Source organism: Podospora pseudoanserina, chromosome 6 (assembly GCF_035222485.1).
Source record: "Podospora pseudoanserina strain CBS 124.78 chromosome 6, whole genome shotgun sequence".
In the NCBI taxonomy this organism is placed as follows: domain Eukaryota; kingdom Fungi; phylum Ascomycota; class Sordariomycetes; order Sordariales; family Podosporaceae; genus Podospora; species Podospora pseudoanserina.
This window is the reverse complement of record NC_085925.1, coordinates 860,091-995,476: the sequence shown is the minus strand read 5'-3', so window position 1 is coordinate 995,476 and position 135,386 is coordinate 860,091. Positions and strand designations below refer to the sequence as shown.

Genomic DNA, 135,386 nt, shown 5'->3' with positions numbered 1-135,386 from the left:
ATCGACATCCCCGGCCCCTTATCATCCTTTCTGTTGCCCCGCAAAAGACCCCCCCAAACCGAAGAAGATCGAACACAACCACGCGGCAGCCACCATCACGACTGTCACCCTCACCACCACCATCATGCATCCCTCTCCCCTTTCCACCCCAAAACAGCCCCCCAAACGATGATCTCTCCCTGCCTTGTTGTCTCCCATTCATCCAACAAACTCCCCCCTCCCATCCGCACCTATCACCCACTGCACATCGCACGCCGTTCGCCCCCCGCCCCTAACCTCCTAACCAATAGCCATGTTTCCCAACATTCCTCCTATCAGTTCCCCCATACCCCCCTTCATCCAAAAAAGCACGTGTTCATCTACCGGTCCACACACGGCCAGACGGCCCTTAACCTCCTTCCCAACCTGGAAACACCCCTCCGCCGTGGCAGCAAGCAAGCAACCCCGGGTCCGGTCTCACGAAACCGAAAAAAAAGTGACAGAATCTGACTTTTACATATGGGGCAGCAAAAAGTTCATCTGCGCCCTTGTTGCTCGAGCGTTTCAATTGCCGAAACTTGTGAATCCCGTCTCCGATGTATCACCACCATGGGGCTAGCGAGATGTTGGTACGGGGAGAGGGAGAGAACAACAAAACCCGTACCCATATATACCCTCCTTTTGCGGCAGTCTACTAGTGTTGTAGGAATAGCTTGGCCTCATCATCGCTCTCTCTTCACAATGTAGTAATCCCACGTTCTCTGTCTCGTCTCCCATCACTGGATCGAGCATGGACCACATACCTACACGATAGGAGAGGTTCATCATCAAACATTGCCGAGTTGAAACATCTTGCTCACCTACGCTTGGGACCATGCCAACCACTACCACCGAAACATCGACATGCGAAAGGGGTTCAACCGTGGCGAGCAACGGGATGCTACTCGGCCATCCCCCTTCCTCTTCCAGCCCTCCATCGAAAGCGAACAATATCGCGGCAAGGAAAAATAAAATAAACGCATGATGATGCCATCTTGATCTGCTGTTGCCCCCCGCCCGCCCTGCCATCGGTGATCGGTGATTAGAGACGATGATGGCGAGCACGTGTCATCCTTTGACAATACGATGTGAATGATAGGCACTTGCATATATCAACAAACCGCAGATCAACCCGCCAAAAGGGCAGGTTCTCACACACTCACAACCGGCCGTCCATCTATTTTTCCCATTCTTCCAAGCCTCTTCTTCGCTCTCAACCATGGTTCGGCATCATCCAGAGCAACCGTTGAGAAAGATGCAACTTTGCAAATCACTGCCCCGTGTCACATCAGACAAGACAGCACGTGCAAAGTGATATCACCGCCATCGTCATCCTCAGCAGCACCCCAAACCCCCATTTCCCAAACTCCGAACCGGAGACGGTCAACCGAGAGAAGAAATCACCCCGCCTCGCTCGTAACTCCATTGCCCTCCGGATCACCTCCGGTTCGCCTGTTTTTCCTTCCCTTCTTTTCTTCTCTCTGGGAAACTCCGAAAGGGCGAATCGAACCCCCCGCGCAACCCCCTACCCCCCGGATCCCCCCTTCCTAATCAGGAAGCTGGTAAACTTTCTCGGCTCCTCAACCACCAGCACCACCCCTCGCGGGGTTTTGATACAACACGTAGATTGAAAACAAAGACAAACCAGCAGCGAGCGGCCCATAAAGTGGATAGCGCCAGTCATAATAGCCCAGCCCGCGGATGATGGCGGATGATGGCGGATGATGGCGGATGATACCCTTCCCCTTCCCCCCCTATACCTGGTGCGCATTATATAAGAGACCATTCTGGATCACATCCAAAGACAGAGCCAAAAAGCACGCAGATCGCTTGAGACACCTGATTTCCGGGCGAAGCATTGCAGCTCGACAAAAACTCCACCAGAATCTCTTTGCTTTCTGTTTTTCTATTTGTGTGTGCGAAAAGTCTCTGCTCCGAGACAGGAGTAATTTTTTGACTTGAATATGGTTCGAGACAGGCATTTGCAAACGGCCCTTTTCCCCTACTACCAAAGGACCATTGGGCAGAATTGCCGAGGACGGCGGTTCGCGGTCAAAGGTTCCGAGAAATTCAAAGTCTGTTGATGCTTGCTACATCCACTTGTCTCCAGGTAAACATAAAAAACATGTTCAAATTCGAATTCAAGAGAGGGGATGGTGATGGAGAACTGGCTCCCCCCCGCCCGGATGCCGAGCCTTCTAGGCCAACTGAAACCCACTGAAAACACTCGTCGACGGTGGGTTTCTGCTTCTCGTCGGTGTGGTCACTGATGATTGCCGAACATTTGCGCTGTGACCCCGCCATCCACAAGACAGACGTGGACGGAACTTTTGTGCAACAAGCTCCAGCGGCTCCAGCGATGGCTCCAGCAGCGACCCCCAGTGGTTCCAGTGATGCTCCAACTGTGCTCCAACAGCGGCCCCAACAACGGCTCCAAATAATCCACAGCCAGTCCCCACGTGCTGGAGAGCCTCACAAGGCTTGGCCCAGCTGAAAGGGAACATGTAACCGCCACCAGGCGCAAGGCAAAAAAGGGAAAAGGCCGTTTCCTTCTTCGACAGCTTCCAACGTCCCAAGCAATCGATAGCGCTTCGGCAGCCGGGTAAAAACCAAAAGGCTGGGGCTCATAGTGGATGCCTTAACGTGCTATCGAAAAACACATCATCCGTTTCTCAAAGAAGAAGACTTCCAAACAACTCGGCATGTAGGCACGTAGGTTAGAGTATTAGCGTGCCCAAAAAAAGAAGAGATCGAGAATTAGAAATCGGAAATAGAAAAAGTAGGTTACCACCGAAGCCAACAGGGGCCCAAAAAAAAACCCAACGCGGGATCGCCGCAAATCTCCTCGGCCTGTCCCGAGGCTCTTGGTATCGGTAACGTCAGCCAACGGCTCAGCACGACTTGCCTCGCCACCGTGGAAAAAAGAACAAATCCTCCGTCTCGCTGAAACCCCAGCAACTCCAGAAGAAGAAAATCCTTCCCACAAGCCACCAACAAGCTCGTGACCGTCGGATCTGACTGACACAACCAAAAAAAAAACGGCGAGAGAGCGAGAGTTTCTCCTTCTTCGCACTTGCTAAGAAGAGAAAAATACCACGTAGTAGTGAAAATCCCGTCGGCGAGCGCGCGAGGCAAGGCAAAGGTAGGTGAAGAAAAGGCGGCAATAGCGGCGGTGACCCCAGGCCAAGGGAAACACCCTTTCGGATCTTCAAGGCAATCATCGGCCTCGGAAGTGGAAGGGGACTCCTCTTGCTTTTCAGCTCCTCATTTCGTCAACGGAAACCTGACAGCCTCGTCGGTTGAGCCCCGGAGAACCCTGGCAAAAAGTGGATAGACTCTCCACCAAACCCCGGTCAGCTTTTTCCAGCAGCAGAAGGGGTAAAAAAGAAAAAGATGATAACGTAGCATTCCCATGCCTTGGAAATCAAGCATTCGAAATTCCATCTTTTGATCAAATTCATGCCACGTTCAGAGGGTGGTGGCTTGGATCGGAGAATATGGAAAGATGCAAGAAAGGTGAAAAGAGGGTGATGATCTTCCTTTCCCCAGCCGCAATCCCAACCCGAACTTTTGGAATGTCTTGGCATTGGTGGGGTATGAGGTTGGTGATGAATTTTCGTCCCGATTTTTCCAAGGTGAACCACGATATCGGACTCTCGCTCACCTGATGACTCTCTCACCGACGATGACCGGAGCGGATGAGCGGCGTCGGATGGTCAAAGGTATAGGACATCGGATAGCATCCTGGTAAGCTCGTCATTATGAAGAAGATTTGGGCGGTTGATTCGTCACCTTCCTTTCTTTGAGGGGCAAGAGACATCAGGTGCGGGCATAATAGGGAATAATACGTGTAAATAGTGATATGTATGAGCATGCGTAACGGGGCGAGAGCTGAAATAGAATGATTGCTCAGCTTTCTGGTGAAAGAGGAAGATGGAAAGTGCCCGGTCCCCCCAAACAAACCATACGTTTGGAAAAGCCCCCCCTCTTTTGATAGGATAGGCAGAAGTGGCAGGTGGGTGGGTTGGATTAAGGCAGGCACAACTCAACTTTGGTCGTGACTTCCCATCACGGCCTCGCCGTCACCACAACCCAATGACTGGCCAGCAACGGCCACACACACACATTCACCATCGAACAGAAAATGTGGCTTGCGGCACCTGCATGGCTCATGCATTTAGGTCCGTCTGCAGCTTCCCATCCACTGAAATTGATGAATAGGCACACACACACACACACACACACACATGCACGCACTGGCACACAAGCACAGACACACAGGCACCAAACAAACACAAATGAGGCCGACACCAAAAGGAGAAACCTTCTGGAATTAATCTAAACGGCCGGTCTTGTTCCACCCTTGCCTGATGCGGATGGTGGCATCTTGAAACATATTCAACCTGCATCGCGTTGCAAAGTGCGTAACGCATCGCAATCTAGGAAAAACCCAAAGTGTAATAAAGAAAAAGAAGAAAAGCTTCTTCTGAGGAAAAGTGAGCTGACAAACAACATGGCCCTGCCGCAAGCCCGCATTCGATGGTGTCCAATGTACAGCAAACACAAGACACTCACTCCAACCTTCCCGCCCTCAGCCAGCCAACCAAAGTCCTCCAAGATCCAAAAGAAAGGAATCTGTGGAAAGTTCGATGCAGATACCCCAATTGAACTCTCGATAGGGGATCTGCCCATCCATTGTTCGATGCCATCACAGCATCTATCCCTTCGAAAGCTGCTGGCTGCAAGCCTCTGATGATCGACACTGCACCATGCTTGGTTCGGAAAAGCAGACCGCTGCACAGCGTTGATTAGCTTCCTTCTAGAAGCCCTTCGCGCTCCTTGATTTGATCAAAAAAAAGAGGGGAAGTTCTAGACACAAACAGAAAAACGTACTGTACGTCCGGGAATTCGCCCCCCTCCCCACCAAGTGTAGCGTTTATGTACGCGTAATGGAAAAAAAAAAAACATGTCAACACGGATAGTACCGTGATATTGACGTCGTCAAACAACAACACACACACCGTACCCCGTGCGCTGATCATCCTCCCTTTTTGTCGATGGCATACACTAAGAAAACCCCAGACATCCAGCAAGATGTCACTGGTAATAATAAATGTGTCAAATGACGCAAAGATAAGAGATGGTCTCCACCTTTCGGGCCGGTGGGCTGATTTCAACCGACCCCAAAGATGGCGTCGTTTCTTCTGCTGCTCGAAGATCAAGATATGCGAAAACGGTTCGGAATTTTTAAAACACAAAAATGCAGTGCGCTTTCCTGACTTGGGATGACAACTACACCCATATCTCAGTATCTTTTTGCATCAAGAAGGAACATCCGGTCTGATCGCCCAGGCTGCGTGCTATAACCCGTGATGTGATGGCATTCACAACAGTTTCCGTAATACCTGCCCAGCCTCCGTATCGCAAACCCGTTTTGATTCAAGCGTCTTCTACCTATGTATGTTCATATGCAAGTTTGCGCTGTTCACCCCTCCCGTGGATAGGAAGTTGAGATGGCGGCGTATCGCATCACGTGAAGAAGCCATCCATGGAATTTCGAGAACTTTTGGTTCCTTGTTCCTTTCTTTTTTTGTCCTGGTTACCGAACTGCCTCATTGGCAATTCAAGACGAGGACGGGACGAGGCGAGAGGGAGAGGAACGAACAACTGGCCGCAAGGGTCCTGATGAATGAAGGTGGTGAATCTATAGTAATTCAGCCGCGTCCGCAAAGAATAGTCATCAATCAGCAATAGGCAAGGCAAGACAAGACACAACAAATCATTGAGGATTACCTGTTCTTTTATTATTGGGTGTGCTTGTCCGCTGTTTGACGGAAGGGGAAGGAGAATGGATTGCTATCGCCAAGCTCTCGGTCTTTGTATTGATCCTATTGGTTCATCCAGGTTCCTAGCCAACTGCCGAGTCAGGAATGGGCCCGGTGAACCAAGTGGCATGGGGGGTTCATCGTCTGTCGGGCGGCCCTTTTTGCATTGGTTTTGGGGAGATGAGGTTGTTTTTGGGGGATGGATGAGATGTTGGTTTCTTAGATATGCGTAGGACAAATCAGGCTGATGAGGAGCACCTGAGTTGGCAGTCTGGGGATTCTGTCAGCTGCACGACTCAGGCATCTTGGGTGCCGGTCTTGGGTGCTTGGCTGGTCTGCTTGGCCGGGGTTCCTGCCTGCCAAGGGGTCCAAGCGACAATCCAGTGGACCGCACAAATCCGTCACCCGAACCTGATAGCTTTTTCTTTTCTCTCTCTGCCCGTGATGTCGAGAGCCGCGATTTGCCTCCTTTGCGGCGCGAGGGGTGCCATGTTCAGACCTCTTGTGCGACTGGTCGCATTGCGGGAGAGAGATTGTGGTTGAGGAATCGGACGATCAGTTAGATGGCCAGACAGGAATGGATGCTTCTGTACCGTGGAGGGGAGGGAGAGGGCCACAAAGCCCGAAAAAGCGGTTGGTTTTGTCCCATGGCATGCCCACGGCCGATGCTGTGCCGCTTCATCACCAATGGATGGATGGATGGATGTATTCGAATGCAAGATTAGGTAACGTGGGTATTCAGTGGTATTCAGTCTATTAGATTCAAACTGAATGAGGTCGTCCACGGCATGACGAAGCCTGCAGGGTCGTTGTGTATGATTGGGCTGAGCATCGGGTACGGCGTGGTTATTCGCCCCTCGAACAGGTTGAAGAAGATGGGATCGAAGGCTTCTAGAAGCATTCGGCGGTGCACACCCACGACACCCCACCCCCAGCTAGCTGCATTCCTCGGCCGGGCTTGGGACGCTCTCCCGTTCGCTGTTCTCTTTCTCTTCTCTGTCTGCTCCGTTGTGTTTTTTGCTGCCGAGGGGAGCGAGGGAGGACGGGCAGGTTTGGAAACGGAAAACGGTCAATCACCAGTCTCAAGGGACTCCCCCGTTAGGCGGCGATGCCATCATCCCGAACTGGTGCCCGAGTGGCATGACTGCTTCTAGCTAGTCCTTTGGGACATGTCGATATGGAGAACTCGTCTCTACTCCGTACACTACGGATTATCCTCCACCCTGGACATGTGCTATTCTCACATCCATCGATGGATTGGGAATGGCGAGGCAATAGGCAGAACAGTTGGCGGATTTAGCGAGAGGAATGGGGGGAGGGGCCTGGGGGCAGTCTCTGTGTGATAGAGTTGCAACGATTACGGAGAGGTAGGGGGACCCCCCTGTCTTGCCTCCCCCCGGCGGCTCTCTTCCTTCCAGGATTCCTTTCATTCCACCCATTCCACCCATTCCACCCATTCCACCCATTCCACCCCATCCCTTCTTCAGTCGAACTACACTAGCAGGGAAGCGCAGTGACCCTCCTGTGACCCTCCCCCCTCACCCTCTCCGCGCTACCTTCTCATTAAAAGACTGGGCGGTCCAGTCGCCGTCCTTTATCGGGTTTCCCTTTCGGTTTGATCCCCATTCCCCCCCCAGGACCCTTTCCAACAAACAAAACCAACCGTGGGCCCCCGACGCCAACACCTGCCGTCTCCTCCCCATTACCAAAAAAACAACAACGACAACGACATCTTTGACCGAGTTGCACCGCCCGCTCAATCCACTCCACACACCCCACCCGACCCTTGACTTACACGTCAACACCCTTTGTGCGACAGAAGGACGTCAGGAAACCACAAGCGATAGCTAGACATACGCCCGCCCCCGCCCGCTCGCTCGCCCGATTATATCATCCATCCTTTCGATCGATTCTGTATACTCCAACTGCTCTGCCCTGCTGTGCTGCCGTGCGCTCTTTCTCACACACTCTCTCTCGTGTTATTGCTGAGTTGCGCATCTCGTTCGCGCCCTGCTCCGCTCCACGACCGGTTACCTGCATGCGTGCTAGGTGACGTCCACAGCCTGACACACGCAATCCCGACAGCGCGGCGACTGGACTCCTGGACGACCACAGCTTGAGCCCTCTCCTGCGCTCTCCCGTTCCTGTCCTGGGCGCATCTGGAGGTTATTGGTTGCATTGTGCGGGAATCGGGCGCCGACTCGCTCCAAAACAAGCCGTTCTGCGAGTCCCTGCAGCCCGGGCAAACGATCACTCATGGTGGCGCCCGCCCTTGTCTAGGACGCGAAGGGATGAAGAAGAAGAAGAAGAAGAAAAAGAAGAAGAAGAGAGCTGGAACATTTTCGACAACACAACCATAGGCCATTCGCGGGTAGCAATGACCCGCTCCCGGTTACGACCACATTCACCAACACTGCTTTCGCCAGTACATTCACCCAAGGAACTGACACCAAGACCGTCGGCCGTCTTCAGAGGCGGTGACGGAGACTCCATCATGTCAACCTCGCGACCCTCCAGCGTGGCTCTTATGCCACCATCAGCACCCACAAACCCGACCTCTCCACCATCGCTGAGAGACATCCTGACCGATACCGCTCTACCACCCTACACGCTTGGCGCCTTTACCGCTTTTCTGTCGCAGAACCACTGCCTCGAGACGCTCGAGTTCACACTGCAGGCCGAACGCTACAGGACGGCGTACGCTAACATTGTAGGGACCGGGGAAAGGCCGCCGAGCATCGGAGATGGCAGCGAGCACATTTGCCTGCTCTGGCAGAAGCTGATGCACACCTTCATCCAGCCTTGCGGAATCCGCGAAGTCAACCTTCCCGCCCGCGTACGCGATCGGTTGCTGTCACTTCCCTGTGTGCCCATCCCACCGAACCCATCCGAACTGGACGAGGCTGTCAAGATTGTGTACGAGCTCATGAACGACTCGGTGCTGGGCCCCTTCTTGGCGTCGGTGGCGCCGCATGAAGAGGAGCACCGCCATGAGCATGATCCCAGGCTGTTTCGGTCACGCCTGCGAATCCCAAGAGAGACGTCGTCCTCCAGCGAACACGACTCAATTCGGTCACCCAAGTCGGCTTTTCTGCCCATGCTCAACCTCGCCTGGTCTAGCGAGCCCAAAAGCTCCGCGTCGTCATCCAGCGACCCGATGGAGCAGGGTGGACTAAGCGATGACAGTGGAAACGTGCCCTCGCCGTCCGCGAACGAGCCGATGACACCACCCACCACACCGCCCACCTCAGACTGGGCCTTCGCCAACACGTCCCCCGGCAGCCTTCAGCGGGCCATTAGCGCACACAACAGCGGCTGGAAGAAGATGGGGGCGAAGCTTGGACTGAGCCGCAGAGGCCGCGCCAAGCGTGACCACCCAACCTCGGCCGGTGTCGACCTTGACCACCCGATGAGCGACGCGGCTCAGGGGAGCAACGGCCTCTTATAGGAAACAGAGGTCGTGTCGATCCCACAGGACCCCGCTACATCCTCCCACCAACATGCCCCAGCAGGCAAGACAATGACGGGTTTCGACGAAAAGGTTCACTCCATTTCATCGACCCTGCGCTCGTCGGTCGAGTGGGAGGAGCCGCACCCAGGGAAGCGCTTTCCGGTTCCCGCGACGGGGAACGTGAGCCAGGGTGTTGGTATTCCTCAGCAATGTAGCGGGCTTCACAAGAACGGCATGGCCGCAAAAGGTTTTGTCCCATATCCGACGCGCGGATGGAATATGGGCACCAAGAGGCGCTTCTTGCGCCCCCGAGTTCGGGTCAAGATCCCCGTGAACCCCCAAGACAGCTCGATCAAGAGCAACATGTGCTGCAGACCTCAGAGCACCACATCCGGCGCCGCACCCGTGATTACATCGGCTGCCTCTCCCCAAGTGCCATCAATGGACTGCGTTGCCACCAACAGCACGCGGACAGTGAGCCCCATGTACGGCTGTTGCGGCACGGATAGCAAGGATGCCATCAAGTTGAAGGACGAATCCATGGAAAGCACTCCCGATAGCACCTTGTCCTCAAAGCACTCGTCCATGCGACTCTCGATGACGGACTTTTCCCACTACCTGTCACCGGCAGGCCCCACTGATGAATCCGACCGCAGCTCCTGCCTGTCTTTTGATCCCGACCGCTCCCCCAGCCTCTCGCCTGATGAGGATCCTTATGGATGGGAAGCCGAGCTGAACAAGAAGACGGCGGCCCCCGGTGTCATGGCTTGCTGCTCTAACCTAGAGTTTCGCCGGGCGCAGGGTGGCAAGCGGAGTCTTTTGCAAAAGGTTCTCAGTCTGGGTCCTCGGGAACTTGCCCGTCCATCGATGCATTGAACGGCAAGACAGCTTTTTAGTCTCGTCACATTTTTTCTATTTTGCGCAAAACTTTTTCAACAAATACCCCGACGTTTTTTTTTTATGTCGACATTTTAGATTTTTTTTTGTTCCAGCGAGTCATGGCAGAGTGTGTGACTTTTGCTGGAATTTTGCTCACGCAAAACCAAAACCATCAACACTCAGTAAACAAACAAACGGATTTTGATGATTCACACGTGGTCACAGGCATGGTATGATATATGAACATGCATACATAAGGGTGGTTGGGGGGGGACGACAGGGGGGTTTTTATTTATTTATAATTTGTATTCTGGATTGGTTGGGTGCATGGGACAAAATAAAAGCAAGCAAGCAAGCGGGCGTTTTCCAAGGCATTTTCTATGGAAGGGGAGGGGTGGGGGGGTTAAGAGGGATGGGAAAAAGACTTGCATTATTCACACACACACCACACACATTGCGTAATGGGGAAGGGGTGGTTGTTGTTGTTGTATGAATTAGAGTTTTTTCTTTCTTTCTTGATGATACCTTTGTATGTATGAGATATGGGAAAAGGGGTTGTTTGGGGGAGGGAGGGGGGGGCGGCCTCTCGGGGGAGGGCAAAATGATAATAAGATTATCGATGTTGTTGAAGAAGATCAATGTTGGTTTCTGTGATTTGAGTGACATGCATCAAATTGGTGAAGAATGGTTGGAGCTGGCGATGTAACAAAGAGGTGAATAGACTTGATTGAGATTGTTGTTATTAAGGGGAACTGGGCGGTCTTTGTGTGGTGGATTTGGTTAGAGTTTCTTTGAGGGGGTTGTATTGTGTGATTTTGTTCGGTACTGGAATATCTCCCTACCTAGATTGAGCGTCTTTTAATAGGGACAGTGGTGAAGAGGATCATTTGTGATATGGCCTCTTCGCAGTTTAGATATGTCTAGAATAGAGCAAGTATTGAAATTGCTATTTACCTATCTACTGTTGAAGATATCCGACAAAACGTTCAAAGAGACCTGTCTTGTTCTGTTTTGGGTGATTAGTTACCAAAGAAAAATGTTTTACGATCCTGCTATATCGACTAGTTATTTACCTCCCATCTTAGTTTTACCAAGTGTGTTTGATATGATTAGATGAAGACAAAGACAACGCCCCTCTTGCCTCATCCATCTGCCCAGGCACCCTCTTCTAAATATCCACCACCACCTACCTACACAACATTCCCACTACTGCCTGCCTTTTATTACTATATATCCCACTCTACGAATAATATAAAGACGGAGTCATCAGTATGCCATGCTTACCGATATCTTCCCTTTTCACAATTCACCTCCAATCCAACGAAGCTTTATTGTCCCACATGATATCGAACTTAATGTTGCTCTGTCGATGCCCGATACCGCTCACTAATCAAGACTGGCCTCTCCTTTATTTCAATGTCGTTTACTTTAGTAGCTCATCCTGCCATCGTCATGTTTCCCGCCAGAAAGATCGCTCAGCCTCAAAAAGGGCAAACAAAAGAGCCATTCCAAGATCATCAAGATTATCCTCCTATTAACGGACATGTAGCCTTTTTACTCCGCTGTAACAAACGAGTTAAGTAGAAGGGTAAGAGAATTGCGTCGGACAGAACCAGTATATTATCCATAAGAATATTTGACCCTGGGGACTTATGCTTGCGTGATCCAAAACAAGGTTTGCTATAAGATGTTGCCTGAACTCCTCTTCGAAGCCGAAAAAGACTTCCCCAGATTGGGTATGTACAATATCATCACATTTGGGACATACCACTGGGTTTTGAAGAACGAGGCCGCCAGGAAAATACTACCGGATATCCTCTTCCATCCAGGCAACTTCCCCAAATATATCACTACATCAAAGATCCGAATCATGATCGTATACGAAATCATGACCAAGACATGGGGTTCTCTCTAACCATTCCATGCAGTTTAGTATATCCTCCCGCCTTTGCGGTGGACTATTAGGATCTAAGGCGGGAGGCTCCTCCCAGGACATAGCAAACAGCACCGCTGCTCCACCAAGTTCGTCGACGACCAGCAGCGTTTTCTCTCCAGACTATCTGCTGGGTACTGCAGGTCGCTTGCTTCGACGTGCTCACTTTTTACACTGCCACCGAATTCAAAGACTCGCAATACTATCCAGCATTTCAAAAACCTCTTGCCCACAATTAGAGTCCTCATTCTCAACGGTCAACGTCTTGGTGCTCAATCTCAGCACAAGCATGGCTGGCCTCACTCTCCATCCCAGCTACCTATAGATCGCCTATCTTCAGCACCGATATAACTTTTCAGTCACACAAACAAAGCCATAAGCCAAGCCAACCACATCACCCAGAAACACCATATCCTCAACAGCAACATCACCACCTTCAGCACTTACGCCTACAGCCTAGACTACAGATCATGCCGTATACTACTGCCAGAGATTACATTTCACCAGCTCACCACACCAAGCGTCTGTCTACACACCAATACACAAAGCATTCACTCAAGGATATTACACAAAAATCAGCGTTTCCTTGCGTTTAAGAATTTCATCTGCCCACCATGTTGGCTCAAGCTTGGACCAATTTGTAAGCGTTTACACACCAATCTCAAGCAGTCTCCAAACCAACCTTAAGCGTTCACAAACAAATCCCTGGACCGTCTCCTCACAACACTATCTCTCTCGGCAGCGTCCCTTACGATTCGCAATGTCAATGTTGGGATGAACTCTTCAAAAGCTGGGATGAACTCTTCAAAAGCTGGGATGAACATGTCTCAATACAACCCAACTCCAAATCGACTCCAACCCAACATCAAGACCTAGTTCTTACAGTCTTGGTGGGACTGGTATGTGCCTGGTTGGCAGGGGCGGGAGTGGAGATGTCGACGCTGCTGGCGTCATCTTAATTAGTTAGTAGAGACAGAGAGGCCTTCCGGACCAAACCACAACACTCTTCTCACTGATAAAAGTAGGGTTGATGTTACCACTAGCTTACTCGGCAGCCACGCCCTCCTGGTCCACAGAGACGGCGGTCGAAGCACCGTCAGCCTCCTCAGCAGGAGCACTGTCATCCTCCTCGGCGCAGCAGCAGCAAGCATTGCGGCAAGCTACCCTTTCTCGCACGGCGCTCACGATTAGCATTGCGAGAAGCCGGGCCGTCAGCGGGGCGTAGGCTGATGCGGATCAACAGAAGGAGCTTCGGACACATAAAATGCCCCTTAAACCCTCCAAAACTTTGCCCTCAAACCCTCCTTCTCACCAAGTCAAACACCTCTCAGGCCTTCAAGTTCAAAGTCCATTTAAACCCCTACAAAAATATCACAAACCCCATCCATCCTAACGTAAAAGCCATCTAAATCACCACCAAACCAACATCAAATTTCACGACTCGGCCGCAGTATTCTCGCATTATCTTGTCCATAATGCATTGTATTATTCCAACAAAATATCCCACAATGTAACAATATCCATCCCCCCCCCCCCTATTTCCCCTATTTCCCCAGCCAGAAAAACAACAACCAAAATCCTTAGAAGCGAGCCCCCCAACTCCCCCCCAGCATTCAGATCATCTTTCCTCCCAGGATTCACATGAAAACAAAACAAAAACAAAAACGCCAACCCCCCCTTATTCCCACTGAAACCACCCAGATCTTTAAATCCCTCTTTCCCAATCCCAGAACCAGACCCAGACCTTGAAACACCACAAAAATCATCACCAGATCCCATCCCCAGACTCCTTTTTCCTTGTGCTAAAACTCCCCATTTTATGTAAACTCCGCCCCAATCCCGCAAAACACCATGTGAAAAAAAAATGTAAAAAAACCATATAATACACCCCTTTTCCAACACCATGACCCAACAACCCCCTTTCAAATGGTATTGTCAACGCCATCTAATCCCACACATTGATTTCTTTATATTTTTTTTATTATTATTTTCCTTTTCTTCCACCCCCTCCCCCGCTAAATCCCCTCCAAACTAAACTCCCCCTCATACCCCCCATTCATCAACATGGCCGCAATCCACCTCCTCTTCAACTGCCCCATCTCCCTCGCCAACCACGCCTCCGCCGGCACGATCCCATTCAGCACACATTCCGCATTCGTAATCGTGCACACCCCGCAGTCATTCCCGTTCCTCTGCCTCGGGCTCCGAATAAACTCGCTCACATCCTCCCACTCGTCCCTCTTCCACTTCCCCCCCGAAATCAACGCCGCAATCCCCAGCAGCTTCTTCGCCTTCTCCCCGCCCCCCGGCCCCAGCGAGTCAAGGTGATACACCACCTTCAAATCCGGTCTAATCACCCCCAGCGTCCAGTGACTATTCTCGCAAATCGGCACCAGCACGAACGCGCACTCGTAAAAGTTCTCGGGCGTCAGCCCCGCCTGCCGCTTCGCCGCCCGCATCATGGGATCCACCCCCTTCTTGTCCACGACGAGCATCTTCCAAAAGTAACTGTCCAGGCACGCCACCCTGGGCCGCTCCTTGGTCCCGCCCATCTTCTTGTCCACCGTCAGCACCATGTGCCTCAGTGCCGCCATGATGACCTGGTCGTTGAGCCAGACGTCTTCCCCGTCGGGACCTTGCCGCGTGAGCCGCTCATAAAGATCGAACCTCGTCAGCTGTCCCTCTACCCGGCCGTTGGGAAACTTGGCCATCACCTGATCCGCCGGCTGGTTGCCGAGCTCGCTCACCGCCGCCTCCCACAGCTCCGACACCGGTCTGTGCAGAGGCCTGAGAGGAGCCCTCAGCCTCATCCCCTCCACCCTCTTGATCCTCTCGGCAACCTTTTGCGCCTCCTTTGCCTTCTTGTCCTTCTCCACCTCGGCAGCTTTCCTTTTCGCTTCCTCCTCCCTCGCCTTCCTCGCCGCGGCTTCCTTCTCTTGATTCAAATACCTCTGCCGAAGCTTCTCCTCCTCCTCCTTCTTTTTACGAGCAAGCTCGGCACGCTCTTCTTCCGCTCTTGACGCTATGAGGGCGGCATCCTCAGGATCCGAGTCAGGATCTGAGCCAAACAGGGTTTTTGTGGCTTCTCTCGAGCTGGTCCTGGTGACGCGCTCGGTGATAACCTGTACCTGAACGTTGGGGTTGACGACCCGCTGTGCACTGCCCGTTGGCGAACTCGTCAAGTCGACGACTAGCTTGCCATCCTGATGATTGAATCGCGGCTTCACCTTCACCTTGGTGGTAGTTGGCGAAGAAAGCAGGTCGAGGACATGCGCTGGAGTAGCCGGCTGCACCTTCTTCGGGCTAGACTCCGGCGTGACCACGTTGCCCTCGTCGTCCGATTCCACCCCCTGAAACCGCGAGGTCTGGGCAGGCTTGGTGCGGGCAGGCTTGGCCATAACATAACCCCCCTCATCATCATCTTCTATCGGCTCTTCACGATATCCCCTGCCGGTAAACCGCTTGTACCACGGGCTGAAAGAGATAGGGCTGTTCGGCTCGGGAGAGGGCATCGACGCCGCCGCCTCCGCCGCTCTGCGCCTCCTCTCGGCAGTCGTAAACTGCGGCGGCCGGGGGATGCGAATCTCTCGCTTCAGGGGAGTCATCCTGTAAATGGACCTCTCCTCCTGCTCCAGCTTCCTTTTCCTCCTCTCACTGCGTTGCTCGAGATCCTCCCTCGCATCGTCGAGGAACTTGCCATACTTTTGATAATAACGGGACAGACCCATCTCTTTGTCGTCCTTCTCCAGTTCAGGCCCGCGGGCGCTCCATCGGAACTGGTCTTGCGAGGCATTGTGCCTCGAATTTGTTGTCATGGTGGCCTCCAGCACCTTGAGGGAGTGCTCATCACCTAAAAGCTCTGCCTTGCGCTCAGCCTCTACTATCAGCTCGGCTTCTCTGGCAGTCATGACCCTGGAGGGGATATGTGAGGGCGCAATGAACCTCGAGATTGGGCTCTCAAACACCAGCCTGCGGCTCTTTTGTGGCGTGGGGACATACTTAGGCGTGGGAGGAACACTCCATGTCTTGGAAGCCTTCAAGATGCCCCTCGGTTTGGCAATCAGACGGTAGTCGCCCGGCTCGCCCGGTGTGCTGTCCGATTCGGAGGGGTCGGGTGACGGGTATCTGTACTCATACAGAGGCTGAATGTCCAACTCCTTGATGGGGACCTCCTCCATGACAGAAGGCTTCTCGTCTGGGAAAAGTCCAGGCATGGTCCCAACCGGGGCTGCGGCGACGGCAACCAAGCTCGGAACCAACTCCTTCTTGCCCACGGCATCGAAATCGACAATCACCTGCCCAACCGTCTTGACCATGTCCAGGTCCATGGGAATGAGGTCGACCAGAGACTGGAAGAACAGCAAAAACTCCCCGGCTTTTCTCGCCGCAAGCCTGAACTCGTTGTTGCCCAGTCCCAAACCAGACCTGGGCTTGGGGAACTCTTGCTTCAAAATCTCAAAGTTGTCCGGGCTGTAAATGTTTCTCATCATCTCGATGGTGCTCAGCAGGTTACGGATGTACCTCTTAACCGCCTCCGTAAACCTCTCGGCTCTCTCCACCTCGGTCCATTCGGCAGTCACAGGGCCGAAAAGCATCTCTTGGTACTTGAAGATCGCAACACTGATGCCGATGACGCCCTGGCCAGCAAGCTGCTCTTGCATGATGTCCTTGATCGTAAGACCGGTGACAATCTTGCCTTCCTGAACAAGTGTCGCTTGACCGACAAAATCGCCGGCAAGTCTTTCGAGTCTCTCAGCGCCGATGTACTCGGTGGGGTTCTTGACCCAATCCAGGCCGTCGACTTCATCCTCCTCAGCTCCGCCCAGCTGGCGCTTGAATCTCTTGACAACAATTGTGCCATCTTGCTCGTTGGTGCGGCGCACATCGACAGTCTCATAGTGGTTACCGCGCACGGCGCCGACAAGCTTGCCAATCAAGTTGGTAATCGGGTTGATCATGGTGGTTACCGAACCGAAAAGACCACGGGCTTGCGACCACATGGACCAACGACTCTCTTGCTCTGTCTTCTCCCCCTCTCCTGTGGGCTCGCTCGGTGTGCTGACAACCTTCTTAACGCTCTCGCTATTTTTGAGGCCCGAATTCTGCGCAATCAAGTCCAGCTCGGAACCTTGAGCCGGCCGCTTCCCGTTCTTGTTCAGGAGCTCGAAACACACGGGGTGGTACTCCTGGGCGCAGTGGCAGTGCCAGTTAAAGTCGTCCTTCTTCTGGAGGACACGCAGGGACTTGGTGCCGTTTGTGTCACTAATGTAAAATCGAAGGTGACCCGATCCCGCCTCGGCTTCTTCTTTCGAGTTGTAAATGTTGGGTATTGGACACCAGCACTCTCTCATGCGGTGATCGTTGCGGATGGCCAGATAGATGCCCTTGGCAAACTCGGTCTCATCGTCCTCTTGTTCTCGGCGCTCTGCAAACCGACGGGTTTCATGACCTTCACTCCGAGGGGTAGGAGGAGGTTTCGGGGCAGGTGTTCGGTCGACCAGTCTTGTGAGGAATCTCGTTGGACGGTAGATGGGTGTTACTGGGCCAGCCTTCTTGACAGGCTTGACGGGGGTTCCTTTTATCAAGGCAATACGCCGGTACTGGAGAGGCGAGACCTTCCGCTGGGCAGGCGGGGTATGAGTGCTGGGGCCTGTCGGTGTATATGACGAGACAGGTGTGGTAGACGCTTGCTCTGGGGCAGCGCTGATCGGAGAGGCAGCGGCTGGTGTCCTTGGCGGCTGCTCTTCTCGAATAGGCTCGAGGGCGACGGGTCCGAGAGAGGTAGTTGTTTGAGAGGTAGGGACCTGCTCAATAGGCTCGGTACGATTGGGGGATGCGGCGAGCCCAGGTCGAGGACAAGGGGTCTGGATATTCACAGATCGAGCGACCGGAGTCGGAGTCGCCGGCTCGGGGAGCTCGGTGAAACTGTCGACGGCTTTGGTGCTGGCAGGAGTGGTGCCTTTGGTGGAGCGTCTCGACGATCGTCTGACGACGGGAGTCCTCTCGACGAAGGGACTGTTTCGCAGGCCGCGACTATTGCGCGACGTCCGCGGGGTGGGAGCTTTGCTCGGTGGCATTTCTGTTAGTTGTGATTTCCAGCAGTCGTGGAAAAGAGAGTGAGAGTGTGAATGTAAGTTGGGGAAGGTGAAAGCCACAGCAGTGACAAGCGCAAACAGGAAAATAAACAGCAGGCAAAACTGTTTGTGCTGCGAAGTTAAAGTTGCAAAAGTCGAAGAAAAGGTAAACGTTCGGAGGGGCAGGAAGCGCAGCAAGTCAGAGAGGAAGTCGCCTGTGCAGTCGACTGCCTCGTGCAAGGTGTCGTGGATGGGCATTGAGTTGAGCGCAGAGCTCAGGTCTTTTTAGAAAGCTGGGACGAAGCAAGCAACACGCTCTTTGCTACCGTCCAACGTCTAGTCCCACTACCCACTGCCCAAGCTCAGACGTCTCTCAAGATATTATTATTCTTCATTCGGCATTCATTCGTCGTCGGTGGCTCTCCGTCCTCGTCCTCATCCTCGTCTTCGTCCTCGTCTTCCTCTTCGTCGTTGTCGTCGTTGCAGGTTCTAACAATCACAGCATGTCTCGATGGCTTTGCGGGGCATGTCACGACTTCGCGGTCTGGGTGTGTGTGTGTACAGTGCAGGGAAGAGGCATCGCATCGTGTCCGACTTTTTTGGACGACGCGCGGTGGAGACAAAATTTGGCACTTACCTTGCAAGGAGCTTGCTGGCCCACGCGCGCTATCGATGTCGCTTCAACAAATGACTCCGCTGTCAACTGGTCACTGGCTCTTGGCATCCGCGACGCTTCCACCGCCTCACACGGGCTATGTATGAGTGGTGCAAAGGGCGATGCGCTTCGATGGAGAGGTTCTTGCGGCAGCGTCCAGCAACGGCTATCGCAAAGATGCAGTGGTGTTGCGGCTCGGAAACTAGAGAGAGCTGTTGAAACAGGAACAGGGCCGCATGCCAAGCACCGTTCGCTAAGCTTAACAATTTATGCCAGCCCCCTGCCGAGCCAGCCTTATATAAGTCGTGTTAAGGAACCAGATCCGGGAAGATCTGGGATTGCACAGCAGCGGCGGCAGCAGAGGCCATCTTCAATTCCAGATATCATGTTATGTAGTTCCCTGTTCACACTGTTCTTTGTCTCGAATCCAAGTGCATCCATCCAGCTAGTCACTTCAAAGAGCACTCCTCAACCAATCAAATGAACAACGCGCTGTTGTCTACCTGTCTGTCTACCTTGACCAAGTATATCCGTCTCGCTCCTAAACGCCGTCGCTATCAAATACAGTACAAGTCCAAACAAAGTAAGGTCCAGACCCTCCATCTCATCCCAAACCACCAACCGCCACACCCCCAAACCGCCCCTTGACCTTCACAGCCCTCATCGCCGGCAGCGTGTTCTTCCTCCCCGGCCTCCTCCCCACCTCAATACACAAGAACCGAATCAAGTCCAGATTCGTCCAATAACTCGTATGAGCACTCAGCATGTTCAAATACTGAATCTCCAACGGCCCCCCTCCACTCCTCAAATAATAATCAATCTGCCCATTATCATTGAGCAGAAACGCCTTCTTCTCCGCCACGTCCTCCCTCGTAAAATCATGCACCTCCAGCTCCAACTGCGATGGCAACCTCATCATCATCGACGGCTTCTTCTGCTGCTCCGTCCCACCACCAGCACCACCAACCTCACTCTCCAACGATGACGAACCACCCACCCCAACAACCCCCCTGAACGCATCCCCCAGCCCCTTAAACCACCCCGTCTTCAAACTCGGCACGTACGCCGTCTTCAAACTCGCCGCATACACCGGGTCGACCGTCCCGTTCAGCAAATACGCAATCGGATCCTCCTTTGCCAAAATATTATAGATATTATCCACCGCAATGCACCCAAACATGCCCAACTCCCCTACCACATCCTTCGCAACCGTATCCGCCGCCTCGGCGCCTGGCTTCATCCTCCCCCGCCTCGGCACCAACCCCCCTCGTTCCAACAGCAAGAAGAACGCCGCCGGGCTCCCTAACAAGAACAAATTAACCGTATCAAACTCAAAGTGCTTTGTATCTGGCACCTGCCCAAGAGGCCTCGGCACCCTGGTAGGCTGTTTGCTCAACACCTCCACAGCCATCGCACTCCCCAGCGAATGCCCAATCAAATGCACCCTCCCCTTTTCCTCAAACCCCGGGTTATTCCCACACCAAAGCCTATAAACCCTGTTCGCCTCCCCCACCAGCGCCGCGATCATCTTTGGTTTATGATGCGACATGTAGAAAGGTATATCAAACATCACATCCGAAATCATGCTCCTCACGGCCGGTATCGTACCCGGTTCAATATCCTTGAGGCCAAACCCATCCGGAGCGTAAGCCGCTTTATCCTCCTCGTTCCCCGTCGTCGGCCCCCCGTCTTCAAAGCTGAGCAAATGTCTCCAGTTTACTGGCAAAACCATAATCCCGTTCTGTTCCGGCCGCAAGACCGACTTGACGGCGGGAGTCTCCAGCTCGACACTGACCATTCTTCGAAAGGCATTCACCGCGTGCGTGAAATGGAAGCTTTCCACCCTTTCCGCGAATTTTTGGCCGATTCCGTGGGCGATGAGGACAAGGTCGGTCACCTGGCCTTTTCGCAGCTCTTCTTGACAGCCTTGACACACATCCTCCTCGCTGTTGTTTCCCCTCTGCTCCTGTCTGACCGGCTGTGGCTTCACCTGCTGCTGCTTCTTAGGCTCATGAACCTTCTCCCACGCGGCCCTATCAAACCCTCTCACAACCGGCACCCCAACCGTGACCCCTTTCATAATCTTCTGTACCGGTCTCCGGGAGTAATATGCCGAGGGCTGCTGGCTCGGCTTGAGCAAAAACGCCTCCTTGGCATTCTTGTAAATAACGTGGTGATTTGAATACTGTCTCTGCTCTGGCGCCGGCATGGCAGTGTCAGCCTCCTCGCGAACAGGTTCCAACTTCCCCTCCGCAGCAGCCTCCCCACTAAAGCACCTCGCTGCACAGAACGGGTCACTTGACACAGGCGGTTCAGGCGGTAGATGTTGTCCACCTTTCGACTTGGCCGACCGTTGCTTCTCACTGTGGTGCTCAGGCCAGAGGCGATGAGTAACCTTTTCTTCGCCTACCGCCCCGACGTCGAGGGCAGAACGGAGCTCGTCAGACCAGGTCTCTGTCCAGGGTCGAAGTTCGCGGTAGCCGGCCTCGAGCTGGTTGGCGATCAGCGGAGGGAGGGGGATCATGGTGTCTCTGTTGACTGTCAGCTTTTTGTTAACTGTCCGTGGAAGGGGAGGTAAGGACCTGTAAAACCACGTCGCCCTCACCACCGCGGCAATATCATTCACCGGCGACCAGTAAATCGGCTTCATCTGCAACACCGGCAGCGAAACCACATGTAGTCTCTGAATCCCCACCAGCACCTCTGCCGTATCCTCCTCCGGCGGCGGCACAGCCCCCTTCCCAGCTATCCTCGTCCCAGCAGTACTCTCCCCCCCCCTCCTCCCTGTCCCCCTCTCCCTCTCCCTCTCCCTCTCATCAGGCGTAGCAACCCCACTCTCCCCCATCCCATCCACCAACCCCCGTCCCCGTAACAACTCCTCTCCAACCCCAATCCCCGACATTCCCGGCACCCTGGGTACACTCCCCACAACCATCTGCGGCACCGGCGTCCCAGGTCTACTACTCCCCCCTCCCCCCTTCTTGTTTTGTTCCTGCCCCTCCGCACCCCCGCCTTGCATCTTGCTTATCACCGCCATAACCCCCTCAGCAACCCTCTCCTGCCTCAACCAACCCACCTTCCGCCTAACCAACCCACAAAACTCCTTTCTCAGTTCCGCCGCGACATCAATCTCCAATTCCTGACAGCAAACCACCTTCTCCTCTCCCCCACCATCCTCAGTCAAAACAACCATGCTCGTCGGGCCGAGCAACCCATCATTTGCTGAAGCGACAGATTCCCGCTTGTGCTTGTCAATGTGGAGTTTGGCGAGGCGGTCGACGAGTGCTTCGAGACGTCTCCTCACCTCCCCCTCCTGATCAACCTTTCTCCCCAGCTTGCACCTCCTCACCAGCCTCTGATGCTCCTCTTTCGATTCTGCGTTCGCAAACCCCAACCAAGCCCGCTCAAGGGATAGGTTATCCCCCTCTGAAAAAGGGCGGAGGTTTTGAACCCCAGAGCTCGGATTCGAGGCGTCGGGGATGGTGCCAACGGCGGCGGATAAAGGGTCGTCGATGGGGATGGGGGAGGAGTAGAAGTACTGGGGGTTTGCCGCCGGGACTTGGTCATCTGGGGATGGGGATAAGGGGCGGAGGCGGCAGTGGGTGGTGTAGCTGTGTTTTGGTGGCATTGTTTCTGCTGGATATCGTAGCAGTTAGAAGAGCGGTGGAAAGAATGAAAAGGTTGTAGACGTTGCTGCCTTCTGGTGAGGTAGGGGTACACGGACGCACCTTTAGCTTCAGCCCTGCACCTCTCTAGCTTTCCTTTCTGGAAAGCCTTGCTCTTCTGCAATAGCAGCTCTCTCTCCTTTTTCCTTTAATAAAGAATACCGCAACATCTCACGCTCCCAACTCCGTAAAACCCGAGACAAAACTCTCCAGGCAGTAACCACCACACACACGGGCACAGCAGCGCGGGGCACAGCAGCGCGCGCATACCAAAACTGCACGAACACGCGCGCGGCGGCACGATGACGTGGTTCACCGTCCAGCGGGTCCCTACCTACGATTCCCGCCCTCCATTGGTCGCCCTGCCCTTGTAGTGCAGGGTTCAATGCCGGAACTTGGGGGACTTAGCAGACGGTGCTAAACCTTCTGTGGAACAGTGTAAGAGGTCAGGTGGGCAGCGGCGCTGGGGCATCGAGGTCAAAGAAGCCAGGCACAGCATCATATTTCAAGATAAAGGGGGTGGTTCTGTTGAGGTTGAGGATAATTAGTGACAAGATAGGTATGGAAATCGGATTGAGAGCTGTAAGGAGAGATTCTAGAAGCTGGAGATGTTTGTTGAGACCGAGACCCTAGCCCTCTACTACATATATCATATAATCGATAGAGCTCAAGATGACAAGACATAATATTTCGTCTCTCTTCACGCGAGTATCATTTCCCGAGAGCTACCTTGCCCTGCCAATGGACAACACGAGCATATACACAATACATCCTTTACACCATCCCATCCCCATAAAACCTTCCCACATCCATCCGAACCCCCCCCCCAGTCCAACACAGCAATAAAGCAAAGGGTATCCCTACTATCCATAACAATAACAAATCAAAACATGCCTTCCAATCCCACACTCCCTCAATTCTTTCTCAGCGACTTCAACAACGGCGCAATACGGCTCCTCTTGCTCAACCCAACCCTATACCCCGCCGGCTTGATCGGAGTCCCCCCAGCAACCACCTTTTCCTCCTTCACCTTCTTCACCTCCACCTTCGTCTCTTTGACCACCTTCTTCACCTCCACCTTCGTCTCCTTGACCACCTCCTCCACCACCTTCTTCTCCTTGGCCACCTCTTCTTGCTCCTCTACCAGTTTCTTCTCCCCCCACTCCCCATCATCACCCTCCCCATCCTCCTCAGAATCAACAACCACCTCCTTCTTCTTCCTACCCCCTTTCCCCTTCCTAGCAGGAGTCTTCTTCCCCTTTGTCTGAGTGTTCGCAGGCACCTCCGCCAACGGCTCCCTCATCTCCTCAACACCCTCCTCCTCCACCTCAATAACAACATGCTGTGTCCTGGCCACCGTACCCGCCTTCTTTGGCCGACCTCTCCGTTTCTTGACAGGCGCTTGCTCCTCCACCACGGGCTCAGGCTCGACAGCCTCAGGTGCAGCCTCACCCTCCATATCCGGCAATGGGGCCACCTGCCCCTTTGAAGCAGTAGCTTCCGCGTCAAGGTGGTAGAACTCACTAAGCTCTACATCCGGTGCTGCCTCCTCCGGCAGGGGTACAGGCTCCTTCTTTTTCCGGCCGCGTTTCTTCTTTGGTTGTGGTTCCGGTTCAGCTTGAGGGATGACTTCCGTCGAGATATCCTCAGAAACATGGCTCTGGTCGTTTTCAGCTCCAAAGTCACCATCCTCTTCGTCCTCAATGATGCGCCTCTTTTTGGTTTTGCGGCCCGAAGCAGTCGAGGTGGGAGGCTCCATGTCCGTTTTACCCCTGGCCTTTCTCTTGCTGCCGGTCGAAGGAGGCGCCATGTCGTTCAACACATCCGGTGATGACTGTCACACTAGTCAGCCCCCACATCTCAACACCAACCACCGTCCGCACACATACCTGATACCTTGCCGGCGTGTCAATCTCCCCACCACCACTACCAACACCACCACCAACAGACGAACCAACACCACCCATAGACGAGATGTCCCTCCTGTTCGAACTCCCAATCCTACTCGGCGTAGTATAAGCAATAGTACTCAACGTCCCCCCGCTCGAGCTCTGCCCCTCCCCGTGCGGCAGCGTCGGCAATGTCCCTCCCATCACCTCACTCGTAGACGAATTGGGCAACGACACGGCCACATGCTGCTCCTTCTGACTGGCCGTCATCTCACTCGTGGCGACATACATCCCCACCCCCCCCACAAGCGCAATAGGGCTGGCAGCCGCACCAAGACTACGTCTTGTCCTTTTCGCGGCCGGAGTCGACTCTGGAAAGGCATAAGGATCCTCCTCCTCTCCCCCAACCCCAACCCCAACCTGCGCGCGCTTCCTCGCCGACCGACGCGAACCCTGCTCAGCGGTTGGGGGGAGGGAACTCCCCGGAAGGTCCCACACGTCTGTTTTTCGCGGGGAGGTTAAATCGACAACCGCATCGTTAGTTTTGGCCTTTGCACGGCCGGTGGCTTTCCGCGTAGAAGGAGGCATTTCTGTTGCTGTTGCTGTTGTCGCAGCCACTGGTTGTTCCAGATCAAAAGCGATATACTGACCCTCATACACCCTCTCAAAAAAAGACGAATCGGTCGAGAGGGCGGTGGTGCCGATATTTGTGGCAGCAACGTTGTTTATGGCGGCGCTTGTTGCAGGTGGCGCTGCTGCCTGCTGTTCGACAGCTGCATCAGGAGGGACTAAGGTTTCGCCATATTCTTCTTGGTCGTCGTCAAAGCCATCGCCGTCGTCTTCCGAGTCAAGGATTTCTCGAGGGGCCATTTTTTTATTTATTTTTTGGTGTCGTTGTTTTGGGATGGTTGATTGAACGCGGTGCAGCTGGTTTAGATAGTGGCTTGCCTGCTGCTTGCTTGCTGCGGGGATGCAGAAAGGTGGGACGAAAACACGCCGGGATACACGCGCTGTCACGGGTTGCCAAGAAAGGTACGTACCTATTACACTTGCACAACACCAAGCCAAAAGATCACAAAAACAGAACGCAATGTTCAAAAGCAGTGATATAAAAGCCTAATCTCAAGCATAAAGCCTAATAATTCACTCAACCTCCTCAATCCTCACCCTCCCCACCTTCTCCTCGCCCACAGCCGGATTCACCCTCTCAATCGGATTCACCACCAACCCCCTCAGCATCCCCATCCCCTTATCCTCCTCCCCCTTCCCGACCAACCTCCTAACCCCCCAAGCCTCCAAACTTTCCACCACCTCTCCCGCCTGCCTCCTCACCAGCCCATCCCCATCCGTATCCCTAACCCACCCAAGCGTCCTCATCAAATCCTCCCTTGCCCTCTCCCCAAACCCAAACCCAAACCCAAACCCCTCCCCGACCCTATCCAACGCCCTCACAAACTCATTCACCATCATCACCGCCCCCCTCCTCAAAATCCCCCCCTCCACCCCCCTCTCCACCTGCAAAATACTAACCGCCAGCTCAACCGCCAAATTAACAACCCTAACCCCCATGCCCCTTACATTAACCTCCATCCCCATCCCCAAAACCCCCAAAGCCGAAGCCCTGACCCTGATATCCTCACTCCCCCTCTTCGACTCCCACCCCTCAACAATCCTTTCCAAAATCTCATTCCTCGCCTTCTCCTCCGGCGTCGTCGGGTCACTAAAGTCAGGCACCTCACCCCCCCAGGCATCAGCCGCTTCCTTATTTTTCCTCTCCTGCACCTTGGCCTCCCTCGCCTGCCTAGCTTCAGTTTTGGGCCTGTGAGCTCTCCGGCCGGCGACGGAGAGTAGACCATCGCCTACACGTTGCGCGAGATCACCGGTAAAAGTCTCCCCTAGACGTTCGATGATCTGTGACAACGCTTCAGCGAACCGCTGCCGGGCATCGACAGAGTAAGTCTCCTTAGCGTCAATGAACTGGTCAAGCAAATCGTTCGTCACAGCTCTGGGGTGGGAGCCTGCGAGGAGGGTGTAGAGTTTGATGATGCGGAGGTAGATGTACTCGTCGCTGTCCGAGATGAGGGATGACAGCAGGACTAGAATACCTGGAATGTCGAGGACAGGGGAGTGCGAGGTTATGAGGGTGCCGATTAGATGCAGGCCTTCAGACCTTACCGGGGGGGGGGAGTCAGAGGCGGTGATGTAGGAAATGGCGAGGCTGTACGTTTTGCGGTCTTCGATTTGGCGGTCTGCCGGGGCAGGTGGGAGGAGAGACTCGGATGGGTCGTCGATCTGGTCTCGGTAGAGGAGTAGGAGGCCGAGGTTGTTGGCTGTTTTCCCGAGGTCGGTGGGGGATTTGGAGAGCTTGTCGAGAGAGGTCTCGATGAGGGACAAAGTGTCAGGGTTGACCCGGGATTTTTGGAAGCCGGGGACTGTGACGATCATGTTGAGAAGGCTCAGGGCTACGCCTGTTACCTCATCATCATTGTGGTCCTCGTCGGATGCGGCGGCAGAGCTCGCCAATATCTCGCTGACCAGGTCGAGGATGGCCCGAGGTTGCGTGGCGAGCTTGTTTGGGACTTTCTCCATCATGGATTGGAGGGTCTTGATCTCAATGAGCTGCTCCAAGGGGTCTCGAGTTTCCTCAGACTCTTTCTTGATGAGAACACTTCCGCCTCTTGACTGCCGTGCTGCCTTGAACCATCGTTTCAGGAGCTCAAGGAAAGCGCCGATGATGTCGGCATCCGACATGGTCGTTGTGATTAAGTCAAGCAAGGTGGTGATCTTAGTCTCGATGTCCTCCATGGTGACTTGAGGGGCTGTTGGGGCGCCGCCAATGAAAAAAGCGCGAGGTTTTCTTTCCACGATGCCGATCTCATGCTTGCCTGTCTCTTTGTAGACCCATTCAGGACTCTGTCGGTTGTATCCTCCAACATACCCAAGATTTCTTATCAGGTAAAGCACGAGTTCTGGAGAGGGGGCAAGCTTCAGGTATATCTTGAGTAATTCTGAAGCCGGACCGCAGACCTGGTCCGAGAGCTCTGAGCTGGCTCTGTTCCATGTCGAGAGTGTCCACAAGGACGGCAGCAATGGCGACAGCAAGCGTTTGGCCAAGCCCTGGTTTGGGTGTGAAACAACTAACGACCTGAGCCGGCGCAGAGCAGTGACGAGATCCTGGTATTCCACAAGAATTCTCTCTTTGCTGAGGTCAACAATCTCGTCGTCATCCTCGGTACTTGGTGGTTGAGCATTCGGCGGAGGCTTGATGGCATAGAGCAAAGGCTCAGCGAGGCATTTCCAGCCTGCAGTTCCTGGAGCTCCAGACGCCTTGCGTCCCAGAATCCCAAAGCCAATGATGTAGGACGCCGTTCTCGTGAGTTCCGGGCCCTCGTCTCCATCGAGCAGTACCGAGAGCTGTGGCGCAATGCTTGAGTACCATATTTCGGGCGTGACCGAGGAAGAAGAAATCGAAAGCAGTTTACTGGCCATCTCTAGGGCCTCGTGGGTAATGTTCGCGCCTCTCTTCTGGGGAACAGCCGCCTCCGACACTCTTACCGTGCTGGAGGGGTGAACAGCAAAGACGAACTCCATGGTGGCCCTGACGCCGTCCGGACGGAGGGGGATCAGTGTCAAAGCTTCCATCAGCTTTGGGCGTAGCCATGCTGGTGCGTGACCGGGTCTCACCAGAATATTAAGGGCAGCTATGAGGTTGAAGGTCTTTATCCTGGGACAATTGTCAGATCAAGGCCTTGCTCAAGAGAATTCATTGGGCTATCCTTGCCTCTGAATCGCATCATCCCACTCCTTCCTTCCTTCCACACGGGATGATTCGGGGACGTCTGGGGAAAATGCCTTGGATCCAACGTCCAGAATAAACTGCATCAGCTTCTGGCGGGCATTGTTTCTCTTTTGCTCGGTAGCTGCTGGATCCATGGCGGGTCTTTTCGATGATGTCAGAGGCGATGTGATGGCAGAAATCTGATATCAGACCAAGCGTCGCTTCGAGGGAAACAAATGGAAGACTTCTACCAATTTATATCGAAATCGTCAAGCCTAGATGCTCGCCCCCTCAAGCAGTGAGTATTTCAGTGAGTGCCTTCCGGCCGGTGTGGTTGGTAGTGGTCTGCTTACTGGGCAAGAGCCCATGACGTCGCGAAGCTTCTGAGCTGTTTGCAGCCAAGGTGGGTCTGATGGTCTGTGCACTCGACGCGGTGTTTAGCATTTGAACGCGTCTTCTTCACTTGACTTGCACCCTTCCCCTCCAAACATCCAATACCAACATCACCGATTGCCTCACAATGTCCGAAAGGAACCGCCTTCGACCAAAGCATATCGATTCAATGGCCTCGTCAGAGACGCAGCATCTGACAATCCAACATCGAGATATACAGCCTCAACAAACAGCCCTGGCATCACTGCATTGGCTGGACCAAGCTCTTTCACCACTCTACACGCACGGCGCCTCCTCCACAGTTCTCCGACTCTGGTTTTCCGTAAGGAATGCTCCTCCGGGGCCACCTCACTGGGTTCTGGACTGTCGGCAGTACGTCGCAGCTTCGATCCTGCATCAGGAACCTCCAAGCCTGCCGCGCAGGGATTACTGCGGCCATCGCTTCGGCGTCAGTCCCGCGAGGTGAATCAGTTTCGGAACTTAACCCTAAGTTTTTAATTGGTCAACAAGTCTTGCGCTTCAACAGTCATTCAAACCGTCTTCTAAGCCTGCGCTCTCTGACGTGAAGTCGGTCGCTGAAAAGCGATGCGGATGCACCTGATGGGGGCAATGCGGGCCGACCGGCGGGGCGATCTTCCAGACACCTTTTGGTGGGCGACGTCAGTTCCTATGAGTCCACATGGTAAGGGCCTCGATATGAGGTCGCTCGTCAGGAACTTGGCTCTGGGGTATTTTGGCTCTGGTCACGATGGATGTTCTGGTTTGGTGTCCAGCTGCTTGGCGGGTGTGGGGACTGCCTTGTCGGCTTCGGCCAGCATGCTCTTTTGGTTGCTGTGCAGCTTCGAAGTGGGAGGGAGAGCGCAGTCTGGCTTCGTACGGTCATCTACATTGGGGTTTCACATCTTCTCGTCCGCAACTCACCTCGCCGGAATCATCGCAAGATGAGCGAGGGCTGTTGGACTACATACGGAGACCCCAATGATGACATTTTCCGCCAGACTATCACGCTCTCGGTACCCTCGATCTTCATCTTCTCTCTGCATGCGTACGAACCCACCCAAGACAGCCCGACCCCCAGGACCACGTTGTGGCAGATCTGCTAGGCGTGTCTGTGAACTTCATAGTATCCGACTAGGCGCATTAACTCGCCCTCGTACGGCTTTGTCCTACGTCCGGCGACGACGCCAAACAACCGTGTCTTTGACGCAACCTTCCTTCGGCTGTGTGTCCTGAAAAGGGCATATCGGTTGGAGACGACAGCGCGGTTTTTAAGGATGTCTTTTGTCCGCGCGTTAATGCCCTCCTTAGCCCGCCACTTATGGTACTGGATGGAGAGGAATCAAAAACTAGTCCCTGTTGGCAGTGCGATACACACGGAAAGAGCTTGTCCGGTTCGGTCTTTGGCATTAGGGTTCCTGCGAGTTTTGGCTGCCGATTTTGACATTTGCTACATCGATGACGACGAGGTTCGGCTGCTGGATTGATCTGCGGAGGTCTGGATACTCTTTTTGTGAGGGTGTGGTGTCTGGGAGGTGGCCGGTCAACTGGTTTGGACTGAATGCTTCGAACTTGGGAGTCTTGGTTGAAGGGTGGGTGGAGGGAGAGGGGATCAGTTGCCGGGACCCATCTAGAGTTGGAGTCAAAGTTTCGTACTTGTCTGGTCTCTGGTTTCTTCTTTCTTTGCTTGTCTGGTTCCTTGGTTTCGCGGGGAAGGGCTGCTGGTGTTCTTGGTTGGCTGGCAAGATGTGGCTTATCTTTGGAACAGGGACAACCTCGAAAGAGGTGGTCCTGGCCGTCCTCCCCGCTGAAAAGTTGGGAGGGCGGCCCCTCGGAGACGAGGATAAGTTTTTCTTCCATTTCACTGTCTGTATGTTGCTAACTTTCCGACAGGAAGCTCGGGTGGCTCTGCTCATGCTGATGAACAAACCACCAACACCGCATCTATGGAGATGTAAACACACAGGCTCCCACTCTTCCACAACAAGTCTACTAATGTAACAAACTTGCCGACACAGCTTTCCCTATCCTCCAACGACGATTATCATGAGGTCCCGATGATGATGATGATGATGATGATGATGATGATGATGATGATGATGATGATGATGATGATGGTGATAGATTACTGCACATGCACAGGGTTCTTCTCTTGCGACATGTCCGTCAACCACCAGCACACTTTCTGCCAAAATCTTCAACACACACTGTGTTCCCTGATATCAGACCTTGCTTCAGACCTTACCTACCAGGTATCAACTTAAACAATCAAGACTTTTTATTCATTACCAACCATTCCACTTTTGAATCCTAATGTCGCTTCATTGAAGCATAAACCACCCCTCAACCAACAACCTGCCTTTCATATGCCACCAACACTGATATGCATCTCAACCTTCCCAACTAGGACTCACCTTTCGAGCTGTAAAGTCCATGCACCGTTATCTCATCACAGCACTTCGTGCAGCAGGGAAAATAAGATGTGGCTGCCACGAGTTTACCACGAGTTGTATGCATGTTTGTGGTGGGGGACGCCATGTTCCTGCATGGTCCAATAACTTTCCAAGTTTTGCAAGCTGCGAGCCTTGTTAAGGAGAAATAATACGAGGATTGTGAGCATGACAAGCGTCACCGTTTCTCATGCTACCCCACGAGGTAGTGGTTGCGGTTAGGGGTGTGCCAAAGCAAGTGTAGATACCACTCATTGAAACGGTATTCAGAATCCGAGTGATCGGAGTTACCGAATGACTCGAACAAGGGAAATTTGCTCAAGCACCATTGGAGGGATGATGGACAGGTGTATCTCTAACGACCATCATCATCACGACATCATCTCCAACAAGCACAAGGAAGTCAGCCTTGCCGTCACCGTCACCATGCCCACCCGATCCATGCCCACCGATCCCCTTCCGCAAGCCACCATCTTCAAGATCACTCTAGGGTATCAAAGAAGGATTCTTGCGCGCGGGGGGAATGGTGCATCAAAGAGTTGGGGGTGTCATCACTAATGCACCGAAGCACGCTAGAACACACTCAATAAAACGTCGGGATATCTTCCTTTTTGGTTCCTCCACCCTTCCAGAAGGGTTGGCTTGCATCTCATCCTTCATTGGAGCTGTGATGGCCCATGAGGGTGGTATTGCATGCTGGTGACTTCTCACCCTCCGAGGCGAGAAAGCCTTGCGTACCTACCTACCTACCTTAAGGTACCCGTGCCGCAAACGGTTTTGCCTTGGACGCGACAGTTCGCAGTCAAGGGTGACCTTTCGATGAGAGAGAGCAAGAAAGAATGTGTGAGGTCTAAAAGGTGGGATTTACCCGGATACCACCCACCTCACCCACTCGAGCAAGCTCACGAGCCTACCACCGCACAACCTGCATATTCGGTGAGTTGAACGAGCGGGAAAAAACTGATGGCACACACCATCGGCAACCCCGAATCGTGGAACCCACAACCACATCATGGCCTGGAACTTTGGTCTTGGACTCAGAGTCTCTTGCCTGCTACCTAGGAGATAGACTGCTCATGCGGTAGACAAAATACCTAACAGAGACAGCAACGTGGAATCATGGCGTTCAAAGCCAGCCCCAAGGCCCCTCGACTATCGGTCAAGGGCTTCCAACCATCATTTAAGGCCTACTAACCATCGTTAATAGCCTCGGCCAACGTAGCAGTCTCTATTTTTCTCCCCACGACATATATCGATTGATGATACTATGTGTTACAAATGACTACCGATTATCTAACAACCCAAGCGCGTGTGAAGTCAGCGACTACGGATCCAACGCCATCAACTCAGCCTCATCATCCTCATCCATCTCGTAATCACTATCCGGCCTCTCCCTCGCAGAAATAAACTGTTGCGCCTGTTGCGCCTGCTGCTGTTGATTCACCCTCTTCTCCTCCGTAGCCTGCAACTCCCTAATCAACTCCTCCTGCATCTTCCTCTGATGCTGCTTGAGCTGTTCAAGCGTCCAGATACTGATACCTTCCTGGTCTTCAGTTCGGAAAGGCTGGGCAATCATCTTGAAAAACCTCCTCGCGTTACTAACCGCCATATCCGTACTCAGATTAGTATCCGCACCAAGCAGCGCCTGATGGATCCACTTGGGCAGCTGCTGAATCTTTGACTTGAACCTCCTATCCGCAAGCACCATGACGCCGTAGTCGTCTTTGCCGCGAATAACCCTCCCCAAGCACTGGGCAGCATGCCTCATCGCATCAAAAGAGAGAAAATCATTCTCCCTAATGCGGTACGTCTCCCTCAAAAACTCCAACCGCGCTTTCAGGATGCGCGACTCGGTGTACTGAAACGGAACACCGATGTTGATGACAGTACGGCCAAACTCCTTGTCAAAATCAACGCCCTCCGACACCTTCCCTCTTGCGACGCACAAAAACACCGCCCCCCGCCCGTTCTTGCACGCGGTGCGGTACGTCTCGAGCGCCAGCGCCGTCTCCTGCGCGTCGGGCGTCTCGACGAGGATGAGCTTGTACTTCCACACTTCGTCCAACACGCCCATGCCCTGCCACATGGAAATGAGCGATTCGAGGTACAAGTAGCTCGGGGTGAACAAGACGATTCCGTCAGGTGTGATCTTTGCAAACTCCACGAGTAGACTGCCGTAGTTTCGAACGACACTAGGTTCGTTCCGGACCTGGAAGCCCGTTGAGATTGTGGCTTGGTCGCTTCCCCGCGTGACAATCATGGGCAGGAATGATCTCCTTGCCAGGGTCATGGAATATGACTCTTGCACCACCGTCTCAAAGTTGAGCATCTTGGGGTACATCTCGAGTGGCGAGATGGTACCAGAGGTGATGATGACCGAGCTGAACCGGTCAAACACCGGCTTGATGGCGATGGCAGCGTCCAGGCAGGTGAAGTGGAGCACCGGGTTGGGCACCTCAGCTGTGTCTGATTCGTAGGGCTCTAGGATCAGGAGGAAACCCTTCTCGTAGGTCGCTACCAGGGTTGCAAAGGTGGCCACCTCTTGCAGGGGTTGGTAGTCTTCGATTCTGGTCAGCTCCAGCGTCCTCACCAGGGACGTGAGTCGCTCGGCGCAGAATCGGAGCGGCTTCTTCTCGATAAAAGTGTACTCCTTCAGATGGGCCAGAAAAGAAGGGGGGGTCTCTGAGATGACCTGCCGGACTTTCATGCGGGTCTTGAGGTACTCGATGAATCTCCTCAGAAATGCAACAAAGTGCTCGGCTCGTCTGATGTTACCTGGCACTGCTTCTTTGAGAAGGTCTTCTGGAAGGGCTAAGGCAAAAATTAGCACACCTGTCCCTGATGGCCCCTTGCGAAAATACACCTACTTGGATTCGCCATGAACGAGTCCTCTTCGCGAGTTTCATCGTCGCCCCTGAGACCCTCAACCAACTTCTCATACTCGTCTTGCAGCTTTTGCTGATCAGAGTCTCGCATTTCATTGATCCTGTTCTCTAGAAACTGGGCTCCCCTGGTAGCCCTCCGTAGAGATTCCTCAGTGATGTCAGTGCTGAGTGATTCGATGCAGACGTTGTCGATGTTGTGAGCCTCGTCAAAGACAACGATGCAGTCCTTGGAGAAGTCTTTGGAAACACGCTCAGCAATCTTTGGGTCGAGCAGATAGTGGTAGCTGTAAATCACCACGTTGCACTGGCTCATCATCCTCCGCGCGGTGAAGTAGGGGCATTGCGTGTGTTTCTGGCCGTATCTGAGCAGGCCATCGAGAGACCAAACACCGTTGGGTATGAGATTGTGCGGTTCAAGGTTGTCGAGGTTCTGCCAGGTATTAGCCAGGTATCTTGACCCAGGATCTGAAATGCCTACATCGTGATAAACGCAGACGTCTACATCTTCGCCCTTCTTCTTCTTCTCCTGAATGAAGCCGGCTGTCAAGCTGCGGCAGCGGGCATCGACAACACTTCCGCTCTTTTCTCGTTTCACGTCTGGGTGCAGACATAGATTCTTTCTGGACGTTAGACCCATTGCCCGGAAATCCTCTTCATGCCCCAGTCTCTCGGCTCGAAACTTCATCAGGGCCTTGAGTTCTACCAGAGCCTTTTCGATCTCGGACATGGTACGGGAGCAGTAGATGAGCGGTCGCTTCTCTTGTGACGACATCTGATAGGCCACAATGAGGGAGAGCAGAGTGACAGTTTTCCCTGTGCCCGAAGGCATTTCCAAAACGCAGTTTCCGCCGGCATCGAGCGTTTCTGTCTTGTGTTAGGGATTGCTCATATGACGGGTAGCTTGAGGAGACCCACTCTTCAAATCGACCATGTAGCTGTGCCATGGCACTTAGTATCAGCAAAAAAGATCACCGTTTAGACCCCAAAAGAATACGTACGCATATTGTTCTGTGGAAAGGTTAGCAACACATGCAGCAGGAGGTTCAGGGTTCAGGGTAGTGCGGACTTACCTGGATAGATTCGGGGGTATGGGAAGAGGACCCGAAGGTCACTTGGTCATGTTAGTTTGCTTTCCCGGGACAAACACATCAGGTACTGCTTACTCAATGAAGAACTCCATTTTGAAGATCTACTGATGGTTTTGGATGCAATCGAATACCTGATGAAGAGTGCAGGAAATGTGATGCAATGCTCAAACGGTCGTCGATGTAACGACTCGTAAACTCGGGCTGTCTATGGCTGCAGTGTGCTGTCAAAAAGCAATCACTGAATTATCCAGTGCTGTGAATGTTTAATGTTGCCTCTGGCCCATCAGATGTCGGTAAACCGTTTTCCCTTTTCCCCAGAACGCCTGCCAAAACCGTAAAACTCAAAGCCAATCTCGCCGTTGTCGTCGTCGAATACCTATCGATGTCAGGAAATCACGTGGACTCGCTGCCTGGTGGCGACGCGAAGTGAACTGAAGACGCGAGCAAGGTCAGTGCTTCGCAGTGGTCAAAGCTTCGGTGAGGACCAGCCGCTCTCAGCCACTCACCGAGGTGAGCAATCAAGGCCCAGGGCAACAGTGGGGCGGGAAGTGCCGTCCCAGCACCTGGTGGGCATCCCGTGGTGGCCGCGCAACAAATGCAAGCGCTTGGTCGTCAAGGTTCCTCGACTCTGGAACCGCATCAAGTCAACCACATCACCTCCTCTCTCGGCTCAACCGTCTTTCCATCACACACAAGAGAAATCCCTCGTCATGCAGACGCCAAAACCGCCCTTGCTTGACAGCTGTTTAGGTGAAACGCTTTGACGACTGCCTTTCTGCCCGCTTCTACTGATGAGACCATCACCAACTGCCTCTCTCGAGATGGAAAATGGATGGACGGCAATTCCGATCCCGCCCTCCTTTCCTCTCATCTCACCAACCGGGCAGTCTCGTTCTCGGTCCCGGTCCCGCCCAACCACAACGCTCTTGAATGCATTGCGACATTGGCGGCAGTCTCCTGGCTTCTTCGTCGGAAGTTTTCGAAGCCTTCCACGACGACTGGCCCATCAGCACTGTGACTGTGCCTGCAGTAGCGATAATTCGCAATTAGGAACCGGACAAGCCACTGGTCCATTCCCCCCGCAGCCCTGGCTCGTCTGTCGGGTCGGTCTTGTGTCGTCTATCAAACCCAACTGAGCTGCTCACCTCATCGTTCTTCTCTCTGGGGACATATTCGGCCGACCATCAAGTCGAGAGCAGACGAGCGGCGTTGAAGACCGGCTATCGGTGGGGAAGCAAGTCTAATCAGGAAGCCCGGAGATGACGTCGGGACATCATCTTCGATTATCGATTTCTGTGCCCTGTCGCGCCGTTCACGGTGATCTTGGTCGCCAGCGGATACTCCACGTGCTCTTTGCAGAGAAGCGCCGCCCGCCTCCGCAGCGAACCAAAGCAAAGCAGCAGTCCGCATGCCAGACCCCGGGTCTCGCGGATAAGGTCGCAGTGGTGGGTTTGTCTTGGTTGACATACAGACTCCGCGTCTCTTCCTTCTTGTTCCTTGTTGACTCCAGCCCAAGCTCTTTCATGATCAGCTCCCTGGACTTGATCTAAACTAAGTTCAGAACTCCGAGTCCTACCTCTCTGATGCGATGATGTGTGAGTGGGGGTTATACTGGATTCGATTCTGGATCATGACGGACCTCTGAACTCGAAACACTTGGGGAACTGTTTTTAGAAGCACGGGCTTATTAGATGGCTGGATTCGGATGTTCTCTCTGCACACTCAGCTATCTTGATCATCTAGAGCTAACGGTGGGTTCTTCTCTTTGGAGGAAGGGGGAATGATCGGAAGTTTCAAAACATGCCGAGCTGCGTAAGGTAAGGCAGTAAGTGTGGCCGTTCCTGATCCTGAACAACCAGGCTCGAACAATGTTCACACACACCCCCCCCTCTTCTTTCCTCTCCTTGCTGAGTACGACATTCCCGCCGCTTCTCCCCGCTCTCACACCATCGCCTTGCCCGCCAACAGACACGCCGCTAATCTGTTCACGCCTCCCTCCCGCGCTGTCGTCACATTGGCTCTGCTGTAATCCACACCCAGGTTTCTATCTCCAGTTGTATCGGACCATGATCCTAGACAGGGCCGGGCTAACGGTGGCCGGCGGCAACTTTTCTCAGCTTTTTCTCTGAAAGGTTTCACCCACTAGCACCACGCAAGAAGGCGGCACGGAACTGCATGGAAACCTTCCAGAAGGACTGGACAGAATGGGAGGAGGCAGGGGTGCGGGCGGCTGGGGAGGGTATGATAGCTGTGAACGGCGACCCCGCGTCCGTTATTGTCGTTGTTGTTGTCGTCGGCGGTACTAAGGCCGTGATTGTTGATGTTGAAGCTGCAAGTTTCAATATCCGATATCGAACCCCCACCCCACGCAACGTCCACCGCAAGATAGATAGATCGATGTACAAGGAAGTGATCCTACTGCGACAGTATAGCTACAAGTAGTACGCAAGCGGAAGGTGAAAAGCTCAACTTTTGATATAGTGGGCAAGGCTTTTTTTGGTCTTACTCAGAAGAAGTTCTTGTTGCTGGCGATCTACAGAGCCTGTCTGCCCTATGCTTGGTTCAGCTTTAGGTAACAGCTTTTAAGCTGCTCTCTCTCAAACAAAACCCGCGAATCCAAGCAGCAGAAGGGCCGCGGCCGCCGAGAGCATCATCCGCTTAAGTCAGGTGGGTGGCTTGGGGAGGGGGAGAAACAGCCGCGGACAAGCGCCTGTTGGTGCGGGGAAGTGTGAGGTGTTGCTGCTGCGCCCCTCTATGTTCCCCTCACTCACCGTTCCTCACCTTGCTTTCACACCACGTGCTGAATAAAACGGAACAGAAGATCTTGCTTTTTCTCTCTCTCTCTAGTTTACCTACCCTATGCCGGTTGGGCTGTGAAGGTGGGGGGAGGGGAGGGGGGTGTGAGACTTTCCTGCTTGCTCAGATCTTTGATGCTGTCACTACTCACCCTAGCTTCAGGCACCTGAATAAGAATCATGTGGCTGTGGGTTTTCCCGCTGGGCTGTGCAAAGAACCTACCTGCTCGTGTGTGATGCAATGGCGGGAAGAACCTGAAACATGAAACATTTTCCTTTGTTGTTCCTATAGCATGTGTGTCCAAGAGCCTCAAGTTGCACTTTTGGGGTGGTTGGGGGTTGGTTGGTGGTGGTGATTTCGGCCGAGATGGGTACAACATCACGGTTCGACACCGAGCCTCAACTACACCGAACATTCATCCTCAGGCGTAGGAGGACCACATGGATCGACACTTATTTTCTGCACTCTAATCAAGTCTGTAGCATAAGTGATTTGGAATTCTTGATATCGACAAGGCAGTTTTTGGCTTTTCGTTATCAATTCTTCAGACCAAAATGGGGGCCAAAGAGTTCAGTAAGAGATAGGTACATGGAAGGAGGTCCGAAATAGCAAACCCCTTCCCCTTCCCCCAAAAAACACCACATCGAATGCAAGAATCATAGCTCTGTCATATTGTCACTTGCAAAGCCATTCGGTGCAATGCCTTCTTTGATGATAGCGTCGGCTTTCTTTTGATGTAGGTATGCAGCACCTAGCACTATCAAGAGTTGGGGGCCAAAGGAAGCTGGCGGGAGTGGACCTACAGTAGAGTTAACCGTGACCTTGGCCGCAGCAGTCAGGTACGCAATAATGGATCCTTTTCTCTTGCAATCCTTCCCGTCCCGCTGCTGCTGCTGCTGCTGCTGCGTATAGCGTGCAACGGCACTAGTTTCCTTGCTCACGGCGTGGTGGAAAGTGGTGATGAATGATGCAAGTCAGATCATAGACAGTATCAACAGCTGAGTCTAGTCCAAGGCAGCCAGTTTTCTGGACCTATCCACCACCACCAAGCAGTAGCGGTATGACAACAGCCCGGCGAGGTGTGTTATGTACAGAATGTTTTAGGGCTGAGTGGCGACCATATGGCCGGGGCACACAGCACTCGCATACTGCAGCCCACAATTATCAAAACTGCAGACGGGCAGGACCTATCTACCTTGGGTACATCACCGTCAGTCAACCTTCCATCCTGAAAGTGCCATACTTGCAACGAAGTAGGTGAATGCCACACCATGAGCCCCTCTCCCCCCCGTGTGAGGTTACACTGCCTACCTTACCTCCCAAAAACACCGCCTACACTACACACCTATGCTTTACGATATACGATCTCTTGTCTCTCCTTCGCCCGTAGGGTATGTTGTATCTCCAACAACCCACCCCAGTTGGGGGTGGGGGCCAAGAAATCTCCACACCTAACAAGCCGCGGCACCGGTGAAAAACAACAGCGTAGCATCGTTCAAAACCAGACAGCAGGGATAAAATAAAAGCGAGTGAGAAAGTTTAACGAGCTCGCCAATCAGAAAATTGGATTTTTTTTATTTTTATTTTTCTGGTGCGCAAGGCTGCTGCTGCTGCTGGGGGACTTTTAGAGCGTGGCTTGCGAGTGCTCGGTTTTGAGTGGATACCTTACATGCCATAAGAGGGGGTGGGATTAGGAGGTTTGGGATGGGAGTTTGTTGAACGACGACGTATGGATGGGCTTCAGATATACGATTTGAATGTCACCGTTGCGGGTAGTGTTTGCGACGGGGGTTGAGGTAGCTGTTTTTTTGGGAGGGGAGGGGGGAAGGGGTAGGGTGTTGTTGCTGGAGGAAAATGAGTATTGACTGATGGTGAGATGCAAGTTATCGGGTTCAAACTGGCAACAATGATGGTGGTGGTGGTGGGTGGTGGTGGTGCGGAACGAAGGAATAACGCAATCATGGGGTCAATCTGAGATTTGATGAGAGAATGTGTGTGTGTGTACGATCTGTGGTTTGGGGTTCACACACAAATCCAACATACACCAAACACACGCGCTTTTCTTGTTTCCCAATCTGTAAAATCGTGATGATCTCAATGAATGAACCACCCACCCGCCTCCGTCCCTGGCTCATTGTCGCTGTCCAATAATTGTCTGGTAGCAATGCAAGAGTCGCCATCTCTGTCCATCCGATGAGAGAGCAATATGAAATGAGAGATTGAATCCTACTCGTGCGACCATTGCCTTGGGTCAAGCAGTCCGAGGTCAAGGTCAAAGCCAAGAATGAACTTGCATCATGTATGTGCATTCAAAGCTGCAGTCAGTGTGTGTTTCAAGACGCGATTTTTGGGGACTTGTCAACTATATTCAGCCACAAGTTAATTTGAGGCAGATCAACTCAATCTGTGAGGATTTTACTCCTCACAAACCTGCACTTTTGCTGGCCCCCCCGCATCAAATCCCGTTATGGACGTTCGCAACAAATTGGTGATGTGCTGTTGGTTCAGGGTTGCAGTTTGGAGCTTGTATCCCAAAAATATCTCGGCATCTGATTCGAGGGCGCCTATTTCTGGTCTTGGCTTCGTGGCTCGTGCTTCTCAAATGTCTGTGCTTCAAGTTGATTGACTGTGATGCACCCTTGCTGGGCTGGCTGGGTGAACAACCCCCACCGTTCGTCTTGGTGTGTGTCTTACTCCAACAAAGACCACCACACACACGCCCCCTCTTGCAGATTTTTGGAGAACACAAGCACTCCCAAGAGAAGTTGAGAGCATTGCTCGTTTTAGGAAAAGTGAATGGTACCCCATATGACCTCAGAAGCAAGAAACTTCTCAGCCCTAAATCAAGCCTGCATATGCAAGCAAACCTGAAGCAGTCATTCGGAATAGGAATATGCTGCTGCTTGGACTTTTTGTTGACCACCACGTTTAGCGCGCTGAATTTATGGGAAATGCCGTGATTCTTTAGCCGTTGCGTAATCGGCTCTCGGTTCAGTCGCATCATCACGAACGGTTGTTGGCGATGGCTAGTGGTGGTGTGTGCACACCTTGCGCTTGTCAATCCTTCCAGATCAAGATTAGATGCTGCGCTTGCTCGCTTCATCGCGCTTGATTGCTCGCTTCTTTTCATCTTCACCAGGTCCCCGTACCTTGCACAAGACTGCGGCGAGGGACGCCGATAGCCGGTCTTTGCCTTGCGGGATGGCTGTGCTTTCTGTGTTTCTCTATCTGGGCCCTGGAAGCTCGGATCATTCCACCAGCTGGACTTGGGACGAAGATGAAACCAGGAACCGAAGACACAGGATTGGTGATGGCGCCGGTGCTGATTCTGATGCTGATGCTGGTGGAGAATGCTGAGGGTAAATCGGCGATGGTGTATCGCTGCACTGCACCTCACCTCACCTCAGATGTCAGGTTGTTAGCGTCTGTCGTCTCACCGTGGGGGACCAGTATCGTCAGATCATCATTCTCTTGTTGCTGACGGTAACTCCGAAAACACTGTTTCGAGATATCGGACCTGGTGTAATAATTCATCTCCTGACTGTTCTCCGAATGCTCACCGTTACTCGGTCACACGACTCCACCGAAACGGTGTCTTTTCTCGAATGGGCCTTAGTGAGGGTGACAAGACGGGACTGTTCGCCCCAGCTGTCATCCACAATATCTTCGAAATCTCCGTTTCGGACGTTTCTTCGCAACCCTAAGTGTTTTGCTTAGCTAAAGCATCACGACAAGTGCTGATCTCACCAACGAAGGCCAGCCTTGGCCCTGCCCGGTTCTGCCCAATCGAGGTCTTGTGTCACGGCTACCATTTTCCCAAATGGTGGTCAGACATGTCTTGGTCCCTTACTCAGGTTGTCCCAGCTGTCTGGCTTTCCCGTCGTTCGCCGGTATCGAAAGGAGACATCTGATAGAGAACCAACAAGCCAGTCAGCAGCCTGCCAGACTCGATCAAAAGCCACAACTAGCACTAGTGAAGATGGTCATTTATGACGGCGATATCGTCCTGCTGCTTGTCAGTTGAATACGGAAACCCTCCCAACCGTCGTAGTTCGTAACCGCATCCTGTTTGGTATCCCCTCTTATCGTCTTGGTCTGCGCAGCGTTGCGTCCGCGCTTCTAGACCAACCGGAGAATCCTTCGATTGCGACGGGACGTTTCTCTCCTGAGTCGCATTGAACCAACCGGCCGCACCTGGGCAAATCTGGAAATCCTGCCTGCCGATGGCCACAGGGAGGAGAGTGCCGTCGAACGAGTTGTAGGATTTAGAGTGCTGAGGCACCGCGTGGCCCAATGGATATTGCCACGAGGGACGAGAAGAGAGCAGCGATATCGAACCTGAACCTGATGGCAGAAAACGGGAAGAGCTAATGGTGTAAGTGTGCCAACGGTATGTAAGGGCATTCAACTGCCAGTAACCCTAGTGCTAGTAGCGCAATTTCACCATCATCCTGGCCCCCAAACTTGTATCTGGCTCTTTTAGTCAATGCTCACCAGGCGTAAGCGCAAATGCCTCAATGAGCATCAGGCCATATTCCACTTTGAATGCTTAGAATGCGGTTGGTCATGCTGCTTAGGCAGGTTGGTCCAGGCGCCGTAAACCGGGGAAGCGGGGCGTGGAGATCGGTGGGCCTTTGCTTTCCCTATCTCGAAGATCTTCACAGGGGTTGCCTGTCGTCGTCAATGTCTTGTTCATCCTCCGCAAACTAGACAAGGTCAGATGTCGTGATTCTTGTCTTTGACACCTGGAAGCAAGCCGAGGTGTGAGATGGTGGCGGCTCTTTACTCAGCTGCAACGCCGTCCACCATCATCATTGCAAAAACAAAATCTCCATCTTGATGATGCCCTCCGTAAACCACTACAAGCCACCGATCACTAGTTCGCTGCAAGGTTCCACGGGAGCCGGGGGAAGCACCGACCTTGATGGCCCTGCCAAGACACTTCCGGTTGTGCCGCGTCGGCGTTCTCGGGGCCCTTCCCAATTGGAGACAGCGGGAACGCCCGTCACGCTGACGGTCCGACTGTCTCTCACCGGCCTAATACGATGGAATCACACATGGCAACGAGATCCCTCCACTGCCCTCGTACAATACATGCTCGTAGAGCTGTTTGGCTCCGCGATGCAGTTGTTGATTCCAGAAAGCCCCCTGCATCATGTGCTATGCGCTCGCATGTCTGTCTGCTTCTCTCAAAGCTTTCTCTCCTGGCTTGTCCGGTTAAGCAAGTCATCGGAGGAGGGCTTGGAGGATTCGAATTGTTTCAAAGACCGAGTGTTCTTGCATAAAAGGCCACCCAATTTTGGATATCCAACCACGCACAGCCAAAAGGCTCTGGAATCCTTCCACCGCAAAGGTACTGCAGCTCGTGGTCCTCTCTGGGCGACCACTCAGCAGCGGCCGTCCTCCACACCACCGGTTCCCCCAGTGCTGGTCTCTGCTCCCCGAGATCTTGGCGGTCTCGGCGCGCCCATGGCATCACCTTGATTTGCGATGCTCCCCTGGCTTTCTCGACGGGAGTCAAGCCTGCAGCGCCGCAACGACGCTTACAAACTGTACAGAAGAATGCCGTGTTTCAGATCCACCACCAGGCCTAGCAATCCTGCTTTCTCGTTTCCCTTCTTCCCCTCCCCCACGTTTAACATACACAGAGATGGGCCACGTCCGTGGCTGAGCCGGCAAACCTCATTAACGAAACCCACGGTTTGCCTGGAAGCGGGTTGTTCGTGATGGCATTATCCGGCATTCCGCCATGGGAGACAACAGCTGGCGTCAGGTAGGTGTGCGGGGCAGGGTGAATTGATGCGCGGAAAAGGGTGATATGCGTAAAAGCACAACGCTGTAATTTCCAAGTCGGTGGGTTTTTTTCCCATCTTTTTGGGCACCCACCTGGCACATGCATGGGCTTTCGGCAGGGCAACGGTCACCTTTACTCCGTACCCATCAGTCCGGTCGTTGACTCTTGGACTGGACCCCAAAAAGGACTCAAGAGCAAGAAGCTGACGCGTGTGACCATCCAGAAACGGCGACGACAGGCGAGACAGCAGCAAAACGGAGCCATGTCGTCGTGCAGCACACACTCACACTGAGAGAACAGAAAGGCTCACCGATACCGTGTCGCTGGAATTCAAGGCTCGCATTGGAAGGCTCGTAAGATGACGCAGGCCGGTGCTACCCTCTGCTGCAGTCCTGACTGAGAGAATTGTTGTTGCCTGGCTCGCCTGGAGACTTTACTGGGCTGTGATGGAGGGTGGGGCAGCGCTGCATCGCATCTCTCGGATCGACTGTCTGCCCGGTAATTCATGGGAATTCTGACAAAGTCGGACGAGATAAGACAGGCAATGGAGAGACGCCATGCGCATGTGCTGTTACCATAAGCCTGGCTGCCGTACTACCTTTAGAATATCCTGCGTCGAATAGACATGTCTCCAGACTCACCGCCGCGGGGTGGCATTTCGGCAGCGGGAGCACCCATTGTTTCCGCTGGCGAACGAACGGCGCTGGGAGATCCAATGTCGGATATCACGACATCGCGGATATAGTAGAGAGCGCTGTTTATTACTGGCTGTTAGTTATTAGGGCACATCTCGCTGGGCTGTGTACGGGGCTGCTACGGACCTACTGGCACCAGGCAATTTTAGTAAGGATAGAGACGATACACATCACAGCACTCGCATTGTGGCTCGTACGCACGGCCCAATCACAGCCTCGCGTTCGGACGGGTACGCAGCCGATCCACTCGTTTCCCCGGGCCCCGATCTCTCACTGCGCCTTACAGATGTCGATTTCCACTCGGCAGCCGTCCGACCGTTCATCCCGCTGCTGCTTCTACCCATCGACACTGACACTCCATGACATGCTTCCTCACAGCATCATTTTATTCTATTATTCAGTCACCGAGCTACGAATTCAGAAATCAGAGCGCGAAAGAGCGGATATCAGTGGGTCGCGAACCACGCAATCCCGCAAGATCCTCCACTTCCTAGCCTTAATTATTACAAGGGCCATCGCCTAACCTAGACCTGATCAAGTTTGGGGGCCGGCATATGGCCGATTATCCGTTTTCTCACCACACTCTTGGCTGACCGTTTTGTTCTTCAAATCTATCTGCACTGTCTTTTTGATCCCATTGGTCTGCTCACGGCTCCCACTCGCTGCTCACTGCTCGCTGCTCACTGCATTTGCATTATCACAGATTATCAAAGGTCCTTTTGGATCATGAGAGCCCCGACGGGCTTTTTGGTGTTCGGCGTCCACTGTCCATCTCCGAATCCTTCGCTGGCCTGGCTTTACTCCATGGGGGCGAGTTTGCGCCGAAGAAGAAAAAGAGGAGGAGGAGGATAACGCTATCACGGTATCACCACCACCAACTCAACTACCGTCCAACAGCAGCAATAGCTCCAAATGCCGGGGGGCCGAAAGTCATGTTGGTTCCAGGTCCCAAAAGGTCCCATCATGAAGTTTGGTTGCAATTCGCAGAGCAATCGCGCTCCGTTTGTCTGCCGGCCACTCAGAGGCTCCTCAGCGCGCAAAAAACAGGCGCAAGCGCTTGAGACATCTACTACAGCCACGGTACTTGGAACCACTGAAGAAATTACACCTGCAGCACCGTACCGACCCCGTGTCTGCACTGCACGGGCTGCGTGGTCTGGGTGCAACCAACCGCGCCCACCTGGCCCTCTCCCGTCCCCTCGACCCCTTCTCTTGGGTCGCCGACTCTCCCGTCCTTCAGCAAAGACAGAGTTGCTCCCCGGATTCCGCGCCCTCGATCTCCACGGCGATGTCTTGTTGCCGTGACCCTGCCGCTCTGTCCGCCAACTCTGCGAGCATGTCAGTGCATGTCCACACAAGCAGGTCTGGGGAAAACCATACAGACAGCCAGCCCAGCATGATTCGGGACCGTCTCGACCTCGGCCTTTACGCAGCAGCAAAGTAGCACTGTGAAGATGGCATAGCTGTTCCCCCCTCGCTCCCGAGGGCGTTGGCGCGGTCTCCCGCTTCCCCGTCCCGGTCGCCGAGTGGTCTGGCAGGGAACGCTCGCACCAACAGCTTGCCAAAAAGCAACTCTTGCCCGCCTGCTCCGGTGTGACTGCCAACAGCCCTGTCGATGGCCCCCGCAGGAGAGCCAAAACGTTCCCCACCCAGAGCTGGAAACGGGGTTCCAACAGCTCAAACGAGGTGCCTGTTGTCTGCAGGTCGAGTGTCTGCTCATCACCTTATCCTGGCCGCTACGCTACTTTTAGACTCCCTGTGACCCTTGATACGCAGACGTTCCCAAACCGGTGTAGCGTTGCTATTTTTCCATGTCACCACCTCTCTTCTTCCCGAGTTGGGACCTGCCCCTCCCACACCTCACAGTCGACAGCCCCTGGACAGAGTTGCCCTGCCACACCCAACATCTAGTACAATGGCCTGTTCAGTCAGATCTTGCCCTTTCCGGCTGGTGCCCGCCAGCCTTGTTCCCCATGTCACTTTTGTCTCTTTTGCGAGCAGGGGGTGCTCGTTGGACCTGAACCCACCCCCAAAATCCTTCTCTCTCTCCTACCCCAGGGACGCCCCCAGTCTCTGTTGTGCGTCTCTCGAGGCACACCCCCCCTTGACCCCTGGTCAGGTTCAGCACCATGAAGGGAACCCGCACATCTTCAACGAGAAGCGCGTCTGGACGAACATGGGCACGCTCTTTTATTAGCCAGGCAGGCAACCTTGTTCTTCCACATCTGCAAATGTTATAAGATACCCTGGTTGTCTGCCTCGTCCAGACACACCCAGCTTTTGCTCCCACAGCCTGCCTCAGATTTATGGAATAGCATCTCAACAAGTGAAGAGCCTTCTTGTTCATGCTTTGCCTGTTCGCACGCACCTGAAAGTGGTCTCGCAAATCAAGACCTGTGCCCTTCTCGGTCTTTCCCTATATCTGGCCTGCCTCCCCCTCCTACTCGATTCAGTACCTCGACGTGTTTGAACACCAATCGGACTCGAGAACGTCTGACTGGGCGAGCATCCCCTGGCCGCTTCCAACAAACATCGTCATCCTTCTTACCCCCCCTATCTTACTCACAGGTGCTGTGCACACACGCACCAACCACCACCACCACCACCACCTACCTCAATAAATAGACCCAAGGCACCCAGCCTCAACCACCAACCATGGATCTCACACCGCCTGCTCTCACCAGGTCGCCATCCACCCCAGCGCACACCTACTGCCCTTCAGAGAGGTCCTCGCTCGACTACCCATCACCTGGACTTGAGCAACAGTACAAGATCTCGTCGTTATATGGGGAGCCGTCCTGCGCCGTGACCCCTCCCATGGACACTGACAACTCACTGCCACCACTCGACTCGATGAGCCAATCTTGGGACAACACCGTCATCCACCATCCCATGTCTTCTGCCTCCAGCATGCCTAGCATCCTCTCCTCAGAGTATGAGAGCTTCAACAGCTACTCATACGGCCACGACGTCTACCACTCCCACCCTAGCCACGCCCACTCGATCCACTCGTCGACTCCTCCACCGACTGGCTCTGCCCCCCGATCACCTGCCATCCAGCCCAGGTCCATGCCTTACACTCCCGCCACTTCCGTGCCCGGCTCCATGACACCCCGGGTCAAGATGGAGGGCACCCCTTCCGAGTACGGCCACATGGAGGCGTCCCAGTACCCATCACCCCGATCTGTTCACACCTCGTTCCCTTCGGACAACGGTCCCTACACGGGCAGCTCAGCCGGCTATCTTTCCGACAGCGGATCCTCGGCCACCTGGCACAAGCCCGACTACCACCCAGTAGAGCCAGACCAGTTCTACCCGGGGGCGGCCAGCGGGCCACAGGCCTCGAGCTTCATGTACGACGCCAAGCGACAGTTCCGGGTCCAGCGGCCACGAAGGGCGCCCCGCCGGCTGACGACCAAGGAGGAGGCCAACTTTGTCTGCGAGGTCAAGGGGTGCGGCAAGATGTTCAGCCGCAGCTACAACTTCAAAGCGCACATGGAGACGCACGACGAGAAGAGGGAGTATCCCTTCCCCTGCCAGGTGACGGACTGCAACAAGAAGTTTGTGCGCAAGACGGATCTCCAGCGCCACCACCAGAGCGTGCACATGAAGGAGCGGAACCACAAGTGCGATTACTGCTCGAGGATGTTTGCCAGGAAGGATACCCTTAGGAGGTTGGTTTCCCTTTGACTTTTACCTCCCTTCAAAAAACAATAGCTAACTGTAGTTTCGAACAGACACATGGAAGACGGCTGCTCCAAGCGTTTTGACATTGGGACTCTGGACCTTCGGGCGGAGAGCTTTGATCCGAGCAGCATGCATCACAACCGGGGGATGGGACCCGCCATGGGGCACATGATCCCGCCACCGGGGGGGTTGCCGCCCATGGCTATCCCTCCGCTGTGCAGCACTTCTGTTTTGGGGTCGATGCAGCCGACGATGAGGAGGGATGAGCATCACCACTCTCAGGTTCATCCTTGGGGGAGGTGATTGAACTCGCTCGACACTTTCTTATATTTTATATCTTATGCTTCAGGATTGTATTTGTGATGGAATTATATTAGATACCAAAGGCGCCTCGGGATTTGGGAAGCTGGGTGGTGGTTGGTGGCATTTTGTGTTTTTTTTCATTCCTTTCCTTTGTCTCGCGAGTTGAGTTTTTTTTTTTGGAGCGCGACTTGTACGAATAATGTATCTCATAAGAACATGGGGTTGGGATTTTGGGAGGGGAAATGTTTAGAACATTACTGGGAGGAGGAATGCTTTGTACTACTTCACGGTGGTTTTTTTTTTTTTGGGAGCAAACAAGGGGATTATCTGTTGACATCTATTACGTCTTTTGGTCATCTTGCAATTGTTTCCTTTTCGTCATTTGTATGAGTGTATATATGCTTGGGTGGAAAGATTTGTCTTTTTTTCAAGAGCTATAGCATGGGGGGAGATAGAAAGAGGAGAAGCCGAGAATTGGACGGCAGTGAGAATTGAAGTGCACCAAACTGATTTGCCTCTTGTTGTTGTTGGTGATGAGTGATGGGGTTAAAGTGCCCTTGCTTAAACGCCGAGTTGAGATCGGCACTAACATGATCATATGACAGTTGGGTTAGTTGGAGCCGGTGAGTTTCGGGGAGCGAAAAGCAAAGTAAACATCATCCCAAGGAAAGGGAAGGGCTGCGGCGCAGGTTTGGGCTCGGGATGCGGGTTGTTTGCGCAATACCTACCGCGAATGCGGTTCGGGGCTGGGGGATCACTCGACCTCGATTATCACGCTCACAACGGTGTTGAGTGAAGGACCCAAGGACCAACGAGCTGATCCGGGGTACCCGTGTAAAGGGACTTGAGCATAGAGGACTGAACACGATGCCGAGGGTTCCTTAAGGTAGGTAAGTAGGCAGTCAGTTCGTATTATTGGTGATGGTAGGGGAGGAATACCACACTGGAGGAATTGCCGGCAAGGCGACAACAGCGAGCTGAACCTATGTAGTGCAGGCTTTTTATGCCTTGGGCGGTCTGATGGTTGGGTATGGGGTGGGATCTGGGTTCGGGCTCATTGTTACCTTGAGCAAGTAGCTGTGGAGGGGTTTCTCTGGGTGGGAAAGTCCTTGGGAAAGAAAGGGCATCGACTTGTAGATTGATTGATTGATTGATTTGATGGAGGATCCTTTCCTCCCTCCCGTCTCGATGTGTCTTGCATATCCTATCCGCTCACCACTCACCGTAACCATCATCCATACCAATCACCACCCCAACAGCACCCTAACAGCACCATCCATCGGCCGCCTACATCTCACTCATCCCCTTACATCCCCCAAATGAAACCGAAACTCTCCATACAGGTAGGGATCCAACCCTCACCCATCTATCATGTCAAGAACCGTTGGAGGGCGGATACTGGGGGCGGGAGCACCCACCACCACCAACAACAATAACAACAACAACCTCCGATGGCAGCTCGGGGCGGGCAAGATTCCGAAGAAGCAAAGGACCTAAAATCTTACCCTCCCACACACACACAGCCAATTACACTGCAGAAGAACATCTCCAATTTTTTGGGGGGGGTTAGGACGGCCGCGTTTATGGGCCAGTCACCGATTCCGTTTCTGTACCCTAGCCTGTCCGTTCCAAGCCCTATGGTGGCCATTATTCCCGCCTTGGCTTGCCTATCGTAGGTCCCTCAGCAGTACAGGATAGAACGGAGGGGGAAATAAGGAACCTGGAGATAGGTAGGTCCGGCTGGGCAGCTGCAGCTAGGGCCACGGGTGCTCGCTCGTCTGACAATGGCGTTCATGATTGCGGGAAGGTAATATACACAGGGCTGGGTTTTTTGAGGGTGTGAGGTGAGACCTGCTTGCTGCTGCTGTTGTGGGGAGTGCGTATCGCACAAGGTCCGATCATATCACGAAAGATTGAACGGCATTATCCGCTCCTTTTGGCCCCCTGGATAGGCAACATGCGGTCCAATCCCCTCATTGAGTTTTCCAAGCTGTCAAAAAGCGAAACAGAATCCGAGGTTTTCCTAGGCACTCGTGCAGAAAAGAGATTTCATTCGTCAACACCGGGAAACGTCTCTCCTGTGCTTGGAGCCTTCTCTGACCGAACCTCTCAGCCCTACGACCGCTGCGGTACCGAACCGAATATGCCCTACCATGCTCCGTTATGCCTTCGCTGTTGGTCCGGTGTTGGGGACGTGAGTAAGATTGGCATGTCAGGTAGGCAGGTCGTAGCATTGGGGGCCTACCGTACACTCAACGTCAATGTACATCTGCAAACCGGCCGGGGTTCACAAGGGCGGTGTAAGAAGAATCTTTAGTCGTCATCACTGGTGGTTGTGAATATCGTTGATAAAGTTGCATTCTTCTTCTTCCGCCATGCTGGAGGAGAGAGGTGGTGGTACAAATGCGAGGTTGGCTGCAATGTGAGGTGCGAGATTGGGGGGGGGAAGGGGGGGACCTTTCGCCCCCAAAGATGTCAGAGTAAGGTATCGGTGTCATTTTGTCGGGGGAATAGACAGCGAAAGGGGGACCCCGAGTCGGCGATTCTCTCTCTTGATGACTTGATAGTGAAGTTGATGTTCAGGACCTACCGTCAGCCCTAAAACAATAATGGGAAAGAAAGACAGAAGGTCGGTGACGACCTGGTTTTCACACTCCGCCTTTTTGACGCAGCGACAAAGAGGGTTGAGAGATGAAATCATTGGTTGTTATAGGCGCTGGTAAGGGATAATGGGGGGATTAGTTCCAGCGAGACGGGTCCGAAAACTACTGGGAGAGGGATGGGCGTGGTGTATGTCAGCATGGAGGCAGCAACATCATCAAGTGTGTCCTGGTGGTGGTGGTGTGGGTTGGTGGTGGGTGAGGCAGATGTCATGCTGCACAAGCACCACCCACCCAACCACCCACCCATCTATCTATCTGTTTGCATTTCCCTGACCGCTTTTGATGATGAGAGTGAAGAAAGAAGAGATGATGTGATACTGAAATGAATATCCAGACCTCGGAATCCGAGGATCCGCGAGTGAGGCTTCGGGCTTTGGGTAACATCAACCATGATGGTAACACACAAATAGAGGGGAAATCATGGGGGGTTTTTCTCCCGCCCGGTATGTATGTGTGTGTGTGTGTTTGGGTGGGATTGTTGATCGTAAAGGGGAGTTTGCGCCGGGTTTTCGGTGAAGGAATCAACTACCAGACTGAGCGAATACACACATTCTATCTAAATGGGCCGTTCCGTTCCGGAATAAACGTCATTTCCGAGGGCTTGATTGAAAATGCAATGTTCTTTTTCTTTCATTGAGTTGATGTTGGTGGCGTTTCATTCTTTTCTTCGTTGGCATATCTTCATCTGTAGGTACCAAAAGAAACAAAATCTGATATCTCACAAAACGTCAACCATTCGGTTCCGGCATTTGGGGAAGCGTAAAACGGTCGCCCCGCGAAAGAAGGGAAAAAAAAAAAAAAAAAAAAGGGAGGGAAGGGTGCGGGTTGGTGGCGGCGGCGGCTCCATTCTGCTGTGCCGCTGGCTAAGACGGACATATCCACGTGGGATGAACACCTGTCTGTGCATGGGTTGGGCTCAATGAGAGAAAGAGATGCCCAGAGATAAACAATTGCTTCTTTTCGCTTGAATCAACCCACGAGGACGGGCCCGGCGTGGGTTGAGAACGACAACGGCCCCGGCTTTTCGGGACCGGGGAAGCAAGCGAGACAGAACGGAAAGGCCGGCATATTTTACACTTGCAAGATCTTGTGCTTCTGCGGAAGATCATACTATTTGTCAATGGGAGGGGCCTTTGTCCCTTTGTGTAACTCCCACGAGGACAGCTGAAGCTGGCCGGCTGCTCTGGGCGGGAGAAGGAAGGGAGGGAATCAGCTGCAGCATGCTGTGAACAACATGCAGCAGCAAATTTCCCATCCTCAGTAAGCAATCTCGTCCCGACTTTTTCTCCTTCTGGTGATAAGGTTCTGACAGTTTGTTTTTTCTGCCTCGCTCTCGCTTTCGCAAAGTCTGGTTCTTGCATTTTCATCGAAACCCCAGAAGTCTGGGTTAGATGCACGTCAAGGGGGGGCAGGCAAGGCAATGGAAGCGCCCGACCAAGCATTTCCCACAGCTTCATGTGGACACCGAACAACCCCGAGACCGAACCCCTCCCATCCATATCATCACCAACAGTATGAACCCCGGCGTCATGGGATGATGAACGGATTTGATGCGTGGTGGTATGAGTGTGCAACTCGAACCAACAACAACCAACAACCCAACCCAAGCAAGCCAAAAAGCAAGGTGCTACGCTAGCGTCGTCTTGCGCGTCTAATTCATCTGGTTCTCTTTGGGAAGCATAAACGTGACGAGCGGAAGCTGGCCAACCAACGGTCGGTCTGGGGATCTGCATGATGGGTTTTGACGACATCGTGGGTTCGGAGCGGGCTCCGCGGTGACTTTGCCGGCCGGGTTTGTACCTTTTCTGTCATTTCTTTTCTTTTGGTGTTCTAATATTTGACCAAGTTTGGTGAATAAACGTCAACGTTATCTGGCTGAAAAGACCAGTCGGAGCATGCCCGAAATCCGGGGCCCGCGGGGCGCAGCCAACGCCGGAGTTATACGACGCGACGATTTGCACTCTGGGGTTGAAAGACTGGTTCCTGGCAGCAGGCCACGAATGAACAGAAACGAGAACCTGTCTCACCAGAAGAAGAGACGGGAGGATCCCCTCGCCCGTGTACCTGGCCTCGCCTTCCCCAGACTTCACGTGAACTCAAGGCAAAGTCCATATTTTTGGAATCATCGCCCAAGATTCCAAGACCATCTCCTTCCGTTCTACGCCACCGGCCTCGCCTTTGCTGTCCTTCTCTTCTGAAGAGGTACTGAGCGTGGAGATTCAACCAGGGGGGCCAAGCATGTCTGGGGTTGATGAACTCCTTGCCCCTTTACCCTCACCAGACCTTGCATCTGATGAAGCCTCGACGGTATCATCACCCCCCACACTACCTTCCCCCCTTCTCCGCCTCCGTACATGTGCATTCAAGACAGACACGGGGCCAAACTGTACGCGTCAGGCACGTTCTTGATGGGGAACATCCTGGCGAGAACAACAGACCATGGAACATGGATGAGAATTGGGGGCGAAAAAAGGTTAAGGCTCAGAAAAGATTGCGGGGAGGGATATTACCACCTGTCTGGGTGGGGTTTGGACCCGACGCAGGTCAACGGCGAGAGTGTTCAACCCCTAGCTGTTTTCAGCGTGAGAAAAGGGGTCCGCTGTTGGAGGAGCGGTCGGTGGGTTCTTTCTCTCTTTGTTTCCATGCAGTGGTGGTGATAGGGGTTTGTGGAGGGAACAGGTTGTTCGTCTCTTCTTGTTCCGGTGAGAGTAAGGAGATGGTGGCGAACGAGAGCCTTGTTTAGCATGACCCAGACCTGGGAGCCAGTGTCTAGAACTCGCGGGTTGATACCAAACACGTGTGCGGTGTGGTGTGGTGTGGTGCTGTTACACATTGTGTTCAGGGTCTGGGCGGGCGATCACAATTGTACAGGGGAGGGGAAGGAAGGTCAGTTGATTCCATTTTGCTCATGCTTTACTCCGGGCTAGGTGGTAGGGTATGGTCTCTCTTGCTCGCTATATTCCTCGTTTTATTCGTGTTGAAGCCTGGGGAGGATGACATACGGTTCATGCTATCCTTTCAAACCCCTTCAAGTCGTTCGTGATATTCAATGCCGGCTGGCTGGCAGCCTCGGACTCAGTCTCTTTCATCTTCTTGCCCTCTTCCAGACGCGCATGATAGCGTACCTTGCTCGGCCTTCCCACCCCTGACTCTCCGAGCCCCAGGTCGAAGTGAAGGATTCGAACGGAGTCCGACTTGGTACATACCTACCTACCAGGTGGTGGGGAAATCATCTTGAATATATTCAAGTTAATTCTTCCAATAAATTCAGCAGTCTGATAACCGGACGGACGAACATCGGAGATACACCCCATCACCAATATGGAAGTTTCCGCAAGCTTTTGGTGGCGATATTTGGTGTTGGTGTTGTGCTGCTGTGCCGTACATCGCGTCTAATTCCCCCCGCTCTTTCACATCCAAAACTCCAAGGAAAAAGCAACAGCTTGCATCGTGTAAACTACACGATTTGGTGCTAGTGTTGAGTTAACCGCGCGCTTGGGCGCTTCTGGGACTACTGAATCTGTTGTCGTGGGATGTTGGTGATTTTGAGTCATCGTCTGGGCGAATGGGTGAGGGCGTGAGGGTTAGACGCATGTTGGCTTGGATTTGATGACGAGCTAGCTTCAATATTCAGGCGCGCTGAACTTGTGTTCTTCGTGTTAATGGTTACACAGGTTTGAAACGGATCTTGTTGATGAGGTGACGGTGTTGATGTGAGGTTCGAGTTAGTGGGCCGGACTTTGTGGTGTGATGCTCATGTTGGTGTTGATATGGGGTAACTCGATGGAAGTAAACATTGAACCTGGCTGCTGGGTGCGCCGTAATACCGTTCAAGAATGACGCTTCCCATTGGCGGTGAGGAGATACTGTCGGAGTTTCTTCTGCTGGTAATACAATCTTGTTGATCCTGCCTGCCGCCTTATTCTACTTGTTCGCAACTAGTGTTCATTGAGGTTAGCCATATCTTCACTGGTGACAATCACCACAGCAAGACTCGGTGGCGCTTCTTGGTCATGTCTTGGTCAACAACTCCAGCTGATGGTGATAGAGCCGTGCTCGTGGTACGACATCTTGACAAGACACCCCAACCCCCAAAGGAGATAACGTCCTCCCCAAACCTACAATCCCCCCCCCCAGAAGGAGATAACCCATCGCATCTTGTCAAGAGGTAACACTGCGTCTAATCTGACCATTTACCACCCTCCTCAGACATCTAGACGCGCGTGTGTGGCAAATCAACCATCCCCCCTCGTTTCATTCCTCAGCTTGCAGATATAATTGTTCATCGGTTAGACGAGCAACTAAGGGGGTGTAGATAGGCGGGTGATGGGTTAAAAACAACACCTCAGCCAGCCAGCAGCAGCCTTGCTTCGCCCCTCGAGTACCTAACCCTTTGGGGGGGCCTCGACCTCGTCTGATTGATGCTAATTATGAGCTCAAAATATGGAGTTGAAGTGTTTCAGCATTTTGGAAGAAGGATCACGACCTTCCGTTTTGGGAGTATTGCGTAGGAACCAGAATGTAGAATGCAGATCGGCGAGGTGTGTTGGTGTTCTAGTACGCCTTCGGTGGTATAGAAGGATTCAGGGACGGCGATAGGTATGCTGCACTCCTCTGGAAGGGCCGCTCCCGCGCTTATGATATGTCGGGGAAGGGACTTCGGGTAAGGTAGTGAGTTTAGGGTCGGCGACCGACCCGACGGGGAGAATACTTACCAGATGTTGTTCAAGTGTGGTTCCAACTAGTCAGTCTACGGCTCGCGGGGAACACTGAACCGTGAGAATTGAATCCTGCAAGCCACTATGCACACACTTGTGTTTGAAGTTGTCGAGTGATCATGTGTGATGTCGTCGGGGAGTGGTTGAGGGCGGTGGTGGGGTTACATTTCCGGACTCGTTGCCGCACATATCCGGGCCTCACCTGGACGCCACCGGGGAGGAAGGGCCTGGCGTCCCGGGACATGCTGCACCATGTGTTGACCGAGCTGCTTACTCAGCTGTTGACTGCGCTTGCTGCCAGTCATTGATTGTAATACTGTGATATAAATGACCCCCACGCACCGCAGTGAAACATCAAAAATATCAACATCAAGTCTGGTGGTGAGGGTGTGAATTCAGTGTGATGAAGATGGCATCTGATGTCAGGCGAGTGGTACATGGATGGATGTATAACGGCGGTATATTCACACCTGCAAGTGCTGAGCCAATGGTAAGAGCAGCTTCCGATACAGACACAATCCAAGCCTATTGTCAAATTAATGCTGATGCCTGGGAGCTGAACGGCTTGTCACTGCCTTAACTCCTGAGCAGTAAGCACCACCGGAGTGTTAAGCCTTGATCGGCGAATATCTCACACAGTAAGCTCTCAAGGTGGAAAACTGGCCCTATAGAGTTTCGCATCTTGATACCTCGAAGCAGTTATCATATCCTGGCATTGTTCGAGTCGTCAAAATCGCAAACAAAACTGCCGACGTGGAGACGGCAGAGACATCTCGCCAACCGAAAAAGGATCTCTTCCCCTGTCGTCGCTTGTGTATCCACGAACGAGCTGGTTGATACCCACGATTTCCTCGAGGCGTAACTGAAGCAAACACGGGACGTCCCTTACCATTGCCCGCCGCAGACCTGCCATTGGAACCTGCAACTTCGACACCAAGCTCGACGACCAGATGTGCAGAAAGGGCGGAGTTCATCATGAGACCCAGGAGACCTGCATTTCCTGTGAAGGTGGGTATCACCATGACAACTTCGCCCAGCTTCATAGATAGGTTGTGATATGCACGTTTGTGCAACAAAACGGAGACACTGTTTGACATCCATTACAAGGCAGACTTGAGGTTCGAGTTTGCCACCGAGGCGATACAAAGGAACGGTAGGTGATCAAGGGGCTGGTCGATGAGCAGCCGACCGCCAGGGCTTAGATGGTGGGATGAGACCACCAAACAAACACCTGTGGTAAGCAAGCACAACGTGCAGATTGATAGTATGAGGGAACCAAATTACCGAGAATAGAAGGCGTGATATCAAATGAACAATGTGTGCTCATGTAGATCTTGGGACCGTTGGTGATGAACGGACATGTCGTGTCAAAAGAACCCTGCTCTCGCTCGGCAGTTTGATATGGCAGTTTGATATGGCAGGTGAAGGGCTGGAGGGTAGTGTCGAGAGGTGTTTTTTCAGTTGCTGTTAAGGGAAGGGATTGTTGACTTTCTTTGTTTACATGCCCCGTAGATTGCGAGGGGCAATGCTGCGCGGTTTATCCCATCAACATGGGCTGGGAAACTAGGTACCTAATAAATAACCCTTCGCCGGGACATGGTTCATCCTTTCCCAGTTGCAATCCCATGTTAGGCCTCATTGGAAAAGAGCAGTCCAACCCATGGCCTCATAATCGGAGCGCTGGGGCGCGATGAAAGTAGGCGCTGTCGCCGATCTCCTTTCAAGTCACTTCTCGAAGTAATTCTAAATCACGATCTCCTCGTTAGTAGCAGTCCCGTACAGAAAGCAACCATAGCAAACGGGAAGGCAAGCATATCCACCTCTCTCGGTAACATCTTTTGGGTCCTGGCAGTTGACAAACAGGTTTGGGTTGGGCCTTAAGTCCATCTGAGCTTGAGGATAGCATCGCGAGCAAGCGAAAGTTGTGAAAAGGACAGCAACGCCAGACAGCACAGAACTGGATTACAAGAAGAGACAAGAGTTCTCAAGCAGCACGGAATCTGATAGCTTTGAATTTAACAAGAACTCAAGCGGTAATTCGTAACAGACACATTAGCACCATGAGAGACACACGGAATGCATCAAGACCTCAACGCAGTTAAAAACTCATCAAGTGAGGTGGCCTCATAGTCAGAATCACCAAGAAATTCTACTAGCCCGCTCAAACTCAGCGAACTACGTGAAGATACATTTTCCAGTGGTCAGCTACAACAAAACACTCACCAGAACGTATAAACATGCCTGACTCTGCAATCACCCCTCTCTCCTGCACCTCCCCTAAGAAGGGGTATTCTTCGCCTGCGTCCAAAAACTATCCATCTTCACCCTCGCCAAAAACTCCCTCGCCTCCTGATCCGTCTCAAAGACCTTGCTCCCCCACTTCTTGAACGCCTGCGCCTTCGTCTCTCCCTCGAAAAGCAACACACACTTATTCCCCGACAAGTCCTTCAGCTGCCCCTTTTCATCCTCTGGTTTCAACCACTCCCTCACCGTAGCCTGCGTAGCAGTGTTGTACGCCCCAACCTGAACATTCCTTTCCCTCGACGGTAAAGCCTCTGTCCAGTCAATTCTCCTCGTCATCAGCTTCTTGTAGTTGTTGATACTGTGCTCGCCTCCCTCTACAATCACCAGGTTGAATTTCGGATGCATGATACAGACTCCGTTGAGCCCGTTTTGCTGTGCATTCAGTGAGATCTTGTACCTGTGTTGTCCGTTGGCTAGACTGTTGATCTTGAAAACCAGGATATGAATGCCCTTGGCTGCGTCCTTTGCTTGGTTGGCGGCGAGTTTCTCATGCCGCTGCTCCTTTGTCAACTTGCGCTCCTCGTTCGCCTCCAAGTGCTTGTCAAGACGCGCCGCAATCTCCTTCCTGACTCGGGCTTCGACTGCCGTGGGATCACGAACAGCCTCGTCACCGAGTACACGCATCAAATTCTTTTGTTTGACCTTTGGCGGGGGAGCTTCCATGAGACCGAGTTTCATGAGGGTTTGCTTTTCTTTGAGATCGGCCATGCGCCTGTTTCTCCGGAGCTTGGCCTGTTCCTTTGGCGTCAGGTACATTGGCTTGGGCTCATGGGCCAGCTTCTCTTGTGGTGGTTCGATTGCAACGGGATGCTGGATATATAGAGTGATGATACTGTCGGGAGTGTCGATCTTGAGCGAGTCTGGGAAGCCGCTGTAGTCCTTGCCGTCGATAAGACCTTCGTCCCACCATTCCAGATCTGGGGGGGCTTCCACCACAAATGCCTTCTCCACGTCGCGGTCTTCGTCTAATCCTGCCTTGCGTGCTTGATCGGCGATTCTCTTCTTCATTTCCTCCAGCTGGGCCTGTCGTCGGAGGGCTTGTGCCTGGGCGATGTATTTTCCTTTCTGGTTGAAGATGAGCTGTCGCGATTCTCTTGCCTTTCCTGTTGGGCCATGGCTTGGCTCGAGATATGGGTTTGGTCGAGGGCCATCGTTGGAAGATCCGGGCATGCCAAAGGGCTTTGGTTTGGAGTTCTTTGAGGAGTCGGGAACCGGCCGCTGGCCATGAGCTGATCGAGATGAGTCGGCGGGTTTGATCGGGGCGCCGAGGTCAGCGAGGGCCGGATGTAAAGGGGTGTTGAGTCCAAGTCCACCCTTTGCTTTGGAACTCCCGACGGCATTCGCAACGCGTGCCTTCAGGGCGGCAAGTCGATCGGCTGCTGACTCGGTTTTCTGGATTCTGGAGGACGGGTCATGACGGGGACCAAGTCCGCCGCCCATTTGCTGATTGCGGTCCATGGCGGCGCAGTGTGCAGCAGGTGATGGTCGTCAAGGGAATTCGGCTGTGGTTCGGTGGGTGACTCGGTTTACACGTTGCAAAGACCGGTTTGAGGACGGTTGGGTGTGCTTTGGGCAAGATGACAATCTTGGGGAAGATGATGCGCGACGAGAGCTTGCTTTGATGCGCTGCAACGACCTGAGGTCAGTGTCCGGCAGGCAGCCAGAAGCGGCTTGGCATGAAAGCGGTGGGCATGCAATGCATGGATAAACTGCCCCACCCTCTATTCTGCCTCGGTCCACCGCCAAAAAATATTCTTCCCGTCTCAGAGCTCAGCTCCAATTCCCCACCAATTGCCTGTGCAGAGAGAGAGCCATAGCGAAGAGAAGCTGCCGCTGTTTTTCTGCCTCCTTTCGCGACAGCGCGTCTCTGGCCTCTACATCACCAAATATTCCGGTTTCTGTCTATCATGCGATCTGAGTAGCGCGGTGCTTCGCCAGATCGCCCAATATGAACATTTCACAGCCCGTGTCGTCGACTCTCGACAGCGTCGACTTCCAGTTCCTCACATCCGACGAGATCCGCGCAGTCTCTGTCAAACGCATTGAAAATCCCGTCACCTTCGACACACTTCTCAATCCTGTTCCAGGCGGTCTCTATGACCCAGCTCTCGGCTCATGGGGCGATGCGCCGTAAGCACCCTCGGCTTGTTCTGCAATGCGCCGGCTTTGGCTAATCGTTTCATGTGTGTAGATGCCGCACCTGCGGTCTGAACCAGGCACAATGCCCTGGTCATCCAGGTCATATTGAGCTTGCTGTACCTTGTTACCACCCAGTATTCATGGACCAGGCTTTCCGATTCCTTCGTTCCATGTGTATTTACTGCCATCACTTTCGAACGGCCCGCCGCGAGATCCACCGCTTTGCCTGTATGCTCAAGCTTCTTCAGTACGGCTTGCTCCATGAAGCGCAGCTGGTCGATGCCATCTCCGAGAGCGAACTCGGAGGAGAGAAGCTCAAGAGCATGAGGCTCCCCGACATCCCCAACATGGACGACGAGGCCGAGGACGAGGGGAGCACAACAGATGTCACCATGAGAGCTAGAGAAGCCTATGTTCGCCAAGTGTTGAAGGAGCACAGGACGCGCCTCAGTGCGGGCGATATCAAGCGAGCGAAGCACGAAGGTGCGGCCGAGATGAGGAGAGCCTTGTTGAAGGAGCTCTTCGCCACGTTAGTGAAGGAGAAGAGATGCAAGAGCTGCGATGGCATCAGCCCAACGCTGCGCAAGGACCGCTATGTCAAGATCTTCGAGCGCGGCCTCAGTTCCAAGGACAAGGCCACTATGGCTCAGGCTGGGCGAAAAAGCCGCGACGCCTTGACCATGACCAACAAGAACAAGAAGGATGCCGACGGTGAGGATGAAGGTGTTGCTGATATGGAATCAGAACCAGAACCAGAAGATGAAGGAGAGGGGGATAGTCTCGACGAGGGCGGTGATGTGGCTATGAAGGATGCCGAAACCGAAACCCAGACAAAGTCGAAAACGAAAGCCTCAGCCCCCCAGCGCTTCCTCAACTCGATGGAAGTCAAGGGCCGCCTCGACCTCCTCTTCCAAGCCGAGCGGGAAATCATGTCGCTGATTTTCAACACTCGTCCACCGACCAAGGCTTCTCGCTCGAAGCCTATCACCGCCGACATCTTCTTCATTCACACGCTCATGGTTCCTCCAAACAGGATGCGCCCAGAGGCTCGGATGGGTGAGAACCAAATCACCGAAGCCGAACAAAACAGTCTCTACAAGAAGATCATTGAAAAGTCTTCCGCTGTTGGACAGATCTCTAGAGAGATTGCCCTCGGGAAGAAAGCCGTCGTTCAGGAAGGCAGGAGACCACGGGATCTGAACCACCTTTACCAAGCCTGGACTGAGCTTCAGGAAGCTGTCAACAGTTTGATGGATCGCGACAAGAACCCGATCCAGGGTAACGCTGGCAAGAGAAACGAGGAGGGTATCAAGCAGAAGCTTGAAAAGAAGGAGGGTCTGTTCCGCAAGAACATGATGGGCAAGCGTGTCAACTTTGCCGCTAGATCAGTCATCAGTCCTGACCCCAACATCGAGACGTCCGAAATCGGTGTCCCACCCGTCTTCGCGGTGAAGCTTACTTACCCAGAACCTGTTACTCATTTCAACTTCAAAGACCTCCAACAGGCCGTGATCAACGGTGTCGAAAAGTGGCCCGGTGCTGCGGCTATCGAGAACGAAAATGGCCAGGTTGTCAACCTGCGAAACAAGTCTCTGGAGGAAAGAGTAGCTCTGGCCAACACGCTTCTCGCCCCATCAACCAACTCCTTTGCCAATCTCAGGGGCAAGAAAGTACTCCGTCACCTCACCAACGGTGATGTTGTCTTGATGAACCGTCAGCCTACACTTCACAAGCCATCTATGATGGGTCACCGTGTCCGTGTTTTGCCAGGCGAGAAGACGTTACGTATGCACTACGCCAACTGTAACTCGTACAACGCCGATTTCGACGGTGACGAGATGAACATGCATTTCCCACAAAACGAGATTGCTCGTGCCGAGGCTCTCCAGCTTGCCAACACAGACAGCCAGTACGTCAGTGGGACAGGCGGCTCGCCGTTGCGCGGTTTGATTCAGGACCACTTGTCAGTTTCTGTCATTCTCTGCAACAAGGACACTTTCTTCAGCAAGGGCGACTACATGCAACTCGTGTACGCCGGTCTCCGCCCCGAAAGTGGGCACATCACGGGAGAAAAGATCCTGACAGTACCCCCAGCCATGATCAAGCCAAGACCACTGTGGACTGGAAAGCAGGTTATCGACACCGTTCTGAAGAATATCAAGCCGGCCAACTGTGGCGATCTCTGGATGCAGTCTGGCACCAAGATCAAGGCAAGAAGCTGGGGCGACCATTCTCCTGAAGAAGGCGAGGTCGCAGTCCGGGATGGAATTCTCGTTCACGGTATTCTGGACAAGTCACAGCTCGGTTCCAGCGATGGCGGCCTTGTCCACGCTGTTCACGAAGTCTACGGCCCCGGCGTCGCGGCTAAGCTGCTGAGTTGCCTGGGTCGCCTCCTCACACGCTATCTCGCCATGGTTGCATTCACTTGCGGAATGGATGATCTGCGTATGACACCAAAGGGCGAACAGGACCGCAAGGAGTTGATCAAGGAAGCTAAGCATATTGGTCTCGAAGTTGCGGCCAAGTACGTATCTTTGGAGGAGCAAAAGCCAACCAAGGATGACCCTCTGCTTCTGGAACGCCTCGAGGAAGTTTTAAGAGACGACAAGAAGCAGGAAGGCCTCGAGTTGTTGACCAATCAACGGGTCGCCAAGCTCTCTTCCGAGATCACAAGAGTCTGCTTGCCCGCCGGTCTCGAGAAGCCTTTCCCCCACAACCACATGCAGTCTATGACAATCTCTGGTGCCAAGGGTTCCACTGTCAATGCCAACCTGATCAGTTGCAACTTGGGACAGCAGACACTAGAAGGTCGTCGTGTGCCCGTCATGATTTCAGGTCGGACTCTACCCAGTTTCCGCCCCTTTGACACAGATGCACGGGCTGGTGGCTATATTGTGCAGCGTTTCTTGACTGGTATTCGCCCACAGGAGTACTACTTCCATCACATGGCCGGTCGTGAAGGTCTGATCGACACAGCCGTCAAAACGTCGAGATCCGGTTACTTGCAGAGATGTCTTGTCAAGGGAATGGAAGGCTTGGCTGTCTCTTATGACAGCTCTGTCAGAGACTCTGATGGGTCTGTCGTGCAGTTCTTGTACGGTGAGGATTCGGTCGATATTACCAAGCAAAAGTATCTGAACGATTTCGAGTTTGTACTGCGCAATCTGGACAGTGAGCTGCCACAGTTGAGGTTCCACGAGGACGGCACTCAAGCACTCTTTGAGAACAAGGATGAGATCATCAAGCGGATGAAATCGGCCATCAGGTCGATTGGCACCCGCAACCCACAAGACCCCGTCACGTCCAAGCTTGAGCCTTCCCGATATGGTTTTGCCACTTCGGAGAAGTTCTTCAACCGCATGATGGACTACCTCAAGACAAACAAGCACGGTTTGATCAAGGAGAAGGGATCCAAGGAGAAAGCCGGCCAGATCTCCCGCAAGACCGCCGAAAAGATTCTGGCAGCCAAGTATATCAGGTCTCTTGTTGAGCCCGGCGAGGCTGTCGGTATCACAGCAGGCCAGTCTGTCGGTGAACCTTCGACTCAGCTGACGCTCAACACGTTCCATTTGGCTGGTCACAGTGCAAAGAACGTCACACTGGGTGTGCCTCGTCTTCGTGAAATTCTCATGACGGCCTCTGCCAACATCAGCACTCCATCGATGACACTTGTTCTCAACGAAGAGCTTTCGGAACAGGACGGTGAGCGGTTCGCCAAGAGTATCAGCGTCCTGCCTCTATCGCACGTCACCAAGGATGCAACTGTGGTGGAAAAGGTCGGGGTTGGCATCGCCCACAAGGTGGCCAAGACCTTTGATATCAGACTGCGCTTTTTCGAGAGTGAGGAATACTCCAAGATGTACGCCATCTCGATTTCCGATGTGCTCGGAACCGTAGAAAAGAAGTTCATCCCGCTGCTTTGCAAGATCATCCAGAAGGAGCTCAAGAAGATTGACAAACAGAAGGGATCTGCATCGGCGCCTGAAATCGGTGTCAAGGTTGGCACTATTGAGACGGCGGCGGCAACCTCTTCGGGCGACAGGGAGGCTCGCGGTGGTGACGATGACGATGATGACGACGACGAGGATGATGCCGGCGGTGCCAAGCGGAGAGCCAACCGGTCCGAGGCTGTTTCTTATGGTCCCAACGATGACGACGACGATGCCATTCAGAGGCAACTGCAGCGGGAGACTGAAGAGGCCGATGATGGGGAGGACGATGACGAGGCCTACGGCGGCAGCCCGCGACCCGAGCGCCGGCGCGACGACAAGAGCCTTGAAGCTGAGGCAGCCTCCCGTGTCAAGGAGAAGAACGAGGACGTAGCATCGTTCAAGGCCGATACTGTCGGCGGCGAATGGGTCAAGTTCACCCTCGAATACCCAGCCTCCATGCCCAAGCTGCTTATGCTCAACCTCGTCCAGGAGGCGGTCAACAAGGCCGTCATCCAGGAGATTGCGCACATTGGCAATGCGACCCTTGAGCCTATCAAGAAGAGAGATCCCGCGACTGGGGAGGAGGTGATCAAGGAGCTGCTGGTCCACACCGAGGGTGTCAACCTGAGGGCTATGCAGCTGTATGCTGATTACATCAACCCCAACAAGCTCCAGACCAACGACATTGCCCAGGTGCTCGAGTTTTATGGTGTCGAGGCGGCGAGGGCGAATATTGTGAGGGAACTGTCGGGCGTTTTCGACTCTCACGGTATTGCTGTCGACAAGCGCCATTTGAGCTTGATCGCCGATTACATGACCAGGAATGGCGGGTTCAGCCCTTTCAACCGCATTGGTTTGACGGGCAATGTCTCGCCTTTTACCAAGATGAGTTATGGTATGTTTTTTGTCGTCCTGCCCTCTTTTCTATGGTCAGATGCTAATATTGTCTGCGATAGAAACTACCGTCGGCTTCCTCAAGGATGCGGTCATGGACGGTGAATGGGATCCCCTCATGACACCTTCGTCGAGACTGGTTGTGGGTAAATTGGGTGGCTTGGGAACTGGAGCGTTTGACTTGCTCACGCAGGTACCGACTGCTCATGGAGTGGCCAATTTTTAGAATCTGCGGGGGGGGGGTTGGGGTGTTGAGAGAGAGGTCGGTTGTATATAGTTGATGGAACGGGTTTGGTGGGCTTGGCATGGGGCATGGTGTTATTTGGTAATGTGAAAAGGTACTGCGTTTGATCTAGTTAATAAATCGAGTCAAGGTTTTTGAGTTTAAACGGGTTGGCTATGCGTTTGGTGCAGTTTTGATGGGCGAGGATATAGTCGTCTGTGGGATATGTGGCCTTGTTCTTATGCTTAAGAATGAACAGCCGGGTCCTTTTGCTTGGAAAACTACAAGCAAAAACGTGTTGATCTCCCCGACTAAAGACCTACTTTGATATTTCCCCCAACCTCACCCCTTGGCAGTCAAGGAGTCGACAGGACTCTACCGAGCTTGACCTGTCCTCGACCTGACCAATCAAATCTCAGTCTTTCTCCCATCTACCAAGGTCAATTTCTAGACTCCAACCCTACAGGCCTGACTGTGGCAGGCTTAATATATATCACCACACAGCACACCAAACGACTAGAGCACGTCTTGTTTTGTCGTCCTCACATCACGTCTCATCTCCACGCCGCCTCTAGCTTCACCAGACCGACGCCAGGGAAGCAAATCCCCACCTATTCATCAAGCGCTTCAGTACTAAGTAGGGTGAAGGTGGTGCCCGTCTTGGTCGGGGGGAAAGGTCACTGTTTAACTGCGAGGATGAGTCACTTGGGAGCGCTGCTGGGTTGGGGAGCGCTGCTGGGTTGGGGAGCGCTGCTGGGTTGGGGAGCGCTGCTGGGTTGTAGAGCGGCGAGACGCGGGAGGGAAGGGGGAAATCCACTGCGAGCTGGTCTTGTGGATGGTAAAGGGTAACAGTGCAGGGGGGGCAGAGGGATCAAGGCGAGGCTATCACGGTGGCCCTTCGTGGCGACTTGAGGCTGTGATTTTTGGGAAGGGAGGGTGGTGTGTTCATCTTTGCCCACTGACGAGGTATTAATGGGATGTGATGGGAGGTGCAGAGGGATAGAGATGTGATGTGTGTTGGGGAGAGCAGAATGAGATTTTGGGGCGTAGGATTAACATAGGTGTGGATGAATGAATATCGAGGATACCTTCCAGGACTAACGGGCTCATGCTTCAAGATTGAAGCAATTGTGGTTCTCATTCAACTATGTGGGAAATACAAACTCACGGGTCTTCTATTTGGACCTATCCCAATGTTTCGACATTATTTTTGTCAATTTCCCCCTTTGGCTACGGGAAGAATTGATTTGAGCCCAAGAGGCGTTGATGATGTCGTCAAGTGTGGATCCGACGAATGGATGGTGCCAAGACCCCAGCATAATGAGGGGCGCCACCGAATGACAAAGACAACTTCAAAGTGTGCCCATATCATATCATTTGGGTAAGATAACGAACAGCTATGTTCCCTCTGGAGCTTTGTTCAAACTTGATCAAGCCGTTGTGCGAAAGGTTGCTTTGTCGGCTGTTCACCGAAGCCTGGGCTCGGGTAGATGACATCGTCTGCGGAGCCAGCATTGGGCTTTTGGCTCAAGGTACCTACTACATTCCCAATAGTAATCCTAGATAGACTTTGGGGGCGTCACCAAAGAGAGAAGAGTCCTGCTATAGAATTGTATTGTCATACCGGTTGAAGTTGAACACATTTCCGTGCGCACGTTCGATCAACATTGTCTTTGCTTTGGGAACAATTGGCTGATAAGAAGCGATGGCTAAACAGCAGCTTCTCACTTCCTTAAAGCCTCTCTCTACCACCCAACAGCATGGGCTGATTTTATGGAAATCTCTAGCAGCCGTTGATATCGAGCAACGTCTCATCTCATCGTCTCTCTCATGCTCAGACTCTTTAGAATGTCTTTCCATCAAAGCCATCGGTACCGCGTTTCCGTCCCCGCCTCCCGCCTCTCAGAAATGCGGGGGAGTTCCTCGGCTTGAACGACCAGTCAAGTTGGGGTAGAACGGCTAGGGGATAGCGTCGGCCAGCCCCCCGGGACAAGGGGACGACGTCAATCGAGTAATGTAGATTAATATAAGTTGTTGACCTAAGGGCGCACCCTTTGCTTGTATTCACTGCATTGTTTCATTACCTGCAGTTATTATTTCTAAAAGATATCAAGGTACCACCGCTGCACCATTCCCTCCTACCGTCCATCACCACCACCACCACCATCTCACTCACCGGTGTCTAACATAATGCTAACCCGAGTACTCCAGATGGCCACCAAACCCAAAATCACCCTCTTCGTTGACACCGTCAGCCCCTTTGCCTACGCAGCATACCACATCCTCCGGGTACCTTTCCCACCTTCTCCCTCCATCATCTCATATCTAATCCTCTTCTCATGTTAGAACGACCCAATCTTCCGCAATGTAGAAGTAGAATACATCCCCATCTTCCTGGGGGGCTTGATGCACAAATGCGGTAACACCGCTCCCATCAAAATCAAGAGTATTTCCTCACCCCCCCCATTCCTTTCCCTTCCCCCCCCTCCCCATTTCAACCTTCTAACACCCCCCCCAGACAAAGACAAATGGATAAACCTCGAACGCCTCCGCTGGTCCACCCTCTTCTCCATCCCCATGTTCCCGGCCTCCCCCGACTTCCCCGCCCCCTCCCTACCCATAATGCGCTCCCTCGCCACGCTTTCCCCCGCCCAGCTCACACCCGCGCTGGACCTCCTCTTCAAAAAGCACTGGGCCGACGGGGTAGCTACGCACAAACCGGAAATCTTGAAAGAGACCTTGGTGGAGCTGTTTGGGGAGGAGGAAGCGAGTAAAGTGTTGGAGAAGGCCAAGACTGTTGGGAAGGAGGCACTGATCAGGAACACTGACCGGGCTTTTGACGAGGGGGCGTTTGGGCTGCCTTGGTTTAGTGTGACGAATGCTAAGGGGGAGAGGGAGGGGTTTTGGGGGGTTGATCATTTGGGCCAGGTGGTGGGGTTTTTGGGGTTGGAGGGGGAATTGAAGACTGCTAGGAGGGGGGAGGGGACTAAGGGGTGGAGGGCAGTTTTGTGAGCTGGTGGTGGTAGTCTGACCGGGATTGGGGAGGGCAGGGTCGGCGTGAGGGTGGTGAGGCTTGGATATAACTTGGATATTTTCTTGGGATACACGGCTAGGAACAACAGAGCGTATTGTTCAGAGTGTCAGACACTTGTTGGTGAATTTGAGCTGTTGTTGATGGTGAAATCATGGATTGTTTTGAGACCAGCCTCAAACGTGTGTGTGTGGTTCTCACGTACATCACATCACCATGATTTCAGTCTCATAACGCCACTACCATCACGACCAATTCACCCAACCAACTCGTACTGTGCCCCCTCTACCAGCTGCTCTAACATTAACCACCATAAACAACCCCTTCCCCCCAAAGAAATGCAACCCCAAGATGATATCGCAAACTTGTATGCATGTAGTCTCTGCCAGAAGTGAAGACCCAGCCAACCACCACCAGCCCACACCCATCAGCACGGCCGCCGCCAATCGTCGGCCCTCTCCTCGCAATATGCAACCATTCCAGATCTGAAAATCATGTACTCTGCCCCAAGCTATATCGTGTCTCTTATCCGAGACACCACCACAGCTCTGATACCGTCCACCTCCAAAGACCATCGAGATAACACTCAAGATCAGCACCTTACGACTCTACACGGAAAACTGACCTCAGTAGTCCACACTCCAAATACCATGGACTTCCTTAAATCTGTCCAAATCTTGCCACTTGTCTACTGCCCCATCTCCTACTACAAGTGAAATCTCTCTTCACATGCAAGCATCATCTCCATCATGACCATCACCGCCCCCATCCTTGATGACTTCACCCTTCAAACTCCACATACCATCTCTCTTCCAAACCGTGCCAGAGTCTCGAGCAAAAATCACACCACAGTCTGACATCCAATCCCACACCCGCGTCCTGTCCGGCCAAAGCAACACAGTCCCTTCGCCGCTGTCAGCATCCATCATGGCTCTCCCCCATCCGATGACCCCACCACAACCTCTATCCGTGACAAGGGCAGGGATAACACGCCTCAACGCGATGTGGAGTAAACACGGCATCTGGAATTCATGTTTTGACCTCGCGTCGCGGGGGGACCAGAAACCCAACACCAAAAGACGCGTTACGTCAAAGAAAGAAAAGAAACAAGTGTTGCCACCGCAGTCAGAGTCACACAAGGTCAAAGCAAGAGAGTGAAATCAACGCTGGCTCTTCAGCCACTGTGTGTAGGTTTTCAGGCGTAGTTTATTATGCCCATCCATCTCCATTCTCGCCAAAGCCCGTGGGCAGATGCAAGAACTCGCGCGCGCGGGGTAATGTACAAATCAATCCCGAGTAAAGAAAACCACCGCAGTGAATAAAAAACCCAAGCACGAACGCCGTTGTCCCCCGTTAATTGCTGCCATGATGATTCCCTTCGTCAATCAAAGCATTCCCAGTGTGAAAAATGTAGTCATAAACCCGACCCCCAAACCCCAAAGCTAGCAGTAGCAGAAACCCATGGTGGGGGAAACGCTTAGTTGCGCTCACCACGGAGGCGGCGGGCAAGCTGGATGTCCTTGCTCTGGATGGTGACGCGCTTGGCGTGGATAGCGCAAAGGTTGGTGTCCTCGAAGAGGGAGACGAGGTAAGACTCGACGGACTCCTGGAGAGCACCAATGGCGGAAGACTGGAAGCGGAGGTCGGACTTGAAGTCCTGGGCAATCTCGCGAACGAGACGCTGGAAGGGGAGCTTGCGGATGAGAAGCTCAGTCGACTTCTGGTAGCGACGAATCTCACGGAGAGCGACGGTACCGGGCTTATATCTCTGTAGGGCGATGATGGTTAGCATGTGTAATGATGATGATGGTGATGATGATGATTTTTAAGTCGAAGGAGAAAAACATACGTGAGGCTTCTTGACACCGCCAGTGGAGGGGGCGCTCTTGCGGGCGGCCTTGGAGGCGAGCTGCTTGCGGGGAGCCTTGCCACCGGTGGACTTGCGGGCGGTCTGCTTGGTGCGGGCCATTGCGACTTTGTTGTGATGTGTTGTTGATGGGAAAAGTTGATGGAATTTGATGGAAAAGTCGCAAAGATGCGATGCAGATGATGGATTGATGGGCGGGGTGTGGAGTGAGTGAGTTGTGAGTTGAAAGGTGGAAGAGGGAGGTGGGGGGTGCGAGGTTTAAGTAGGCGCGGGCTGCAGGTCACGTTAGCGGCTGATTTGGGTTGATCAGCTCGATTGTGCCTGCTCTTTTTTGTGATGCGCAGCGGCCAAAACCGGGGTCTGTTGCAAGGGAAAATGGGGTCAGTTCTGGCAAGCGAAAACACGCCTGATTTTGGGGGGGATTTGGCAACAAAAATGCTGCCGCTGTTGGTGCTGAATTTCTATTGGCCCGAAAACCTGCCACCAAGGCGCAGGGGCCACCGGTGGGATCCTTGCACTAGACGCTGCCGCATTCACTCGCTTGGAAACCAACCACGCAGCGGGGACTGGTACGTACCTTGCCACAAAGAGATCCGCTGCTGGTAAGGCTGGATTTGATATCACAGATCTGAGATGACTGCCGAATTGATTGTTGGTTGCCCCGTCTGTGGATGGATTTTGACAGGAGAAAGGCGGCTGATGCCTAATATCAATAATTTGTGACTGTTGTCAAGTGAATGCAGTTGAGACTATGGATCTGCAGAGCTGTGACTGTGACTGCCTTGAAACGTTCAGACAAAGAGAGAGGGTCTGGGAAAGGTTTGCAGCTCTGTTTTTGGCAAGAGCTTAGGCCTGGGCAGTGAATAGAGGGAGCACTTGATAGGTATCTGGCATCAAAGTGAACAATAGACAATTCGTTATCCAAGATTACGGTGGCATCACGAGGCTTCTCGAGCCTTCCTTCAGAGAGCAAAACCAGGCAACTAATATCATGATAGGAGTCATCACGAGCCTCAAGGTCCACGGAAGGAAAGGACCGGGTGGCAACCCCGTATCTAGACCCTCAGTCATCATGGAAAGTGAATACAACCGAGACACCTCGAGAGAAGTCAGGACCCTATCTGGTACCGGCATTTGCCTGGCAGGGCTCAGCAGAGTGAGGAGTCGTCTCAAGTCACAGGCCCATCTACATCCACATGTCATTACGTACTGCCGGTGCCAAGTGTGCAGCGAGTCTCGGGAAAATACGACGGCATCCGCTTCGTGATCTGGGGATGGAACGGGTGGAAGGCTCTGTCATCGAGGCAATCACCTCGGGGGGAGCAGACTTGGGATGCGGGCCGCATCGGATCGATGGCTGATAAGGTGGTTCTGCCCCTCCTGCTGGTACGTATCCTGGGGAGATCCAAAAGACAAAAAATCGAATCTGGACTAGCGCCAGAAAAAAACAGGTGCTTCCCCTTCTCTGCAAGCTCTCGAAAATCGAGACGCGTCTTCCTCCAGCCGTCAGTCGAGAAACAGTTTCAAGGCGGGGTCAACACGCAGTCCAAACACCTCACAAGGGTCCGTGTCTACCTCTAGGAATCCACAGGGCAGGCGCGTCGGGTGTTCCCCAAAAAATCAGGCCAAGCCAAAAATCAAATCGGACCTTGACCCTTGTCTCTCTCCCTGCTGCCCAAAAAAAAAATAAGCCTACTCAGAAAATCAGATCACTGATCCTGATTGGATTGATTCCACGCGCACCCAAAGCCGTGCATGCCGCTCCCGCCTTGCCTTACTTAAAGCCCGCCCTCTTCCCCACGTTTTCACCTTCTCACCACTCAATCCATCACAACCTCTTTCTCCCACCCAACTTCACAACTTTTTGGTGTCGCGTCTTCAGCCTCGCCAATCTTCCCAAGACCTTTACCCACTTTCACATCTTCACCAACACAACCCGTCATCATGACTGGACGTAAGTTGCCATCCCCATCATCATCATCATCATCATCATCACCATCTCGACCAGCAATACTAACCTTCCCCAACACAGGCGGCAAAGGCGGCAAGGGCCTCGGAAAGGGCGGTGCCAAGCGCCACAGAAAGATTCTTCGCGACAACATCCAGGGCATCACCAAGCCCGCCATCCGCCGTCTCGCCCGTCGTGGCGGTGTGAAGCGTATCTCGGCCATGATCTACGAGGAGACCCGCGGCGTCCTCAAGTCCTTCCTCGAGGGCGTCATCCGTGACGCCGTCACCTACACCGAGCACGCCAAGCGCAAGACCGTCACATCCCTCGACGTTGTCTACGCCCTCAAGAGACAAGGCCGCACCCTCTACGGTTTCGGTGGTTAAACAATCACTGGGAAGTCGTTTACGATTTGCATTTCATGACGGGTTCTTATCACTTATTACTGGGCGCTGCGTTTTTTTCCTGTTTTACACATTTGGGGGCAAATACTCTGGGACAATTGGGATTTTGTTTTATTTTCCTCGCGTTTTTTTATGATGGACGGTGGCGGCGATGGTGTACCATATGGGACGAGGAGAAAGGGGGAGATTGAGTTAGTAGCATCTCTTTGATGTGAAAGCGGAATACCAAACAGCATTACAAATCACTTTTTGCTGTGCCATTTGCTTCGTGACCGTGGCTGCTCTTCTTAACTTTGCAATTCCTGGCGCGCTTCTCTTGTGTTGATCCATGCCATGGTCGCGACACGTTGCATCCTTGACTTGTTGATGGTGGGGGTTTGTGGGTTTGGGATGGGCTCCACATGCGCGTTGCTGTCTGATCTTTGTGCTTGGACCTTTTGAGATTTGGGGAACTTGGTTGAGTTTCTGCTGTGGAAAGAAAAGCAGGGGCAACCCTTCTGGAGTGTCTCGTGTGCAAGAAATCAGGACATCATTTCACATATTGATTTTGCAGTCTTGTTCTACTTATGAAGGGGCAGATGATATCACGAAGAAAAGGGATGTTTGCTGGCTGCTGCTGCTGCCCACCTGCCTGGGCGGTTGTCTTGCAAATCCTTTGTCTGATCTGCTGATGCGGAATATTGATCCCTCCGTTTTGTTCGGTCTGATGCTTTGCGGCTGTTGGGAGTTGTGCTGATTTTTGTGAGAGAGAGAAGTGTGATGTCGTTGTGTAGCCATGATGTAATTGGTTGGATTGGGGGGGATAGGTGGGGCTGATAGGTGTGTCAGGAGGACTTCATCAGAGGTGTTGGATGTGTCAGATGATGGTGGGAGAGTGGTAAGGAGATGGGTTTGGGGCTTTGAAGAAGGTTTAAAGCTTCATACATGCTCTGGCGGTAATTGGATGGTTGAGATTGAGGTTGTGTCAATGTTAAGATTGGGTTTTTGAGGTTGGGTTTAGAAATCAAGATGAGAACTTGAATGGACATGAAGGTGTGGCTTGAGCTTATTGTTCGAGTTCTTGAGCTTGGTCTTAGAGTGGAGAGTGTATTATGATTAGAGTGATACTGGGTTGGTTTGATTTTTGTCTTGTAGTGTATGAAATTGACTTGGTGCTAGGTTTTGAGTTCACAGTCATATATGTGATGCAGTTGACTTTTCTCTTGTTACGATCGCTCTGCTGCAGAATAATTCATGTCTAGTTTTACTTCACCCTCTATCATGTTTTTCAGTCATAAATTACTCAGCGTGGTTGTCTACGATATTGGCAGCCACATTTTCATGGTCTCAGACATGGACCAGGTAACATAATTTCACCACCACAGGGCGCAGTCTGAAGTTACATGGCTAAAATTACTTTCATTAGATTTCTGGAAGTGAGGGGAACTTCCTGTGTTATCTTTATTCAAATCGATAAACTTTCATTTTTCTTTTCTTTTCATGATTTGGAAATCATCGAATCCAGTTACCAAGGAATAGTTCTTGACATCATGGAAGGTACACGCACGATCCTTGAGTGGAAATCATATGGCTGTAACCTAAATGACATATTTTATTACCTTCCATCAGAAAAAGGCTACGTTTTCACCGTGGTGTTGCGTGGTTTTGGGATTTCATTGTTATTCATGGGGTTGCTCGACACGACAACCATCCTCAACCGTGAAGTGATTCAACGCACACTGGCAGAAATTATGGAAAATCAACGCAAATTGAGTAGAATTACCGAGACATGAGAATTTTTTGGTCGTCGAATCGACCCCATCTACACGATTGACCATGCTGACCCCCGAGCTGTCCACAACCGCAGATACACTAGACGTCTTCAAACCCAACACGAACATTTTGGCTTATCTCTATCAATCGCCACAAACCTCCCCAAAGTAATTTAATATAGTACAAGTCTATCCTTTAGTCACGGCTGGGGCCAGTTATGGGTGACAACTGCAGTGAGGTGTTGTGGTCGTCGAAATCGAGGGCATGGATGCTGGAACGACTGTAGATGATGGACTGCACAATTACTCAGAAGTCCAAAAAATGATCAACCAAAAGGAATCGAACCCTCTGTCTGAGGAGTTCCACCACAGGTGTCGATGGGTCGGGGGTTTGTTTCCGAGAGATCGGAGCAATCCGATCTCAGGTTTAAAGGAATCCACGTTCTGTCGCGGTTGACCGATGAGCCATTTGACCTGGTTACTCCTTTACTCTCAGATACCTGAGTGATCCAAAGGTCGACTTGAATGTCAGCATTCCTCATTGCTACCTGCTGCCTCGGTGCTCCAGCCCGGACTAGGTGCTCAACCACCTACCCATGATCAACCCCACGACTATCCAGGACGATCCCAACTCGAGATATGAACAGCTGGTGAACACTCGCAGTTGACTCATCCAGGATTGATGGTGTATCTCACAGTCGTTCGATCCCATGACAATGTTGGAATCCTGGCGGCATCCATGGACCATTCGCCGCCAAACTACCCGCCATCAAACTTGCGCAGTGCCACGTTGATCACTCAGTCCTTGCTCAACTCATGCAGGGCCTCCATCAACGCATCGCCATAGAGCCACCCACATCGGCGGCTCAAGATCCACAGCGCGGGATGTACATGACCCGGATCCATCTCGGATACGACTGATGCGCGCCAATAAGTCCCTTGGCCTGCTCGACTACCGAGACGAACTACCCGCGTGCCGTCTACTGGTCTTGTATCGACGGAAAATTCTGGAGACTTACCCTCCGTACAGAATCTTCACCAAGGAACAAAGGAAATGACCCCGGCCAATGTCAAACTGGGGTACCGGGTAATTGGATGATAGCACATATAGGTTGACCTATAAGGGAGGAATATCGACGCCGAAGATCCATATTGGCAGGCGGAAGTCACAATTCGCAAAAAAACAACCTGATTACTCGTCCCTACGTCTTAGCCGAATGGCGGAAGCCAATACCTGACTAGAGCAAATAACCCAACCCGCGTGGTACATATGGCCTTTCCCCGCAATCGAGATAAAGCACTTGGCGGAGTTGGATCGGGTTATAAGTCGGGTATGTCTTCCAGAGCCTGATGGCATGACTGACTGACTACTTGCCGTTCCCATGATTGTCACTGTCACTCTATATAGGGCTGTGATCACTACAACCACGTCACAATTTTCAGCCAGCAGCGACCCTTCCCTTGAATAACACCCGAACAAGGACTTCGAAACACCACCATGTATCTCGTAACCCTCATCCTAGCAGCCCTTACCCTTCTAGCGTAGGCAACTCTCCTTTCCCATACCAAGTGAACTATACTGAGATAATACAACCGCACCCAGCCACCAAACCCTCGCCCAAAAACCAACAAGAACTCTCCCCACCCTCCCAACCTGGCCAACACCCACCCCAGACCCAGGAGGACCTCTTCCGGCATCATGCACCTACCGCCCGACAGCAACCTGGTATAAGACATCAGGCTGTGCGGTGACCTGCGCCACTAGCATCCGTTGCAATGCCGATTGTAAGTTCCCTTATATCGAGGATGGATCTCTTCCCGCTGACAACAAACAAAGTCCCGGTAATCGTCCCCTGCGGGTGCACAAGAGCCTCAGCGGCACCAACGACAACGTCCATCTGCCCCACAGCCTCCGACTGCCAGCAATGTACCACCAGCTGGGGGATCTATGTCACCACGCAGTCGAATTGTGCCTCGAATGCTAGGGTGACTGGCAGAGCTGAGGCAAATGACACGCACCGCTGGAAAGAAGAGGGGATGGCCAGATATGCAAGGCCTTTGCGGGCTTGAGGTGGACTGGCGGGACGGGAGGGCTAGTGGATTTGTATGATGGAGAGAAACAGATGCTGGAACATCATAAACAGAATGAACAGAGCTAGCCATTGTCGTCAATTTGACCGATATATGCGGCCGGAGGCATCCGGGGGCAGTGGCAGTTACAGACGCCAATCACGCAAGATGCTGTGCACCAGGAACAAAGCCCCATGCCAATCAAAACGGCCTTGTCTGTATGTCCAAGACACGCCAACAAATCACCACCGGAACACCGCAAAAGACAAAAAAGATGTCAACCAAAGAAAAGAACCACTCTTGGACACTGCCAGCGATTGCGTGCTACCCGAATAAGCGGAGCCGTCCCGAAGCCGAGATGACTCGGAACCAAGGTCGGATGACCGGTTCAAGCAGCTATCCGACCTTGCCGGGACAAACATCCATCTGGCTGTTGCACACACTTACATCAAGGGGGCTTCCGTGCCTGACCAAAACCCCTTCAACCCCCGACTCGATCTTTCCACCACACCGTGACATCTCATCATCTCAGCGATGCAGCCGCGGCAGAGCCAACAATGTGAGCACGTGGGCATGTCTCCCGCCCGCAATCCACAACGCTCCTGCTTCTTCAAGTACCGCTTGCCTCGTTTTAATTGATAACCATCCGGTATCGGGCCACGAGGTGCAAACGATCCGGAGAACTGGGAAGGCCATGCGTTTGAAACCCGATAATTCTCAGGCGCAGAATCCCGTCATCGTCCTTGTCCGCGATGACTGCGCTTCCTCCAACAAGCCTAGACAGCTAACGCACAATCTGCGTTGTGCTCCTCTGTCCCTCCGTGATCCCCACCTCTCAGCCAAAATGAGCACTTGACCCAAGTCGTCATGCACTCGATGCCGCGAGATCGTCCACATGCTTCCCAGCAACCCGATGACAAATGGCCAGGTCGAGCACTTGCTCTCCCGACACCATACCCAGCGGGCCGCTTCCAAAACCAATGACGACAGCCGGCCCGAGCCGAATCGAACACGATGCAGACCGTTCCCCGTACAGGCGATATCGAACAAGAGGGCACTGCCTCCATCATCAACCTCCGCCAGCAGCCCGCCACCACCGTCGTAAAGAAAGAAAGAAAGAAAGAAAGAAAGAAAGAGAAAAGAGAATAAAAACACAAGAGAAAAAGGCAGAAAAAGAGAATTCAAAACAAGAGAAAAGAGAAGGAAAGAAAGAAAGACCCCTATGATTGTTCGCCAGACTTATATATGGTCATCGCCAACATCATCACTCATCGGCCAAAAACGCGTCTCGAGCCCCTGCCACTCGCGTTTCCCATTTTAACTGGCGTCACCCTCGCGTCGAGGGAACACAACATCTCAAGACAAGGGGCGTTGGTCCAGGTTCGGTAATGTTGAATTGGCATTCCTCTCAAATGATTGGATAGTGGATCGTTGGATTTTGCCTGAAACGGCTGAATCAGGAAGACCTCGGGTACGGTAGGCTGGGCACGCGCGGTCTCGGCGGCATCATAGGGCACGAGGCTGAGGAATTATTTGATATAGGGGGTCCCCTGACGCGCGCTTCTTTGACAGGAAAACAAATTCCTGCACTTCCTTTCGACTTTTCGAGACGACGGATGGACGACTTGATGCTGGTTTTTCTTCGGCAACAGCATGCGCACACCGACGTCAGCGGCGGCTCGTACCAATCGGGCCAACAAAAAATGTCGGAGACTCCAACACGAATTCTCGAGCTCCACTTGGGCGGTGCATTGCGTTACGAGACGCCGACCGTGGACGGCGGCGGATGGGAGATCGTTGAGCGCAAACGGCGGTACATACGTATCGGTGGCTTTGGGAACTTTGGTTCCTGGTTCAAGTGAGCCACAAGGGCTTTTGGGGTTATGGGGCTGGGAAACCACTCGAAAGAGAGCCGCCTCCAGCGAGACATATGTTATCGTCATCGTCATGGCATGGCCCGGAAGGTCCGGAGTGGCGGCTCGGAGCCGGCCCGATAGCCATTGACGACATCCGATCTCCGGGCATTTCCTTGGCATTTTCTTTACTCTCATCTCCTGATGTCTGTCAATGGGTTGGTTGCCCGTGTGTGGTGGGATGGTTGGAAGCTCGACTCGAACGAGACGGCTCGGGATGGCCCGTCGTCGAGACCAGAGGCAAGCGCTGTTGGTCGACGGCTTTGGAGGAAGGGGTGGTACGCATGGACGAAAAAGAAGGTCCGTCGGCACGGCAGTGTTAGGGGCAAACGGTGTTCCCTCGAGACTGCATCTCGTGGGGGAACAGGAGGGGCCACTTGGCATCAGAACGCGGAGGCAATTTGCGCGGTGTCATCAAGTGATGCACCCAGACCTTGCGCATGTTATTCCATGGCAAGGCGTCTACCTCATGCGACTTTGTCTCGTGGTGAAAGATGCTGAACACAGGTCGCCCTCCCTCGTCTCATGATGCTGTTGCTACCTTTCGCAAGTGCAACAGTCAGCCGCCGATGGAAATTGGATGTGGATGGACAGATGGGGGGAAACTGGCTACCACAATTTTGGCTTTGTGGCCGTGTTGCAGAGCCAGCGGGCGGACAAGCCGCGGCGAGTCAATTGCTCGTGGCGTCGACCATCAATTGTGGGACAGCAAACCGGACCTGACATCATGTGCTGGGGACAACCTGGTCTTGGCACCGAGAGAGACACCGAGCTCGACGGCCTATCGAGATGCTGGACGGGAGCTCTGAGCAAGGATGGAGGTCTGACAAGAAGGTGGGAAGAGGGTGGAAATAGGGGCACAACTTTTATCACAGCATCAAAGCAGGCTCCCGATTAGGCAACTCCGACCAGGCCGACGGAAACAACACAAACCACCGCAGGGCCAAGAGCCGACGACGGAGATATCAGTCAATCACCAGGTTCTTCAGCCTTGCCTCTCGTCAGTTCCAGCTTGGTTTTCCCTGGTCCACCGGTGACCAAGTTGCACCAGCAGCACCAGCTCCGGAAGACCCGCAAACCGACTCGAGCTAGGAACGTCATTATCAGGGCGCGGGAATGACGACAAAACAAGAGCGGCGGCCGTCTCTGGCCGCCACGACGTCGGCACCCATTTCTAACAGTGGCAACCCCTAGTGGTTTAGCCGCATCGCATCACAGGACATCGACAGATGCTTCTCGCATTCCGCCCGTTCAGCGCCCGTCTCGAACCAAACCAAAAGGAAGCGGTGCTGCTCCTTCCTCAACCAAACCTAAGCCACCCTCCCAACTACCGATCTTACCGCAATCCACTCTCGGCCGCATTGTTCCTGGAAGCATCCACAACCAAGTTGCGCCTGCCCACCGCACCAGAACCACACCAGCACCACTCAGGCTGGGTTCATTTCTGCTTACCGGCGCCCCAAAGTGTACCTTCCTGCGGGATTGACACCACCTGATCGGAAAAAAAGGTCAACTTCAATCCCAACCAGAACTCTGGGGACTCCACGAACTCCAGACCTTCCAGCCTGCTGCCCCTGATCTTTCTCCGCTTCCCACAGAGAAGCGTGCAGAAAAGAGCGCAATAAATATCGCTTCTACGCTTCCCCGGATCTTCCTCCTGCTTCTTGTCTTCTTTCTCACCATCTCCCGCACATACTTCATGAGGTAGCCTGTCTGGCCCTTCAATTTTTAACCACTGACAACGTCACCACCATGGCGGGACCAAGATCGCTCCACGAGACGACGGACGATGAGCATTCGCCCAAGTCTGGCACCCCGGCCAACGTCTCGGCCGCTTCTCTGGCTGCCGAGCAGCGCATCACCGGCCTTGCCATCCTACTAGGCGCTGTTGCCAGTATTGGTGGTTTTATGTTTGGCTATGTGAGGTGAGTGAGATTGTTTCATCCCACGCCATCCCGCGCCCTGCTTTTTTTGACAGCTCGGCGGCTCCATATGGTGACACAAGCTGACTCCACCTGCTTCCTTGTTAGCGGTCAAATCTCGGGCTTTTTCGATATGGAAGACTACGGCAGACGCTTTGGTGAATTCAACGTCCTCACTGGCAAATACGACTTCAGCGCTCCCAGACAAGGTGCCATAGTCGGCCTATTACCGGCCGGCTGCTTGTTTGGTTCGCTCATTGCCGGCCGCATCGCCGATACCTTGGGTCGCCGCATGGCCATCTCGGTCACTGCCGTCTTCTGCTGCGTTGGAAACATCATTGAAATCTCTTCGTCGAGTTCATGGGCTCAATTCGCTGTCGGTCGCCTCGTCACTGGTTTTGGTATTGGTGCTCTCTCGGTTGCGGTACCCATGTACCAATCCGAGTCGGCCCCTGCCAAGATCAGAGGTGTTCTTATCTCGTGCTACCAACTCTTCATCACCCTCGGCATCTGGGTTGCTGAGATGATCAACTATGGCACCCACACCATGTCCAACTCTGGCTCGTGGCGCATTCCCAACGGTCTGTCGTTCCTTTGGTCGCTCATCCTCGGTGTAGGTATCCTCTTCCTTCCCGAGTCCCCCCGCTTCGCCTACCGTGTTGGCCGCGAAGAGGAGGCGCGCAGGAGTATCGCTCGCCTTGCTGGCCTCGATGAGAGGGCCGCCTCTGTCAACCAACAAATTGATGAGATCAAGGCCAAGCTTGATGAGGAGAGAGCTGGCGCCCAGACGAGCTGGTACGAGATCTTCACTGGTCCCCGCATGCTCTACCGTACCCTTCTTGGTATAACTCTCCAGGTAACTAACCCCTGTCCCCCACCCGGATGCGACTTGGACTAACTTTGAGTTAGGCTGGTCAACAACTGACGGGTGCCAACTTCTTCTTCTACTACGGTACCACCATCTTCCGTGCCACCGGTCTTAGCGACAGCTACGTTACCCAGATCATTCTCGGTTCCGTCAACGTTGGTTGCACCTTTGGCGGACTCTACATTGTCAAGAAGTGTGGAAGAAGAAATGCTCTCATGGGTGGCGCCCTCTGGATGATGGTGTGCTTCTTCGTCTACTCGTTTGTTGGTCGCTTCAAGCTTGACCCCGTCAACCCAGCCAACACGCCCACGGCCGGCAACGTCCTCATCGTGTTCTCTTGCCTGTTCATCGCCGCCTTCGCCACCACCTGGGGTCCTCTTGTCTGGGTCGTCACGGCCGAGCTCTACCCTGCCAAGTACCGCGCTCCTGCCATGGCCATTGCCACTGCCAGCAACTGGCTCTGGAACTTTTTGATGAGCTTCTTCACCCGCTTCATCACCGACTCGATCGGCTACCTGTACGGTCTCGTCTTCGCCGGCTGCTGCGCTGCCCTTGTCCTCATCGTCTTCTTCTTCTTGGTGGAGAGCAAGGACCGCAGCTTGGAGGAGATTGACACCATGTACATGCTCCACGTCAACCCCATCACCAGCGCCAAGTGGTCCGAGGACATGGTGCCCTCCAGTTCCGCCAGCGACGAGAAGCAGACTGCGCACATGGAGAAGAGCGACAAGCAAATCCCTTGAATTTGTCCTTTTATGATACCAACCGCCACGAAACTGCATAATAGTTTGACGGGGCATTTGCATTACGACTGGGAAGGCGACCTGGAGCCTCTCTTGCTTGCATCTCTAGAGGTCATATATTTGTCGCTCTCTTGGCCACGGCCCTGGAGAAGCATAAACATGCGTCTGTTGTAGGGATTTCTTTCTTTTGGCGGATAGGCGAAAACAATGGGTTTTGTTGGGATGTCTGTTTGCTTGCTACCCTACGGCTTTGCCAAGGGCACCTAAATATACGTGTCGAGTGTACGCGCTGGCGTTTTGTGCCGTGTATGCGAGTTCCAAGGAGAAAGAGAGAGAGAGAGAGAGAGAGAGAGAGAGAGAGAGAGAGAGAGAGAGAGAGAGAGAGAGAGAGAGAGGGATAGTTGTAGGGATGGAAGAAAAAAAACTTTATTTTTAATAGTTAGCAGGCCTGTCTGTTTGTCTGTCTTGTCTTGTCTGGCAAAGAAGATGAAGGCGAAGTAGAAGATGGCTTGTGGTGGGTAATATATATATTTTAATGTTCTTGCTGATTATGGATTCACGGGAATGGGTTTTTGTTTCTTTTTTGAGTGGAGGGTTAGTTTTGATAGTAAATATCGATGTTGTGGTTTGATATGAATTCGAAGCTGCTGGGTCTTTGACAAGATTTGGTACGAGGTGAAAGCTTGTAGGTAACCCGGGTGCCCGGGACAGATCTGGGACGGGTGACACATTCATTCAATGCATCCGTGGTGTGGTTCCATCTGGTGATGGGCCCAAAGGATATTACGGTACTGCGGTTGCGAGCAAAAGTAAACCCCCTGTTTACCTTGCAACTACCTGCCAAGAACATAACATGGGTTTAGCAGGGGGGTCGAGTTTGTTCGCATCCGCCGAGCCGGAGGACACCGGGGGTTTGATCACGGAGATAAAGAGATGAGAGAGAATAAGGTGAGTGGGGTTTGTTCGGCAGTGGAAGCGGGAGAAGAAAGTTTTTTCTTTTTTGGTTGGTGTGAGCAAGGGATCGCTGTGATTCCGGGGCGGTTGCGTGCTTTTCTTTTGGTTGCGCCACTGAGGAAAGGCTTGGCAGGGGCGATGCTCGGGTACCTCAGATGCTGGATCTGGGGAGGGTGGGAGGGTTATTTATGTGCGTGTGTGTGAAGATGGGGAGGGTTGTGGGGGTGGGAAAATGGGGAGGGTTGTGTGTAGGAGACTGGGATGGTGAGTAATGTGGGAAGGTATCATTTGGTGGAGGGCAGTGTGGTTCTTGGATATCTTCTAGGGGAGGTATTTTGCTGGGAAAAGCCTACAAATGTGGGAAGGGGGAAAATAATGAGGGATGGAAGCGAAGAGGGTCTGGACTCTATCCCCGGAACAGGCGAGGAGGGTTTATGCAATGCAATGCGGTATGCGGGCATATGTACCGGAGTATGTACATTTCCCGCTAGTAATTGCAGTAGATAAAGAAGGATGGGTTCGGTGTTCGGGAAGAGAAGCTCTGGAGCCAACAAGAAACGAAGAAAAAAATGTGGGAACGTGGTGATGTTTCCCTTGCGGGTGGTAGTCATATGTCAGCGCACTGGTGGTGATCGACAACCGGTTTTTTTGCTGCAGACTTTTTTTTTCCAACCTCGGCCAGTCTTTCCAGTCTAGCAGGATGGCAGGCCCAAAGTGGTTCAAAACGTCACTCAACAGCCGAGTTTTTGGCTCTTTCACTCGCCAACAACGGCCGGTAGCGACCGTTGAATACTCTTCGGGTCATGCTTTCCTTTGCTTTTGCACCCTAAAATCTGTGAATTCCAAAAGTTTATATACCCCAGACTTTAAGCTCATTCCATCCCCGGATTTTTTTGTTTCAACTCCCATCTTCCCATCATTGCTGTGTTGGTGCATCACATCCATTGTTGATTATTGACATTCTCCCAGCCTAACCCCTGAATTTGGGTCATCCCCTGAAAAGAGACAAACAATTTGCATTGTCAACAACGCTCGGCATATTCCGCATTCTCGCTTTGCTTCACCACCAACCCACCCACCAAGCCATACGGAAGAGACAAACGCCGATATTTTCATCAACAGGGTTTTTGGCTGAAGTGAGAAGAGAGAAAGAAAAAAAGGTTTATATCCTTGGCTTTACGCCCCCCGCCTTCCCAACCCACCACCACCATCACCACCTTCCTTCCTTCCTTCCCTCCTCTGCGGGGTGTAATAACCGACCAAACAAGCTTAGAGAAAAGGCTCTAAGACCAACTACTGCATCCCTATTGTAGTAGTCATTAGAGTTGCATACTTTTCTTTGGTGTCTTGCCTTTCATTCTTTTTTATTTCATTACCCTACTTTATCCATTCGTTTATAAACCACACCCCGAGACTTTGCATCCCGAAACCCGGAGATCTTTGACCGAGAGAGAAAAAAGAGGGTTTCCCAGCTTTTCAGCGAGATTCTCCAGTTCTCTCTCTCCACAAATACCCAATCAACCACTCACGAATCCCAAGAATCCCCGAACAAGGAGTCATCCATCCTCGGGGAAAGTTGTATCCACCCGGGGCCGATCGAGAACACATTTTTTCTCACACACGTCCATTCTTTCTTTTTGGATTTCCCAATCCCTTTCCCGCTTGTTGTGCCGCTTCGATCCCTCCCATCCCCGCGTTCTCTTTGGTGCCGACCATTTGTTTTGTGTGGTTGTTAGAAAGGGCCTGTGACTTTTTCGCAAGTCCCTTTCACACACAAAAAAAAATCAGCTCGGTCCGATTCGGCCGGGTGAGTGTGCCCGCCCCCCACCACCCACCACCCACCACCCACCACCCAACCCCGGAGCAACGGAAGAGACGACAACTACATAGGTGATCGATAATGGTCAAGGACGCAAACGAATGGCCGTCCCCGGCCGACTCGGGAGTCATGGACGGAGGTGTGACGGTTGAGAAGAAGGGACCGACAGGCGGTGATGCGGAATCGGATCAGCAGGGAGAGCTGCAGAGGACCCTGTCGGCGAGGCATCTCAACTTTATCGCCATCGGCGGTACGATCGGGACGGGTTTCTTCCTGGGCAGCGGCACGGCGCTTTTGAAGGCTGGTCCGCTGGGGTGTCTGCTGTCTTATCTGTTTGTTGGGACCATGCTGTGGTCGGTCATGGTGAGCTTGGGCGAGTTGTCGACGTATATCCCTACAGCAGGTGCCTTTTCGACGTATGCGACGAGGTTTGTTGACCCAAGTTTGGGTTTTGCGGTTGGGTGGTTGTATTGGTTTGGCTGTGAGTTTTCTGGGGGTTGATACTTGGGTGTGTGGTGAGGTGTGAACGCTGACATTGTTTGAACTAGGGGCTATCACGTACGCTCTTTCTCTCAGTGCATCGGGCTTGATTATTCAGTACTGGAACGAGGATATAAACATTGGCATTTTCATCGCTGTCTTTTTCGTCATCTTTACGCTGGTCAACTACCTCCCCGTTGGCATCTATGGCGAGCTCGAAATGTGGCTCTCGAGTTTGAAGGTCATCACCATTCTCGGCTTCATCATCTTTGCCATTTGCATCGCTGCCGGTGCCGGACAGCAGGGCGTGATTGGATTCAAGCACTGGAGGGAACAAGGTCCATTTGTCGAGCACTTGGTGTCGGGTGGTGTCGGGAAATTCGTCGGCTTTTGGGCAGTCATGATTCAGGCCTCGTTTGCGTACCAGGGAGCTGAGCTTGTCGGCGTGGCTGCCGGTGAGGCTCGCAACCCCAAGAAGACGGTTCCAAGTGCCATCCGGACTACCTTCTGGGGTATCATGGTCATGTTTGTCGTCACAATCTTTCTGCTCGGCATGATTGTGCCATCCAACGACCCAACCCTCAAGGACCAGGCTGCCAACGGGTCGACCAACGCCAAGGCCTCGCCTCTTGTGGTTGCTGCTGACCTTGCCGGTGTCCCCGTCTTGCCGCACATCATCAACGCCGTTCTGCTGACGGCTGTGCTGTCAGCTGCCAACTCCAACGTCTACTCGGGCAGCCGTGTGCTTCTTGCGCTCGCCGAGGAGGGTCTTGCTCCCAAGATCCTGACCAAGACCAACAAGCATGGTATTCCAATCTATGCCGTGGCCGTCACCTCGGCCATCGGCCTGCTCGGATTTTTGAACCTGTCACCCGCCGGAGGTCAGGAGGCCTTCAACTGGCTGCTCAACATCAGCGGTGTCGCCGGTCTTACCACCTGGGGAAGCACATGTGCCTCGTTGATTGGCTTCAGACGTGCGCTCAAGGCCCAAAACGTTCCCGTTTCCGACCTGCCCTACATCTCCAAGTTCCAGCCGTTCACCGCGTGGTACGGTCTCTTTTTCAACATCCTTGTCGCCTTGACCCAAGGCTTCGCCGTGTTCATCGAGTGGAAGACTAGCGACTTTTTTGCCGCCTACATCAGTCTCATCTTGTTTGCCGCCTTCTGGATCGGACACAAGCTCTGGTATAGGCAAGGTTTCGTCCACCCAGCTGCCGCCGACCTCTTCCGTGGGCGCTATGACTCGCACGAGGAGCGCGACGCGGCCGATGGAAAGGTGTAACGACGCAAAGGGGCCCGAGTGTTTTTGGCTTTTCAATGGTTAATTTTGGGGCTTTAAAAGACAACAAACCTTTTGGTTCATGAGGAAGCGCAGGCGTGTGGATATATGTATTGGAACGCATTATAGCGACAGTACCCTTCTGTTTTAATTCATAATGGTTTCCCACACAAAGCGCCCCGAGTCCCCCATCACAGCACCATCTTCCAGGTGACCTTTTTTCCTCTCATCAGTTCCAACACACCGACAGGCAGGAATTGCTTGTCGACCAAAGTCAGGCTTCCAAAGTCCCGCAGCAACTCCTCTGCATAGAGCTGCAAGAACCACTTCTTCTCCGAGTCAATCTCAACACCGGCAAGGAATGCCTTCAACTTGCGGCTCACGTCGGCGCTCAAGTGGATATCCTTTGTGCGAGGAACGGTCTGAAGCTCCTCGTACACAGACCGATACTTTGTTTGTGTCCTCTCGCGAAACCGGCAGAACTCGTCAAACGAGAAGAAAACATCCTGCTCCGATTCCTTGACCGCTGATGTCTCCGAGATCTCTTCAGGGGAAAGGATATTCACCAAACGCCGATAGCGATACTTGTCGTCTTCCTTCGCAAACACATTCTTTCGCTCCAGGTATGACGCGTGCTCCCACTCGAGATACTCGTCGAGAATCTCATCCGGAGTCTTCGTGATGCCGTCGCGGATCAAGAACAAGCTCACAAACGGGTTTCTCAACCCCAAGCCGCCAAGTTGCTCAGGCAAAAATATGAAAGCATCAGGCAGATTCGCGACGCCGAAACGGTCGCGGAGAATCGCCTTGAGGTGCTCAACCACGCTGCCTTGCACGCCGTTCTCTGCAGGGAAAAGCCTCGCCAGCATCTTGGTGTACGTGTCCAACACCTCACTGATGTGTTCCCGTCCAAAACAGAAGGCAGGCTCGCCAAACGTGTGGCTGAAAAACCGACCAATGCAGCTGTTCCAGGTTTGAACCCAAGAGAGAACACTATTGCACTCGCCAAGCTGCTTCTTCAGCTGGTCGACATGCGCAAATACGAGCTTCTGGTCGATGGTCCATCGTCCCGTCTCTGGGTCGAGTTGCAAGAAGCCAATAGTGACTGGCCCGGCCGGCAAGATATCAGAAACATCAGTGTCCCTGTTGCTGGCGCCTGGGAGATAGACAGACCCAGTTTTGCTCCTGTTGAACTCGAGACCAAAGACCTTGGCGAACAATTGCATGCACTCCCAGGCTTGGGCCGCTCTGGTGGGCTCACCCAGAAGCCAGATGTCGTCATGCAAGCGGTATGGCAGAATCCCAGTCTCGCGGTTGACTGCAATATCCATGAAGAACAACACCAACTCCCCAGTCAACTTCTCCGATGCGTGTGCCATGGGGACACCCCTCTTTCGAGTGCGCGGCCCAAGTTGGGGCCGGTTGTCGGAAGCCATGTCAAGGTTGAGCGGGGCTTCGAGGTATTTCTTGAAAAAGCTGATCCAGTCCTGACCAAAACCAATATATCGCATCAGGGAATAGATGGTGGTGTGAGAGAGACCTGTTCCATACCATTGCAAGTCTGTCTGAACCAGCGCAACAGGGTTGCTGGCCTCATGGCGGTTTTCAAGAGTCACGCCGCGGAGTCGATGAATAAGCAGCTCTGTTGTCAAACGTCGCAAAAGCTGCTGCTTGATGTTGGATTTCTTTGGCGTAGATGTGTTGCGATCTTGAACACTGCCATCATCGCTCCCGTCACTGTCGTCGTCATAACGGTTCATGTCGGATTCGGTGCTTGGCAGCTGCGACAGAAAGAAGGTTTCCATGTAGTCCTCCATGCGCATGTCCTCGACGTTATGCGAAGTCGGATACTCACTGAGGTAATATCTGCGCCTCTCGCTCTCAGCTGCGGTTGGGACTGTGTTGGTGTCGAGATCCCTCTGGCGTACGGCCCACATGAAAATCTTCAGGGCTGGCTTGATGATGTTGCAGAGTCTCACACCTATGTACTGGACGAAAATCATTTGTAGAATATCGTCGTCGGCCCACACTCGATACTTGCCATTCAAACCCGCTCGAGGGATGACGCGGATACCGTCCTTCCCGGCGTCCCACTGCCATTGTTTGATATCAGAGAAACGCGTGTTCAAAACGTCGGCAATCTCGGCTAGGGCGACATCACTCCCCAGAAAGTCCTGGAGGATGGCTTGCTTTTCATCGCTGAGAATATCCTCAGTCAAGAGACCGTTGATGCAAGTAGTGAGAGACTTCTGGTTGAATGGTGAAGCCTGGGACATGAAGGACGTAGTTTCGATGGCGACAGTTTTGCGAAGCTCTTCCAAGGCTTTCAGACTCTTCTCATCAGGGAACAGACGGTCGAGGAATTTGCGGATCTCAGCATCACTCGTCTCCAGAGGCTTAAAAACGACCGATTCAAACTTGTCAACAAGTTCAGACAGCCGCTGGCGCTGGCGCTCAACAAGTTCAAAGGAATCATCAAGCCCGTCATCAGCCGCAGCAGGGGATGAAACTGCAGGCGGTTGATCCATCCATTCTAGATTGTTTGTTAGACCAGATGCCGCAAAACAAAGGATGTAAAAGCAGAGAAGTATGCTTACCTGTCAAGAGCCGCGAGTACAGATGAGCCATGTTCAACCTTCTGCTCTGGTGATCGAGCTTTTCTCGGAGTTCCCGGCCAAAGCTCATCAGCTTGGAAACGGGAATGGACGCATCGTAACGGGACTGAGCGATCCAACGCTCAACGTTGTGAAGTGAAACATCTCCATGAGCCCCTGGGTACAGTTCCCGGAAAGCGTCCAGGAGAAGGCTCAGTCGATCTTGCTCCTCAGTGGCCGCGTCGACCTGGGCAAGCAAGTCGGATTTGCGAGCTTCGTAGGACTTGTGGCGGGACTCCAACTCGCGGATCTTGCTGCGGGTGATGCTCTGCAAGGTCTTGGAAAGGACCGAGGTCGGAGAGGCCATGTTGCGAGATGGATGTCGTGGGGATTAGGTTGTCTTGCGAAAGTGTGATGTGTGATGTCTATAGAGAGAGGCATTGTTCGGAGGACTGGCGGGCTGAACCCTGTTATATGCTGGTTGAAACTGTGGTTCGCCATGGTGGGCATGTCGAAATGGCATGAGGACAGACATGAGGACAGGAAGCGACAGAATCAACAAGAATACATGCGAGCCTTGAGAAGGGCGTAAGTCCGAGCATAAATTTGATTGGGAAGGCGTCGCGACGCCCTATGCCTTATGCCTGTACCTGCCAAGTGCAACTGCCAAGGAGAGCCTAAGAAGGCAACAGACAAAGAAGACATTGGGAAAGAGTGACTTGGCTTCATAACTCTCCGTCCTCGGCTTCATATTGAGGTTGGGTTGATCCTAAGTTGAGATAAAGTATTTGTGAGTAGTCATCGTATGAGCCACAGATCCGCAAGGGTGTTTGACATCTGTCCATCTCACATGGTTGACAAAAAAACAGAGACGGCCATGGTTTGGAACGAGGACTTATCCCTGAAAGACAGTCAGGAGGCATTCAAAGATAGCGGTGAATAGGCCTCAAATTATACGTATATCGGCCTTCAATGTATATTGCAGACCTTTGAATTATTATCCTTCAACGCTCTGATTTCATGTCACAGTCTTTTTGTTATTTTGTCCAGGATGTGTCTGCCATTAATTAGCTTTCTGGTGGGGTCTCAACATCCCGGCAGGCAATGTCATCAATCTCAAAGCCAGGGTACTCCGCAAGCAGCCAATTCAACAAGACCCACCTTGACAAGCTCCGACAACGGCCAATGACTGGGCTGTCAATGGAATCACAAACATGAGCTTCGTTTATGTATGGATAGTTTCAGTCAAAACTGTTGAGCCTGTCAAGAAGAAAGGAAGAGACACCATAGCTCTCCGGGTTATTTATTCCCCTCGAGGCATGCTCACTGGTCAATGTGTCTCAACGTCTTGAAGAAAAGGAAGTAAAGACAGTCCCGAGGCTCGGATGCTGTCCCGTCGTCGTGGGGGTTGCTTCATTGACCGTGATTCCTGTGCTCTTTGTACACATATACACGGATTTTGATATTGAAGAGAAACCGAATCATCGGAACGCGATCCGAATGTTGAGGCTGCCCACTCGGTGCTACCCTGTCCTGTCATCGGAGGGGTTGATCCGCTTAAGTTTTTTTCCCCGCTACCAGCTGGGAAGCTCCCCCTGGCTCCCGCTGGGCTCTGGACAGCACCACCATAACTGATCTGCCCACCTGTTTGCGAGAGTCTCAACTTTTCCCCCAAGCTGTGCCGGTCCTTTCACAACTACACGCGCATGCCGGGCGCAATTCAGCCCCCAACAACCCATCGAGCACAATGACTAGTTCTACCGGGTCGGGTCCCACGCGGATCTCGATTTTGGGCAAAGACGACATCATCGTCGACCATGGCATCTGGCTCGACTTTGTGACTCACGACCTCCTCCAAAACATCCCCTCATCCACCTACGTCCTCATCACCGACACAAACCTCCACGACACCTACGTCCCTGCCTTCCAAGAGGTATTTGAGAAGGCTGCTGGTCAAGATGCCCGCCTCCTCACCTACACCATCCCTCCCGGCGAGTACTCCAAGGGCCGCGAGACCAAGGCCGAGATCGAGGACTGGATGCTCTCCCACCAATGTACCCGTGACACCGTTATCATTGCACTTGGTGGTGGCGTTATTGGAGATATGATCGGATACGTGGCAGCCACCTTCATGCGTGGTGTACGCTTCGTGCAGGTCCCTACGACACTGCTCGCCATGGTCGACTCGTCCATCGGCGGCAAGACGGCCATTGACACCCCCATGGGGAAGAACTTGGTTGGTGCCTTCTGGCAACCACGCCGCATCTACATTGATCTTGCCTTCCTCGAGACTCTCCCCGTGCGTGAGTTCATCAATGGCATGGCTGAGGTCATCAAGACTGCTGCCATCTGGAACGAGACCGAGTTCACCGCCCTCGAAGACAATGCCCCTGCCATTCTCGAAGCTATTCGTTCCAAGCCCACGGGGACTGGTGCTCGCTTGGCTCCTATTCGTGACATCTTGAAGCGCATTGTTCTGGGCTCAGCCGGTGTCAAGGCCGAGGTTGTGTCGGCTGATGAAAGAGAGGGTGGGTTGCGCAACCTGCTCAACTTTGGCCACTCCATTGGTCATGCCTATGAAGCTATCCTGACTCCCCAGGTGTTGCATGGCGAGTGTGTCGCCATCGGAATGGTCAGGGAGGCCGAGCTCGCCCGTTTCCTTGGAGTCCTTCCTCCCGGTGCTGTCGCTCGTTTGACAAAGTGCATCGCCAGCTACGAGTTGCCCACCTCTCTTCACGACAAGCGCATCGTCAAGCTGACAGCTGGAAAGGAGTGCCCTGTCGATGTTCTCCTGCAAAAGATGGGTGTCGACAAGAAGAACGACGGCCGCAAAAAGAAGGTCGTGCTCCTGTCGGCCATCGGCAAGACGTACGAGCCCAAGGCTACCGTGGTGGAGGATCGGGCTATTCGCATCGTCCTCTCTCCATCCGTCCGGGTGACTCCCGGCGTGCCAAAGGGTCTCAATGTTAGTGTCACTCCCCCAGGATCCAAGAGTATCTCCAACCGCGCTCTTGTGCTCGCGGCTATGGGCGAGGGAACAACTCGTATCAAGGGTCTGCTCCACTCCGATGACACGCACTACATGTTGACTGCCATTGCTCAGCTCCAAGGTGCCACTTACACGTGGGAAGAGGCAGGTGAGGTCCTTGTCGTCAAGGGCAGAGGAGGAAAGCTGCTGGCCAGCAACGAGCCTTTGTATCTCGGCAATGCGGGCACCGCCTCTCGCTTCCTCACATCTGTTGTGGCCCTCTGCTCGCCCACCGACACCACCACCTCCACTGTCCTCACTGGCAATGCTAGAATGAAGGTCAGACCAATTGGCCCGCTTGTCGATGCCCTTCGGTCCAACGGTGTGGCTGTCAAGTACCTGGAGAAGGAAAACAGCTTGCCAGTTCAGGTGGACGCTGTTAGCGGTTTCGCTGGTGGTGTGATTGAGCTGGCTGCCACCATCTCGTCGCAGTATGTCTCTTCAATCCTGATGGCGGCTCCCTACGCCCGTCAGCCAGTGGTGCTCAAGCTGGTTGGAGGCAAGCCCATCTCTCAGTTCTACATCGACATGACCATTGCCATGATGGCTTCCTTTGGTGTCAAGGTCGAGCGCGATGCTGAGGACCCCAACACCTACCATATCCCCCAGGATTCTTACAAGAACCCCGAAGAGTACGTCGTGGAAAGCGACGCTAGCTCGGCCACGTACCCCTTGGCTGTGGCTGCCATTACTGGCACGACCTGCACCATCCCCAACATTGGCCGCACATCGCTCCAGGGAGATGCTCGCTTTGCCGTCGACGTCCTCCGCCCCATGGGCTGCACGGTCGAGCAGACCGACACCTCCACCACTGTCACCGGTCCCCCTGTGGGAGCCCTCAAGGCCATTCCTCACGTAGATATGGAACCTATGACAGATGCCTTCCTGACAGCCTCTGTCCTTGCTGCTGTTGCTTCAGGAACCACACAGATTACTGGCATTGCCAACCAAAGAGTGAAGGAGTGCAACCGCATCAAGGCCATGAAGGACGAGCTGGCAAAGTTCGGCGTGCACTGCTCCGAGCTCGAGGATGGTATTGAGGTCACCGGCAAGCCTTACAAGGAGCTGGCGAACCCCGAGCCCATCTACTGCTATGACGACCATCGCGTTGCCATGAGCTTCAGTGTTCTCTCCATCCTGGCTCCCCACAAGGTTCTCATCTTGGAGCGTGAGTGCACTGCCAAGACCTGGCCAGGTTGGTGGGACATACTGTCTCAAAAGTTCAACGTCCATCTCGAGGGCGAAGAAGACCCTACGAAAAAGTGCACTGCCAAGTCTTCTCGTCCCAGCACTGACCGGTCCATCTTTATCGTTGGGATGCGTGGTGCTGGCAAGTCTACTGCCGGCCGCTGGATGTCGGATATCTTGAAGAGGCCATTGATCGATCTTGACGTGGAGCTCGAAAAGAGAGAAAAGGCTACGATCCCAGAAATCATTCGCAGCGAGCGAGGATGGGAAGGGTTCAGAAAGGCTGAGCTGGAGCTCCTTGAAGATGTGATCAAGAACAACTCCAAGGGCCACGTCTTCTCTTGTGGCGGTGGTCTCGTTGAGACAGAGGCGGCACGCAAGCTGCTCATTTCCTACCAAAAGAATGGCGGCTCTGTTCTCCTGGTTCACCGGGACACTGACCAGGTTGTGGAGTACTTGATGAGAGATAAGACTCGCCCTGCCTACTCGGAAAACATCCGTGAAGTCTACTACCGTCGCAAGCCATGGTTCGAGGAGGTCAGCAACTTCCAGTACCACAGCCCGCATCATAATGGCTCTGAAGAGGCGCCCGAAGACTTTAGCCGCTTCTTGTCAGTCATCAGCGGCAGCTCTACTCACTTTGAGGATGTCTTGGCCAAGAAGCACAGCTTTTTTGTCTCTCTGACCGTCCCTAATGTGGCAAAGGCCCTCGACATCATCCCCAAGGTGGTTGTCGGGTCCGATGCTGTGGAGCTGCGTGTGGACTTGCTGGAGAGCTTGGATCCAGAGTTTGTGGCAACTCAAGTCGCGCTTCTTCGGTCTGCTGCAAAGATTCCTATCGTCTACACAGTCCGTACAATCAGCCAAGGGGGTAAGTTCCCCGATGATGACTATAAGCGTGCGCTTGAGCTCTACCAGATCGGTCTTCGGACAGGAGTTGAGTATCTCGACTTGGAGATGACCATGCCAGAGGATGTCCTCCAGACTGTGACCGAGACAAAGGGTTTCACCCACATCATCGCGTCTCACCACGACCCCGAGAACAAGCTGTCTTGGAAGAATGGCGGGTGGATTCCTTTCTACAACAAGGCTCTGCAGTACGGAGATGTCATCAAGCTTGTGGGTATGGCCCGCGAGGTTTCTGACAACTTCGACCTGACAAACTTCAAGATGAAGATGCTGGAGGCGCACAAGAAGCCCATCATCGCTTTGAACATGGGCACCGCGGGCAAGCTTAGTAGGGTGCTCAACGGATTCTTGACCCCGGTCTCTCACCCAGCTCTGCCATCTAAAGCGGCACCTGGACAGCTCTCGGCAGCGGAGATCAGGCAAGCATTGTCTCTCGTTGGCGAGCTTGAGCCAAAGTCTTTCTATCTGTTTGGAAAGCCCATCTCATCCTCGCGCTCTCCTGCGCTGCACAATGGACTGTTTGCCCAGACCGGCCTTCCTCATCAGTACTCACTGTTCGAGACAGATGTCGCTGCTGATGTCAAAGACATCATCCGGTCTGCCGACTTTGGCGGTGCCTCTGTCACCATCCCGCTCAAGCTCGACATCATTCCTTTACTGGACGAGGTATCAGACGCCGCAACCGCCATAGGAGCCGTGAACACCGTCATCCCCGTCTCCCCAGAGGGCAGTGACAAGACCATTCTCCGCGGAGATAACACCGACTGGATGGGCATGGTCTTTTCTCTCCGGCAAGCCGGTATTGCCCCTCGCACCAAGACCAACCCGGGCGCCGGCATGGTGGTCGGATCAGGCGGCACTACTCGCGCCGCCGTCTACGCCCTCCACGACCTTGGATACTCGCCCATCTACATTGTCGCCCGCAGCCCGGATCGCGTCAAGGCGATTGCCGACTCCTTCCCTGAGGACTACAACATCCAGACCTTGTCCACGCCTGAGGAGGTCAAAGCGGCGACGGATGCCCTCCCGACGGTGGTTATTAGTAGCATCCCCGCCGACAAGCCCATTGACCAGAGCATGCGCGAGGTGCTGGTTGCTTCGCTGAGGCACCCTGCCAAGTCGGAGAAGGAGCCGCGGGTGCTGCTGGAAATGGCTTACACGCCTCGCCACACCCCACTGATGCAGCTGGCGGAGGATGCGGGGTGGAAGACGATTCCCGGGCTGGAGGTGCTGGCTGCTCAGGGTTGGTATCAGGTATGTTTTTATTTTGCTTCTGACACCATCACAATTGCTAATATGCACACTAGTTCCAACTCTGGACAGGAGTCACCCCCTTGTACGCCGATGCTAGGGCTGCTGTGATGGGGGACTCGGAGTGAGTCATACATGGACGAGGAAGAATAGAGGCTCTGTTAATCAACTCGACGAGTGTGTCTATGGCCGGGCTGGGTTTCTATTCTTGTTGGGGTCTGGGCTGGGCTGTGTGTCAAAAATCGAGTAAGAAAAAAGCGAGTAACGGGCCGCGTGTTGTGTTTTTGGTTATGTGTCAGAAAGACAGAAAAGTTAGCTACAATTTACGAGAGTTTTCTTTAATGGGGCAGGCAGCAGGTGATGTGTGTCAGGTGATGGCTCGCTTCCTCAACTCGCATAGGAATTACTGGTGATGTTGGGGCAGTGTTGTTGGTTCCAGGCCCGGTGTGGTGGTTGACCCAAACTTGGACGTCCCATAATTAGGTTGGATTGTTGGACAAGCTGGACAAAGTTAAAGATGGTGGTCTGTTTGTTGATGCTAGAGAATGTAACCTCACCACTCCATATTTCTTCCCCACATAACCCTCTCGGGCTTGACACCGGCTTTTGTGAAAGGGCAGGCCATCATGGCCTGACTTGACAACTGGTCAACAGCTGCAATCTGCATCTGCATCTGTTTCAATATTCTAATGCGGGTTGAGGTTGGCTCATGTGACTATGGGGGTTTGTTCAAAACGATGAATTGACATGTCTTGGCGCGGTGGCCTAAGCCTTGTTATTATTGAGGTGTGGAAGGGGACGGATAACCGCGGAATTTATTGGGAATGATTTTGGGTTAATTTGTCAACAAAGGAAATATAACATGAGGATTTCTCGGGTTCGGGATGCGAGGCTTTGCAGTTATTGCTGGGGAGGGATGGTTTATTACTGATGATAGTGTAAGGTGGGGTTGGTGAGGTCTCGATTCGCTGCTGCCCTGGGCCGATATCACGGATCGCGCGCCGGGAGGGGGGTTGGGTTTGCACAGCAACAAAGATGGGTGGGGGTTGTGATGAATGGTTGGAGCATTTCGTTGCAAGTTGTTTGGGGAGAATGAACCTCCGATTCTACTGAATTTGGATTCGCGTGAATGCAGACATCATCACCCAAGACCCATTGTGGAGATGTCTGTTAGTGTAAGTGAGGGCATCATCATCATTGTTGTTCAAAAGTACCAGATACATACAATCCCAGGTTACATCTGTTGAAGCTAGGCAGATTTTGGGGGGGCATCTAGAACCGGTAAAGGGGACCGACCCCGCCCGCCATACCTCATATGTCGTGCATTCATTCCACTCTACAGCGTCACTCCCTATCCTATACCTATCATCATAGTTATCCTCCCAAGAGATGGAGAGATCTTCGGAGATACCACAACGTCACTAACCCACACCTTCCGACCCCCCGAAATCCCGGACCATTCCCTCCTTCACTTTTACCTTCTCGCAATGTTCCTAAGAACCGGCGCTGATCATGACAATCTCCCTATATCCTCCCACTCTCACAATACCCCTCCCCTTACGTCAGTGCACGCTATCCCGTCTCTCATTCCTTTATCTCGGAACCTCAGGGTCCCTCTCAGACGTCAGTGGCCCAGGGGGATGAATAACTTTGCATACCCATCACACCAAACGTCAGGGTCTGGTCCGCCCGTTCAAGGGCGGGACTCATACCCGAACAGTTCTCGAAGCTAACCCAAAACCAACCTTGATCACCACCCACCTCATTTTTTCGTTTCCATCTTTTCTCGCTTTTTTAGAGTGCCTTATCAGTACTTTTGTCATAGACCTACCACGAGACGCCCGAGGGGGGTGTGAGAAACTGCCCAAATCGGGAGGAGGGTGCCGTCATCACAACCCCGCTTTGGAAAGCTCCCGTGCTCCCCAGGCATCGTGAGCTTGGAAAAACCTCTCCTGATGTCACCCCATTTCCCCCACTTTCCATCTAACCACAAGCCAGCCTGGCCAGCATAACCTACCCGTCAACACGCAATCCTTTAAATGCTGTCAAACAGATCACCAAAATGCCAAAGTATCGTGTACTTGCAGTGAGGGGTATTAAATACTATTGTTCAGAATCATGCTATCTACTTTTTCCCATCAATATACCAATCATTCCCCCCACCCACTCCATCGTACAACATTCGACTGTACACCCTTTTCATTGTAGCAGTAGTAATCATTCTCTTTTTTCCCATCCCCCAAAAGATGAACCCATTTGAAACCCAGTGAAATCAACACCTCGCCCGCCAAACCTCTCCCCATCGAGGGGATGTTTGGGTCTATAGAAAAGACACCCGCCATTTCTAGTAACCAAGAAAGAAATAAAGAGAAATGATACAAAACCCAGCACTGATAGCCGGGATGCGTTGTGAGAAAATCCAAAAACAAAATCGCTAGCCATGCACTCCTTTGCTAGCCCGCGCTTTGAAAGCAGATCTATCATATCCCTTTCCCTTTCTTGATGCCACCCATGATTTCATAATACACGCTAGAATTCCATCGTAAAAAATCGTAAAAAAACCCCCATGCGATCATAGTCCCAAAACCGTTTTATATCAAGCGCCCGTGGGAATGCCGTCATTGTCATCATAGACTTTGTTGGTACAAGTGTCGCAGTCCCACACGCTTGCCGGGCTCTAGGACACAATAATGAAGAAAAAAAACCGCTCTCCATGTTGGGAACTGAAAAAGCGACATCGTCATCGAAGATGGCGGGAAATCGGGTAAAAGCGTTGCTTTGCTCCGCAAAGAAAGCCACCACTACATCATACAAGTTCGAGGTAGGAAACCGAAAAAGGTCGAGAAACCCAAGATTGAACACCAAAAAAAGGAAAACGGTCGCTGATCCCATTCGATGACGGGGAACCAACTCCCAAACCCGAAATCGAGACATTCCGGAGTGGTGTCGAGGGTGGGGATGACGTCATATGACAGGTGAACCTGGCGAAGCGAAAAGGGCTCGAGTTGGGCGCCGATGGCAGCCAAAAAAAAGTCAGGGTCCAGCTGATCCGTCAAAGACAGCCCAGAAATAGCCGGGGTTCCCTGTTAGACCCTGCAGGGACGACGCCATGGAGCGGCGTGGTTTAGACCCTGAATTCTTGCGGGGTCGCACACTGAGGGCCTCCCAACCAATGACAGCCGACAATTGGCGCTTGATGATGCACAAGGGACCCCTCGCGTCAGTCGACGTCATTTGCGATGCAATCGACACCACCACACACGCCCGAACGATGCAACAGCCTTGGATGCTCCGTGGGCCGATCCAAGCCTGTCGGTTGGCGCATCGCTCTCTTGTGAATTGTGTCATTCCACACCATGCCAGTCAGATCGGCAGCGCGAGGCTGGTACCAAAATCGATGGATGATGCTGATTGATGTTTTGTTGTGTGGTCGTCGAAGGCAGCATGATTCAGATCTCGCCAAGCTGTCGGGCCGTGTCGCAGCGCTGTGGTGTTGCAGCGACGGTTGACATTCACCCGCTGGCGTGAGCCCGACGACGTTGCTTGCCGGGAAACTCAACATCGGGGTGGCACACGCGGTAATGTCGAGTAAGGGCATCAGCGCGGCTAAACGTCTTCTCATCAGTGCACAGGTTGCAGCGAACCTTTTGCTTGCGTGCGTTGTGAATCGTGTCTTCGTGCCTGGTAAGGTCGTAGGGTCTCGAGAAGACAGTGTTGCAGGGCTTTCCAGTGCTGGGGTTGATACGATCGCAGCGGTGAGGCCCAGCCTGCGACATGAGACTGGACGTCATGCCCCCTGGCTGCCTGCTACCGTTGAGGCCATGTGCCTGGCGATGTCCCTCCCTTTTGTGCTTTTGCAGAAGCGCTGGGGTTTCGAAGCGCATAGTGCAGCCATGGTATGTGCAGGTGTACGTGCCTCCGTCAGCAGAGACATCCGCAGGTCGCTTTGGTGGGCTGTTGACAGAGTCTAGACCGGTATCGACAGAGCTGACTCTTGATGTGTTGAGCGAGGCATTGCTCAGCGATGGCACAGCGCTCTCTTGACGTGGCTGTGGGCGTGCGATGAATGGGTATTGCTGCGGCACCTGAATGTTGTTGGGAAGGCCAGAGGCCAGGTAGTTGTTGAACATGGCCGTAGTATCCAAAGAAAGCCCGTTGAACGCCGGCTGGCTGGGGGCACTGGTGGCCTTGGTGATGGCATCCACGTTGAAGGTGCTCGACTGTGGTGGGAACAGTGGGAAGCTGTTGTCCCCATCCGACTCGTGGAACTCGAGCATGGCGTCCTTGGGTGAGATGGTAGTTGGTGGTGTGGTGGCACTCGCAGCGCGAGACAGTTGTTGCTGCATAACACGGGCGTCCTGAAGCGCCTTGCTCTGCTCACGCATCTGCTGAGCCGACCCGAAGCGAGCTTGCGAAGCTCCCATGGATGAGAAATCATGCACTGGCAAGGGCGCGTGCGGTGAGCCGTGGCGGAATGGTGATCGATCCCGTGGTGTCGCTGAGGCCGGTGAGTTGACTGTTGCTGTCAAGTGCTGGTTGTTGGCAGCCTGGATCCTCTGTACAAACAAGTCGTTTGTTGGTGATACTGGGAGCTGAGATGCTGATGTGTTTGTGAGGGTGAAGTCTGGGTTGTAGAGTTCATCGGCATAAACATCCGTCAGAGTGCGGTCGAGTTTGGGAACGGTGTGCATGACTGCTTCATCGAGGAATGGTGAGCTTGGATCGTTTGAGAGGTAATCGAAAAGGTTTGGTTCATTCTCACCATTCTTGTTCCTCCTGTCTTCCTCGAGGTCACCTGCTGGGGTGGCGGGTGAGTCAGAATTAATAGAGCTCGCCACCGATACGGGCTGTGACCGGTTAGACCCAATCGGGTTCTCAGAAGGCTGAAGCAACCCTCGGTCGTCCCTCCGCTTCGGAGCCGTAGCTACTTGTGGGTAGTTGATAGCCGTTGGACCGGCCGAGGCATATGTCCCGAGGTTGGCGTAGAAGTTGTCGTGTGTCACACCGGGAAACGGCTTTGTTGGTGCAAGTTGGTAGTTGAAGTCTTCCTGTGATGGCAAGCCGTGGTATTCACCCAGAGAATCCGTCACCGCGATCTGAGGATTGGTGGTGTTGTGCGAATATGGAGAAGCTGGACCATTCGAGCCCAGAGAAGACAGCGAAGACTCTCTGTGATGTGAGAATCGACCGACCGACCTTGGGGTGAGGCCGTTTGGCATCCACGTATCCGTTTGCATCAGGTCGAGGTTTGGGAAAAGCGACGCAGATGACTCTGCGAGGGTGGCCTGGTTGCTTTGTGGCGAGTATTCGAACAAAGAGCCCTCGAAATCTCCTCTCAGTCCTCCCAGCGTCGGTGTCGGAATGCTATCAAAGGTCGACAAAGGCGAAGAACCCACACCCGAGTACTGCGAGAGCAGCGACTGTGTCGAGACTGGCGATGACGACAAGCTCTGGTAGTTGAGTTCCGAGTCGAGGTCAATGTCGTGTGCGCTATTGTTCACGTCGGTGTGGAATGGTGTCGCTGTGTGTCGCATACGGTCGTATGGGCCGGGTTGTAGGTGTTGTGTGTATGTGTTGAGTTGTTGTTGATGAGGAAAGGTTGTTGTTCGGTTTGGGGTCTGCAACATGATGTTGTATAGGTTAGAGCTGTGGTATATGGTATTTGATATGTGTGGCAAAATAGATCAGAAGAAGGCGGAAGCCCGGACGGTATCTTAAATATACAGGAAAGGACACACCATGGGGGAAGGGGGGGGGGTATGTCGTGACTAATGGGGAGTGGGGTGACCATGGAATGTGGAAGTCTCCATATGACGTACCTTGGAGGGAAGGGTCCGGCTGGTTCAGCGCGGGAGTCACTGTGCAGTGGAAAGACCGAGAAAGAGAACTGGGTGCAGGGGCAGGGGACCTGCAGGCCCAGCTGGTGCTGGTCTTGGCGGTAGCTGGTACCTGCTCGTGGCCGGCTGCAGGGCACCAAGGTACCTGGGTACCCTGCCTGTAGTGGAAGTCAGGCCAGAGCCTGGGTCTCCTTGGCGTCAGAGACGTCGTAGCTCAGGTTGCAGGTGGACGACGATCGGAACGGTGGTGGGAGATGCACCACTTTGACATTTGCTGGAACACTGTCTTTTCACTAGTTACCGTATCAGTCCCGTGGTTATTAATAACATGTCGAGCATCGTAGAAGCGTCCAGGAAGTGTTGAGTCATGAGTCGTCTCTCTGGCTGCCGGTATATGGGCGACCAAGTGGTTTCTGTGCTGGCACTGCTGGCAGCAGCGGTCGGAGTCGGGGGGCCATCTGTCATGACCAGTCCCGGAACATCAGATGAAGTGTCGCTGCCCGTCCGTTCGACAAGAGCCCAGTGTGTACCGGGGACCGTGCTCCGAAGAGATTCCGCATGCCGAGGTTTCCAGTGAAATTCCAGTTTTGCGTCTTGTGGTCACCATACATCTAGATGATGGGAGGGATGCTACGACGGAAGAGACGGCAGCTTCAATCAATCGCTCGCTGGCTGTCGTCCCAAGCCAATCTGGAACCCATTGGCGTCCGTCTATCCCAAGTCTGTCGACTTGTGCATCGGATAGGAGAGTCTCCTGCGAGCCCTGTGCAAGAGTGCAATCCAAGCTGAATTGCTGTGGGCCGGTGTTGTAGTCTCGATTGTGGGATTTGGCAGCAGGATTTGTGCCAAACAGGCCGTAGGGCCCGAGTCATTGGCAGAATATTGCTTGGAGAACACGAAAAACCCACTGTTATTCTGTAGACAGACTAGTGGGTCCAACCCACTGCCCCAAAAACCGGAGTGTCCACCAATAGCTGGGGATAGCACCCCAACAATGCACACAGCCTCCTTCAACCCTTTAGATCAGTATCAAATGGCTATACAGTAGGCGATCGCCGTTTCTCCCAGATGGACTTTACTCTAAAATCCTTCCCAGCACCTGGAAGCGCCCAATTACCATTGCAAATTCCACCCCGTGGATTCCATAGAGGCCTTCCAACTTCAGGCACCGGGCATGTTGCCGACACCAAGCAGTTGACAGCTGGAACCCTCGGGCTGCCGCTCGCTTTGCACCTGTGACCGCTTTCCAGCGGCCTAGTTGATTTTTTCCATGTTCCTTCTCGGAGGGTCCACCACTCAGAACATGCCGCCTAGTCAAAATCACAACGATTCATTCTCGATTGCATTGCATTCAGCGCATACGGACACGGGAAAGTGGTTGCTCGTGAGGGACGTTTGGGGGAACATTGCGCGTCACTAGCCACACCTCGCTCCAACCCCACCGGAGATCGTTCCCAAAATGAGGCAAAGATCTGTCAAAGATCTAGTGGTTTACAATTCAGGGTCCCAACTGTGACTTGTCTTACACTTGCTTGTTCCTTGATTTTTCGGCACTTGTTGGCTGAACAATGTCCCTGTAATCAGGGCTGCAACCGACAGTCTGGTTACAATTGCGAAGCCACAGGTCCACGATGCTGGTCACCAGCTCCGACCGACCGTTGGGGTCGCAACGATCAACGTTGATGTCTTGCTTTGCGCGGCTTCTCGTTGGCCCGCGGAGACGTCTCCTGTGGCGTTCACTAAACACGCGGTTGCAGTGTGGCTTGTACTGTAACGCAAAGCTTCGTCTACCTACGGATACCCATCAAATATACCGGGAGGCCGTTTAAGTGGCTTTGAGATCTGCTACACTTGCTGTTTACAGTATTCTTGTCCCGACCAATCTCTCGGCACGTGTCTGCGGATATGAGCAGAACTTTTACTCTATTCTACATAAAGTTGCATAAGCACCACCTAAGCACTTACATGTCATGTGTTCGTGGTTCGCTTGGGATGCATCACATGACTACCTATAGGTGACTGCGAAACAGGAACAGCGAGAGCGTTGCAGACGGGAGGACTGTGTATATCGTGGCTTCCATTTCGGGTAATGAGTCAGATGCATGTGAACACAACCCAGACTCTTCACTGGGTTCCCGGTTTCCGGACCATACGAGGACACTTGTTTCTCTCATCCTTTCACGGGAGAGTCTAATCCGAAGTCGCTCAAGGCTGCTTACTCGATGACTTGAAAGCCTGCCAGATGTCTGGATTGCGGCGTCGGAGTTTAGCAACTGGATCACAACCGCTGGGGACGTTGCTTCGGGTGGGGGGTGCGGTTCCCCGATCCACCCCACCATCTACCTTGACAAACCCATGACCCATGTTCTCTCCTTGATCAAAGAAACGAATGCCGGGATTGCCTCTATCCGATTGGCCGATCCGGAAAAAGTCTCTTCGACCTGCATTTGCTGCGCCCGATGGAATATTTTTTCTTCCATCGCTCTCCAAGCCATCACATCGACTGTCAAAGAAAAGAGATGCCGAGGGTTCCTGAACTTGACCCCAGGCGCCTCGCTCAAACTGCGGGGATAATAGCGGAGCTCGAGAGCGATCGACGCCGAGCCGCTCTCAGACCTAGGGTTTTTCGGAGCTAGCACCTCTTTGCCAAGAACGATGAATCAGTATCAAGCCTCACCATTGCACAGCCGACGGGGAAGGGTCTACGTAGTCAAAAGTCAAGGCAGGACAAGAAGGTTGCGTATACAGCCCTCTTCTTGAGAGACCACCTTTTTGCACAGATGTGCAATCGTGGACAAGGACGACTCGGAAGCTCTCCGGTTTTCGGTCAAGTCAGGTGCGCGCAACGTAGGGCATAGCCTTTTTTCCCCCTCTCTTCCAAAACCTCGTCATGCGGCACGTAACTGATTGACAAGAAAAAGAAGAAGGGGGGAAGGAGGGGAGAGGGTAGTACGAGTCCTGCCCAGCTGTTCTTGTCCAGCATGGCTTATCCGACTATGGCATCGAGTACGGGTACACGAGAGCCCAACGGGCCTTAATTCACCTCATTCTACCAAAGTACCCCCCTGGGACCATGCTGTGTTGTCGAGCGCGCGACGTGGACCATAAACAGCACAACAGCAGCTTTGGGCTTGTGTCAGACCCCACGTGTGTGGGACAGCAGGTTGAATTTGATCAAAGAGTCCACATGCGGAAAGCGTGGAGGATCAGAAAGTTCAGCTGTGGATTGCTCTGGTTCCTTTGTTGCCGGCGTTCTGGAACCCCGTGAACCCCTGGCTTCTCGAGGGCTCGAACACACACTTTTGCGCATGTCAGATTGCCAGATCCCAGCCTAGATCGTTACAGACCTCACGCCAATCAAGAGCGACATCTTTCGATTTCCTGGACTGGACCAACGCAACACCTCTCTTCGTCTGTGGCCCGTGAAGCCAAGTCTCTCCGTTGAGCGGGTCTGGCCAATCAGCGACAGAGGCCGCCCTCCAAACGTTTGATGCCAAGCCGAGGGGCCCCACCACCAGATGCAGATCTCAGTCTTTTTTCTTGTCGGCCGCCCCGGACACGTTCCCCACTCGTTCCCAGATCCTTGGACCTCTTTCGATCCCAGCAAGCACACGCGACACACATTCTCACCTCTCGCCCACACCATGCCCGGCGCATACTCTCAGGAGGAGGGAGGAAGTGTGGTGGGCGAGTCGAGCGAGAGCTGTGCGCACTTTTTATGTCTGTGAGAATTTGCCTCTCCGAGTCGGTTCGGCCAGGTAGTCAAGATATGTCAACCAGTGCGTTTCGCCTCTATCGAACCCCCACAAACCAACCAGGAGCCCCGTCTACCCATCTGCCGTGCCGGCCCCGGTAGCGGAACGTGTGCCGCTGGACTGAACCGTCAGCTTGGGACCAGCTAGCTGTCCTGCACGACGAATTGCGCCGTTGTTATATTGATACGAGTTCTAATGCACTACTAGCACAGGACACCAGCCGCCTCACTTACAATACATGAAAGCTATCAAAATGTCTCGAGAACAGCCTGGTCAGTTCTGTCAGGATGACGTTTGGACAAACCTCTGACAAATATCTTCGGATCTGGCCAGCTGCTTCCTGCATCCTCTTTTTTGCGCCTTGACTCTTTTTTTTGGACACACAGACAGGTACAAGTACATTCTTGCTGCTCTCGCTGGTTCGCTCTTTTCTCGGAGATACGGGCTAGATGCTTCGGAGGGAAGAATATACAAGCCACACACTTGGCCAAATGTACAGACCGACCGAATTGATATCCCGCGGAGATTTTTGTCTTCCTCTCGATCACCACCTGCATTACCGATGCGGAAGAAAAAAAAAAAAAAGGGCAGTGGAAAGAATTTTCGCTCCTTTTCTTTTCACTGCGACATTGTAAGGCACCCTTGCCACAAAATAGTTTAGACACTAAAGTACGTTAAACCCATATTATACTATGAACTATACCTCAAAAGCAAGTTAATAGGCCTTTGAACGATCTTTCAAGGCTTTTTAACTATCTTCAAAGGCCTTTAAACTATCTTTCAAGGGCTATTAACTATCTTTAAAGACCTATGGACTATCTTTAAAGGCATATGGACTATCCTTCAAGACTTGTTAACCTACTTTGGTGTCTCGATTATCTTGTGGCAAGGGTGGGTGGCTTCTAGATTTTCCAGATAGCAAGTGGGAGGGTTGCACCACATGGGAGTTGGGGGGAGCTAATGCAAGACATGACGGCGCTTGCTAAAAAAGGGTGTCTGTGCCTGCGCCTTTCCGTAATGGGACATGGAATGCGGGTTTTGACCTTCGGGAGACGCCGAAGTGGTTTGGTTGGACGGTTTTTTTCATTTTCTCTTGTTCGGTGCTCGGCCTTTGCTCCGGGGGGATGGTCGCCAGAAACCCGGTATCGACGACGACACAAGCATGGTTGTTTGTGTGATTGGTAATTACTTATTCCTGTGTGGGCAATGGAATGATTTTGAGCCTCCGGATCACATAGCGTGGGATTTTGCACTTTGGAATCATGTTTGGTCGAGCACACTCAGCAACAACACCTCCCCAGAGATACGAAAATAGGCCTGTTGATTCCTTGAACCCGAAAACCTCCGCATCTCCGGCCGCGTCTGGCCGCGCTTTTTTTTCCCGGCTATACGAAATAATAGGACCGACAAATTCAGACATTTTGGAATCTGGACTTTCTTGGTGTCCCGTATCCTGTATTGAGGGCCAGTCGTGTTCCGGGATCTAGTGTATTTTCATCCGGGCGCACTCGCGTAGACCATGCCGGATCAGTAGACCGACCGATCCCGACTTGAAAGATCGCATCCACTTTTGACGACAGTCCCTTCCTGCTTATCCAACGTATTCGTAACCTGCCATGCCATGCCATCCAAGCACCGCATCTCAACAGCAGAATTTTCAAGGGGGGGTTGTTGACATCCCAAACTCGTGTAACATGGCAGCAGCCTGGCTTGAAAATACTACGTTGTACCTGCCAAAACCAAAAGTATACACTACCTCCCCCCAGCTGCGCCGCTGCAAGCAACCCACCTAGCTACCCAACATGCCACACGGGTGTGCCGTATGCCCGTACAACAATCCCATTGCATATCTAGATCGTCAATCATCACCTCAGACACCCAGGGGCGCAGCACGCTTATTTTTCTTTTTCTCTTTTTTCTCGCAGCCAATTTCTTACCACCGCCGGACTCAATAGGTAGGTATCTGAGTTGACAGACCGTCTGACCCAAAAACAACAAACCCTTACCCATCGGTGCCGCAGGCGGACCCGACCCGTCGGCTCCCCGGGTTGGGTGGGTCGGATTTCTGCTGACCTCAAAATACGGCTGATCATATTGGTTGACACCTTTTGCGGACACGCCCACCCCCAGGTCGATGGGTCGGAGGGGAGAGGCCGAGTTGGAAACGAAAATGAGAGTAAAACGAGAGGTGATCACACGTTTGGCAGGTCGGTAGCGGGGTGTTGATGATACTCTCGCGAGAAAAGGGCAGTGAAGTAAACTAGCTGGTAATGTTTGTAGGGATGTTTCTTTCCGGTGATCATACCGGTAATAAACCCCGAGGTTTGTTCTATACGGATGAAACAACTGGGCTCCAAAGACAAGGGGAACAGATGTGGATGTAAACAAAACAAACAGCTCGGTAATGGGGGCATGATACCTATCCATAGCAAAGCTAACCGATTCACGCCAATGATGTTTCCAAAGCAGCAACTTCCCCCGTAGTTAGTTGGAAACATGATACCACACTTGGACCCTTCAACATTTTATTCTCATTATAGGCAAGGTATCTCGTTTAAACCCTCCTTTTCCACCCCCTCTTCTTCCATATCTCTCATATCGCTCATTTCAATCAACCAACTAACCAACCCCCTTATCCCCCTCGTCCAAAAACAATGCATGTACAGAAAAAAAAGAAATAATCACCATATGCTTTCCCAAAAATCGCCAATGAACAACAATAACAACAACAACAGGAACAACAGCAGCAACAACAACAACAACAACAACAACAACACACTGTGCAACCACTCCCCTTACACCAACACCAACACAGACAGATCCAAACCAAGCCTCTTCAAAAGATTTGACAAAAAAAGCACACACAAACAACTGTATGCATCTCCACGAAACCTCATTAAATGCAACACCCCTCAACCCAAACCCTCCCCTAACCGCAACAACTACCCGCACCAATATTGCCCCCCCTCCCCCCCAATCATGAGCCGGCCCATTAGATAATGATCAACTACCCCTTTGTTAGCTTCACTCTCCTCTCAGACAAATCAGCGGCAAAACTCACCTCAATCAACCTCTCCGTCAACCCAAAACACCTTCTCTCCCCCCCTCCCCCATCATCCCCCCTCCCATCCCCCCCCAAATCCAACCCCTCCCCCACCCCCAAAACTACTCCCACAGCTCCTCCACAACCCCCAAACCCCATCCCCTCCAACGTCTCCCCAAATCCGGCCTCTGCTCCTGCGTGCTAAACCTCAACCCCGTCTGCAGCAGCACATGCGCGGCCTCCAACGTCGTCGAACTCTGGCAGTGCTTAAAAATATCATCCAGCAACCACCCCACATGCCCAAACAAATGCCCCATCACCCCCGGCCTCTCCCTCGTAACCTCGTTCAGCCACTGCAGACTCCGGTACTGCACCGCATCGTCCAGATACTGAAAATCGACCAGCTCGATGGCCGTGTTGAGAAGCAAGTCTTTATCCTTGAGGAGGACAAGGTCCTGAGCTGAGCGGAGTGATACCAAATCCGACAAACCAGATGGGTTGATGCCTACCGACCAGAGATTTTCTCGTAATTCATCAATCGATACCGTTCGGGCGAGCATGAGGGCCATGTAAGGGGACCCGGCCAGGTCGCGGATGGATCGGTCGGTTGAAAAGGACGAGGACAAAGGATTACCTCGTGGTGGGGCCGGGTCGTTCCAGGTTGTCATTTCTAGAAAGGTGGACAGCACTCTCAATGCTGTTGTCCTCGTGAATGCGTCTGTGAGGCCCCGAACAAGACAGGCACAGGCTGCAAAGTGAAAGTTTTCCGCGTTGAAGTGAATGCCGTACGCCTCGTCGAGGTGGAGGGCCGCTTCTTCCAGTTGGACCCTACCCTGGAGGAGATAGGGCACCATCTTCTCTCCTCGCATGTCACCCGAAGTGCTGATGTTGGTGAGGACCGACTCGAGGAACATGGCAGTGCAATTGAACAGGTTTGGTGGGACGAGTCGCAAGAGGGACATGGCCAGCCAGAAGAGCTGCAGACCATATCGTGACGCAGAGGGGAGCTTGGCCATCATTTTCGAGAGGGAGGTGACAATGGCAACGAGCATGTCGCTGCTCGTGTCATCACCAAACCTGCCCACGCTGTTCCTCAGCGCGACGAGGACTTGATAAAGCAAATCATCATCAACCTCTTCCCTCGCGAGACAGCCCATGACGGTAAAAGCGCGTGGCTGAATAGCCGGATTGTTCTGAAAAGCCGTGCTAGCAACCAAACTCATCCACCTCGACCTCCACGCGTTCGCCAAATCCACCGACGGCGCCGCAACCGAGCAAGTCTCAAACAATATCGCCGCCAGGCTCTCCGTCGCGCCCAGCGTGCTCCCCGCCTCCTGATTAGTCGAGATCGACGCCCCATCCCTCAACGACATGACCGAATTCACAAAGATCTCGCTCTTGCTGTCCGACAACATCTCCAACGTTGCCCTCATCTTCCCCTGCCTCGCCTCGTCCAGCTCAAAGTGCGTGCACGCCGAATGCAGCGTGTTGGTCAACAGTTGATGCACCGTCACCCTCACATCCGACATGCCAGTATTGGCCAGCATCGTCACAATGTGAAAAATCTCGGCCAGGTACATCTGCGCCTGCACCCCGCTGTCAAACGCCAACGCCTTGCAAAACTGAAGCAAGACGCAAATCTCGTTCCAAACCGCATTATCCGGCAACGACCTCGTCGGCCTGAGCGAAGTCCGATTCAACGCCTTCCTCAACCGCGAGATGAACCTCGCCCTGAGGGTGATCGTCCCAATCTGACTCGCCACCGAAGCCAACACCTCCGTCTGCTCATCCATGAACCCAATGCTCAGCGCCGTCTTGATGATCTCATCAAGCAAAATGTCCAGCAGCACCTCATCCCTTTGGATAACCGGCCACACCGAATGCCCCAGTGTATTCATCAGCGTCGGATCATTAAGCGTAATATCAATCAGCTTCCGGAACAGCGCCGCAATCTTCTCCCTCCCCTTATCACTCTCACTTTCACTCGCTAAGAGTGACGTCCGCAGGCTAGGAATCCAGGGAGCCATGTACTCCAAACTAAGAGGCTTCTGCTCATCCGAAAAGCTGTCCCACCCGACAAAGAACTCATTCAGAAAATCCGACGTCAGCTGCGGCTCCGCCTGAGCGAGCTTCTTGCTGATGCCGACAATAAACCTCGACGGGTCAGGCGGGATGGAGATGTCCTTCCCGCTCATCAGCATCGACGCGGCGCTAAACTTGAAAGCCTTGCACAGCGCACTCAAAAGGTTATACGACGCCAGCCTCAGCCTCGGATCCCCGCTCGACAGGTTCGTCAACGCCAGGTTGAGCAACGTCCCAGGCACATCCTGCGGTCGAATCAACCGATCAAACGACTTGAGAGCTCTCGTATCTTTCCCATATTTAGCCTTGGCAGCCCTGATCGCCTGCAGCACATCCGCCTTTTTGGGACTGGTAAAGTACATGACAATCTTGCCGTTGTCCGCCCGCAGCCCAAAAGCAGAGTCGTCCTCCGTCTGGATCGAAGTCGGCGCCTCGTCCACGTCGCCCAACCGGAAAATGTCATTAACAGTCGTGTTGAGGCGGAACCCGGGGACGTCTTGCTTTTTGGTGGTGGTCACCTGAACAAACTGGCTGCCCACCTTGATGACCACGTCAATCTTGCCCTTGGACTTGGACAGCCTAGTGATGGGTTGAAAGACGTATCGCGTGTCAGTCACCACACTGATGGTCTCCTTGGGGAGGTGCAGCTGGCTGAGGTGGAAGTGCGCCTGCAGGTCCTGCAAGCTGCCGATGAGGTGGTACTCGACGTTGTTGGGGCTGAAGACGCTGGTCTCGTTCCGGGTTGATATCCTCAGAACGCGGCGGAAGCACTTCTTGCAGGCGCTGTTCATGTTGTAAATGTAGATCCGTGCCAGCTGCTTTGACAGCTCGGTCGGCGTCAGCTGTTCGAGCTTTTGGAACAGCTCGTCCCTCGGTTCCGTCTGCCCATTGTAACAGGTGGCATCGATCAGCAGGCCAAACGGACGATGCCACAGCCTGCTGGCAATCTTGAGGTAGCAGTAGATCAGCGTGTCGTAATCAATCGACTCGGCATCAATGTTCCTGAGAATAATGCAAATGATAGACAGCCCATCCTTGCTCTCACCACCATCATAGACTGCCCTCGCGGTAAGGAAAGATTCCGTGCTACGGAAAGCATTGCGAAGCATAAAGTCCTGGAACCTGGAATACGCCGGTGGGCTGTTTGCCGAGATCTGTGGCCTGTTCCAAGTAACCGCCAGCGGCGTCGGGCCCAAGTGATTCATAATCAAATTCCTCAGCGGCTCCAAAACAGGTGACCGAGCGCGTGTCGTTCCTGAAGGCGACCTCACCAGCTCTCGTCTTTCCTGCGCCTTGAGCCTCAACCGAACCTGGTCCCAATGTTCATAGAGAAACCTGTGCAGTCCAACACAGCTACCAAAGTCGAACGACTCGCCACTGGGTGGATTCTCGAAATTACTCATAGGAGCCTGATATCATCTTGTCAGCAAAAACCTCTTCCTCATCTCTCATGTCCAAAAAAAAAAAAAACCCACCGAAATCTCCCTCAGAAACGTCGTCACCCGATAGATATTATTCGTCAAAAACTCAATAAGCGGAAACATGTACGGCTCCTTGACCCCAAAGAGCACATTGTTCGCCAAGTTCTGCACCACCTTCGCGATCAGCAACAACCCCCTCCTCATCTCCTTCGACGGCGGCGTCGACACCAACCCCTCGGCCTCGGGCGCCACAATGGCCGGGCAAAAGAACCTCAAAAAGATAAACGCCCCCACGGCTGTGTACTTTGAGTCCGGAAACTTTTGCACCACCGTCGTGGAGATGATGTTGCAAATCTTTCGAAACGTCGCCGGCATGCTGTCCGTCGAAGCGCAGATGTTGTCGATAAACACCTTGGCCACAATCTGCAGGTGCTCCGCGTTTGTCTGCAGCTCCTCCGGACTCGTCACCCTCGTCGGGTCAAGCTCCAGGTTCAGGTCCCTGGACGTCAGCATCAACCGTTCGACCACATTCTGCAGCGTGCCCTTGAGATACCCAACGCCCTTCCACTTGGCGTAGATGGACAGCATCTTGCTTGCCACCGACGTTCTCCGGAGCAATTCAGGCTCGCTCTCCGTGTCGTCGACCTCTTGTTTTATGAGAGCCTCGAGTAACACAAAGGTGAGCCCCCTCGTCTCAAAGATGTTCAATAACGAAATGGTTAGCTCGTCCATGTCGTGACTTGGGCAGACGGCGCTCATCGCCGTAGCCAAGCTGGTGTCGTTGATCAACAGCTCAATCAGCTCATCGTACTTTTCGCTCACGGCCGCATCGCTGAGGTTGTTGAACTCGGTACCCTGCACCAGGATATTATGAAGCACCTTGAGGAACGCCGTCCTGATCTCCACATTCTCGTGGTACCCTATGCTCAGCGAATGCTTCAGTCCCACATCGATGTTGGCACTGAGAAGGTTCGACAAGATTGAAATAGCAAGATCAGCAGGCGTGGCTACATCAGCATCTTTGGTGAACTGATGACCGCGGTGAGTGCTGCCAAACTCGACCGAGCTGGCCGAGTCCATGTTGAGCAGCGAGAGGAAGCGGTTGAAGTACTGGTGGAACATCTGTGACTTGAGCTCACTCGTGCCAGCATCTGTTTGACCATCGCCTGGTTGAAGAGGAAGACGGTAAGTGAGTTCAGCCAAAGCTCTGAGGCAGGCCCTGTCGAGATCCCGCTGGACACGCACCATCTCGTTCTCACGACTGCTGTTGCTGCCGTAGCCGGTGTTGTCACCACGTGGTGAGCGTGGCCGGGCGATCCAGCTAAAGATGTACTCGAGCAGCTGATTGCGGTTGCGGACATCATCACGCAGATTGAGATGCTCTTTTCGTTTTGTGACAGCTTCGCAGAGCTGACAGATCTTGATCTTCACCCGCAAGCAGGAAGGAGTGTCAGGGACGCCGTCCAGAAACTTGGCAAAGTTGAGGGAAAGAGCACCGAGATGCAGAGAGGATGCCGCGCCGAGGTCGGTTGGTGTATCAAGCCTTTCCACCAGTGCCTTCAGCAGAGAAGAGGACTGCTCTGCAAAGATAATGTCGTTGTCTTGCCCCTTGACACTGGGCTCCATGGCCCCAGTGAAGAGGACATCAAGCTGCGTCTCCAATGCCTTGAAAAGGGGCTGATACAGCGAAGGCGGGACCTCGGTTGACAAGACCTCCCTGATGGTCTCACGAATTCTGACGTTGGCGCATGCCAGAAGCTGAACGCTCAGCTTCAGGTACTGACTCAAAAGCGGCTCCTCATGATTCACAGAAGACAACCTGTCGATCCATCGTAGCCCACTAATGGAAGGCTCTTCGTGATTGATAGCCTGCTCGGCCGTGCAAATACCACCCAGCGAGGCCAAGAAGCCCGAGTAATTTCGCCACTCAGCAACCATTCTCTCTTGTCCGCCCTCGACTGCCATTAGAGACAGATCCTTGGACAAATGAAGCCATCTTTCAAAGACCAGCTCCCAGGCATCCAGAATACCGGCACTGGGGTATTGCATACGCCTCAGGAGGGACCTAATTCTCTTTTGGAACGCAACCAGCCCAGTGAACCTGAAATCCCTCGACGAAATCTCACCAAACACCTCTCCGTTGCGCAAAAGCGTAAGTGATGATTTGGCCGTCGCAGGAGTCGTGTCGATAAGCCTGCACTCCTCGAGAAACGTTCCTATACACGACGTCACGATCTGGCAGATTTCGATATCCGCCGAGCAAAGTGATAGCAAAAACAACGTCTCCAACTTTGTCGAAGCAGCCGTCCTCTCGGGAACATCCTCGGAGATCTTACCCAACTCCGGAATCGAAGTCAACAAATGCAGCCTCGACTCCAAATACCCCTGAACAGCCCTCAGCCCATCCGCCGTGCTCGGCCACCTCGCCCTATCACATATCAAGATCAATATGAGCGACCTATAACCCTGTCAGCATTTTCCAATCCATCCTTCCACTCCCTCCCTCGGTCACATCAGGAAAACTCACGTCAACCTCCAAAAGTTCGTCTTGAACCCGGTCGAACTAATCCCCTTACTCGCCCTCACAGTCATCATAAACTTCTCATCCCCAAACAACCGTTTGGCCACCCCCGTCGCCAACCTCCTGATCCCCTCATCGCTCGCAATAATACAGCTAATCAACGCCTCCAAATTTTCTTCATAAAAATGATCCCTCTCACTCTTCTCGGTCGGCGGCCCCTCAAAAAGCGTCATCGGGCTCGCATCCAAAAAGTTCAACACATTGCTCACCATGCTCACCATCCCCCCACTCTCCAACACCTTCCTCTGCCCAACCTGATCCTCGATATACCCCTCATGCAGCAGCTCACTCATGGTATGCAGCTGCCCCTGAATAAATGCGCTCGCCGCCGAGAACAGCGGCTGGTACCTCCCCCTCTCCTCCAGCCTCGCAAAGTACGCACAAGCCTGTATAACCGTAATCTTGAAGCTGTGCGGCGCACTCGGCGCCAGACACGTCAAAGCCAACGAGTCGACACAGCTCTCAAAGTTCAAGTGACTCAACGAGACAAACGCCGCCGTCATGACATCCTGCTCAAACATCCCCCCTCCCTCACCGCTCCCCGGAGGAAACCGCCTAAAAACCGCATCCCTCACCTCATCCTGCACATCCATCGCGTACGAAACCAAGGCACTGTCACTCTCCGCGTCAAAATGCCTCGCCGCTCGCAGCAACAGCACCAAACAATAAGCAGCCTGCTCATTCCGATTCCGTAACGCCTTCCTCAACCCCTCCAAAAACTGCACCTTCTTCGCCATACCCCCCGACTTGGCCTCGCGCATGTTGCTCGCCACTTCAAACACGTCCGGCAGCAAAAACAGCAACGTCATCTGCATCGGATACAGCACCGCCCTCCTCCGCCCGTTATCCACCACTGTCTGCGTCATGTCAAACAGCGTATCCGGAGCGTTCTCCCTCCGCTTCTGTATCGAATGGATAGCAATAAACTCCTCCGGATACCTGTCCAACCACCTTGTAATCAACAGCGGCGTCACCACCGCGACCGTGTTCTGAAACGACTTTCTAAAGTGCAAAAAGCTGGAACAAAACTCTTGAATAACAAGACTCAGCTTCTGGGCGTCGACCCAAAAGAACGAAACAAGCCTGAGCATAATCAAGGCGGAGCGTTCCTCTTCGGCGGCGGCGGCGTTGGGGATGGGGGTGCCCTGGGGTGGCGCATTGGCTCGGACGGCGTAGATGACGTTGCGGAAGTATTCAAATGCTTTGGGCCAGCTCGAAGCCGTGACGTATTCCACGATGAGCTTGATGTGGGCTTCTATCGCGGCTGCTTGAGCCCCCAGCAACCGGCTCGTCTCGGGGGGTTCGCTCGATGGGGTGGAGAGTGGTGTTCGAGTTGGTTCTTCGGGGGTGGGCAAAGTGATATGCTTGGCCGAGGTGTCGTCGAGGATGGTCTTGGCTGGGAGGATATAATTCTCGGGTATGGGCTCAAAAAGCACCTTGATCGCCTCAAACACGCGAGCTAGAAGGCTCTCGTTCAGAGACTCGGGCGGGTAAAAGGTGGCTCTCTGAGCAGGGGACAAGGGGCCCTCGCCAGCCAAGGTAGGGGAGGATGTCCCCGACCTTGATCCATCGCTGCTGCTGGTAATCGGGCCATTCTGGGAGCCGTACCAGTGGCTGGCGCAGCAGTCGGCGATGAGCTCGAGGATGTAGAGCTCGGAAAGTATTATATGCGGCGGGTGAGATAGAAGAGCTCGAAAGGGCTGGGCCTGCTCCTTGAGCACGGTCAGGAGGGCGTCGAGAACGAGCGCGATGGACCCGAGGGCGCTGAGGTTGACGAGTGTCGAGCGCGTCTTCAAGACAACTTCGTCTTGAGCGAAATCAGAGGTAGGCGAGCCGGTACGGTGGGGGAGCTGTGTGTCGTCCAAGAAAAGCAATTAGCTTCCAGAATCTCTCTCGAGGGAAAAAAAAAAAAAAGCAAAGCACTCTTTCTCCTTCATCATGTCCATCAAAAACACCTTACCCTTGAGCTCAGCCTCTCCACCAGGCTGCCCACCAGGGCGTCACCATTCATTGTGCGTCGATTCTAGTAGGTCCGTTCCGCCTTCTTCTCATGATTAGGGGGAGGTCCTCCTCTTTGCAAGCTGTTTTTTGTTTGCGTTGGGGGTTCGCGAAGCTGCTGCTGGTGGTTGGGAGCTATCGCCGAGGCTTTGGTTGAGGATGGACGCCGTGAAATCAAGTCCAAAAGATATAATTATCCTTCTCCTCCCTTCCACAATCCGAACCGCGCCGTGTTTTGCAATCGTTGCAGTCAAATTGGAAGCATTCACGGGTGGTGGTGGTGGTGGGTGTGGGTGGTGTCGGTCGTCGTCGTCGTCGTCGCACCGATCATGCGGCGGGCAGCTAAAGATGCAAGCAAGACGGCGGTATATCCGTACCTCCTTTCTCTCTTTTCTCTGGTCCTTTGTCGTCGGCGTCTGTGTCTGATAGTAGCTATGCCTTTTGCTTTGCTTTTTCTCGTCACTAAAAGAGGGCCAATGCAAAGGAAGAAAAAAAAGTAATAAAAAAAACCATCCGTAAGGCTAGCTAATGCAAAAGCAACAACCAGGCCAGGCACCCACACACACACACCCACCGACTTGAAAGGACAGGCACACACCAACGAACCGAAACTTGGGGGGTGGGTGGGTAGTCGGCCGGAAACGCAGGATGGGACACACGCTGGATTGCGGCACGCTTGGAGCACGGGATGGAGTGGAGGAGATAATAGTAGGTAGTGTATGGGGGAGGGTTAGGAGAGTAGGTGGCCGATGCGGGCGGGGAGGGACCTACCGTACCTAGGTAAGCGGGGACCCCCTAACAAAAATCAGCAACAATCTTCAAGTGCCTAGGGGGCCAGTCCACCGATTTCGAGTCTCTCTTCTCTCCTTTCCCACGAACTAGATCGCCAGATTCGCACCTTTGAACAATGCCGGGGCACGCAGCATGAGGGTGGTGGGTTTGCCAGGTTGTTTGCGTGCTGTTTCATCATCTCTAGCCCCCCCATGCTCACCGCCCCGGACACTCCTCTCTGCCGTCCTTCTTCCCGCGCTTGTCCGCTCACCGTTCCCACTGTGACCACCACCACCACCTCCACCACCACCACAACATCAAAAATGTTACATTGCCCATCCAGCACCCATCCCATGCCCATGCCATTTTCTTTATTCTCACCACACGGCAAGTGAGGGGCTTCGATTTCACTATCCCAAGCCTCCACGCAGATCATCAATTCCTTTGTTCGATTGACGATCGATGCCTCGAGAAAAACAATATTCTGTACAGCATGAATTGCTTTCCTATTTCATCCAACCCCCCGAAATAGCAAATATGCCGGTATCCCAAAACACCAAATCAAACAAGACTAATGAAACCCGCTAGTTATAATTCTCTAGAAATTATCAAATCTCCACTGACGTCGTAATGCAATAGTTGTTCAAATTTTATCCACAAGCTACTACAAGAGCATAACTCCTTTATCACCCATGATGAAATGTCCCACAATGTGTTTGCATGCATGTGATCAAACCGTATAGCACACCAAACAATCACCACGATACAAATCATAGCCCTACCCACACACAAGTTATACAACACCAACTGCCAACTGCCAACTCCCACTCATCTGCTCATAACACAACACCTTCCCCCTTTACCTTCGATAATCCCTATTATCCCTATAACCACCACCGCCACCACCCCGTCCCCCATCCCGTCTCCTGTCTTGTCCTCCCTGAGGAGGCCGATACATATCATGCTGTCCCTGAGGCCGATACTGATCATGCTGCCGACCCTGCTGATAACCCCCTTGACCCTGTCCCCCATACCCACCACCGCCACCATAAGCCCCCGGCGGCGGCACCGGCGGCATGGCATACCTGTTCGGCGGCGGCGGTTGGTGATACCCCTGCTGATAAGGCGGCACATACCCCGGCGGCGCCGGCGGCGGACCACCCTGCCCAAACCCGGGAAACCCAGGAGGGACCGGCGGCTGCCAGCCCGGAGGAACAGGAGGGAACTGTTGTTGCCCACCACCATATCCACCCCCATTACCATACCCATTCCCATACCCCTGAGACTGGTTGTTGTTATTGCTGTTGCCGCGGTAGTGATTGTTATACCCACCACCACCGCCGCCGCCACGGTTGTTACCTCCAGGACCATAGTTGATACGCCCGCCTCTGCCGCCACCACTATTTCCATGAAAGGGCACACCACCATAGCCCCGTCCAGAGTTGCGGCCCTTGCCCTTGAGAATCTCAATGTCGCTCCTGTCGAGAACGGGAGGAGGTAGCTTCACGCCGCGGAGGAGTATCGATTTGTGGATGTGAGAGCTGGAGGGGAGTTCATAGTGAACACTAAAAAAACACTGTCAGCCATGGCCACACACATATATCAATCGATACAACAACATACCTCAACGTCCGATCAAAGTCCACATCCGGAAACGTATGCCTTTCCAAAGGATACCTCAGCTCCCCATGAGGCACATACCCCTCAATCTTCTCAATCTTCCCCGACAACCCCTCGCTTAACGCACTATCAATCTCCACCTTATCCCCCACCGGCTTCTTGCTGTAAAACTTCTGCGTAATATCATCGTAAACCGGGTGCGCGTCCGAAATAATCAACACCTCCTTCCCGGGCTCATTCCTCGCCCTATCCTCCTCACTCAGCAGCTTCTGCTTCGGCTCCATCGCCTTCAGCAACCGCGGCATCTCAATAAACGGCAACAACGCAATCCCCTGCCACGACATCTTCTTCCCGTTCAAATCGATGTCAAACTCCTCCGGGTAAAAGTCGATAATCTCGCTATCCTCATTGGTCATGAGATCATGAAAGACCTCAGGGATGGCATGTCTCGACGCGGCAGGAAGCACACTCATCAGCTGCTCAAACGGACGGGATATCCTCCCCTTGTCAAAGTTGATCGTCATCTTGCCCAGGTCGACAAAATCCGCCGCAAAGGGCGCGTAATGGTAAGGGTAGAACCATTCCCAAGACGGGCAGCCCTGGAAGTAGTACATCAGCACCCAGGCGAGACCCTCCACATAGGCGCGCGCAACCTTGTGCCTGAACTCAATGTCCTTGGGGTCGACCTTGAACTTTTGCTCATAGTACCGGTCGGCGTAGCCCTCTTCCCAGAGCCTGACCGTGTCGACGGCTTCCTCTTCGCCCGAGGCTGGAGTCTCAGCACCCGAGCTCGCAGCGGGACTGTTGGCATCAACTTCGGTGATGAGCTCGGCCTTGCGCTTGCCGAGAGCAGACGGGGGCGACTTTGGTTGAGCCTCTTCCGCAGCGGGCTCCTTGGCTTCCTCGGCGGCGGGGGCTGGGACCTCTTCCTTGGGCTTGTTCATAAGGCTCTGTATCTGGCTCTTGAGGACACTGGCAGCGCTCTTGTTGGCCACATTGGCCTGATCAACCGCCTGGCGGTTCACCACCATATCATGCGTGATACTATGCGCAGCCGGCTTCTGAATGTTAGACACAGATATCAAGTTCATGCTCGCTGCAGCAAAGGTCTCCGGCGGCGGTTGCCCCCGCTTGCGGTATGATGGCGAGTCCTGCTGCCCCTGGCCATTACGTTGCTGCTGCTTTTCTTGCTGAAGCTTCCGCCTCTTGAAACCAGCCTCTCTCCGGTCTTCGGTCTCTTTTCTTCTCCGGAAAATGGCATCTTCTTGCTTGGCAAGGCCAGCCATGATAAGCTGGGCCCGCTCAAGGTCGACATGACCATCCTTGGTCAAGTAACCGCCCATAGAAGGTAGGTTGTCCTTCCAAATGGCGACGAGCGTATCGATACCATTCTCTCGGATTTCTAAAGCAGGCAGGTGAGGGAGGAAATCGTTTCCGACGAAGAAGCACATGAACACCCAGTCTGGTCATTTGGTCAGCAAAGGGTGGGACTTAGATAGTATGTTTTCCGGGGTACCACTCACCGTCAATAGCGCGCTCGAGGTCAAAAGCAAACGGAAGGCCGGGAACGTTTAGTTCCACCGCGAGGCTGTTGGACGTGTGTCAGTATATCGGTTCAGACTTGGTTGAAGACATATCACGGCCTGTTGACGTACTATTCGCGGAAGATGTTGACGTGGAGCCAAATAAAAGGCTTCAGAGGGGCAGCCCTGTCCTTTTCGCCAAATTCGCCCTCCTTTTCCTTGGCCTCTCCCCGGCAGTTCGCGGCATCATGTCCCTTTTGGCCGCAGAGCTTGCATAATCTAGGTCTGGCGTCCTGGGCAAAAACATCTTCACGGAGAACGCGGAAATGAGGCTCATGAGTGGCAAGACCCAACATGATCAAATCAGCATCAAGGCCATAGATGACATGGCGAGTATTGGGGTCGTGGCCTGGCGAGTTGCGCTGCGATCGAACATACTCCATGATCTTATGCTCACCCTCGCCAGGAATGGTGGCATCCGAGATGATGACCTTGATTTTGGCCCACGCAGGATCTGTGTTAAGCTTATACGAGCACCAGTAACGCAAAGAAGCTGCGAGGATGTCCATGAAAGGTGTGCCAGGAGTAATTGAATTGGAATCGAATGCCTTTTGAACAACCTCCTCGACGGGCTGGACCTGCACGGTGCTCTTCTTGTCTTTCTGAAGCATCTTGAGCAGCTTCTCCTTGTCCTCCTCTTTCTCTTTGGCATCTCGGGCGGCGCGGAAACGACGGGATCGCTGCTGGTTCATCTTGGCTCTGGGGGCGACACCATCTGATCGAGTTAGCTTTTACCTCTGATAATCAAGGGAAGGGTTCGACATACCGACAGCGATCATCAAAAGCTTGCGCGGCCGCACCATGTTCACAACACGGTCCGTGTACTTGAAGATTTCAACCATCATCTCCTCCTCATCCTTGGGCGCGGGCCTGTCCTCGGGGTGAGAGCAGGGATGAACGATACCGTTCATGTCGAGGTACAAGTTGTCAAACTCCTCGCCGTTCGGGTTCGGCTTGGTGGTGTCAACCGGGATGACGGCACCATCTTCCATGGTAATCGGAGTGTCCTCGATCACCGGGGAGATGATCTTGGGATATTTGGTGGAAAGCCACCTGAAGGCGGCGGGAATACCCATCTTGACGCGGTGTTCGAGTACAAATTTCAGCCCGGACAGGCTAGGCAGTTTGTTTGTTGCGATTCAGGGACAAGCGCACCTAATTGCATCAGCGTCGCGTGTCAATTGCCTTGTCGGGAGTTGATTGGCGACTTCCAGCTGTGTGTGGAATAGTCGTGGTTGATGGGTCAAATCCCCGTCGTTGTTGTAGGATTTGGGTGGTGAAGAGTAGAGAAAGAAAGCCGTGTACCTTTTTGGCCTTGTCGCTGTGGTTGCAGAAAATTGAGGATGGCCAATTACAGTGTGCGTTTAGCTGATTGAGGTTGTTTACACTGTGAGCCGCAGCCAGATAACTAGAAAGCTACAGTGAGGCGCGCACTGTACCTGCATTGGCCCAGACCTTTTGCGTTGCAGGTCCACTTTATTTTGAGCTTGGCGGTGGACATCCCACGCCGCAGCTGTCATCAAGCCAGTTGCCGCTGCAGCACAGAAGGGTCCCCTAGCCCAAGCTCCCCGCCGGCTATTAGGTACACCTGTCCCTTCACCAGGCCTTGAGCCTTGAACTTGAGCACTATCCCATGACGAAGCTCTATACCGCTTGACGACTATATTTCCACTTTCAGTTTGTTTTGAAGACCAGCTGCCAGCCTGTCTCGTCCAGTGCCGCCCCTCGATTCCAGCCCTCTAGCAGACCGAGACACGTCTTCCGAAGCAGACAGCCAAGTTCGAATTCGAGATACGAGCCTCCATGGCAGCTAACAGGCCACAACCTTTCCTCCGCCGACACCCATAGAAAACACCATAACCATGCTGTCGACGTTGACCACCGCCCCGGCCAAGCAGTCGGTGAGCGAGACCATCCCCATCCTCAGCGGCCGCCTCAGCACAGCAACACTCCTCGAGGACCGCCGTGCCGCCATCCTTGGTCTGCGTAGCTTCGCCAAACAGTACCCCGCCTCGGTAGCATCCGGTGCTCTACGAAGTCTGATAGGAAGTCTGGATCGGGATGGGGAGGATGTCGACACAGTCAAGGTGGTGCTCGAGACGTTGCTGTATCTCTTCGAGCCGGACCCGGACAGCCCCGAGGCCTCACCAGAGATTGCCATGTGGGTGGCAGATGAGTTTACCATGCGCCATGAGAACATTGGGTTACTGCTGGGATTTTTGGACAGGGAGAGACTCGACTTTTACTCGAGGTTGTATTCGTTACAACTACTTGCAGCCGTCCTGTCAGCACGCCCAGAGAGGACCGAGGAGTGCATAGTGAATGCCGAGGATGGCATTGCCCGGATTGTAGCCGCCTTAGACGAGCAAAGGGAGCCTATCCGGGACGCTGCGGTTGGCCTGCTCACGGATCTCACACCAATATCCACGGTTATTCAAGGCCTCGTGGCTTTTGAAAACGTCTTTGGGAGGGTATTTGGCATCGTCAGGACAGAAGGCGGTCTTGCTGGTGGGGCAGAAGTGGTGGTCAACTGTCTGATCTTGATGGCCAACTTGCTCCGGCTTAACCCAACAAATCAGGCCATGTTCAGGGATATGGGTTACCTGGCAGAAGTCAGCCGTCTATTGAAAGACGCATATGGAGGGCCACAGGAGTTGGAGGAGCTCCCGCCGAGGATTGAGGAGCTGCGAAACAGGAGTGTTTTTGCCCTTCTTGCTGTTATCCGGTTGTTCCTTGTCCCTGGGGCCTCGGTGACGCCCCAAAACCAGGAGGCCTTTCTGGGTGACCTTTTGCAGCCAGAGCGAGGTCGCAGTGGGCGCACCAGCCGTGCCAGGGGAGATCCAATTCTTGTGGAAACCCTCCAAATTGCCTTCTCGCCGGTTGCCGAGATATCGATCAAGTCTGAAGCTCTACTAGCATGTGCCGACATGATCAGAGGACACGCACCAGCACAGGAAGTATTTGCCGGCATTCAGGTACCATCACCATTAGCTGATCTAGCAGCAGCCAACGGGCAAGGACCTCAGGCAAACGGCGGGATTCCAAGAGTCTATGTTATCGACGGTCTTCTTGATCTTGTTCTTGCTGTAAACTCACTACAGGCCTTTGATCTACGGTTGGCCGGCTGTGTCTGCCTCAAAGCCTACTTCTACGAGCATGCTCCAGTTCGCATGCATTTCCTTGATCATGCGATCCGGGCACACCAGGCTAACGCAGACCAACTCACCAATGTCCTGACCATATTGCTTCAGCCAAAAACCGAGTCTCTTACTGGAGACCCCTACAAATACTGGTTCGCTGCGGTGTTGATGCTACACCTCCTCCGCAACAACCCGGAGGCCAAGTCACTGGCCAGGGGCGTGACGGAAGGTGACGAAGCCAATGGAGAAGAGGTTGTGACGAGCATCCAGACTATTGCGGCGCATCTGCTCAGCTGTGTTGCCAAGTCTGAAGACCCTCGGGTCATTGTTGGCTATCTCATGCTGCTCTTGTGCTGGTTATTCGAGGATCATCCGGGCGTCAACGACTTCCTGGACGAGTTCACCAACCTCCAGGGGCTCATTCAAGCAGCCATCGAAAACCCACACGGCGATGTCACTGTGCAAGGTCTCAGCGCGATGCTTGCCGGTGTCATCTACGAGTTTTCCACCAAGGACTCACCAGTACCACGAGCCACAGTGCGGGAGATGATCATGACACGCATGGGCCGTGATCGATATGTCGACAAACTGTCCAAACTTCGCTCCCACCCCCTGATGCGCGACTACGAAGTCTTGCCGCAAAAACTAGAGCCTGGCTTGGACCAGAAGCTACCGGATGTTTTCTTTGACGACGCTTTTGTCGAGTTCTTCAAGGATAACTACAGCCGGATCCTCCGCGCTATCGACCGTGAGCCAGACGCAGAGATTTCGGTTATCATCAACGGGGTTGAAGAAGGGGTTTCGAGAAAACTTGTCGATGAGCTCCGAGAGGAGATCGCCCAAAAAGAAACAGAGCTCGGAGATCTTCTTGCTGACAGGGAGGCGTTATCGAAGCAACTATCCCAGGAACAGGCCGCCCACGCCCAAACCAAAACACTTCAGTCAACCGACCTCGCCCGCACGAATGAGACGCTGACTGCCTTGCGGGCTCAGTTGGCAACGAAAGATCGTGCTATTCAGGCGGCGGAGGCCCAAACAGCAAATGTCATGAAACAACTCACAGCTGAACAATCCGAGCACCAGCGCGCCAGAGCAGATCTCGCTCGGGCAATTGAAACAGCCAACACCCTCCGCACGCAGTTGGCAGTTAAAGACAAGACCATCGCCACAGCCGAGACGCAACTTACTACCCTACGACAGCAACTCGCGGCCGCACAGGGGAGCGCCCAGCAAGCCTCGGTGGAGATTTCGCGGCTCAAGGCGGCGAATGATGCTCTTCAGCGTACTCATGGGGATGAGATACGCAGGGTATTGGCTGAGCATGAAGCTACGGAAGAGAACCTACAGCGTCAGCTCGCTGCTGCTAGCAAAACTTCGCAGGAGGAGACTGAGCGGATCAGGCGGGAGTTGGAGGCGGGGAGGAAATCGGCTGAGCAGGAGGTGGAGAGGGTTAAGAGGAGGTTGGAGGGGGAGCAGGCTGATTTGAAGGCTACGATCAGTAGGCTTGAGGTTGATTTGATGAAGGCGCAGGCGGAGGGGGGGAAGAAAGTTGGGGAGCTGGAGGGGAGGTTGAAGAAGGAGGGGGAGATGAGGGAAAAGGCGGAAAGGAGGGTTAGGGAGGTGGAGGAGGGGGGGAAGAAGGAGAGGGCGGAAAAAGACAAGGAGTTGAAGAAGGCTAGGGGGTTGGTGGAGGAGAAGGAAAAAGAGAGGAAGGCGGCGCAGGGGGAGCTGGATGATTTGTTGATGGTTTTTGGGGATTTGGAGGAGAAGGTTAATAAGTACAAGGTGAGTTTGTTTGGCTGGTTGTGGAATATGAGGGGGGGGGTTACTAATTTGCTTTTGTAGGAACGGCTCAAGGCTCTGGGTGAGACGATATCGGATGATGAGGACGATGATGATGAAGAGGAGGATGAGGAGGATGACGATGACGATGATGAGGATGAAGACGAGGAGGAGGAGAAGGAGGAGGAGAAGGGCAAGAAGAAGTGAGAACTTCGACCCCCAGTCAAAGCATGGTAGGGCTGTAGATATGTCACAACAATCAAAAGACTTCAAAATACACTACATGATTTTAAAACAGCGGCGACGAACCCAGTTTCACGGCGGTAGGCGATCACTCTGAGGCTCTTACCTACTCACAGCATCAAGTTGCGTCGGATCTCACGGTCTTACCGAGAGAGACGCGGTCCTGTGCACTCATGATGGATGCTTTCTAGGACTGGACGCTTGCTCATAGTAATCATCATGGAATCACTAAAGCATCCCTAAAAAGGGGCCTCTACCTAGCTTGAGCAGCTTTGCCGAGCTGGAAGTTGGTTTGCACAAGCATAAGGGTCAGCAAAACAAACAAAAAAGTACAAGCGGATTGCAAAAACGGAAAGGACAACATGTTCATTCGAAGCCAAAAATTGAGTGTTGCCCAATAACAGGATTGAACTGTTGACCTTCGCATTACTGCGATACTGTTTCCAGTATTAGTACGACGCTCTAACCAGCTGAGCTAATCGGGCTTATGGGATTGATGTTGGAGTTGCTGGGAAATGATTCTCAAACTTGGCTTTGCTGCCAGCAACCGAGATGGCTCAATGATAACAGGCTCATCAGCGTGCAAAGTCCTTGTCTTTTCTTTCTAAATCTAATTCTCAGGTAATTGTACGTAAAAATCTGAGCGGATCAAGCCTTGCAGCGTCAATGTTAAGGCAGTGAGTCAAGCCAACTGTTTTTTCCTTACAAAACTTGGCATCACCTAACAGTGGATCCGAGCGCACAAAAGCAGGTCTTATAAGAACTTGTGTTTGCGACTTACAAGCTCACAATTCATACTTTCTGTCACCTTTCAACCTTTGATCAGATAATTGAGGCCTAGGATAGCTCAAGATGACAGACACAGTGATAACTCAACATCTCAAGGCGCAAGCCGTGGACCGGCCACCCAAAAAGAAGGAGAGTCCCATCTCACTGGCCATCACGCCCTGGCTCAACTCACTACCATCAACTCTCCTGGATTTGCTCAAGCAAAACACAGGGGCCTCAACACTCGAAGAAGTTCAGCAGAATCTTGTAGGCTCGGCTCCAAAACGTTGGGTAGTTTACGAACCCATGGTCCTCCTCCCAAGCGGCAGCTTCACCTCCGAACCCTGGCCCTCCCTCCTCACCTCTCTCTCAACCTCCCAAAAAGAAGACCTATGGACATCCATCCTCGATCAACTCTCTCCACCAAAAGCACCCCTCACCCACCTCGCCATAAACGAAGGCATCCCCCTTCTCCAATCCGATCAACAAGAAGAAAACATCCTCCGCTCCCCCACCGGCCTCCACCCCCTCCATGGCTCCTTCGGCTCCCCCACCTCCCCCTCCTTCCCCTCCAGCCTCTGGGTCTCAACGAAACAAAACTCCCTCACCCAAACCTGGGCCCCCTTACACACAATGTTCTCCCGCGGCAACATCAAGGAAAAAGCCCGCCTTCTATCCTTCCACTCCACCATCCCCCTCGGCTCCCCCCCCCTCCGCCCCCACCGCTACATCCCCCCCGCTACCCTCAACAACGGCTACGCCATCGACCTCTACGCCGGAATCGGCTACTTTGTCTTCTCCTACGCCCGCCTCGGATTGAAGGTCCTCTGCTGGGAGCTCAACCCCTGGAGCGTTGAAGGTCTCCGAAGAGGTGCCCTGGCCAACAAATTCACCGTCAGGGTCATCACAACCCCAGAAGACCTGGGCAGACCGACAAAGCAGCTGACAGCGGGGGCTGAGGAACAAATCATCGTCTTTCAGGAAGACAACCGGCATGCGGCCCGTCGTATAGCTGAGCTTGGCGAGGAGGAGAAGCCCAAAGTGAGGCATGTCAACTGCGGTTTCTTGCCCACTAGTGAGCCGGTATGGAAGGACTCGTTCGACATCCTAGTGCAAGGGTTTGCTGCACCGTCGCCGTCGTCAAAACAGGAAGGAGGCTGGCTTCATCTCCATGAGAATGTCGGGGTCAAGGATATCGAGACGCGAAAAGCCCAGATCCAGGGGTTGTTTGACGGCTGGTGTTCTGAAAGCCAAGACGCCACCCTCAAAGCCAATGTTGAACACGTCGAGATGGTCAAGACTTACGCCCCGGATGTCTGGCACGTCGTTTTTGACGTGTACGTCTCTTCGTCTATTACAAACTAGTCTACAGGATCAAGCAAGTTTCCTCCCCCCACCCAGCCCTAGATTTATGTACACATCTAATCATTGCTATTCCGGGGGAAATTCAAGAAGAAGCAAAAAAAGGAAAAGAAACCATGAAAGCCGTGCCATATCCATACTCGTGTCTGAAGCCTGACCGGACATTGAACCATCCAATCATCCTCACAAACCCCCAGAATCCCACCATCCCTCCCCCTCGCCCCACCGTAGATTCACCACCCTAGGTTTCACAGGGTCAAAAACCGCCTAGAGATCCACCCTCCTAAACTTGCCCGGAATATTCTCCTCCACCACCCACCCCTTCCCCTCGCCCCCCTGCTCCCTCGCCTTCTTCTCCCGTTCCTCCCTCTCCTCCTCCTCCCGCTCCATCTCCTCATGCTTCTTAAAGTGCTCAATATCTTCCGGATGCGTCAGATCCTCCAACTTTGTATTCTCATCATGGTACTTCTCCCAGTGATGAATCTCATACTCGTACTCATCATCCCCATGATGGCCCGGCCCCGTGCCCAAATCAGGCAGCTCCTTCCCTTCCACCAGCAAGTAATGCAAAAACTCGTCTTTGGAGATGAGGTCGTCGCGGTTGGTGTCGATCAGGTCGAGGATTTGGCGGGCGAAGGCGTCGCGCTGGGCGGGGGTGTAGTGGGCGTTGGAGGGGTCGAGGAGGCCGTAGAGCTTGAGGATTTCGGGGGCGTCGAGATGGCCGGAGGAGTCGAAGTCGTGGAGGGTGAAGAAGGAGGGGGGGTCGAAGGAGGTTATGTGGTGCTCCTCTGGGCGGGGGGAAATGTTGGTTAGCATCTGAGAGATAAAAGGGGTTATTTGGTGATCTGAAAAGGGGGACGTACCAGCCATGTGTCTCGTCATCCAATTCGCGTGTGGGTCTACGGCTGGCTTTTGGGAGCCGCCTTCGCCGCCGCCGCCGTGGTTGCCGTGGGCGAGGGCTAGGGGTGGGAGGGCTGATAGGAGGAGGGTTCGGATGTGCATTTTGCTTTGATTGGGAATGATTGAATGGGTAGGGTAAGATGGAATTGTTTTGATAGCTGGAATGTTTACTTTCACCGTTCTGCGATGCGATGTCGTCGTTCGGACCCATGTTGTAAATCCCGGGCGCCAAGGCCCGCTTCATCGACGTAAATGTGGTGCTCAGACCAGTAAGAGGCCCGCCCTTTCGAATCCATAACATGGAACCAGGATCTTGCGAGCCGTTGCGGTTCCCCCCCCTTCCCCAGGTCCATCTCGACACCTATTTATTTATTTTTTGCTCGCAAAAAAGAAGATGGGAAGGTCCCGGGATGTTGGGGGGGGGGATCATCCCCATCGATGGCCTTCCCCATTTGGATGGGCTGGCATGCGCCGGGCGAGGCGGCATCGGCGACCAAAAGGCTTTTTTTCCCTCTCACAGGCCTCTGGCGGGGCGCAACAATTCTCGTTATTTTTTTACTGCGTATCTTATGTTGCGAGAACCCCGCCAATCACAAGCACAAAAGTGAAGATCGGCCGTCTTTTTCACTTTTGGTGAGAGAGAATGTCCCCCCCCTCCTGAGGCTGTTGGAGAAAATGGGGGTACAACACATGTGGCTTCAGATGAAAAGGGCAAACCAGAAAAAGACGCACGTTCCCCCGAGCTGTCAACTTGTCAAACCTGTCAAACCATCCCAACGTTACATACTCGTCTCTCTCTCTCTCTCTCTCTTATACCTGTTCTGCCTGCCACGGAGGCAACTGTCGATGACGATGGCAATTCATTCTTCAGCTCATCCCAAGAAAACCCTCAGGTTCGTCTCACTCTTTTTACTTTCTTTTTCTCTCACGTAAACACTTCAGCTATCCCTCCCCTCTCCTCCCACCCGCCTCGAAGCGAAGCAAGCTGCATGTACGCACCAACAGTTCCCTCGTCTGCAACCACCACACAGCCCAGAATTACCCTAGATTGGCCAACGACACAGGCAAAAAAAGGGCTGAAGACACTCCCCAAAAAGCCGCGCGCCAGAATTGTTCCAGAAAGCCGCTTTGATCACCAATATCTGATCTACCGTCGCATCGGCGCCTGCGGCCCATTGAGCCGGAATCAAACGCACCCAAGACCATCATGCCGGACTTCTCTATTGGCTATTGCAGACCAAGCAAGATGCATCAAGCCAGCACTCGATTGGAACGACGGCGCGGCGGGCTTCGGGAAAGGGGGAAGACAAACAACAACGAAAAAGGACGGAAGCGCCGAGGCTGCACTGCTCTTCCCACCTTGCGACCTTACGCCAACGGCACAGTCGACTTGAGCTAGGGAGATAGTCTTGTCAGAAAGCCTGCTGCCTTGCGTCAAGACTTTGTTTCTCACTTTTCATTCTCTGTCACTTTCAGATATCACTCCTGGATGTTGGATTCGCATCAGCTCAACACCACAACCAACAGCCCCCAAAAGAGAATCTCGGTCTTATTCTCATCGGCTAATACCCGAAGCCCACATGACATGTCTGCAGCTTACAGACCGGACTGACGGACTCATGCACGTCAAAGCCATCCCACCCCAAAAGACCGTCGGCACGCAACCAGAACCCACCTCTTCGGCTCCGATCCAACTCCGGCAAGCAAACTTACGTGTAAGTGGCGCCAAGGGATGAGGGTTCCCTCTTCCCAGCAACTGGGGCTGCTGTTGGCATGCAAGTTGTTACTATTTGGGTTTAACAAGAAAGGGAAAATGGCTCTTGAACAAACTGGCCTTTTTCGCTTTCTTGCATGCCGCTTTGTAGCCCAACTCTCTTCTCCGAAAAGAGGGCTGGCCTCCTCCCTCCTCCTGACCAACAGCACCCCCCCCCCTTTACCTCTCGTGTAGGGTGAGGGGGTGGTACACAGCAGCAAAGCCACGTCGGATTTGTGCTGCGCTGCTCGGTGTTACTGTTTTGTATTTTTTTTTTTTGGCTCGAGGCTGCCCTCCACCCCCCCACCCACTCTTTTTTTGTTCGGCATTGGTATGCGGTTAATAGCCTGCCTACTCCTCTCTCACCTTGGTTGTTATATATCACTTCTGCGGAGTCCTTCCCTTACTCAGAGCCTCGGTTTCTCGTTTCGATATGTACGACTTGATCGTCCGATGACAACTTCGCCTCGCCTCGACGAGATATCTCGGTTGATGAAGATGGCCAGTATCAGCGACGACGACGGATAGATCAGCCACCGACGACGGGATATGCGAGTGGTCTGGATGAGACCTGGCCAGCCTTAGTAGGGGAGACATGTGCTGTCATCACACACTTGCACGTAGAATAACTGGCGACTCTCGGCAAACCTGACCACGAGCCCGTCGAACAAACCAAGTCCCGAGATACGAAGTCCGGCCGCTGGTACGATTGTCTGGAGGAGACACTGCGGTTATGGGAGGGAGTTGAAGGGTTAAGGGGCGTCAAACTTGGAGGGGAATCGATTCGTGCGGCTGGTGTCCAACACTCGGCCTTGTCTGCGCAGGACTGAAGGGGGCGCGGCTTGCGGACGGGGTCTTCTCCACCTTCGCGGGGGGCAGTTGGAGGGCTTACTTTTGCTTTGTTTGGCATTGGCCAACAATAAGATGGGAATATCCACTGTGGAAAAGACGAGGAAGGAACGGGTGGTCATGATTGTGCATTGTTGGAGGAAGGCGCGACCTGTCATCTAATCTGCCAAGAGGAGGAAGGAAGCGAACAGAGAAATCAATGTCTGCTTTGCTGAAGCTGGGGATGGAGCCACCGGCACCGTCAACGCCAACCAACCCACACCAAATCCCGTCTGTTGTTAGACCCCTGAGGAGCGAGAGGAACGGGATGACAATCTTGACATCCGAGGAGAGGAGCATATCAGGTCAGCAGTGGAGGAGACATCAAGATTACCGCTCGTGACAACACCTCGCGGCTCGACATACTCCACGAATCCCCTCGACGGCAACAGTCGCCTCGCCACCCATCACCCCCCCCCCCTTTTTCAACGACAGTGATGGACTTTCGACAAGATCTCACCAAACACAACAACAACAACAACAACAACAACAACAAAATAACAACAACAACAACAACAACAACAACAACAACAACAACAACAACAACAACCGAGGACAGCGAGATGAATACGAGAACTTCATTGACAGGTATGTATATATGAAGCACTAAAAGTACAAAGCTATAGACAAGAACTTGATCAACCTCTTCACCACTCACTCACACTCTCTCCTTTTTTTAAAAAATAATCCTCCCAACTTCATCACCACCACCACCACCCTATCGTTACAACCCCCAGAAAGTTCGAGTCAACCTCATCCCATCATTTTTTGTCAGTTCTTTATTACCATCCCCTCCCCCCCTACCCTACCCTACCCCCAACCTCAGAATTAAGCATAGTATTCGAAGAAGAAAAAATCATCAAAACCATCCTCCCATATTATAAAACAAAGAAAAAAAGAGAGAAAAGAAAAAATCATTGTTGCCTTGTCCCCTTCCCTCCCTTTCCCTTCCTTCCGTTCCTTACCCACTTACCCACGGCCAAGGTATCACACACACATGTCCATTCCACAATTCCATATCCCTCCTCCCTACCCACCCCTAATCACACTCACATACATCAAAAACCAATACGCAAAAACAAAAGCATTCAAACAACAGAAACCAAAGTTCATTTCCGAAAAGGAAAAAAAGCTGACAACAAACATAGCAAAAACAATATATATGAAGAAAATAAAAATCGGCCGTTCAGCATATATCAGAAAACATTCGTAAAGGATGGATTGAAGATGATGATGATGATGATGATGATGGTAAAATAAGCCATAAGCCAGCCGACCCCCGACCCCCGACCCCCGACCCCAAATGTTCCTTTGTGTGTGTGGTGTTCCGGGTTAAAATGCGACGACAACGACGACGACAAACAACATCAAACCAACAGCCTCTCGTTTGCTCGGCAAATACCTCCACAAGAAAAGAAAAAAATCCAAAACCGCATCACGCGCACAAATACAACTAATGTTACACAAGCCCCAGTCCCCATCTGAGAGACTGCAAGGCAAGAAAGAAAGAAAGAAGAAGAAAAAGGGGGTATTGATGGATGAAGAGAGGGAAAAAAACACCAACCCAAAAAAAAGACAAAATCCAAAATATGCAACAACATGTAACATCACCACTTTTCCACCCAACCCCTTACATCGACTCAATCCTCGCACTGGGCAACTGCATCCCGTCATCAAACTCCAGCTTTGGCCCCGTCCCCCACGGGTCATACACACCACCGGCGGCATACCCCCCAATCGTCGCCACCTCGACCGGAGGCTGGTAAACAGCATGCGCACCGCTATACCAATTCTGCTGCGGCTCTTCCTCTCTGACCGGTTGCGGCTCATAGTACTTTTGCTCCTGAGGTTGGCTGGTTGGTTGGGCCTGGGCTTGCTGAGGAGGGGGGTACATGTTCTGTTGTTGTTGTTGTTGTTGCTGCTGCTGCTGCTGCTGTTGAGTCTCCACCACTGGGCTCGTCGCGTGAAGAGCATATGTCGCTGCTTGGGCGGGAGGGGCATGAGTGTAAAACCCTTCTTGGGTGGAGGGGGACCGGCCTGATCCGGCCGAGAAGCTGGATGGGCTTGACTGGATGGAGGCGGCAAGACCGGGGGCGGAAGGATAGGTCATCTCAACGGGGGCTTGGCGCGGGATGGTTTGGTATTGGGGGGCGTGCTGGTGGTGGTGAACCTGAGGGGCGCCAGGGTGGGGGTTGGTGTTCATTGTTGCTACGCCGGGGTTGTTGGAGTCCGCGACGAAGTAACTGTGGTGGGGGAGGGAGGACGTCCTCTGCAGCACGACGGGAACGTTTTGGTGGTGGTGATGTTGGGGAGGCTGGGGTTGTTGTTGTTGATGGTGGTGGTGAACAGCTTGGGGGTGCGGATCCTGATGCAGGCCGTGGTATTCAGCTGCCCCGCCAGACGACAAAGAATGGCGGTGTTGGTTGTTGTACTGCTGCTGGAGGCTGTACCCGTTCATTTGCTGGCCAAAGTCGGCGAAACTCGCGGCACGCTGGAGATGGTGGCCGTGGGGTCCCATCATGGGGATGTGGTGATGTTGCTGTTGGGCTGTGGCCCAAGGCATGGCGGAATGGCTCTTTGGGGTGGAGGGGGAGTCCTCACTGCCCGTGTCGGACATGGAGTCGTCGAGCTCGGAAGAGTGGATGCCTCGTTGGTGAGAGCGGCGTTGGTGCTTGACCATGGTGGTCTTTCTGCAGAAGCTGCTTCGTGTCAGTGAACCCGGGGTCTGTGGACAAGTGTCATAGCTCCAAAGGTGGGAAGTCTCACCTCTTCAAGCAGCCGTCATGGGCGCACTTGTACGGTCGCTTGCCGGTGTGGATGCGGCGATGTCTGGCAAGACTCGAGGACTGCACTGAAGTCAGTATACCGATTCTCACCATCAACCTGAGCAAAAACTCACGTCTGAGAACCTCTTCCCGCAGCCATGGTGTTGGCACTGATGTGGCTTCTCGCCAGTGTGCGTCCGGATGTGAACCGTCAGCGCGCTCCGCTGGATGAAGCTCTTTCCGCATCCTGGCTGGTTGCACTGATACGGCCGCTCGTTGGTGTGAATCCGATAATGTCTTTGGAGATCTGACTTGCGGTTGAAGCTCTGTTTTTTTGTTTCTCCTGTCAGTCAAACCATGAACCTCTCTTCTCCCGAAACCAAACCCCACGATGGTCACAGACACCACGCCCCGACAACAAACACCCTGCCACTGCGCGCACGATGATCGCCACCATACAACAAAAGAACATCAAAACGCACCTTACCACACCCATCCCAATCGCACTGGAAAGGGCGGGCCGTGGGCTCGTTATCAACAAGCTCCATGAGTTCCATCTTTCCTTCTCTCTTCCCTCTCTGTTCCTTTTTTCCTTTCCTACTTTTTCGATCGAGCCCTCTCTGTCGTGCGCAAAAAGGTCAAAGGCCTTGGAGCTGATCAGAAACACACAGAGGCGCACGTTCTTCCTGCAAACCCCTCTTCTTCTTCCTTCTTCCTTTCCTTATAAGTAGGGCAACTCTACCCCGTTTCGCCCCCCGCTCGTGGTGGTCGTGTGGAGGTGTGATAAGCTCCTCCAAGGATGTTCCCAACTTCCTTCCTCAAAATAAGCTTTTGTTTTTTCCCCCTCCCAAGTGGCGATGATGATTAGCAAGTTTGTTGCAGGTGGTTGGTTGGTGATGTGTACGTCGAACTTGGGTGTACCCTTGTATCTTCTTCGGAAGAGGCGTCCGGGCTGCCGCTGCGTGTTTGTGGTTTCCTCTCCGTCGTTCCCCCTTCTTGTTCCTCAATATTATTGCAACAAAAATATTCCCCCCCAGAACAACCTTTTTCAAAAACGAATGAAGAGCTGTGTTGGTGGGAAAAAACTGGTTATTAACTTTTCCTTGCGCAACAAAATGGGCCGTTGATGGAGCGAAGCGTCCAGCGCAAAAAGGCGGGGAGAGATATGCAGCGCGGTTGGGTTCTGATGACGACAATAGAGAGTGTGTGTGTGCGTGTGTGCGTGTGTGCGAGGTAGCGGGGACCCAGGCGGAGAGAGGGAGAGCGAGGGAGGGAGCGAAAAGTGAGCACAAGCAAAACGATTGCGAGCTGAACACTTTTACTTCTCTCTCAAGAAATTTCGTTTGGGGCCGGGGAGAAAAGGGCGTATTGATGAAGGGGAGGTTATTTTTCTTCGCTATGGCAACGGGGTGGTTGGTTTGTTTGGTTGGTGGTGAACAAAAATTATTTTGGCTTCAGGGCCGGGTCGAAAATCGGCGTGTCAGCTGGGACGGTACGAGCAACGGGAGCAAAGAAACTCAAACAACAACTGTCATCACTCCGCAACAACAAGATGACTACACAACACAAAAAACAACAACAACAACAACAACAACAACAACAACAACGAATTGGGACGGAAAAGACACAACCGTGCTGTTATGTTATGTTATGTTATGTTATGTTATGTATGTGTATGTGTGTGTGGATGTTGTGACGGAAGAGACAGACAGAAGCGGCCGGCAGCAACAACGCAAAACCCAGAGAGAAGACGAGGCGCGGAGTTAGGATGACGGATGGCGCGGGTCAAAGCCAAAGTTCCCTTTTATATATGTATGTATATATAAGAGGTGGGCAAAAGAAAATAAAAGAAACCGCACCGGTGACGAAGTGTTGGCAGGTGAAGGGGAACGGATGATGGGGAGGGAGGTGAAGGTTGGTTGGTGGTGGTGGTTGGAGGGGGGAGGG

At 53.1% G+C, this 135,386-nt stretch overlaps 27 protein-coding genes and 1 non-coding gene across 28 annotated transcripts; 13 read left to right on the top strand and 15 right to left on the bottom strand.

Annotated features, from left to right (window-relative positions):
- Positions 1-7,378: 7,378 nt before the first annotated feature.
- QC764_605450 (uncharacterized protein) lies at positions 7,379-10,463 on the top strand. Its single transcript, XM_062949051.1, has 2 exons — positions 7,379-9,211; positions 9,299-10,463. The coding sequence occupies exons 1-2, from the start codon at positions 8,221-8,223 to the stop codon at positions 10,168-10,170; spliced, it is 1,863 nt and encodes a 620-aa protein (XP_062797273.1). The 5' UTR covers positions 7,379-8,220; the 3' UTR covers positions 10,171-10,463.
- A 3,658-nt stretch (positions 10,464-14,121) lies between these two features.
- On the bottom strand, positions 14,122-18,438 carry QC764_605440 (uncharacterized protein; the record flags this gene model as incomplete). Its single annotated transcript, XM_062949050.1, has 1 exon — positions 14,122-18,438. One exon carries the CDS (start codon positions 18,436-18,438, stop codon positions 14,122-14,124), a length of 4,317 nt encoding a protein of 1,438 aa, XP_062797272.1.
- An 868-nt stretch (positions 18,439-19,306) lies between these two features.
- QC764_605430 (uncharacterized protein) lies at positions 19,307-22,892 on the bottom strand (the record flags this gene model as incomplete). Its single annotated transcript, XM_062949049.1, has 4 exons — positions 19,307-21,366; positions 21,418-22,468; positions 22,564-22,646; positions 22,732-22,892. Coding segments are annotated over 4 exons (3,222 nt in total), but the record flags the coding sequence as incomplete, so codon positions are not given.
- Positions 22,893-23,161: 269 nt separating this feature from the next.
- QC764_605415 (uncharacterized protein) lies at positions 23,162-25,338 on the bottom strand. Its single transcript, XM_062949048.1, has 3 exons — positions 24,390-25,338; positions 23,609-24,334; positions 23,162-23,587 (listed from the first exon to the last, which is right to left on the bottom strand). The coding sequence occupies exons 1-3, from the start codon at positions 25,257-25,259 to the stop codon at positions 23,414-23,416; spliced, it is 1,770 nt and encodes a 589-aa protein (XP_062797270.1). The 5' UTR covers positions 25,260-25,338; the 3' UTR covers positions 23,162-23,413.
- Positions 25,339-25,532: 194 nt separating this feature from the next.
- QC764_605410 (uncharacterized protein) lies at positions 25,533-28,322 on the bottom strand (the record flags this gene model as incomplete). The annotated part of the gene is made up of 2 exons (XM_062949047.1): positions 25,533-28,113; positions 28,171-28,322. 2 exons carry the CDS (start codon positions 28,320-28,322, stop codon positions 25,533-25,535), a joined length of 2,733 nt encoding a protein of 910 aa, XP_062797269.1.
- A 3,919-nt stretch (positions 28,323-32,241) lies between these two features.
- On the bottom strand, positions 32,242-35,072 carry RAD3 (TFIIH/NER complex ATP-dependent 5'-3' DNA helicase subunit; the record flags this gene model as incomplete). The annotated part of the gene is made up of 5 exons (XM_062949046.1): positions 32,242-33,818; positions 33,875-34,322; positions 34,371-34,756; positions 34,963-35,003; positions 35,056-35,072. 5 exons carry the CDS (start codon positions 35,070-35,072, stop codon positions 32,332-32,334), a joined length of 2,379 nt encoding a protein of 792 aa, XP_062797268.1. The 3' UTR covers positions 32,242-32,331.
- A 191-nt stretch (positions 35,073-35,263) lies between these two features.
- Positions 35,264-35,765, bottom strand: QC764_0090440 (uncharacterized protein; the record flags this gene model as incomplete). Its single annotated transcript, XM_062940911.1, has 3 exons — positions 35,487-35,765; positions 35,378-35,411; positions 35,264-35,356 (listed from the first exon to the last, which is right to left on the bottom strand). The coding sequence occupies exons 1-3, from the start codon at positions 35,618-35,620 to the stop codon at positions 35,264-35,266; spliced, it is 261 nt and encodes an 86-aa protein (XP_062797267.1). The 5' UTR covers positions 35,621-35,765.
- A 9,077-nt stretch (positions 35,766-44,842) lies between these two features.
- On the top strand, positions 44,843-48,840 carry QC764_605390 (uncharacterized protein). The gene is made up of 2 exons (XM_062949045.1): positions 44,843-47,939; positions 48,003-48,840. Exons 1-2 carry the CDS (start codon positions 46,921-46,923, stop codon positions 48,253-48,255), a joined length of 1,272 nt encoding a protein of 423 aa, XP_062797266.1. The 5' UTR covers positions 44,843-46,920; the 3' UTR covers positions 48,256-48,840.
- Positions 48,841-51,653: 2,813 nt separating this feature from the next.
- On the top strand, positions 51,654-55,283 carry QC764_605380 (uncharacterized protein). Its single transcript, XM_062949044.1, has 3 exons — positions 51,654-54,138; positions 54,193-55,086; positions 55,234-55,283. Exons 1-2 carry the CDS (start codon positions 53,968-53,970, stop codon positions 54,403-54,405), a joined length of 384 nt encoding a protein of 127 aa, XP_062797265.1. The 5' UTR covers positions 51,654-53,967; the 3' UTR covers positions 54,406-55,086; positions 55,234-55,283.
- Positions 55,284-57,913: 2,630 nt separating this feature from the next.
- prp3 (U4/U5/U6 small nuclear ribonucleoprotein prp3) lies at positions 57,914-59,398 on the bottom strand (the record flags this gene model as incomplete). The annotated part of the gene is made up of 1 exon (XM_062949043.1): positions 57,914-59,398. One exon carries the CDS (start codon positions 59,396-59,398, stop codon positions 57,914-57,916), a length of 1,485 nt encoding a protein of 494 aa, XP_062797264.1.
- A 301-nt stretch (positions 59,399-59,699) lies between these two features.
- QC764_605360 (uncharacterized protein) lies at positions 59,700-65,331 on the top strand. The gene is made up of 3 exons (XM_062949042.1): positions 59,700-60,070; positions 60,132-64,906; positions 64,968-65,331. The coding sequence occupies exons 1-3, from the start codon at positions 59,889-59,891 to the stop codon at positions 65,129-65,131; spliced, it is 5,121 nt and encodes a 1,706-aa protein (XP_062797263.1). The 5' UTR covers positions 59,700-59,888; the 3' UTR covers positions 65,132-65,331.
- A 1,522-nt stretch (positions 65,332-66,853) lies between these two features.
- QC764_605355 (uncharacterized protein) lies at positions 66,854-68,317 on the top strand. Its single transcript, XM_062949041.1, has 3 exons — positions 66,854-67,417; positions 67,475-67,574; positions 67,647-68,317. Exons 1-3 carry the CDS (start codon positions 67,319-67,321, stop codon positions 68,138-68,140), a joined length of 693 nt encoding a protein of 230 aa, XP_062797262.1. The 5' UTR covers positions 66,854-67,318; the 3' UTR covers positions 68,141-68,317.
- Positions 68,318-69,313: 996 nt separating this feature from the next.
- On the bottom strand, positions 69,314-71,379 carry HHT1 (histone H3.1). The gene is made up of 3 exons (XM_062949040.1): positions 70,604-71,379; positions 70,009-70,386; positions 69,314-69,930 (listed from the first exon to the last, which is right to left on the bottom strand). The coding sequence occupies exons 2-3, from the start codon at positions 70,126-70,128 to the stop codon at positions 69,637-69,639; spliced, it is 414 nt and encodes a 137-aa protein (XP_062797261.1). The 5' UTR covers positions 70,129-70,386; positions 70,604-71,379; the 3' UTR covers positions 69,314-69,636.
- Positions 71,380-71,607, top strand: HHF1_1 (Histone H4; the record flags this gene model as incomplete). Its single annotated transcript, XM_062940910.1, has 1 exon — positions 71,380-71,607. The coding sequence occupies one exon, from the start codon at positions 71,380-71,382 to the stop codon at positions 71,605-71,607; it is 228 nt and encodes a 75-aa protein (XP_062797260.1).
- A 363-nt stretch (positions 71,608-71,970) lies between these two features.
- HHF1_4 (Histone H4) lies at positions 71,971-72,610 on the top strand (the record flags this gene model as incomplete). The annotated part of the gene is made up of 2 exons (XM_062949039.1): positions 71,971-71,980; positions 72,059-72,610. The coding sequence occupies 2 exons, from the start codon at positions 71,971-71,973 to the stop codon at positions 72,358-72,360; spliced, it is 312 nt and encodes a 103-aa protein (XP_062797259.1). The 3' UTR covers positions 72,361-72,610.
- Positions 72,611-74,679: 2,069 nt separating this feature from the next.
- QC764_605330 (uncharacterized protein) lies at positions 74,680-76,199 on the top strand (the record flags this gene model as incomplete). The annotated part of the gene is made up of 3 exons (XM_062949038.1): positions 74,680-75,671; positions 75,733-75,914; positions 75,967-76,199. Exons 1-3 carry the CDS (start codon positions 75,628-75,630, stop codon positions 76,197-76,199), a joined length of 459 nt encoding a protein of 152 aa, XP_062797258.1. The 5' UTR covers positions 74,680-75,627.
- Positions 76,200-79,864: 3,665 nt separating this feature from the next.
- Positions 79,865-82,277, top strand: HXT5_2 (hexose transporter hxt5; the record flags this gene model as incomplete). The annotated part of the gene is given in 4 exon segments (XM_062949037.1): positions 79,865-80,037; positions 80,143-80,890; positions 80,944-81,966; positions 81,981-82,277. 3 exon segments carry the CDS (start codon positions 79,865-79,867, stop codon positions 81,643-81,645), a joined length of 1,623 nt encoding a protein of 540 aa, XP_062797257.1. The 3' UTR covers positions 81,646-81,966; positions 81,981-82,277.
- Positions 82,278-83,258: 981 nt separating this feature from the next.
- LYP1 (lysine permease) lies at positions 83,259-86,429 on the top strand. Its single transcript, XM_062949036.1, has 2 exons — positions 83,259-84,899; positions 84,967-86,429. The coding sequence occupies exons 1-2, from the start codon at positions 84,500-84,502 to the stop codon at positions 86,178-86,180; spliced, it is 1,614 nt and encodes a 537-aa protein (XP_062797256.1). The 5' UTR covers positions 83,259-84,499; the 3' UTR covers positions 86,181-86,429.
- Positions 86,354-89,728, bottom strand: QC764_605300 (uncharacterized protein). Its single transcript, XM_062949035.1, has 2 exons — positions 88,775-89,728; positions 86,354-88,710 (listed from the first exon to the last, which is right to left on the bottom strand). The coding sequence occupies exons 1-2, from the start codon at positions 89,136-89,138 to the stop codon at positions 86,369-86,371; spliced, it is 2,706 nt and encodes a 901-aa protein (XP_062797255.1). The 5' UTR covers positions 89,139-89,728; the 3' UTR covers positions 86,354-86,368.
- A 465-nt stretch (positions 89,729-90,193) lies between these two features.
- Positions 90,194-95,654, top strand: ARO1 (3-dehydroquinate dehydratase (3-dehydroquinase)). Its single transcript, XM_062949034.1, has 2 exons — positions 90,194-95,150; positions 95,204-95,654. Exons 1-2 carry the CDS (start codon positions 90,519-90,521, stop codon positions 95,273-95,275), a joined length of 4,704 nt encoding a protein of 1,567 aa, XP_062797254.1. The 5' UTR covers positions 90,194-90,518; the 3' UTR covers positions 95,276-95,654.
- Positions 95,655-97,234: 1,580 nt separating this feature from the next.
- Positions 97,235-101,323, bottom strand: QC764_605270 (uncharacterized protein; the record flags this gene model as incomplete). The annotated part of the gene is made up of 3 exons (XM_062949033.1): positions 97,235-100,765; positions 100,967-100,985; positions 101,286-101,323. The coding sequence occupies 3 exons, from the start codon at positions 101,321-101,323 to the stop codon at positions 98,660-98,662; spliced, it is 2,163 nt and encodes a 720-aa protein (XP_062797253.1). The 3' UTR covers positions 97,235-98,659.
- Positions 101,324-107,904: 6,581 nt separating this feature from the next.
- On the bottom strand, positions 107,905-115,877 carry IRA2 (Ras GTPase activating protein ira2; the record flags this gene model as incomplete). Its single annotated transcript, XM_062949032.1, has 4 exons — positions 107,905-111,273; positions 111,340-113,743; positions 113,813-115,716; positions 115,827-115,877. The coding sequence occupies 4 exons, from the start codon at positions 115,875-115,877 to the stop codon at positions 107,905-107,907; spliced, it is 7,728 nt and encodes a 2,575-aa protein (XP_062797252.1).
- A 1,617-nt stretch (positions 115,878-117,494) lies between these two features.
- RAT1 (5'-3' exoribonuclease 2) lies at positions 117,495-121,144 on the bottom strand (the record flags this gene model as incomplete). The annotated part of the gene is made up of 5 exons (XM_062949031.1): positions 120,605-121,144; positions 119,911-120,553; positions 119,779-119,843; positions 118,259-119,717; positions 117,495-118,200 (listed from the first exon to the last, which is right to left on the bottom strand). Exons 1-5 carry the CDS (start codon positions 120,912-120,914, stop codon positions 117,495-117,497), a joined length of 3,183 nt encoding a protein of 1,060 aa, XP_062797251.1. The 5' UTR covers positions 120,915-121,144.
- Positions 121,145-121,352: 208 nt separating this feature from the next.
- On the top strand, positions 121,353-125,059 carry USO1 (Vesicle-mediated ER to Golgi transport protein). The gene is made up of 2 exons (XM_062949030.1): positions 121,353-124,763; positions 124,824-125,059. The coding sequence occupies exons 1-2, from the start codon at positions 121,701-121,703 to the stop codon at positions 124,965-124,967; spliced, it is 3,207 nt and encodes a 1,068-aa protein (XP_062797250.1). The 5' UTR covers positions 121,353-121,700; the 3' UTR covers positions 124,968-125,059.
- A 335-nt stretch (positions 125,060-125,394) lies between these two features.
- Positions 125,395-125,488, bottom strand: QC764_0090260. Its single transcript has one exon. It is a non-coding gene; the product is annotated as a tRNA-Ile (tRNA).
- A 367-nt stretch (positions 125,489-125,855) lies between these two features.
- Positions 125,856-127,136, top strand: TRM12 (S-adenosylmethionine-dependent methyltransferase; the record flags this gene model as incomplete). The annotated part of the gene is made up of 1 exon (XM_062949029.1): positions 125,856-127,136. The coding sequence occupies one exon, from the start codon at positions 125,856-125,858 to the stop codon at positions 127,134-127,136; it is 1,281 nt and encodes a 426-aa protein (XP_062797249.1).
- Positions 127,137-127,359: 223 nt separating this feature from the next.
- On the bottom strand, positions 127,360-128,392 carry QC764_605235 (uncharacterized protein). Its single transcript, XM_062949028.1, has 2 exons — positions 127,997-128,392; positions 127,360-127,921 (listed from the first exon to the last, which is right to left on the bottom strand). The coding sequence occupies exons 1-2, from the start codon at positions 128,133-128,135 to the stop codon at positions 127,401-127,403; spliced, it is 660 nt and encodes a 219-aa protein (XP_062797248.1). The 5' UTR covers positions 128,136-128,392; the 3' UTR covers positions 127,360-127,400.
- A 3,912-nt stretch (positions 128,393-132,304) lies between these two features.
- QC764_605230 (uncharacterized protein) lies at positions 132,305-133,996 on the bottom strand (the record flags this gene model as incomplete). The annotated part of the gene is made up of 4 exons (XM_062949027.1): positions 132,305-133,373; positions 133,441-133,520; positions 133,574-133,765; positions 133,922-133,996. 4 exons carry the CDS (start codon positions 133,994-133,996, stop codon positions 132,305-132,307), a joined length of 1,416 nt encoding a protein of 471 aa, XP_062797247.1.
- Between the last annotated feature and the right edge of the window lie 1,390 nt (positions 133,997-135,386).

Coding starts and splice junctions, on each gene's coding strand:
- QC764_605235 (XM_062949028.1), bottom strand. CDS start 128,135: ATGCACATCCGAACCCTCCTCCTATCAGCCCTCCCACCCCTAGCCCTC. Junction 127,922..127,996: donor GATGACGAGACACATGGCTG/GTACGTCCCCCT, acceptor CCCCCCGCCCAG/AGGAGCACCACATAACCTCC.
- QC764_605355 (XM_062949041.1), top strand. CDS start 67,319: ATGCTAACCCGAGTACTCCAGATGGCCACCAAACCCAAAATCACCCTC. Junction 67,418..67,474: donor CAGCATACCACATCCTCCGG/GTACCTTTCCCA, acceptor TTCTCATGTTAG/AACGACCCAATCTTCCGCAA. Junction 67,575..67,646: donor CGCTCCCATCAAAATCAAGA/GTATTTCCTCAC, acceptor CACCCCCCCCAG/ACAAAGACAAATGGATAAAC.
- USO1 (XM_062949030.1), top strand. CDS start 121,701: ATGCTGTCGACGTTGACCACCGCCCCGGCCAAGCAGTCGGTGAGCGAG. Junction 124,764..124,823: donor AGAAGGTTAATAAGTACAAG/GTGAGTTTGTTT, acceptor TTGCTTTTGTAG/GAACGGCTCAAGGCTCTGGG.
- QC764_605450 (XM_062949051.1), top strand. CDS start 8,221: ATGACCCGCTCCCGGTTACGACCACATTCACCAACACTGCTTTCGCCA. Junction 9,212..9,298: donor CCGCAGAGGCCGCGCCAAGC/GTGACCACCCAA, acceptor TATAGGAAACAG/AGGTCGTGTCGATCCCACAG.
- ARO1 (XM_062949034.1), top strand. CDS start 90,519: ATGACTAGTTCTACCGGGTCGGGTCCCACGCGGATCTCGATTTTGGGC. Junction 95,151..95,203: donor CTGCTCAGGGTTGGTATCAG/GTATGTTTTTAT, acceptor TATGCACACTAG/TTCCAACTCTGGACAGGAGT.
- QC764_605300 (XM_062949035.1), bottom strand. CDS start 89,138: ATGGCCTCTCCGACCTCGGTCCTTTCCAAGACCTTGCAGAGCATCACC. Junction 88,711..88,774: donor GTACTCGCGGCTCTTGACAG/GTAAGCATACTT, acceptor CAAACAATCTAG/AATGGATGGATCAACCGCCT.
- QC764_605415 (XM_062949048.1), bottom strand. CDS start 25,259: ATGGCCCCTCGAGAAATCCTTGACTCGGAAGACGACGGCGATGGCTTT. Junction 24,335..24,389: donor ACACGCCGGCAAGGTATCAG/GTATGTGTGCGG, acceptor CTAGTGTGACAG/TCATCACCGGATGTGTTGAA.
- QC764_605380 (XM_062949044.1), top strand. CDS start 53,968: ATGCCGGCTGGCTGGCAGCCTCGGACTCAGTCTCTTTCATCTTCTTGC. Junction 54,139..54,192: donor ACATACCTACCTACCAGGTG/GTGGGGAAATCA, acceptor TAAATTCAGCAG/TCTGATAACCGGACGGACGA.
- QC764_605390 (XM_062949045.1), top strand. CDS start 46,921: ATGGATCTCACACCGCCTGCTCTCACCAGGTCGCCATCCACCCCAGCG. Junction 47,940..48,002: donor AGGAAGGATACCCTTAGGAG/GTTGGTTTCCCT, acceptor AGTTTCGAACAG/ACACATGGAAGACGGCTGCT.
- QC764_605360 (XM_062949042.1), top strand. CDS start 59,889: ATGAACATTTCACAGCCCGTGTCGTCGACTCTCGACAGCGTCGACTTC. Junction 60,071..60,131: donor GGCTCATGGGGCGATGCGCC/GTAAGCACCCTC, acceptor TCATGTGTGTAG/ATGCCGCACCTGCGGTCTGA. Junction 64,907..64,967: donor TTTTACCAAGATGAGTTATG/GTATGTTTTTTG, acceptor TGTCTGCGATAG/AAACTACCGTCGGCTTCCTC.
- HHT1 (XM_062949040.1), bottom strand. CDS start 70,128: ATGGCCCGCACCAAGCAGACCGCCCGCAAGTCCACCGGTGGCAAGGCT. Junction 69,931..70,008: donor GCGGTGTCAAGAAGCCTCAC/GTATGTTTTTCT, acceptor ATCATCGCCCTA/CAGAGATATAAGCCCGGTAC.
- LYP1 (XM_062949036.1), top strand. CDS start 84,500: ATGGTCAAGGACGCAAACGAATGGCCGTCCCCGGCCGACTCGGGAGTC. Junction 84,900..84,966: donor GTGGTTGTATTGGTTTGGCT/GTGAGTTTTCTG, acceptor TGTTTGAACTAG/GGGCTATCACGTACGCTCTT.